This window comes from Saimiri boliviensis, chromosome 10 (assembly GCF_048565385.1).
Source record: "Saimiri boliviensis isolate mSaiBol1 chromosome 10, mSaiBol1.pri, whole genome shotgun sequence".
In the NCBI taxonomy this organism is placed as follows: Eukaryota; Metazoa; Chordata; class Mammalia; order Primates; family Cebidae; genus Saimiri; species Saimiri boliviensis.
In genome coordinates, this window is record NC_133458.1 from 78,703,686 (window position 1) to 78,847,864 (window position 144,179).

General features: G+C 35.7%; 1 protein-coding gene across 4 annotated transcripts; it reads right to left on the reverse strand.

The window, feature by feature from the left end:
• Nucleotides 1-37,253: 37,253 nt before the first annotated feature.
• Nucleotides 37,254-117,812, reverse strand: VWDE (von Willebrand factor D and EGF domains). Of its 4 annotated transcripts, XM_074379529.1 has the most exons (31): nt 117,076-117,812; nt 107,175-107,359; nt 103,042-103,273; nt 93,526-93,591; nt 90,470-90,717; nt 89,809-89,898; nt 87,195-87,339; nt 84,581-84,798; nt 84,264-84,337; nt 82,552-82,822; nt 79,874-80,082; nt 78,763-79,730; nt 76,563-76,699; nt 69,780-69,935; nt 69,571-69,675; nt 67,962-68,076; nt 65,692-65,942; nt 64,490-64,709; nt 63,032-63,169; nt 59,312-59,452; nt 54,280-54,843; nt 52,791-52,886; nt 52,612-52,707; nt 51,436-51,531; nt 50,759-50,854; nt 48,524-48,619; nt 45,411-45,506; nt 45,222-45,317; nt 44,370-44,465; nt 42,043-42,146; nt 37,254-39,481 (listed from the first exon to the last, which is right to left on the reverse strand). In XM_074379529.1, exons 1-31 carry the CDS (start codon nt 117,143-117,145, stop codon nt 39,467-39,469), a joined length of 5,490 nt encoding a protein of 1,829 aa, XP_074235630.1. In that variant the 5' UTR covers nt 117,146-117,812; the 3' UTR covers nt 37,254-39,466. The 4 variants fall into 4 exon arrangements, with proteins under 4 accessions (XP_074235630.1, XP_074235627.1, XP_074235628.1 ...); XM_074379526.1 differs by lacking the exon at nt 44,370-44,465; XM_074379527.1 differs by lacking the exons at nt 44,370-44,465; nt 93,526-93,591.
• Between the last annotated feature and the right edge of the window lie 26,367 nt (nt 117,813-144,179).

Here is a 144,179-nt window from a genome sequence, read left to right on the forward strand (position 1 = left end):
GACTGAACTCCCTTTATGAATGGAAGTTCTATTGTAGAACAAGGAATCTATAAAGCAGGGTATGCAATAGTCATCCTGAATGACATTGCTGAAACTGTGCCTCTCTCCTCAGGCTCAACTTGGTGAGCTAATTGCCCTCCTAAGGGTGCTGGAATTAAGCAAAGGGAAAGTAGTTAACATTTATGCTGATTCTAAGTATGCTTTCCTAGTCCTCCATGCCCATGCCACTATCTGCAAAAAGAGGGATTTCCTCAGGGCAAATGGGTCTTCCATTAAATACCATCAGGACATTAACAGACTATTCTCAGTTCTCCTCCCACAGGAAGTGGCCATACCACATTGTAAAGGCCATCAGAAGGGGACAAATGAAACAGCTAAGGGAAATAAGTTGGCAGATCAAGCAGATAAATTGGCAGTGAGAGGGCCCCAGATTTCTTATCCACTTGAGGTCCCTCTGATCTGGGAGGACTCCATAAGAGAAACAAACCTCAGTGTTCCCCTGTGGAAACAGAATGAGCCACCTCGTGGGGATACACCTCTCAGTCCTCAGGGTAGCTACAGTCAGAAGATGGTAAACTTCATCTTCAGCTTCCAGCCAATGGAAAGTTCTTAAAATCTTTCACAAGCCTTCTACCTAGGTAAGGATAAAACCTAACAATTGGCCTTGAGGGTGTTCTCAGGTAACAATCTGCTAAAATTAGTGAACTAAGTCATTAATGCTTGTGAGACTTGCCTTAAAAATAATCTCAATTGACAGCTTCTCCCCACTACAACCCAAAGAATGAGAGGCTATCTAGGGAAAGACTGGAAGACGGATTTCACCTGTATGACAAAGATAAGGGACATCCAGTACGACCTGAAGTGGGTGGATACCTTCATTAACTAGGTAGAAGCATTTTTATGTCAAACAGAGAAAGCCACCGTGGTGATAAAAGTACTAGTTAATGTGACAGTTTCCCACTCTGGACTCCCTGCATGCCTCCAGAGCGCTAATGGCCCCTTGTTCAAGGTAGCTGTAAGCCAGGGGCTCTCAAAGGCACTAGGCATACAATACCATCTTCATTGTGCTTGGAGACCACAATCCTCAGGAAAGGTAGAAAAGACAAACAGTACTATCAAAAGGCAATTCGGGAAACTATCTCAAGATACTCATCTCCCCTGGATTACTTTTCTTTCCAGAAACATTTCTTTCAAGCTCCTTATAAAATATATATAGATGGCCTTTTCTTATGAATAATTTTTTACTAGATCAAGAAACTTCTGATTGGATTAAACATGTCATTTTGGTCCATTTCAAACAGGAACTGAAACAACTGTCAGAGGCCCAACTACATGAACTAAGGCCACCTCTATTCAACCCACAGGACTTGGTACTGATCCAGGCACTTCCTTCACTTCCTCCCTCTCTTGGCCCTGAGACTGGGAAGGACCTTAGACTGTATTTCTTTCTATTCCTTCAACAGTGAAAGTCACTGGAATAGATTCTTGGATTCACTATACTTGAGTAAAGACCTTGGAAAGTGACAGATCTTTCTCTGTTGACTCAGAGGAGCACCAGAAGCACCAGCGTGAAGAAACTGGAGACCTCAAGCTAAAGATCACAAAACATAAGTATAAAAAAAATTAACATTTTGTGGATATCCTCTTTATAGTCTCACCTATGCTTGTTCTTGCCTTCATTGTATTCTTCACCAGGAAGCATCTTTGCCAAAGACCCCTTAATCCTGAATGCCTATGGGATTATCTACTCCCCTAAACAGCTGTCTCTTATATAAAGTTTAACTTCCCACCTCCCATTAAAGACTTAATTTCTTTTACCAGGGTGAAACAGTTCTGGCCTCAACCTTGTTTTCAGAATGATTAGTCTATTTTACTTCTCATTTCTGTTATCTTTGGCATTAGGTTTTTCCTTTTAGCTTCTCTTTGTATAATATTCATATTTGATCCATGCATACTTAATCTCCTTGTAAAATGTGTTTCTTTTTACCTAGAGACCATCAAACTCCAAATGGTCATGGTAATGGAGCCTCAGACAATGGCTCTTTTTACTGGGGACCCTTAGATACACCACTGAGAGACATCTGACTGCTCTTTTCCCAAAACAACACATCCCGTCAGCATGAAGCAGTTAGACCTGTTGCCATCCCTATCATAATGGCAGTTAGATGTACCTCTTTGAAGGTGGGATTGATAGTGACAGGAAACAGACAAATTCCTAGGCAGACAGGTCAACCCCAGTGAAACCTGACCTTCAAGCCAAGGACAGTATAAAGCCTGAAACCTGAGCTTCCAATTCTGTGTAGAGTCCACGAGAGTTAGGACTTCCTCCATGTCTTTTAGTCAGTTGAACGTGGCTTCTTCCAGGCCCAGTCATGAACCAATCTGCAAGCACTCCCTCATAAAAACCCGGGACTCAGGTGGCTACCCACTATTGGTTCCCTTCTCACCCAGAGGGCTACCCACTTCTGGTCCCCTTTCATGTTAAGAACTTTTCTGTCACTTAACAATTCTCTGCCTTGCTCACTCTCCACTGTCCATGTACTTCATTCCTCTTGATCACGAGGCAAAAACCCAGAATCCACCGAACAGTGAGTGTGAAAAGAGCTGGAACATATGTTCCTGCTTGCTGAGCTACCAGGGTGAAAAAACTCATGGGTGCCACATGCCCCTGTTCTCCAACCTGCAGTGGCAAGTCCAAATGAGCTGTGACATGTCCCCCTTCACTGAGCTGTGAGTAGTGGGACTAAACATGCTGTGACATGCCCCTATTTGCTAAGCTGTGGGAACAAGAGAGAACTGTAACACTTCTTGTGCCCTCAGACCTTGGGAGTCCCTGGGCAAGAGCTGCACCACTCCTCAGGGCTCCACAGTTGCTGGCATCTTTGACATTTCAATTGCCACTGCATTTCCCTCATCCAAATGCTGGTGCTCCAGGTGGAAGCTGGTTGTGATATGACCGGTCCAGCTGTAGGCTGAGTGCCGATCCCATGGCGGGTGTTGGATGTGAACCAGGGCACAAACCTAATGCAGCCAGCTAGGCCAAGTGGGCAGAGGTCAGCCAGCTAGACCGAGTGAGCCTGATGGGTCCAAGCAAGGCCCCAGGCAGAGGTCACAGTGGCCACAGAGATTTTCAGCTGGCAAAAGCAGCACCGAAAGAACGCTGTGACACTCATGTCAACAAGGGTTGCATTTTGAGTCTCAATGTACATGCATTCCAGAGATGTTTAGAAATTCTGGTTACTTACAAATTATTGGGAAAGAAGCCTGGTACCAGCTGCTGGCTTTAGATAATAGGGAAGTCCAATTACTTCTAAATTTTTCAGACAAGGAGTTTTAAATTGGGGTGGTCTGCTTGATGGCCACAAGGTAATTTTTGCTTTCCTAAATTTGAGTAATAATGTAACTAATTTGGTCTTCAGTACAGCTGACTCTGAACGAATTAAACTTGTTATCTATTGTACATTTATGGTCTTGATAAATCAGCTGTGTCTAGGCATCGGACACGGAGAACCTGTTGGGTGGTTACAAAACCAGTACCGCAAAAGGTGATGTTCTGACATGTTGAACTGAAAAAGCCTCAAGGTGTCTCTGACCTCCCCCATTATTTAATCAATCGTCCTCCTGTCAGTGACTTTCAGGGAAACTTCAGGGGGCCAAAGGCCATGGCCCCCACAGAATCAAAGCTTCATTTAAACATTATCTTTTCAAAAGAAATACACTGTTGCTGTAGCCAACAATACCCAGAATTTAAAGTTTCTCCTTAAATTTAAAACTTCTAAGACAAGCTTGATTTACTAGCTCCAAAACATAGATACTAACACCTTTTAACCTCTTGGATTGTTAGAGTCAGGGTCTTAACTGGATTTTTTTCTTTCCTGATTTAAATGTTCTATAATTTAATAGCTGAACTGTATGTTATGTGTGATAAAATATTGATAATTTAAGACACCTTCAACCTAACAACTGGAAACATGAATGTTAAGGTAAACAGTTGTCACATCAGCATTTATTATTAGTTTATTTCTGATCATTTTATTTATTTAAAAGTACAGTGAGGTCAGAAGGAAAGCTAGAGGATGGGGGGCTGGGTACAGTGGATTTTGGAGTGTGAACGAAATAAAACTATTTTACCCCAAACATATCCATTCAGCTTATTTTAAATGGCCCTACAAAGCTGTCTTCTGTGGGGGAAATTTGCATTTGTCTATCAGCAGAGAATGTACATTAATGCAGCCAGCCCTTCTCTTGTCCAGATTAACTGAGAAAGATTAACTGAGAGTCTGACACTTTCAAAGGTCTGAAAAAAGACCTCTACCATCTATTCTCTCAGAGGGCTGCTGTCTGTGAAGCTTCATCTATAAAACAAGGCCACCTTTACTAGCTAAGCTTCTTCTTTACTCCTTCCAAGAATCTGTCTTGCCAGTAAGACCTGATTTACCAGCATAACCTATTGTGGGACATGTTCTCAGCCCACATTCTTTCTGCAACCTCAAGATATGTAAGCATCTGTACCACACTGGGGGAAAGGTCTTCATTCTGAATCTTCCTATGTATACATATTAAATAAATTTACATGCTTTTTTAAAATTTGCCCTTTGCAAGTCAATTTTTTCAGCAAAACTTCAGAGGGCCAAGGGTGAAACCATCTTTACAAAATTCTAATTGAGGAAATTATGACAATGAAAGAGATCAGACCTAACCAACTCCATCTTGCTTTTAACCTTTAAGCTGTCCTTGTTCGTTCCTGGGCATAGGCTGAACTAACCTTGGGAATGAATTTAGTTTATAGTCTAACTCTGAAACAAAATTGCTGATCGCCCTTTCACGAAAAAAGAAAAGGAAAAGAAAAAAAAAACCTCTTCTTTCCTTGTCTGGGGACCAGTCTTGTAGCTAGTAGGACTAACAAATTAGCTGCAAGATTAGAAATGAAGGTTCAGGGGTCACACAGCCTCCAGCTGCAACAGTCTGAACATCCCCAAATTGCCTCTAGGACTAACACCACTACAGCAAACCCTAAGATCAGTGCTTGAGATATTTTGCAGCCTCCGCACTTGATGGATCAACTGCCATCACTCAGGAGGGCAATCTAGTTCAACCAGTTCTGTGATCCCACCCGGGAATAGAGAATAAAAAAAAAAACTCACTTCAAACCCTGTATCTCCAATCTGACCAATTGGCATGCCCCACTTCCTGAGCCCCTACCCACCAGATCATCCTTAAAAACTCTGATTCCCAATGCTTAGGGAGACCAATTTGAGTAGTAACAAAACTCTGTTCTCCCACACAGCCAGCTCTGCGTGAATTACTCTTTCTTCATTGCAATTTCGCTGTCTTGATAAATCAGCTCTGTCTAGGCACTGGGCAAAGTAAACCCATTGGGTAGTTATAAGGCTTCCTTTTGATCCCTAGAATTGGACAAACTGACCTAGTTATTTGCTATTTCCCCTCAAAAAGATTATTAGTAAAACTTTTAGGAAGCTATTCATTTGAATTGGGCCTCCACACTACACCCAACCGGCCAAACCAAAATGAACTTATGCTGAAGTTCCAAGCCACCGAGCCAAAACTAAGTTGCTTATCTGATCTTTCAAGAAATCAGGAGAGAGATCATAGCTGCAGGGACCAGGAGAAAACTTACCCTTCACCTTCTGAGGTTTCACTGAAAAATCAACTTGCAAAAGATAGATTAAAGAAAAAGCATACAGATTTCTTACCAATCATACAAGGGACAACTACAGTGTAATCACCCTACCCTGGAATGGCATTCAGACAGTTTTATATCATCTTGTGGTTTCAGAAGTAACAGGGGCTTGGACTGATGGCAAAACAGGTTAAGGCGGTGATACAGTTTGGCTCTGTGTCCCACCTAAATCTCATCTAGTAGCTTCCATAATTCCAATGTGTAATGGGAGGGACCTAGTGGGAGGTAACCGAATTATAGGAGCAGGTCTTTCCCATGCTATTCTTGTGATAGTGGAAAAGTCTTACAAGATCTGATAGTTTTAAAAATGAGTTTTCCTGCACTAACTCTTTCTCTTTGCCTGCTGCCATACATGTAAGATGTGACTTGCTCCTCCTTGCTTTCTGCCATTATTGTGAGGCCTTCCTGATCAGGCAGAACCGTAAGATGATTAAAACTCTTTTTCTTCCCAGTCTCAGGTATGTCTTCATCAGCAGCATGAAAACAGTCTAATGCAGGTGGGAAAACAGGTTATGAGAGGGGGAGAAAAACAGGCCTGGCTAGCAAAGATGGCCTTCTTATGTAACTGAAACCTACCCTCTCTGAGGATAGCAGCCCTCAGAAAGGATAAATAGTACATGTTTTAAGATTCTTTAAAGGTGTTGAACTCTCAGTTAATTTTTCTTAGATCCAGACAAGGAGAGGACTCAGAGAAAGCCTGGATTCACTAATGTAGATGTTCTACAGATGCAAATCTCTCCCACAAAAGATAGCTTTTCAGGGTTATTTCAGTTTGCTGTCTCCCTGAACAGCCATCTCAAAATATGTCACAGAAATGTATTTTGGGTAAAATATTTTTATTTCCTTCATAGCAAAATCTCCAAACAGGCCAGTTTTAACCAGCATGATAAGGAAGTACCCTTTACAAGGAAAGCAACTTCAAAACACCAATTCACTTTTTGTTCTCTGTTTGTGCTATCTTTAGCACTTTTCTGTCTATAAAGCCCAACAACTTTGCTCATCAGTACATTCATTTTATTTTATAGAATAATGTGCTGTCTGATTCAAAGATTGCAAATAAAAGCCAACTAGGATATTTAAAGTAAGTTTGTTGTAATTTTGTCTTTTGACAATATCTGGTTACCAGAAGAAGGGGAACCAAAATGCTGCTGAAAAATTATGAGACCTCTTGAGGAACACAAGAGAGATGCCACTGACCCCTTTATGGGTCCCCTTTCTTCCTTATGAAGCCCTGAATGTTGCAACTTCCTTTTGGGTCAGCGTTTGACTGTTTTGCATCGAGTGTCGCCCCTACTCAGATCTTTTTGACTTTTGAATCCAAGGTTAGATTGTGCTGTAAAAGTCAGTACCAACCTTGGGGTTTGTGGTTGACAGGTAACTGATGAGAGTGAAAGTCACAACAGAAGCAGGACTGGGTTTCTTTAAGGAGGACTCCGGTGTTTGACTCAGTCAGACAGAAACTAGCAGTAAACGGCAATTACCTTGGGAAGTGTAACCTTTGGCTTTTGAAAATTTTCAGAAATGTTGTCTTGTCTTCTTGCATCATTGGGTAGACAATTATTAGCTATGTTGTTCACGGCAATCTCAGAGCCAAAGACACAAACTTGACTGGTGGGCATGGTAGTGGCAGCAAATCTGTGCATGTCTGCAGCAACCTCCATTCTTGCCTCCTCAGAAGAAAGAATTCAACTGAGGGGCCTAAGAGAAAGAGACTGAGGCAAGTTTCAGAGCAGGAGCGGAAGTTTATAAAAAACCTTTACAGCAGGAAAGAAACGCAAGTACATTTGGAGGAGAGCCAAGGGGGCAGTGTGAAGGCAAGTGCCCCTTTTAACCTTGATCTTAGGACTTTTTTTTTGTTTTTTAGTTTTTTTCTTTTTCTTATACTTGGTCAGCTTTGGTATGATGGTGCAGCTTTGGGCGACCTTGAAAATCAAATACTATCCTGTGCTCCCGCTGCTTAACTTCATTTCATTCTTTAACGTGTATCTGAAATGTTTCCAACATTCCTGGCAATGTTGGAAAACTTTATCCCAGAGGGGTGGTGGGGGAGGGGAAGCCAGAGTCCACTTTTGTCACAATTCATTTTTATTAATAGAAAATAAACACTTATTCCAGTTTCAAAGTTGTTATACTTGAAGTTGCTAATTTTTTTAAAAACGAATTTTAAATAATCACTTAATAATCCTGCTTTGACTAAGACAATGAAATGTGGCTCAAAAAAAAAGTATGTGGCCCACTTCTGACATCTTGCATCCCTTTTGCTTCCTTATTCCTGAAGGGTGAGCTGCCCACATGGGCAGTTACCTTCTTATGCTTGGGAGGTGAGCATGCATGCACAGTGTATTTAGGAAGTCACATGCATGGCCATCTGGGTTTTCTTCCCTTTTCTAGTGGAAAGCCGCCAGAAGGTCATACTCTGCTATTTTGTCTCTTAATGCGCATTTCTGAGCTCACTTGCCCAATTCCTGAGATTTTATTGGAAGCTGATTACCAATGTTGTGGGGAACACTCCCGTGTGAGACCCCTAAAAGGCGTGAGTCTCACTATACGGTGAGTTTGATCCCAAACACAGTTTCCTACTGGAGGCAGTCGAGCTATCCGGAAATATAGGAACTGAAAGATGAATGATCAGTTTCTAATATCAACCACAATATCGTTTGGGCCTAAAATTATGCGTTGCTGCTAGACCAAGTAACCCCCTACCAGCAACCAGTTCCTGCTTTTAACCTTTTTATGACTTTAAGAATAAGTTTTAACCTTTACTTACCTAACTGCCTTGTACCCTAGATAATGGTTTAACTGTTGATATTTGCAAAGAAAAATGCCACCATAAGGGATGGTTTGGATTCCTGACTCAGAAATTCCTGAAACAATGTTTGGATATAAACAAGTCTGGTGAATAATGTTTGGATATAAACAAGTCTTGTGAACAATGTTTGGATATAAACAAGTCTCCTGAATAATGTTTGGATATAAACAAGTCTAGTGAATGATGTTTGGATGCAAACAAACTTTGTGATTGTAGAAAATTTTGTTACTTTTTACAACCATTGATCGCGTATCTGACTTCTCTATTGTATAGGCCATGTGAGGCATACATTTACATTCCTCTTACTATGACGTAGACCAAAGCCAAGAAAGTGGATTTATTCCTGGCATTTGAAAAATAAAATTTGCTGTTTAGGCACAGCCTATCAGCCTTCCAGACGCCTTGCTTTCTCTCTCTCTGTCTTTATTAATTTTCCAGGCGCACTCCCTCTTCCAGGTATTGGGACCCTCTTGCAGGTCGAGAGACCCCCGGGCAGACGTGCCTACCCGTCCCGGACGGTCCACGACACAATGTCAAGAGTTTTTCTCCAATTAGGAAATTGTCTCTCCCTGCTACCTACAATTAATTATCACTTTAGTTTGAAAACTGTCAACCATCAGAAAGTTACTTCTCCCTGGCACTGGCTGCCAATTATCATTTTTAGACAACTAGGTGTGATAGCTGCTGAACCCTCACCTGATGATTCCCTGACATTCCCAGTGGTGCTGGGGGCGGGTGGAACCCTCTCTTGCAGTGCTCATGCCTAATTACCTCTAACAGGCATGGAATAGGCACTTAAGAGGTTTTAGAGCAGTCACCACCAAAAATAAGATTCCCATGGTCACAGAAATGGGTTAGTTGATACAGGTCACCCATCAGCTTCAAAAACACTTTGTGCAATGAAGTCCACTGTGAAAGTATTAGAATACACAACACTCTGGTGTTTTCATCTTGGGCTTTAATCTCTGCTCTGACTGACTCAGGGCCCAGTATACAATACAAAAATGACATCCTTAATTTCTAAAGCACTGACCACTCCACTTTGCAGTTATAACTGCTTTTTATATGTTTAAATACTAGGCACTGGAACCTTCAAATGCTTTTTTTAAAAGGCAAAATCTTTTTTAAGATAATTGAGAATTGCAATGGCCATTATATTGAACTTCCCAGATAAACAGTACTGTACTTTAAAAAGTACATTTAAAAATGAGGGCTACCAAATTAGGCTTATCCAGGGATTCCTATTGATATGTGGAAGTCTTTCAAAAGATTTCAGTAAAATTTTTATTCCATCTTTTAAAAGACTTGTTTACATGTAATAATCCTACATGATCTGCATATGTACCCCACAGCTTAAAGTATAACAAAAAGATACCAAAGAAAAAAAGACTTGTTTACAAAAGGCAATTTAAAAGCTTAAGAGACTAATTGATTAAAAAAACTGAATCTCCCAACCGTTAGCATAGTTACTATTCCTCCCTAAAGCCATAAAAAACGCTAAATAAAAAGTAATGTTGGCCCTCATGTAAAGAAGTTTGCTTCTTTTTCAGAGTTACCCATGCGGAGTCCAGGCATAGAAAATACTCCTTTGCTCTATTCATTAATGGAACCCACCCTAAATAAACTGAGTAATCTAAGTTCTACATTACTGAATCTAGAATTTACAATTCTCTTTTGAAAGCAGAATACTCTGTTTCTTAAAACAGAAACTGTTATTGTAGATAGCCAGGCAGAGAGGTACAGCGCAAGAAAGGCCTTCCCCCCACAGGAAAGTCAGGCAGCCATCAGGTGATCAGACAGTTTGTTCAACTGTCTTTCTAAAATAATAATTTGTCAGAGCTGGTGCCAGAAAAAGGCATCTCACAATATATAGAAAACACCTGAAGCTAGTGATCAGCCACTTCCCGATAAGATCTTAGGAGCTGGGCAAGTGGGCTCAAGTTGCACACTAAGAGGCTAAATGGCAGAGTTTAACTGGTACATGACCTTCCTCTAGCAACATGCAACTAGTGAAGGAAAACCATCTCAAATGAGCATACGCACAACTTCCGAAAACACTATGCATGCTGCCCCTCCCAAGTGCTGGCAGGTCACTGTGCACGTGGACAGTCTGCCCCAAGAAAGAATCAAGGGAAAAGAAACACGAACCCTGGAACCATGTCAAGGTATAAAACCTCAAGTCAAGGGTTGGACAAGGCACTTCTATCACTCAAGTTGACCTCTTGGCCCTCTTCCAAGCGTACTTTACTTCCTTTCGTTCCTGCTCTAAAACTTTTTGGTAAATTTTCATTCCTCCTCCAAAACTTGCCTTGGTTGCTCCCTCTACCTTATGCCCTTTGGTTGAATTCTTTCCTCCAAGGAGACAAGAACCCGTTGCTACAGACCCATACGAATTTGCTGCTGCTAACATACTTTTATACTTTAGTGCTATGACTCATACGTTACCCAGTTGTAAGCCATCTCTATGCTGTGCTCTCTTTGGCTGGAGTTGTTCAATCCCCCTATGAAGTTTCCTTCTCCCCTTTGGCTCTCCTGCTTACTAACCAACCATCAGGATGATTCCTGTCAGCCACAAGTGGCTCAGCTTCTCCCGCTGATCTCTCAGCTCACCCTGACAGTGGCTTGCAGGAGCAGAAAGAACCCTGGAGTCTGCACTGAGTTGACCTGAGACGCTAATGGCCCTGCTGCACAGGAGGCTGATCAGAATGGTAGGGCTAAAACCTGACGCTGTGCAATGTCCGGGGTTTTCTCTGATTTATCGACTAAAACAAACTTTTTCCAAAAAACCTGCACTGCCTGTTCTCGTTTTCTCTGTGTGTATTCTGAAATGGCCTTGAAAACCCACAAGACCATCCAACTTGGAGGCAAGTCTGCCTATCTCAGCTTTCACTTTGCATGCCATATGACTTCCTTCTTTGCCTGAAACACACACTCTGTTTTTCATGGTGTAGCTCTTGCTGTGTTCGTGCAGCAGCAAAGAAACAGGATCTCTTGAGGATGTGTTTTGGTTCATTGCCAAAAGATGTTAATTGGACAGACATCAGTTGGAACCCTGGCTCTGCCAGCTCCTTATGATTCACCACACACTTTTTGTCCCTGTTATTCTTCAGGGCCAAGTTTTTTGGTGGCTTTTGAAGAAGTTTGTCTGCCTTCATAGGATCTCATTCTGTGGCTATGTGAGGTCCCCACCCGCTTTTTTTTTTTTTTTTTTTTAACCCAGCACTCCTTTGGAAGGAGGGAAAGTTATTCCTTTGCCATTTGCGAGCCCTTATCCCAAGCCCTGAGTCCTTCAGAATTTTATCGTTTATGTCAAGAGGGCAAATTATCACTGCCCTCTTGAATAATATGGAGGCTTTCCATGAGTATTCTTGCTTTCTCCTGCTTCCTCCTGCAGCAGAGGAAATGTCCGGTCTAAGCATTTGTCTTCTGCATGTTACTCTAGGAGGACAAGGAAGCTCAAATACAAATTTTCCACCGTTCCTCTATCCCCACACCTTTCTCAACACTTGAGTGGTAAGGGAAGAAGACTTCTCAATTGAACACACACACAACTTCAGTCAACACACTCTGCCTATGTCCCCTCCCAAGTGCTGGCAGGCCACTGCATATGTGTGAACAGTCCACTCCCAGGAAGATGAGGGAAGAAGGAAACAAAGCACAGAAACATAATAATGTATGCACTTGGACGGGTCAGGTGCCCACTGGACCCTCTTCCAAATGTACTTTACTTCCTTTTGTTCCTGCTCTAAAACTTTGTAATAAATTTTCACTCTTGCTCTAAAATTTGACCAGTTTTTCACTCTGCCTTAGGCACCTGGGTACAATTCTTTTCTGTATGAAGGCAAGAATTGAGTTGCTGCAGACCCGTATGGATTTGCCACTGCTAACAAAGCTAAGTTAGACCACCTATGGAAATAAATTAGGCTCAAAAATATAACTTTTTAGCATTTAGCTATTTTAAAACTCTTTTGCAAACAAAGTATATTTATAAAGGAAAATGACCAGAAATTCTCACAATGGGGGAGAGAATTGGTCTAAACAAACATCACCTTTGACTATTTTGTTTTAACTGTATGTCCTACTCATACGTTTCTTTTGTTAGGCAAATAATGGCATTTAGGCCTGAAATTTAAGAAATGTGCCTTTGAGATGTAAATTGTCTACCTTGTTTTACAAAAGATCTGTATCTTTAGAAATGCAAATTTAGGATAGAAAGTTTTATGCCAGATATAGGTGAAGGGGAGGAAGGCAGCAAATCACACTGCCATGTGTGTACCTATGCAACAATCCTGCATGTTCTTCACATGTACCCCCAAACCCAAAATGCAATAAAAAAAAATTGAATGAATTGATGGACAGTAATGGGGTTTAAACAAAGATCAAATTTACCAAAGATCATATGAAACAGAGGAATCCCCAGCTTGTCCCCCTGAAATCACACTTCCCAAACCAGTCTACTCTCTTTCACCAGTTTGGAGAAATTTACAAAGCCAAAGGGCATAGATTACAGTGAGCAACCTAGCTAATAATTGTTTGGGGCAATAATCAAGTAGTTCAATCAAGAAACAGAAACGTCTTCCTTAACTCCTCATCTGCAATGGGTATAGCAGTCATTCTACCTGTTGCAAAAATTATACCTGAGGAAACTATGATAGTGAGGGAAATATGACATGCTTGTGTTGTACTGGCCCGAGCATAGAAAGTCAACACCAAGACAAAAGTATGCCAAATTGCAGGGTCTTTATTGCTGGTGGCCACGGAGGACTCGCGTCTCTCCAACCCATGGCCCCAAAAGGAGGGTGTCAAGACCTTTTATACCCATAAAACCACCTCGGGAGTGAGCGTGAGGGGCAAGGGTGGGGTTGAGGGACTTCAGATGTTCTGAGGGCTGGTGGATTCTGTAAATCACCTCCTGGGTGAAGATGAGGATGAGGGGCTCCGGACACCTGAGGGCCAGGGGACTTTTGACATTCTGACTGTTACTTAAGTGGTTCACAAAAGTCAAGATTAGCATTTGTTTACACATTGTCTGGGGAGTGTGGAAATTACAGTCCTTAATTACTTCTTCACACTTGGGTTATAGAGAGCAGTTTCAGCAGAAAGCTGAGGTATGGTTGAGGTATGCCATTTTTTGGGGCTTTTACCATGTCACACTTGACTCCAACTGGTCTTTAGCCTCATGGGTTGACTGTCTTCACTCATTCCTTGGGATGCGCCAAGCTAACTTTGGAATTGATTTAGTTTATAGTTCAAATAATAGCCCGTTTGAAAATCAAAACTCTTCTTGTAAAACTAATCAATGGCCGTCAAGCAAGGATAAGAGGGGCTTGAATTCTAAATAATTACCAGCCATTATTCTAGAAGTGATAAGATTTTCAACTTCCCCAATTATTCTTGAATATAACATCACTATTATAGAAGCTAAGATTGGCCTTTTGAGATGTCTCTTCAGGTTTTTACATGTCTGACAACCAGATGGCCCCACCTGAACCTGTCAACCAGTCCTGTGGCTCCCAGCCAAGAACTGACTCAGCATAAGAGGACAGCTTTGACTACCTGTGATTCATCTCCAAGCCAACCAGTCAGCACTCCCAACTCACTGGCCCCCTACCCACCAAATTATCCTTAAAAATGCCGATCTCTGAGAGAGATTGATTTGAATAATAACAAAACTCCAATCTCCCATACAGCTGGCCATGTATGAATTGAGCTCTTTATTGCAATTCCCCTATCTCAGTTAATCGGCTCTGTCTAGGCAGCAGGCAAGGAGAACCCATTGGGTGATTACAGTCAAGGATGAAACAGACATTCTTAGAGTAAATAATTTTTGAAAAGACTGAATAGATTCTTAGAAGAATAGATGATTGCATGTGACAAGGTCTGAGTGTGCTGAAGTCTCCTCTTCTATGATAAAGTTAATCTTCCCTGGTTATTGGAATTCTCTGGTGAGAGAATTAATGACTACAGAGTTCTTTTTGGAGGATTTGTCTTTTGGCAGATGAGAGAAATTCAGAAAGTCCCACCCTGCATTTTGCTATTTTTCAAGTCCCTTTAGTTCGAAGTACAAGCACACCTCAGAGACAGTGTGTATTCAGTTCTGTTCTACAGAAACAAAGCAAGTATCACAATAACATGAGTGATACAATTTTTTGGTTACGCAGTGTAAATTATGTTTATACTCTATTAAGTATGCAATATCATTATGTCTAGAAATGATACTATGTTCCTTAATTTAAAAATACTTTTTTCCTAATAACATTTTAGCAATAATCTGAGTCTTCAAGAAGTCAATCTTTTTGCTCTTAGAGAGTCTTGGCTTGATGTTGATGGCTGCTGACTGCTCGGGATGGTAGAAGCTGAAGCTAAGATGGAGCAGAGACCCCACTTAAGGGTCTGCCAGTCCCCCACCAACACCAAGCATGAAAATAAAGGAAAATTCTTAAATTCTTTCCAAGGAAATTCCAGCTAACCTTGAGAAGTAAACAAAGAACTCAATAGGGAAGAAGATATGAATAGCTTAAACAAGCTATTTACAGTTTTTGAAAAGGGCTATTATTTAAACTATAAACTAAGTAGCTTAAACAAGTCATCCAAGCCAGTCAAAGTCTCACAGTGTTTTGGTTCTCCAGATAAACTAAAACATACATTCATTCTTGAGTTATTTTTCAGAAAGCAGGATGTTCACCAGGTGAGAAACACTGGCTGCTGTCACCTAGACCTCAGATAAGAGAAAACTGAGGACTGGACTCTAGCTGCCATTTTTTGTTCTGAATTTCTTCTTGAGGGACCTTAAGAGAATCACAGCTCCAGGCTGTCAATCTTACTAACCTGCTTGCTCTGATCCAGTAAATTATGGCTTACATATATGGCCTGACTCTGGCATGGCACCCTATACTGATTAAGTTTCCCTTATCTTAACTAACCTATGTTAAGGCCAAACCTTAAAATTTCTTTCTGTCTATCACAAGTTTTTGAACAAAGCCTTGCTTTCTTGATCAATTGCAAATCAAAGAAACTCTAAATGAATCTTCCTATAATCATAAGCTTTATGATATCCTGCTTTTTGGGACAAAGCCAATGTATAACCTTAATGTATTGAGTTATGATTTTGCCTATTACTTCTGCTCTCCTAAAATGTACATCTGCCTTAATAACCTGTTGCTTGTAAACCATCAGAGTTCTCAAGCATTAGCTGCCTGTCTTTCTTGCTTGCCACCCTGAAGTAAATGCCATCTTTCTCTAGCTGCAAATCTTAGTATCATTTAGCTTTATGGTGCCAGGGAAGCAAATACAAGTTCAGTTCAATAACAAAGATTGGTGTGGCCATGGAAATAAACAATAATAAAATCTGCCACTTTGATTGACTCTTTACTGCAATATTTCTCTGTAGCATATGCTGCTGTTTGACAGCATTTTATCTATAGCATAACTTCCTCCCAAACTGGAGTCAAGCCTCTTAAACTCTGCTTCTGCTTTATTAATGAAGATGTTGTAATATTCTAAATCTTTGTTGATATTTCAACCATGTTTACATCATCTTTACCAGGAGTAGATTTCCTCTTAAGAAGCCCCTTTATTTGCTCATCCTTAAAAAGCAACTCTTATTTTTTTTTAAGTATGTTTTATCATGAGATTGCTGCACATCTTCAGGTTCCACTTCTAATTTAGTTATCTTGAGTGGATTTAGCACAATTTTTTTTTTTTTTTTTTTTTTTTTTGAGACGGAGTTTCGCTCTCGTTACCCAGGCTGGAGTGCAATGGCGCGATCTCGGCTCACCGCAACCTCTGCCTCCTGGGCTCAGGCAATTCTCCTGCCTCAGCCTCCTAAGTAGCTGGGATTACAGGCACCTGCCACCATGCCCAGCTAGTGTTTTGTATTTTTAGTAGAGACAGGGTTTCACTATGTTGACCAAGATGGTCTCGATCTCTCGACCTCGTGATCCACCCGCCTCGGCCTCCCAAAGTGCTGGGATTACAGGCTTGAGCCACCGAGCCCGGCAGATTTAGCACAATTCTTAAGGGCCCTAGGATTTTAAGAATGGATAAAGAGCATTGGCTTCAACCTAAAGTCACCAGCTGCACTAGCTCCTAAGAAGAAAGTACACCTATCCTCGGAAGCTATGAAGCCAGGCGTTGACTTCTCTTCTCTAGCTATGAAAGTCCTAAATGGTATCTATTTTTAATAAAAGGCTGTTTAATCAACACTGAACATCCCTTGTTTAGTGTAGCCACCTTCATGAATGATCTTAACTAGATCTTCTAGATAACTAGATACAGCTTGTACATCAGGGCTTGCTACTTAACCTTGTACAGTTATGCTATGGAAACAGCTTCTTTTCCTCAACAACATGAACTAAACCCTTCTACCTGGAAACATTTTGTTTTCAGTTTCCTCACCTCTCTAAGCCTTCAAAGAATCAAAGATAATTCGGGTATTGCTCTGGATTAAGCTTTGGCTTAAGGGAATGTTGTAGCAGCTTTCATCTTCTGACTCCTAAAACATTCCTCACATCAGAAATAAGGCTTTGCCACCTTCTCTTTATGCATGCATTTACTGGACTGGCACTTTCAGTTTTCTTTCAAAACAACCTGTGCATTCACAACTTCACTGTTTGGCACAAGGCATCTAGTTTTCGGTCTATCCCAAGTTTCAACATGGCTTTCTCACGTATGCTTAATCATTTCTAGCTTTTGATTTAAGGTAAAAATAAGTGCACCTCTTTCTTTCATTCAACATTAAAGGCCATCTTAGGGTCATTAATTGGCCTAATTTCAATATTACTGTGTCTCAGGGAAGACGGAGGCCTGAGAAAAGGTGGAGATGATGAAACGGTCTGTCATTGCAGCTCTCAGAACTGACAACATTTATGGATTAAATTTGCCATATTAGTGCAGTTTGTGGCACTCCAAAATAAATACAATAGTAACATCAAAGGTGATCTTATATAGTATATCTATTATGGTGATCACTGACTGCAGATCACCATAATAGATATAATAATAATGAAATAGTTTAAATATTGCAAGAATTACCAAAATCTGACACAGAAACATGAAGTAAGCATATGCTCTTGGAAAAATTGTTGCTGATAGATTTGTTTGATGCAGGGATACCACAATCTTTCAGTTGTTGGGAAAAAAAAACAAAACAAACTTTGTAAAGTTATATAGAGAAAAGTACAATAAAATGAGGTATGCCCAAAAAACAGTATACCAAGGTGACATACTTTGCATTGCACTTTCTACACTTCTTCAATGGCTAGTTTTGTTGAAGAAGCAATTCAAGCATAATTGTTAAGAACAAGTAAATTAGGTTAATATCAATGGGAAAAAAGGTTATAAATGAAGTCGTCACAGTGGCAAACATCTTTTTTAGTAACTTGAAATCTTAAAGTTCTGCTAATATATGTAACAGATATTCATGAAATGTCCAAGTCATTTCTAAGTTAAACTGAAATATTAATTGCTGAATATAAGTATAAAGTATGTATTTTTTGATATTTTGCTTTTATATGATATAGAGAAGCTAAATGTGTTTCAGTATGAAAATAACCATGAAAAATTTGTTATGAGGAAAGATAAGAATTTTTATGGCTTTTAAAATTTGAAATATTGCTGGTTCTTTTAACATTTTGTTTTTCAGATTTAAAAACCTTTTTTAAAATCTATCTAGTCATGAAGTCTTTGCCCATGCCTCTGTCCTGAATGGTAGAGCCTAGGCTTTCTTCCAGAGTTTTTATGGTGTTACATCTAATGTTTAAATCTTTAATCCATCTTTAATCCAAAAATTAATTTTTGTTTAAGGTGTAAGGAAGGGATCCAGTTTCAGCTTTCTGCATATGGCTAGCCAATTTTCCCAACATCATTTATTAAATAGGGAATCCTTTCCTCATTGCTTGTTTTTGTCAGGTTTGTCAAAAATCGGACAGTTGTAGTTTTGTGGTGTTCTTTCTGAGGCCTCTGTTCTGTTCCATTGTTCTACAGCTCTGGTTTTGTACCAGTACCATGCTGTTTTGAGTACAGTAGCCTTCTAAGATACTTTGAGGTCAGGTAGCATGACATCAATAAAACATAATCTCCAGCTTTGGTTTTTTTTTTCTTTTTTCTTTTTTCTTTCTTTTTTTTTTTTTTTTTTTTTTTGCTTAGGATTGTTTTAGCTATGCAGGCTCTCTTTTGAAGAAAGAGAGCCAAGACAATTTAGTCATGAAGTCCTTGCCACCTTAAACTTCTGTATGACGTTTAAGGTGGCAAGGACTTCATGACTAAAACACCAAACGCAATGGCAAGAAAATCCAAATAGACAAATGGGATCTAATTCAACTTATGAGCTTCTGTACAGCCAAAGGAACTATTAGAGCAACTGTCAACCAATAGAATGGGAAAAGGTTTTTGCAATCTACCCATCTGACAAAGGGCTAATATCCAGAATCTATGGATAACCTAAACAAATTTACAAGAAAAAAACAAACAACCCCACCAAAACGTGGGTAAAGAATATGAACAGACACTTTTCAAAAAAAAGACATTTATGCAGCCAACAAACGTATAAAAAACAGGTATTTATCACTGGTCACTAAAGAAATGCAAATCAAAACCACATTGAGATATCACTACCTCAGGCCAGTTAGAAAGGCAATCATGAAAAATTCTGGAGACAACAGACGCTGGAGAAGATGTGGGGAAATAGGAACACTTTTACACTGTTAGTGGGAGTGTAAATTAATTCAACCATTGTGGAAGACAGAGTGGTGATACTTTAAGGATCTAGAAATAGAAATGCCATTTGACCCAGCAATCCTACTACTGAGTATATACCCAAAGGATTATAAATCACTGTATTATAAAGATATATGCACATGTATGTTTATTGTGGCACTGTTCACAATAGCAAAGACTGAGAACCAACTCCAATGCCCACCAATGACAGACTGGATAAAGAAAATGTGGCACATATACACCATGGAATACCATGCAGCCATAAGAAAGGATGAGTTCATGTCCTTTGTAGAGACATGGATGGAACTGGAAACCAACACTCTCAACAAATTGACACAAGACCAGAAAACCAAAGGCCATGTTCTCACTCATACGTGGATGTTGAAGAATGAGAACACACGGACACAGGGAAGGGAATATCACACACTGGGGCCTGCGGGATGGGGACCAGGGGAGGACTGGCAGAGGGTGGGGGGATTGGGGAGTGATAGCATTAGGTGAATTACCTAATGTAGATGGCCAGGCTATGGATGCAGTGAACCAACACCATGGCACATGTTCATCTATGTAACAAACCTGCACGAGCTGCATATGTACCCCAGAATTTAAAGTCTCATAAATTTTTAAAAATAATTAACAAAAGTTATTTATAGCTTATAGCAATTTGGTGAGATATATCTTTGTGAACAAAAATTAAACCATTTACTTTTTCTTGTCTAATCCCTCCAAAATCCAGAAACTGTCCATGAGTATTCTTATTTTATGGCAATGTATTTTCATAAGTTCAATAAAAATATGCATTTTTTATAGTAAGATACAATTGGCAATACTGACTATATTCCTATGCCTTGGACTGGGATACCGTATTTCAGAATATATATATAATAAATCTGTAGGTACTGTAGGAAAAGTCTCAAGTATGCATTGGTTTGGCTTTCTAGCCTCAAGAGGTCTTTATAAGTCCAACCTGATATTGCTTATCAAAAGTTTAGCAAAGCAAACTTGAAGAAAAGGATATGTTTTCAATTATTGTTCTTGGTGAACTTAATTAGGCCACATTTGAAGAGCATAAACTTACTTTGTAAACAAAATTAGTCTTACTCTGATTATCTTTGGTGTAAGTGAGGGAGGTCACTGTTAAGAGAAATATTAAATTGATGAAGGAAAACTATAGTGTACCTGTTATTAGATTGTATCCCTGCTAATTGTTTTTGAGTTTTTGTTATCTACCTGTAGGCTAGACTGAATCCTGAATTCCATTTTCCTCCAGTATCTAGCTACATCTAATATCTGACTATATTTCCTCCAGTAACTGGCTACAACCCTACAAGAACTGTTCTGTTCCTCAATCCTTATAAATTGTAGTAGGACAACTCGATGTAAACTTCAAGGATGCATCTCATGCTTGATGTGTGGACTAAATAGATAATGTAACAATAACCACAGACATTCAATCTGCAAACCAGGGTGAGATGTTGATGACTTCATGTTGTGGACAGCTTTTCCCAAGACATGTTGAGACCAAAACCCAAAATGATGGTGACTGAGAGCAGTATTGATGACCTAAGTTTCAATCACGCTCTCAGTGAGAATATGACAAAAAGGGAGGAGGTTTTAAGCAAAATTTATGGAAGGCAAATCGGGTGCAGTGGCTCACACCTATAATCCAAGCACTTTGGGAGGTTGAGATGGGAGGAATGCTTGAGCCCAGGAGTTCAAGACCAGTCTGGGCAACATAGAGAGACCTCATCTATACAAAAAACAAAAAATTAGCCAGGCATGGTGGCTTGTGTCTGTGGTCCCAGCTTATTAGGAGACAGCATAAGGAGGATTGCTTGAGCCCAGGAGTTTGAGGCTGCAATGAGCTATGATCCCACCACTACATTTTAGCTTGGGCAATAGAAGGAGATCCTGTCTCTAAAGAAGTAAATAAAATTTATAGAAGGCCATTTGTTTTGGACTAAGCTTCTACACTAGTCCCAACTCTGTTTGATTTGAATGGAAGTTATGCTGAAGTTCCACCAAGCCAAAACTAAGTTGTTTATTTAACCTTTCAAGAAATCAGGAGAGTGAGAGGTAATAGCCAAATCCACAAACAAGCCAGTTTTAGTTGGGATATAAGCAAGTCCCTCTATTTCACCTTTATAAAAAAAATAAATTTGTAATGACCAATCATTTTTTGTTCTGTTTCTGCTTTTCTCAGCCCCTGTCTATAAAACCGACTTCCTCTGCTCTTTCAACCATACTTACATACAGATTAATATTATAGTAATTGCATGTAAGTAAACAATTAAACTATAAAGAAAAGTAGCGTATTTTTCTGTTTTCACATTGCTACTGCTATACCTGAGACTGAATAATATTTTTAAAGAGGTTGAATTGGCTCATGGTTCTACAGGCTGTATAGGAAGCAGAGGGCCTTCTAAACTTTCAATAACAGTGAAAGGTAAGGGAAAGCCAGCACTTTGCATGGACTGAGCAGGGTGAAGACAGAAAGCAGAGAGGTGCGACACAATTTTAAAGAACCAGATCTCTATTATAAGAACAGCACGATGGGATGGCTCTAAACCATTAGAAACCACTCCACGGCCCAATAGTCTCCTACCAGGCCCCACCTCCAGCTCTGGAAATTACATTTCAATATAAAATTGCATGGGGGGGGTAGATTCAATTCGTATTAAGTAGCAATACTTTTTTGTGATTATTATCCATCTCTACATGACCAAGGGAAAACAACACATTCACTCAAAAATTCGCTTTTTTCTGACTTTATTTTTTCCTTTTCTGAAGGCTTTTGATAACATTTTATCAGTCTATAAAATTTTTTCCTTTTTGCCATCAGATTCCACATCTTCAATCAATAATAAAGTAATACCAATTCTGTTACCAGATGTGCTACATCTAGAAGAATTGCTCTGCCTCTCTTAGAGTGGAAAAGAATTCATTTATTAATTATTTAACACTTTTGAAGCAATTTCACATAGAATACGCAGTGAGGATAAGCATGGCACTAATCAGAAGAAACAAAACTTATAATTTTCCATTTATTTAGGAATTGGTCTTGATTCTTCAGAATTCCATTTTATCTTAGTTGAGGTAAGACATCCTTTTTATCTTTCATATATCAAAGAATAAATCCACCTTTACAAAGAAGTAAAATGCTTACTCTATGAAAACACAAGTGTCCTGCTAACACAGGGAGAAAGAAGGGACTAAACACCCTGACGCCTTTCTCCCCCCCCCCCGGGCTTTAGATTTGCTGCTGCTGACTCCTTTTGTCCTGGCTCTAACAGGGAGTCTAGAAGAGGCACTCTCTAAAGATCAGTGTGCAGGGCACAGCGTCAGGCGGAAAGTGGGCATGTGCGTTCAAATGGCTAACCACCAGCACAGATGGGTTAAACAGCAGATTAGACGCAAATTAAAAAGAGGATTAGTGACTGAAGAAATTGCCCAGTAGCACAAAAAGACAGAGATTTAGAAAATAGGAAAGATTAGTGAATTGACATGAAGACTGTAATGAACAAATGTTTTCAATTTCTAAGGTGCATTCTAGAGGACAGACTGCAAATAATGAGGGCGGTGGGGCAATATTAAAGGAGATGATAATAAAAGTAATGATTGTTCAATAATAATGGTAAACACATACATAGTATTTACTGTGTGCCATGGCACTGGACATTAACTAATTTAATCTTTATAACAAACCTATGAACAGGTATGATATGAATCCATAGATACAGGAAACACAATAATAATAGAGCATATACATAATTGATACATTGATGTCAAACTACAGAAAATCAAACAAAAGAGAGTGGAAAAAAAGCTACCATAAAAGGTGGTAACAATGATTAGACTGATAACAGAATTTTTCAACTGTACACAATGGAATAATCACTTGGAAGTATAGGAATAAAGAGCCATTGACCTAGAATTAGGTATCCAGCAAAACTGTTTTCAAATATGAAGGAATAATAGTAAGACTTTAAGATAAAAAATTGATTATCATCAATAAACTTTATCTAAAGGCACTTCAAAATGAATATACTTAAGGAGGAAGAAAAGTGATTCCAAAAAGTCAAGGGGCAGGAAAAGAATGGTGAGAAAATTGGGCAACACTTAACTAAATTTAAGCAAATTACTGTCTTTACAAAGTAATAGCAACAATTTCTAACTTAGGGTATAAATTACAACAATAGCACGTAACGTAGAAGAGGGTTGACAAGAGTTAAAACGGTGAGTCATATTTCTGAAATAAAAACAGTGATTCACACTTGGTTTCTTAGTTATGAGAATTTCAAGAGTAATAACAGAAAGCCAGATAAAGGAAAAAGATGAACCAAGAATCAGACAAACGTAACATCTCTATCAATCCAAAATAAAGCAAGAAAGGATAAAACATAGCAGAAGTGGAAAAGCAACACAAAACAAAATGTTGGAGGTAAGTCAAGATATGTCTTTAACCTCAATAATTTAATTATTTTCAGTTGAAGGACAGAACGCTCAGAACACAATAGCCCAAAGTAAGGTGTGTTGGTGTACCAAGGACACTGAACAGAAAGGCTTTGGAAGGACCTCAGAAGCAAGGTTTCTCTGACCTTCTCCCACTCTCCTAGCTCTAGCCCATCTTCATTCACCTAAGCAATTCATAGAAACCAGAATTCCTTTTCCTCAAAGTGAGTCATAGAAACTACAACTCTTCTCTCTACACACAAACCATAAAACCCAGAAGGCTCACTCACACTTCTCCTTTATCCTTTGAAGATCCTCATTTCAGAGGAGTCCTGTCCAACCCTCTGAAGGAAGAAACACCACACAGAGAGCTTAACCATCTGAACAGACGGAACTTGTTGAGTTTCTCCCTTCAGTTACCATTAAATTATACCCTTTTGTAGTAGGTGAACCTCTTTTATCCAGTTACATTTCTACATTTCTGTTCATTTTTCATTGAACCTAAGTATAAAAATAGATAGTTTTTCTTGGGTCTTTGGGTCATCATTTCTGAAGTCTCCTGTGTCATGTAAACTGTAAATAAATAACTTTATTTCATTAAAGTTATGCTTTTCTCTTGTTAACCTGTCTTTTGTTATAGGAATATTGGCTGTGACTTTTATGATTGGTTAGGAAAGGTATCACATCTTTCCATCCTAATATTTACAAAGGAATTTCAGCTAGAAATTCTATTTAAGCAATACACGTAAAACCAAAGATAAACATGTTGAAAGTACAGTATAAACAGATTAATTACAAAAATATTTTATGGAAAAAAACAGGATAGCTATAGTAATATCAATCAAAATAACCTTTAAGCCAAAGTATTATTAGTAATAAAGAGGTCAGAACATTTATTGATTTAGCAACAGCTTAATATTAATATTAAATGCAGGTCAAACATTGTTGTAGGCCTACAAGCAGCTACTAAGTATTAACTTATTTAATTCTCATTTCAGTTTTATTAGGTAGTTACTATTTCTATCTACCTTTACATCTTTTCTGGTGAGGCAATGAAGAAAGTTTAAGCAATTTGCCCAGTCACACAGTTAATAAAGATGGAAGCCTGGATTCAACCCAGAAGGCAATCTGGCTCCAGTGTTCTTGAACTTAACTGCTATGCAATGTTACCTGAGAAGGGGATTAGTTTGCATTCTATAAACTTGCATGTACCCAATTTAATGGCCTCAAGCATATAAAGTAAAATTTGATAAAACTACAGAAAGTAGACAAATATAAAATAATAAAGACCTATTTCAATACATTACTAAATTACTAAAAGGTTAGGCAGGCAAAAAAATGGCAAGATAAAGAATTTTAAAAATCCAAACTAGAGAATTCCAACAAGACAAAGAAAGAGAGGAAAGAAATCAAATTATCCTTGTTTACAGATGAGATGACCTTATATTAAAAAAAAAAACAAAAACCAAAGACGCCATTAAAAAAAACTATTAGAACTATTAAATTCAGTAAAGTTGTAGGATACAAAAATCAATGTAAAAATTAGTAGTACATCTATATGCCAACAGTGAACAATCTGAAACAGAAATTAATAGTCATATTTACAATAGCTATAAATAAAATAAAATACCTAGAAATAGATTTAACCAGAGAAGTGAAAGCTCTCTATATTGAAAACTATAAAATTTAATGAACAAAATCAAAGAGAACACCAAAAACATGGAAAGATATTTCATGGATTAGAAGAATCAATATGGTTAAAATGTCCATAATTTAAAATGTCCAGAAAATTTATAGGTTCAATGTCATCCCTATCAAAATACCAGCAGTATTTTTTTAAATAGAAAAAATAATATGAAAATTTATATAAGTAACAAAACACCCAGGATTGCCAAAGCTATTGGCAAACAGGTGTATGAAAATGTGACTAACATCCTTAATCATCAGAAAAATGCAAAGCAAAACTACAATAAGGTATTATCTCACCCCAGCTAAGATGGCTTTTATCCACAAGACAGTCAATAATGAATGCTGGTAACAAGGTGGAGGAAAAAAACCTTTGTACACTCTTGGTAGGAGTGTAAATTAATACAACCACTATGGACAACAGTTTAAGCAAAATCAGCACTCCTATGTTTATTATTGCAACGCTATTCACAACAGCCAAGATTAAGAAGCAATCTCAGGGTCCATTAACGAATGAATAAAGAAAATGTGGCACATGTACGCAATGGAGTACTATGATGCAGTCTTAAGGAATTAGATCCCATCATTTGCAACAACACAGATGGAACTGGAGGTCATTATGTTAAGTGAAATAAGCCAGGCACAAAAAGACAAAATTTACATATTCTCACTTATTTGTGGAAGCTAAAATTCAAAACAATGAAACTTATGGCGACAGAGGGTAGAATGATGGTTACCAGAAACTGGGAAAGGTTACGGGAGTAGAGCGAACAGGGATGGTAATGAGTACAAAAATATAGCTAGATAGCATGAATAAGATCTAGCATTTGACAACACAACAGAGTACAGTCAACAATTTATTGTGCATCTAAAAATAATTCAAAGAATCTAATTGGATTGTAACACAAATGATAAAAATTTGAGGTGATGGCTGGCCCATTTACCCTGATATGATTATTACCCATTATATGCCTGTATAAAAGTCTCTCATGTACCCCATAAATATATACACCTACTATGTATCCACAAATATTAAAAACAAAAGAATTGAGTGACACAATTTAAAGTTCTGATAAAAATTAATACATTGTGCATTCTTTAACAAAACTTTATAAAAGGCAAGGATAATATATTGGCTATGTACTGCTGATGAACAAATTACTGCAAAATATAGTAGCTTAGAACAACACACATTTATTATTTCACGATTCCTCTGGGTCAGGAATTCAGTACTGGTTTAACTGAGGGCCTCTGGCTCAAGCTCTCTCATGAGGTTGCAGTGAGGGTGCTGGCTGTGGTCTTACCTCAACATAAGACTTGGTTATGATCCACTGCAAAGTTACTTATGTGACTGTTGACCTGATTCTATTCTCTCAGGGTTGTTTGACTGAGGGTCTCATTTTTTCTGCCTGTTGGCTAGAGGACCCCCTCAGTCCCTTGCCTTGTAGGCCTTTTATTGGACAACTTCAAACTCACATCATGGCAACTGTTTTTCCTTAGAGCAAGCAAGAGAAAGAAGAAGTGAAAGTGTGGAGAGAGAGAAAGAAGAGAGAGAGAAGAAAGTTATAATTATTTTATAACCTAATATCAGCAGTGGCATTCACCACTTTTGTTTCATTCTATCTGTGAGAAGTGAATCACTTCTATTAAGTCTAGTGTCTCGTTCACCCTGTAGGGAAGGAGATTACATAAGGCTGTCAATACTAGAAAGTGGGGTCATTTAGGACCATCTTAGAGGTTGCCTAGCACGGGTGATAAACACAAAATACAGCAGGATTCTAATAAAAACAAGTCATCAGTACAATTGCATTGGCTTTCTCATCTTTCTGAATTGGATGATTGAATTGTGGGTGTCCATTTTGTTATGCTTTGTAAGTTTACAGATGGAATTCTTTTTTGTATATATCTCACATATTTTTTCAAAAAGAAAGGTAGTTATTACCTTCTGAAATAAAACAGACCTCTACCTATATGAGACTCACCTCTTGACAACTATTATGACTGAAAATTAACCATTGCATTTCATCTGATTTGTGAGTTGTTGGAAAAGTTGCATCATTCCCTGTGCATCTCACATTACCTATATGAACTCAACAGTGCATTTTAATTCTATCTTTAAAACGTAATGTTCATTAATTCAATTTGAACTCTCATAAACCTGTAAAAGTTTCAAAATTTTTATGTAAAAGCCACGCTGCAAACTTACAAGAAAGAAACTTTTTTTTTTTTTTTTTGGTATACTGTATTGTAAATATTTAAACTAATGCAAACAAAAGAACTTGGTTTTATTTGATAGGTTGTGTATCTCTCTCCCCTCACCCCCTTGTCTGATGTTTTCAGAAATACAGTTTGATAACATGAATCAAGCTAGTAACATTAGCTTATGACTGATCACCTGTCCAGTTTGGCCTGATATGAAAATTCTGTGTAATTAATTTTAATTTTACAATAACACTGGAGGGACTTCAGACCATTTCCCTTAATCTAAATACATAGTTCCCAACTTTAATGAATATGCAATAATGAGAGGTCAAAATCTTTTACTCTGAAAACACCATAATTATAAATATTACAACTAAAATTTTATACAAATAACATTAACTTTCCTATTAATGTTTATTGTCTCTTTTTAGTTAAGAAAAAGAATGCGGCCGGGCGCGGTGGCTCAAGCCTGTAATCCCAACACTTTGGGAGGCCGAGGCGGGTGGATCACAAGGTCAAGAGATTGAGACCATCCTGGTTAACATGGTGAAACCCCGTCTCTACTAAAAATACAAAAAATTAGCTGGGCACGGTGGTGCGTGCCTGTAATCCCAGCTACTCGGGAGGCTGAGTCAGGAGAATTGCCTGAACCCAGGAGGCAGAGGTTGCGGTGAGCCGAGATCGCGCCATTGCACTCCAGCCTGGTTAACAAGAGCGAAACTCCGTCTCAAAAAAAAAAAAAGAAAAAAAAAAGAAAAGAAAAAGAAAATGCAACTATTCTTTAATTTTCAACTCATTCTTAATGTCTCTAAACTGCTTTTTCCAGAAAGCTGAATTAAGGCTAACTGAAGATTCTGCAAAGGCTACATTATGAAAGTAATTTAAGATAACTATAAAAATTTTAAGTAGTAAAAACACATATAAAGTAATATTAAAATCTACTTAAATCACCCCAACCTCCCAATCCACTCCCTTGAGGTAACCAATTTTAAGTGGTATCAGTCTCTTCAGAAATTTTCTATAATAATAAAAAGTTATGTGTATTTCTTTATATATAGGGGCCAAAGGCTCTTGGAAGTGCCTCTGAAAAATCAACTCAAAAAGGCAGATTTATAGAAGAAAAGGCATACAAACTTATTTAACATGTATACATGAGGGCTTTCAGAAGACTCAAGGATATGGAAGAAATTGTCCATGTTTAGGTTATGGATAGCCATGTAGAAACATGATTGGACACAAAGGGCAAGATGTAATGATGATGGACTGAGTGAGGAAACTCTGGCTGTCTAGATTCTTCCGAGCATGCATTCCCTCCTTCCTGGTGTGAGGAACAACGTCTGTGGAATGGGAGTCTCATGATCTACAGTCAAACAAGGCACTTCAGATCATTTATTTACAGCCGGTTTTTACACAGAAAGGGAGGGGGAAATTAGAAGAATACTCTTAGGTTTTATGGCTGGTTTTGGAGGAAAGGGGGTCTGGGTTCCGTGACCTGCCTTGGGGAAGAGGGTATCTAGTATTTATGGCTAGCCTCCAGGGAGAGCAGGACTGAGAGACACGGGGCGAGAGAAAGTCAGAGAAAAACTTGCTTCTTAGGCTGCTGCAAAGGCCTTCATTTTAAGATACTGTTTTCTGAGCACCATCATATGCAAACATATACATTTTTAAATTAGAGTATACTCTATTTATTGTCTGGAAATATTGCTTTCATCTTTTTCATTTAACAGTCATCTTCATACAATGTAAGACAGTTCTGCATGATCATTGTTTTATTGGCTATATAGAAATCTCATGGCTGGAAATGTAATGATGTAGCTATTTTTCTATTAATGATTACTTAACATATTTTATTATTATTTTATAATTGTTATAATTTATCATAATCATATTCTAGAATGATTTTACTAATTTAAAAAATTTTAAATTAAAAATTAATTAAAAATCATGCTACAATAAATGTTGTTGGTGTTAGAATCTTACTCTAATTAAGCATTTTCTCCCTTAATGGCTATCTCTAAATTTCCGCTGATCGGTCTCCTTTTATAGCACTGTTCTTAAGGGAGAAATGATGACTCTTATTAAGTTTGGTCCTCGGTGAAAGGTTATACATCTTGATTTTAATCTGTATTTGTTAATCTAATTCAATTATTGTTAAATGTCAGCTGAAGTATTCAGGCCAACTTCATCTCAAATGAGCAGCTCAAAAATAAGAAAAATGCTAAGAAGGTGGATGTTATGTGTTCTCACCATAAATACAACTCTGTAAAGTAATGCAGTCATTAAATAGATTTAACCATTTCACAATGTATATATACTTTAAATCGTGTTGTACATGGTAAATACACATACTTTTAAGTCAACTAACAGTTAATTTGAGAAAAAATAAAGTTCATCTTATAGTTTATCTGTTTCAGCACAAAAACTGTAAAATGGAAGTTTAAGCATGTTTACTTTCTCTGAGTTTTGTATGTATCATAAAAAAATTTACCTTGTTTTAAAAAAAATAGTAGCAGTCATTTTAGTTAATTGCAATGTGCCTTTTAGAAAGAGCTTGAGGCCTAATTAGTTAAAATCTTACATGCGCACTTTCAGCCTGTGTTCTATTAGAAGTACAAGCTGGCTTCTCATTTATCTTTCAGCCATGCTCATCATTTTAGTATTCCCTGACGGTGGGGAAATCTAACATCTAACATTCTTTTTCTAGCAGGTTGTGTTACCGGTGCTTACTAATAGGTCCTGGCAGAGCCTGTAATCTGCCCGCCCGCAAAGGTTGGAAATGAATTTTTGCATTTTTGTGGAAACTCAGTATTTACCCACTTGGAAGACAATCATAGTGCTTCAAACAATTAGATCCAGAAATTTCCTCTTGTTTGGTTTGACAGTGGTCAAAGGTAAGTCATGCAAGCAGTGCTAACAGGTATTACTCTGAGATCTCTGTTCTATCACCTGAGAAGAAAAAATTCTTGGCACCCTCTTCCTTTCTAGTGCAAATCTAAGATTGGAGGCTTTTTTGAACATATTACGCATCAGGACTTTATCATTAACTGGAACCTACCTTCCGTCCTCTCTAGTTCTTGGCCTCTCTTGGTTCAACCACATGGAGCTAGAAAAATCCCACCCTTGCTCTACACACAGAGCCAGGCAAACAGCCCAGTGACAACCCCCAAAGTGAGCAATTTAGGTTTTGTTCTGGGAGCACAAAATTCCATTTCCTCTAGTTATATTTTTCTTTTGTGGGAATAAAGAGAAAACAAAAGTGTATTTTTCAAAATATTTGCCTGTGATTCATGTGAGTAATTTTCTCTGTGAAACTGTCCACATATTAAACCAAACTCTACTGCTGCCTTCTAGTATTTTCCTAGATTGAACCAGTCAGTCTCCTTCAAGTCTTCTAGGTAGGCCACTCACTATTAGAAATGAGTGCTTAGAATAGATTTGTCTGTAATGTTTAATTTATCTCATCTATAATGGTGCAGCCGGGTTATTTTATGACCTTATACTGGAAATGGCTTGACTCCTTGATATGGGGAAGATAGATGACAGGTCAAATCCAAGAAAAAATTGACTGTTTTCACAAGAAGAGAGTTGAGAAATAACCTCCTCCCCTCCTGCAGTCCTCAGAAAATACCAGCCAGCAGTGAGAATGTATCATCAGAGAATGCTGATGTAATAGGCAGACAGAGTAGGGGGATAATTTATCAAACAGTCAACATCTCCATTAACTAATAAAGGATGAAGCATCGAAGTTGTCTACAAAAAATAATTGACAGGTCTTGGTGCCTAAAGATTTGGGGCCATGAAATAAGCAAGCCCTAAGAATTTCCTTTCATTTAGTAATCAGAGCCCTCAACCAAGAAAGGAAGTTCTTAGCTCAGGTAGAATTGAAATGAAACAGTAAAGGAAGTACAGATAATTATACTGAGATCTTAGAAGAAGAAAGCAAACTAGACTTTAACGAGATCGCATGACCATGTTAACAAGGATTATAAAATTCCTTGGTGAGGAAGATTAAAGTTTGATAACAGAATCTACTTTATATATATTGTCTCTATACCTACCTGTCTAATCTATCATCACCTGTATATCATCTATGAAATTAGAAAATAAATTGAGATAATTCTTACTATAATGTAGGTCTGGTAAGCTTTATTATTGTTCTGAAGCTCATAGTGTCTTAAAGGCTCTCTAGATATAGTCATGTACAGATAAATAGTTGGGAGAAACATACTTATCTCAGACAAAATTATGGTGGCAAGAAGCAGCCAACAAGCATATTCAAGAAAGTATTATCCCTTACAGACACTATTATCCGTCAGGGTGTGCTACCTACTGACTTATTATTTCTCAATGACAGGGGAAAAGGTATAATCTTGAAATACTTGACAGTACTGGCTATTTTCACAGTTTGACTTTTCAAGTTCAATGTATACAGAAGTAAAAAATGTTTTCTGCCCAATCTACTACTACTAAAAAAAAATTAATCTCAGACAGACTCAGTCACCAGATCTTTGAAGGAAAGCAGTGTCTTTTACAAGCCAATTGAGAATATTTAACTGCTCTCAGACAAGTGGCTCTAATTATTGGCAATTATCAGGTATGCCTAAGACTGTAGGTTCACAGGAAATACTGATGTCATGTTAATTACGGAGAATTTTATTTTCAAAAAATGTCATGTTTGCCTTAAATATTTAATATGTTCTCTTACCAAAATGTGTTACCTGGGAACTGAGGATCTAGCACCATCTGCAGGCAAAATAAGCTAATTTCATCTGGCAATAGAAACATTTTAAAGTTTAAAACAGCTTAAAATTCTTTGAACAACGATGCAGAAGTCTGTCTTTACAACTAAAAACAAACAAAAAATGACACGTCATCTGCTTTGTCCTCCCTTTCTCTTACTCTCTCAAAGCATCTGCAGTGGCCGTTGAAAGAGCTCTGTAGTCTCTGAACTAGTGTGCTTAAGAGTACAATACTCCTTGCCAGAAAGGGCCCCATTTTCATCAGCGAGGGAGGTACACTGGCTATGGCCCACAGTACATTTAAAGGCCCACAGAAATGTTCTCATGTGTTTTAAAATCAGTATTAAAAATGTTTAGGTCAAATAAACTATTTTAATAAATGATACTAACCTATTCATCTCTATAATCTACCCAGTTGTAAAATCCACTTTCTGATATTTTTAAATGGAGAGAGAGATCTGCCAAAGACAAAAGCGCCTAAGGCCCACTAAGGTTAAAAGGGTCTTTTTTGGAGGCTGATGCTAGATGCTAATGAACTACACAGGTGAGTACAGCGGGTCATCAACAACGAGCACAGTGTGGCATGCATTCAGCTTTCAGTTTCAGTCATTATACGCCAGCTGCCTCTAACCGCCTTAGTCTGGTTCTTCTTATATGCCAGAGTTGATTTAAAGTTTATGTTTGCATATTTTGTTGATTTTAATCTCACATCTTGTTTAATCAGTGCTTTTTAAAGTTAATTAGTGAACAAAAAACAATAGCAATATATAGTAATCACTGGAAAACTCTAAAATCCAGACGGAGGAGTCCTCCTGTCATTTCTTCAGCTGGTGTGGCTGATACATTTTTAGCAACAACAAAAAATAATAAAACTCATGTGCTGGGGATTTAGATAACAGTCACTGTGAAAAATTATTTACAATGGTATGAGTCCATTTTCACACCACTCCAAAGAACTACCTGTGACTGGGTAATTGATAAAGAAAAGAGGTTTAAATGACTCACAGTTTGGCATGGCTGGGAGGCCTCAGGAAACTTAGAATCATGACAGAAGACAGAGGAGACGCAAGCACGCTCTTCTCAAGGCAGCAGGAAGAGGCGGGGTGGGGGAAGTCCCACACTTTTAAACCGTGAAATCTCATGAGAACCACCTCCACGATCCCACTACCTCCTGCCAGGTGTTTCCCTCGACACCTAGGAATTACAAGTTGAGATGAGATTTGGGTAGGAACACAGAGCCAAACCATATCAATAATAATCTCATTTTAAAGTTAACATTACACAGTTCTCTTATGAAACAAGTATTTTTTATCCCCATTTTACAAATGAGGGAATTCATGTATAGAAGGAGGTAAAGCTCTCTGTACAAGTCCACACAGCTGTGGTGAGGTGGAGCCATGATTTAGGATTGACTTAAAATCCAGGTGCACCTGACTCTGAAGCCTCAGCTCAATTTGCCCTGCTGCTCACCTGCCTCCATTCTATTTCTACATGGGGATCTTAGCAGATGCCTCTCCATGTACAAATACATATCCACAGCCAGAACAAAACAAACTGGTAATTCACAAATTCTTGAAGAGTTTTTAAAAAATATTTTTGTCCAACAAATTGATAAATTGAATACCTCATTTTAACAGGCATATTTTTATTTCATCAACCCATAATATGGATCAAAAAGTGGACAGAAATATCTTTAATAAATTATCAAATGATCTTGAGCCATTAAAAGCTCGTTGTTTTTTTTTTTCTAAAAATAGATAACATCACGTAGTTCATAGGCCTTGGTGTCAGATACGCATTCAAACACAGTCACGGCAAAGTGTAAGCGGCAGAAACGATTGTGCTTTGGTGGTGTTTCTGTAAAATAGAATATTTTCTCTCAAAAACTTGAGTGTTTGAAAGATTAATATTAATTAGACTCCCTAAAATCATACTCAATACATTTTGGTTTTTCTTCTAATTATCCTCACTTAGTTTATTAAAATGATAATCACATAATTGATCTTACTTCCACTAAGGGAAGCACTTCTGATTGTTACAGTGTGCTATTAAATAATTATGAAAATGAAGTGGAGGCTGAGTGAAGAGGTTATCATAACTTTTGACAGAAATATTTGTACATAGTTTTCATTTACCTGCCTTCGATAAATAAAATAAAGCAAAAATTTAAAAATCTTTGACAGCCAAGGTTTTTCTAGAATTACCATCATTTTTCAAGAATAGAGGGCTATTCAGATTGGTCTAATTATTTATCTCGATCAATTTCAGTATCACAAAAGTCAAGCTCTGAGAACTTTCTGAATTTCAAACTGTTGCCTGTCCAATTCAGAACATGAATTATATGATTTGGCTGTGTCCCCACTCAAATTTTATCTGAATTGTGGCTCCCATAATTCCCTAGTGTTGTGAAAGGGACCGAGTAGGAGATAGTTGAACCATGTGGATGGTTTCCCTCATACTGTTCTCATGGTAGCGAATAAGTCTCAAGAGATCTCATGATTTTATAAGGGGAAATCCCTTTTGTGTGGCTCTCATTCTCGTCTGCCACCATGTGAGACAAGCCTCTCACCTTCCCCTGTGATTGTGAGGTCTCCTCAGCCATGTGGAACTGTGAGCCCATTAAACTTCTTTCTTTTGTAAATTTCCCAGTCTCAGGTATGTCTGTATGAGCAGTGTGAAAATGAACTAATACAATGAACTTCCCTGTAACTTAGCAAACAGCCAACTCCATCTGCCATGGCTCTGCTGGCCCTGACCTGGGCTGATGGCCTGGGGACGGTCACTGTTTCACGCCCATCCTGTACTACCAATCTCTCTTAGATTTTTCTCATTCAAGACCTTTGAACTAAATGACATGTTTTCTAGGCAACAGGTGGCAGTAATTGGAATAGAAAGATCATCACATTGATCTGGTGACCACATTGAATCCTGAGGAAAATCAGTAAATAACAGCAATGAGCAAAGAGAATTAAAGATTTACAGAGAAGCCAAGAAGAGACGATCCATGCAGCTCCAGAAAGAGAAAAGAATGAGTCTCTTGATTGCTTCCTGGCTCCCTAATGTTAGACCCAGCCTCACTTCTTGTCTTGATTGCTGTATCTTTTTAATCAACCACCATATTTATTGAGTTGCATCAAGGAAAAAAAATTCTTAATTCGATGGTTCCTACCTGGAAAAAGGGAAGCAATTTCCATTCAAGTAGGGGCTGTTAGAAATACAGAAAAGGAGGAAAACTGAGGGTACTTTCGCACTCTTCATTGCCAGGGATAGGTAGCAGTCCAACATACCTGTCTGCTGCAGACTTGTCCTGGCCATTACAAGCCTGATTGTTCAAAGGAAGCAGAGTGTTAAGGATGCTGCCCATTGTTTTCAACATTAACAAAGAGTTTAACTGTTATGTGATGAGGTCCTTGTGAGGCAAATTGAAAACTGGGGGAAATAAACTTGAGACGAATAGTCAACAGGGTGAGTTTGTGCAGCTTGTTTTCTGAAATTAAGGGCTGAGTTCTGTGAAAAATAAAAGTCACCTGCGAATAAGTCTTATATCTTATTCAACTTTAAATATTAGTGACTTTAGCACACTTTGCTTTACTGCTGTTTACAGATATCTTATCTACTTCATAGACAAGGAAAATGTATTAAGACTTATGCATTTGTTTTTAAGAGATGGGGTCTACGTTGCCCAGCTAGAATGCAGTAGCGATTCATAGCACTCACAGGTAGAATAATCACTCACTACAAACTTCAACTCCTGGGCTCGAGCGATCCTCTTGTTTCAGCCTCCCAAGTAGCTGAGATTACAGGTACAGAAAACTGCACCCACCTGACTTATACAATCTTTATGAATTTTGTCGGACTTTTTTTTTTTTCTAGAAACAAGAATTGAGTTGATATTTTCAGTATCTTTTGCAAACAGTGAATGAGGAGACATTAGCTGCAGGACTACGCAGTATCCACTATATAAACATTGATGAGCAAGTTCCATTTAAGATTCCCCACTTTGCTTTCTGTGAACAAATAGCTATTCTTCTCTTTTAAAAAGAACAGAATCTTTTAATGCTGTTTATTATTTACTTCTTATTTATAGTTAATAACATTTTACACACACAGTACAGTGTATCTTCTTTTAAGATTTCTGTAATGTATTTCTCCCCCTATTTAACATGTTGTTTAATATTTAGGCCACTGCCTCTCATTTTAGAAGTAACTGGCAAGCAAATTATAAGTCATAAACAAATTATTAAGTGGCATAAAGGCAAAATATTATACTAATTTGATTCATATAAAATACTTGGTTTAAACTCTAGCACATAAGTTCATAAAAAATTAAATAATTGTGATGGTTTTTTTATAAAATTGAAAAAAATAAATACGTCTATATTGTCATTATGGGTTCCACATATCCCCAAATACTTTTAACCTGAAATTTTAAATTTTGTTACGCATTTCATTTCAATGTTAGAATGAATAAATGCAAAACCATCAAACATATTAACTAAGCAAAGTCTATAGTCTGAATTCTTTATGAGAGTTCAGTGTGAATACACACTACACTCCGGCCTGGGCAACATAAAAAGACTTTATTCCTATTAATAAATAAAATTTATAAAATAAATATTGAAAGTTACATACTTTCAAGTACTTTTGCTTAATTTTTAAACACTCATTGTTTTCAAAGTATTTTCCAAATAGACTGTGAATAAAACATGTTTAAATTGACGTGAAATATCACTAAGACATAAGCCAAAAACTAAATCACTAGCCATAAATTTTTAAAATTATTTGCTTTTCTAAACTCCCATTATATTTCTAAACATTACTTTCATTTTCATGAGTCACTAGCTTTCATAAGGAGTGATTTTTACATGAAATCTGTAAACCATGGCATTTCTTCATTATTAACATAAACATGTCCATTAAATTTATTATAAATGGTTAGTGTATTGATTAATATTTTAATTTTATCAAGATTTTTGATGTGGATCTAAAAACATTTATGAAAAATGTAATGTACACTCATACATCACTTGATGAAGGGTATATATTTGGAGAAATCCATGATTAGACAATTGTGTCTTTGTACTAACAGCATAGAATGTACAAACTTAGGTGGTACAGCCTACTATATCTAGGCTATAAACCTTTACAACATGTTACTGTATTTCAATACTGTAGGTAATTGTAACGCAATGATATGTATTTGTAGATCTAAACATAGAAAAGGTACAGTAAAAATACAGTAATATAATCTGAGGGGCCCAACATCATATGTACAGTCTGTGATTAACTGAAACATCATTCATTATGCGGTGAATAACTGCATTAGTTTAGGTACCTCAGAATAAGTCTTTAAGCAATTATAACTTTATAACCATAAAAAGTTTACATTAACAATCAATAAGGCTACTGATAAAATTGCTATGTGGTTGTGATATTGTGAAATATATATTTGGTCTTCATCCCATTCCTGACATACAGCTCCTAAGATCCTTATAATCTCCAAGGTCATAAGGGTCTTTTTGTATGCTCATGAGTTGACTGATGGCTGGGGACTCCTGGATAGCCAGGTCATAGGAGATTGGTCATAGGAAAGACCACGACACCTTTAGGCATTTCATCCCAGCCCCTCCAACCTCCAGGGAGGGGAGAGAGGCTGAAAGTCAAGTCAATCACCAGTGGGCAGTGCTTCAATCCATCATGCCTATGTAATGAAGTCACCATAAAGGTCCAAGGACAAAGTTCAGATGAGCTTTCAGATAGCTGAATACACAGAGGTTCCTGGAGGAGCCCAGAGAGGGCATGGAAGTTCTGCACCCCTTCCCACATGCTTTGCCCTACTTACTTGTGCTCTTTGTAACATCCTTCATAATAAAGCAGTAAGTATGTTTCACTGTGTTCTGTGAGCCGGTCTAGCAAATTAATCAAATCTGAGAGGAAGAGATTGTGGGAACTCCAATTTGTAGCCGGCCAGTCAGAAGCACAGGTAAAACAATCGACGGCATTTGGCTGCCATCTGAAGTGGGGACGTCTGAGGAACTGAGGAACAGAGCCCTCAACCTGAGGATCTGATGCTACGACAGGTAGATAGTCTCAGAACTGAATTGAATTAAGAGGACGTCCAGCTTTTGTCTGCTGCAGAATTGATCAGTTACTGGGGAGAATTCCCCATAAACTTCTTGATGACCAGAGGTCACTTCGATGTCTTCTGTGTTGATTGTTGTGTTGTGACAGTATACTAGGAAGAAAGTGAATTTGTTTTCCACTCATACAGTTGTATACTGAGCAAAGTTGTCAAACTGATATAAAAGTTGTATCTATTTTCATAGTATTTTAATTCCAATAACTGTTTAAAAAATATTCATTTTTATCTACAATACTCCTATTTTCACAAAAGCTGAAGAAACATTTAGGTATATACTAAATTTTAACATTTATTTTGCATTTATATTTCTGAATGTCTGGTAACATAAAACAGAGTGAAGCAAGTTATTGTCAATGAAAAGAGTCAAACTCTGTGAAATATTTGAAGAGATTTATTCGGAGTGAAATATGAGTCATCATGTCCTGTGACATGGCCCCTGGAGATGCTGAGACATGTGCCCAAGGAGGTCGTGCCACAGCTGGGTTTTATGTTTCAGGGAAGAGACATAATAGGTGGATTCAAGAATTTTCTGATTGGCAGTTGGCTAAAAGAATTTATCTAAAGACCCAGAATCAAAAGAAGGAATGTCTGGGTTAAAATAAGGGGTTGGGGAGACCAAGTTGTTCTTATTATGCAGTTCTTATTATATAAACATCATGTATGAGGAAGATAAAAAGTGGCTTCCATTATACTGACTGACTCCTGATGGTACAGACACAGTCCTGAGCTGAGAAAACATTCAGTTTATTAAATATTGCGAATGGATGGAATATCAGATACATCATCTCTATGTGTAAATATTCGATTCCATCTCAACATCCAATTTAGATTACATGGATTTCTTCTTTGCTTTTCTCTAATAATTACAACTAGGATCATTATATATTTTATTAGTTTCTTTAGTCTTTAAGATATTTTTTAAATGATGTTCAAATAAACTTCGAGTTTTCTCCAACTTTTTCTGAACAACACATTTCCGTTCTTAAGATACAGCTTTTAATTCATATACTTGATGCTACTCAGTGGCGTCTTATCTGTAGTAGGAAGAAGGAAATTGTGTTTCAATGAATAGCATAAAATCATTTAACTCTTACTCATTCTTTGTTACCTTCTTCCTGCTGACATGGTATGTAAGGCTCTTTTAGTTCTGTTTGCTACTAGACTCAATACTATTTTCATAACATTGAAGTCTAACCAAGATATTTAAGGTCGAAGCAGTGATAACCAAATGGAGCTTGCATACTAGGTGACTCCATCTTGGCCCAGGGTTACACGTTAGAAACATCCATGCCCAATAAAGCTAATTAATTTTTGATACCCCTCAGGAAAAAAAAAAAAAACTGTTGATATTCACAACGCACCGCAATGTTTCTCACATGTGTCTTTCCCCATCCTTTTTCTTCTCTACCTCTTACTAGTCTTCTCTTCAGTGTAATTAGTTACAAACTCTTACATAGTGCTTGTTACATCCCAAGCACCATTCTAGGTACTTCACATGTATTAACATATTTAATCCTTACAATAAGCCTATGATTAGGCGCTACTATTAGTGCCCTATTACAGATGAGAAAACTGAGACTCAGAGAGTTAAACTTGGCCAAAATCACAGAGCATATAAGTGGCAGGGTCAGTGTAAGTGCACACAGCAGCAAGCAGAAGGTTACGATGCTTCCCAAAGCCTTTTGTCAACTCATCCTCTTAGCACCTTTCCTTCCTTTCCTTATTTTCTCTTTCTCCACGTTTCTTGTCGCTAGCCAGTAATTCTCTCCTTCATTGAAAGTCTAGCAATCCAATCAGTACCCTCCATTTCTTTTTTAACCCACTACCTCAGGGTGCCTGAGAAAGAGCCAGGAGGTAGTCAGCCAGCCTGAACTCTCCTTTGGGGAAGGTAGAAAAGAGGGGGAAAAGATGGAGTTGGAGAAGGTTCCGTGGATACCTATGGATAGTGGCTGCTTTTTTCCCCACTAAAAAAAAATTTATGTTTTAACCTGTGTGTGGGATCCAAAGAAATATCAAAAGCAAATAATAATAATATCATCACGAATACAGCCAGAATGAGAAGTTACAAGCTTGGGAGACCAGATTACATTAGAACAAGACATATTGTCCTCAAGCCCTTCCCCCATGGCCTTCTGACATTTTTTTCTTCTTAGTGTGATTTCAAATCCATTGTCAGAAGCAACATTAATGGGGATAAAGATGACTTACCATTGATCATTTGAGGAAAGAATCAGATGGCAAATAAATACATAAAATAGAATATAGAGCAGCTGCCTAAGTTTAGTACTGTCAAAGTGGAGTTAAAAAGCTTTGGAGGTCATAGGGTTTTCTGTGCCATAAAAATCTCACATCAAATCAAATCAGATAATGTATACTTAGGCTGCCTTCAAACCCCAAGGAAGCTCAAGCTTTTATTTTTATTTTTCTCAAACAACATCTAATCAAATAAATACTCAATAACTTTTGCTTTCCAGTTTTCAAACCATAGCCCTATTATGATCTGGTTATTTTCATTATGGGGGCCAATCATACAGAATGACACCGGTGCTTGGAGAATACTATACATACATCCACTCTGTCTCTAAGTCACACTGATCCATATCAAGCTTCAAGAAGAAAATTTCTAATCCGTTGTCAAATTCCAGTATTCCAGCAGACTTTCATATTCATGACCTTGGGGCATTCTGAAATGCTAAATAGCATATCATAACTTTTTAAATTACAACTCCTATAGATTAAGAGAGTTTTTATAGGTTTGCTGCATTTATGTATCTGTTTGTGAAAGAGATTATTAGAGCGACCCTTGTATATATAGGAATTAGGACTGAAATAATATCTCAGCTGTTGATATTTGAAAATTTAAGATTAGAGATCAAACAAAATGCATTGTAATCCTATATGAAGAAATAGTATCACAGAAACTTTTAAAAGATATGTGTTACAGCATTGGCCTTACAAATAAGTGTGGGCAGTTACAGAAACTCCAAGAAAGTTTCTGATCTTTCTTCCGTTCCTTGATTTCTGAAATACAAACAAATCCTAATGCTAATAATATCAAGAGTTTTCTACTGCTTTCCTAGTAACAGATTTTAATAGGGGGCAAATGAAGGAAAGAATATCTGTCAGGGAAAATGAATGAGAATAGAGAAGGCCTTAGTGGCATGTGCCCCAGTGAAAATGATGAGAACCACCCTCAAGTAAATGAAGTGGTGATTCACTTATTTAAAGGTGGTGGATTTTTTTGAGACAGGTGAGGGCAGTCTGCTAACCAAGTACTTGACCAAAACATAAATTAGTGATGTCTTGAATTTATATTGTGGAATATTTGCTGTCTCAACTCCTGTGTCATGAAATACTACATTATATTGGACAATTCTATCTATACACTGAAATTCCTTAACCACACATCAAAATTTTATATAATGACTCTACTGTAACATAAAAATGATATAATTTTTGATTTTAGAGGCAAATACTTTTATACTTATTTTGGAAATAAAAGAAAATAAAACATTAATTGGTAATAATTATTAAGTAGAAGAGATATGAAAATGTCAATGTCTACTATTTATTTTCTTTTTAAACTTTGAAATACCTGTATTTTCTTCTCACATTTGACTCCAGCATATTCAGTGCGGCAGGAACACACATTGGGAAATACGCATCTGCCTCCATAAAGACATTTGGGGTTGCAAATTGCTGCAATACACAAATTTTTACAATGACCATCTTTTGACATGTCAAATGCTTGTGACATATTCTATTCCAGTTGTCTGAGGCTATGTGGTGACTGGACACTAATGCCATCACAGGAATCTATTAATGAACCATCGATGGATGAATCTAATCTATGTGTTCCCATCTTTCAGAACACATACACACATCAAAAACAAAACACCCCAAACTGAAACAACACTTTTGGAATTCCATAAAGATATTATTAAAAGAAACAAAAATTTCATCGATTATATTTTAAAGTATTTGAAATACATCTCTTTTTTTAGAGGAGCCCAAGTCATTAACAGAAGATAGCATTTATAATTGGCTTTTTAATATTTAGCAAAAGTTTAAAACAGGCAATTCAATACTGACTAGTGTATGGAAAAACTGACAATTTTTACACTACCATTAGAAGTTTAATGTAAAACAACTCTACTGGAAATTTCTGAAAAATACTCATGCTGTCTATATCAGAAATTTCTTCCTTGAAATCTTTTCTAAGGCAATTAAAAATACTTGTATCTATCTCAATATCTCAATTTATTTATCATCTACTTGTAGAAAGAAAATGCTTTTAATAATAATAACTTGTAAATAACCAAAATGGTAAACATAAGGAGGAGGCTAAAGCAACTTTTGTAATATTTATATTATGGAATTAATATATTGCTTAAAGTTTTGTTTTTAAAGGACATAAATGTTTTAAAGCAATATTGAGTGAAAATTAGCATACCATAAAATTATATAATAGTTACTGCTTCAATATTACATACCTGAAGCTTCCACGTTCAAGAATAATATGTCCTTTAAGATAAATGCAACATTGACAGTATATGTTTTCATCTGGGCTGCTGTATACAACTGGGCAGGTTGTGTAGTCAATCCATAAGGGATCCACAGCGAAGGAAGCAGCATTCACATGATAGTCACCATAGATTTGAATATTTATTATAACCATTTTCCAGCAGATGGTAGTAGCATATTTTGTTTAAGAAATATCAATATATTTGGACAGTTTCTCAATAGTTGGAAATAAAGAATTTGAAGTAGGGCGACTTTTTAAATTCACATAAAAATGCTGCAGGGTGCAGAAACAGGGCGCACAGCTTCAGCTTCAGGCTGTGCTCAGACAACCTCAATCTGCAACCACTGAAGCATATTTCTTCATTAATGTGTTTTTAACATCTTCTCATCCTTCTCTCTTATGGTCTACATGGAGCTCACTCCAGAACAAGCAATCCACCTTGAGGTTGCTAACTCTTTTTTTTCTAGCATTTTATCACAGCTAAATTCCAATTAAAATTATCAATTTTTGAGCATATATTTCTTATGTAAATGCCAGCACTTAATAGTACTTTGATATGTCTTCCTAGGATAACAAACGTATAAATTACAAGAGCATTTACTAATAAAATAAGGTTTAAGTGTCAAAAAAATTTCATGTAAAATTTCTGATGCATGGAAACAAGGGTGTGGTTCACAAGACATTGAAATGGAAGGTCCATTATTTCTAGTAAAAAAGCATGATCATAATAGAACTGTGTAATTTCAGCTTATGGTACACTTGGCCACCAATTTTGAAATTATATAATTATTAACCACTTGGAAATATTTTCAGAGACTTCCAGTTTTTCCCATTAAGTTAGTCATTGTTAATATTTTAACATGTTATTTCAAGTTTCCACAAAAAATGTCGAAATTGCATACAATTTGATCTTCCTCTATACCTTAAGATTTCATCTATGAAGAAATTTGTGACTAACATGGGATGGTAATATACTAAAACTCTAAAAAAGCAACAGAAATTAATTCTGGATGGTAAAATTTAGAGTGAATAATTTTTAATACATTTCTGTATTTTAAGGTATCCATGATAAATATGTATTCATCTTATAATATGAAATAATATTTAAACTTCTGTATATCTACACCTTCTTTGGTCTACCTGGGCAATTTTACTGGCAATCCACAGACGATAATTTGAAATTATCTCTGTCACACAATCTATTAATATATTACACTATACTTTCCTCTTTTAAATGGATATAAAATTTAGTAAGTTTTATTTCTAAAATCGTTTTTTAAAAAGTATCATCACGCTGGAGTTTTTTACCCCCATGGATTTGTTCTAAAGCTGTACTTTAATTATTATAATAGATTCCAATTCAGAACAACAGTAGGAAACACATCCTGTGGGCTTACATATTTGACACTGCACTCCTTCCCAGGAGGAAGGACAATGGCATACGCTGGGAGCAATGCATTCACCACTGTTTTGACATTTCTGCAAGCAGATAGCTGCCAATTGAAATATAAACAAGTTAAAATTTTTAATGACTAGTCAAATCCTATCCATAACCCTTGAAACTTTTCATTAGGGAAAAGAAAAGACATAGTTAAAAGTCAGTGATTAAAGAAATTTTTTACCCTAATATTTATCAAGAATATTCTTGAATGTCACTACATATTCTTGGAAAATGTGACCTTAACAGTTGTAAAATGTTCCATTGTTTGAATTCATCATGATTTAACTTTTCTCCAATTGTTGGATATCTAGGTTGGTTCTCATTTTTTTACTTTGATCAAAACACTCTAGTAGTGACTAATTTAAAATAATTTACAGAAAGGAAAAAAAGAATGAAACATTTGAATGAAGACAGCCACCCTCAGGAGCTAACCAGCCTGAGTGGCACTGTGACTTCCTCTTGGAAAGGTTAGACCTGGATAGTTTGAGGTGGGGCCATGAAATCACTAATTTTTTTAAAAAACCTTTCCCTGACTCCTACTTCAGGACTTAAGGGCTTGTTATTTATCCTGGCAAGTGCAACAGAAAACCTGAAAATTACACTATATCCTCTTCTGCTAACCTGAAAGAATGAGTTCAGAAGAGGAGAAACTTTCTACTTCAGAAAGCTATCTCCTGCAGTAGGATACGTACGCAAACATTTTAAAAAGACCAAGCAAAAGAAAGTAAAAAACAATATTCTCTGTTTTAAATTCTCCTTTATGTTCCCATGAAGATTGAAAGCTTTAGTATCTTAAGATTCCTCTTACGTGTGTTGCATTGTTTCCCACTCCAACCAGAAGGACAAGAGCAAGTGTTTGGTCCCACGCATTTTCCTCCATTCATACACATAGGGTCACAGATGCCTTAAGGTAAAAGCATGAAAGGTCAGCCCTTACATTCCATAGTTTTGTCTTTGCTTTACCTGTAGTTGACAAATACCTTTAGCAATGTCTTACTTTTTTGGCATCTCCTACCAGTGTATCCTTCACGACAGACGCACACATTATTTCTCATGCAGCGGCCACCATTCTTACAGGGAGGGTGACAGAAAGCTGAAAGAACACATGGCAGCAATCTGTGAATATTACACATTCAATTATTACACATGAGACATAGCATCATGTGCTTGTTATCAATGAGAGCATAAGGCAGAGAAATGTGCTGTTCACCAAAAGATCACTTATTAAACCTGTCTTTTCCAAATCACAAAATGCGATGCTTATACCTATAAGCTGCTATCGGGTTAGCACAGTTTGAAATGTATTAAGTGTTCATAACAAATTGAGTCTTTGGTATTACAATGAATATATTATAAATCTTATGTTTCACTACACAATAAGTAGAGCATGGAATGATCTAGACAAAACCCAGAAAATAAGTCAAAACCTAAAAATAAGAATGTACCTGTTTTGGGGGAAATTAGACAAATCTCAATAATTTCCACCTATTTAGAAAGCACTCAAATTAGCTTTTGAACACTTCCTAAGGTTAGGAAGGGAGAGCTTTATATGTGACTTATTCCTGTGAATACTTGGTAAAAATCCTTTTAACAATAAATTCTTGGCTTTGTTAAGAATATTTGTTAGATAATTTTGAATATATCTTACTGTTAGCGCCTATGTATATAATTCTGTTTTATGAAATTCAGAGGTTAAGATATATTAATTTTATGACATGGTTATGATTACTTTATATTTTTCCAGGTATGAAAATTAAATACAGGCATTTATTTTAAGTAATACACAGGCAAAACTGTCTAGAAAATTAAAATTTTAATTTATTCCTAAATAATAATTAAATAAATGTTAGTTTATATTTTAAACATTAATTTCAAATTAACTGGTATTAATAATAGGATTAGTGTAAACTGACTCCCAGTTTGCAATAATAGATGCTTCATTTCCAAACACTGTAAGAAAAATTCAGTTTTCAAATGAATTTTTAAATGGAAATAATGTAGAACTTTATAATAACAAAATAATTGATAGCTTTTAGCAAACCCATAGTTTCCAATATTTTAGGCTAAACTTTTTCTGGTTCATGCTTGAGTCTACTGTTATTTCTCTGACATTTTATCGATACTTCTTATTGGTGAAGAAATGTTCTTATGTTTTCTGCTCCCTACCCTTTATACAATTTAAGATTATTATCATTTATTAGAAAAAGTACATTTTTCCTACTACAAAAACTCTATAGGAAATGCCTGTGGTTAGGAATTTAAAATTTAAAAAAACTCCACAAATTACTTATGATGGGTAATCTTGCTATAATTAATTATCCACAAAAACTTGAGTGTAGAAATAAATATTTATACAAAAAACACAAACAATTAATACATACAAAGGGCACACAATTTAGACTTGGCTATGTCTATCCATAATCCCACATTAGGAAAAGGAGATTTATGAGGAAAATCCATCCTCCACATATATTTATGAGATTCTGTAGGCCTCATATGGCTCTGTCACCAAACCCCAGAGTGAGCTAAGTAACTGGCATTCACTCTCCATGTGAAATCCAAGAGGTAAGCAAATTTGAAGGTGTATTTCATCATCTCTTCAGTCATACATTCTAGGCCTTGCTTATTAGTTTAGTAGTTTAACTTTTTTGTGTTGTTTCTAGCTCAATTTCTATCTTCTATTTTTAAAATTCTATAGTGCACACAGTATACGTTTTCCATATGACTTTATATTCCACCTAATTTTATTCAGTCACTTTCAATGTATCTGTCATCTTCCCTTCCCACCATTTAGGCTCACAGGAAGACGAGGTCTAATAAGAATTACATGTCACAGCCACTGTCTAGATCATTCTTGAAAGCCAGGAAAGTCTGAGGCATGGAGGCTTTAAGTAAACTTCCATACCAGCTAGAAACTTGTGGAGGTAAGCTAATTTTAAAACCTACTCTCTCCTCACAGTGATAATCTGCTTTCTGACCCTTAAAGCATGGAATATATTCAATAGATAATTTTTAATTCAATTTAATAATTGAAAGATTGCTTCCTTTAACCACTTATACAACTGGCATATACATTTTAAAGAATTTTCTTACTATTCTTACATCTACTTCAAGTAGCATGACAGATGTAAGGTTTTCATTTCCTTCCTTACATTCTCCATTCAAGCTACATACATAACTCTTTAGCATGGATTTAGCCATAGTCTTCTAGTTTTCTAGATTTCCCTTAACTTAATCTTTACTTCTTTTTGTTTCTCAAACTGTTTCCTCAAAGGAATATGAATTTCAGGAACTCATTTGCTATGCCCATACATCCTGCATTAGCATGATGGCATCTTTTCTGCTTTATTTTTATCCTAGGAATTTTAGCCAACATCCAAAATAAAAGAAACAGAATTGCAAATCAAAGTGCATCATGGCAAGGAAAATATAAATTTTAGGAATTATGAAAATACTCTGACATGTTCTATAGTAAAACTCTACTTTTTTTTAAACTCAAAATTATGAAGATACAGAAAATACACATTACATATTATGGATTGACATTAATTCATACCCTCAAGACATCCCCATTGTTCTGAAAATAACCTGTAACATTAACTATATGATGAAAAGTGTTGAAATAATAAGCTGTGACAAAGAGAAACGATGCATTTTACGTCTCTGTATCTTCTTGCATAGTGCTGTGCACAGGTGATTCTTCATCAATGTTTAATGAAACTAAGGTGAAAAGAGATTATGGGATAATGGTGAACAGTAGATTGACCATAAATCAAACATTTCTGCTGGGTAGGCAACAACAATGACACAATTTCCTTACAATAGACTACAGCAGAACTTTGCTTGTTTCACATGTTGGGCCTATAAAACTGCACAGAGAGGTACCAAGGTCTGGGCTTCCCATATATTGAGTCAATATAACCATTTTTCATAATAACTTTGATATATTTTTGTAAGCGAGTAATTTGGTGGAGATACTTGAAACATCACAAGAATTGTGGGAAAGATAATAGGATCTTTCCCTTTGAAATTTACCTCGTGTTTACTCAGAGCTCTGTCAATGTCTAACTTTCCATTTGCCCTTTTTACATACAAACAAAGAATAATTACCATTCTGACACTGTGCACCAAAGAATCCATTTGGACAGAGGCAAGTGTTTGGCTTATTACACGAACCACCATTGAGGCAAACAGGGTCACACAAAGCTATTGAACAGCAGGAGGAAAAGAGACCATAAAAGTTTTATTATTTAAAAAATGAAAGCTGCACGGAAGTACAAAATGGTGCATAATGAAATATTTTATTTTTACTGCAAGTAAAACCTATAATTAATTAGACTTGGCCAAACATGAGAGGAATGAAATAACTTGATAATTCCTTTGAAATGATATTCATTAAGCTTACAAATAACACTAAGTTAAGAATTGCAAGAACTACAGAAAGAAAAGAAACAGGAGAAGGTGGCTCGCCAGTCAGGACAGATTTATTTTAGAGAAAGCAAACCTGAGAGGTGCCTACTGGCTGCGTTAGGTCAGAGGCTCACTCTTACAGAGTTTTTAAGGATTTAGGGTGGGAGAGTTTATTACAGGTTTGGACTGCTTCTGTATCTGTTGTGCTTATCTGGGAGGGAGGGATATAGGTCTGTTCCCATACATCTTTCTGCAGCTACAGGCGTATCTCGAGCATCGGCTTTTAGCTTTCCTACCTTAGTGCCCCTGAAGAGGAAAAAAAATGTGCTTTTTAAGGCCCACTGTTTTGCTGGGGCTCATTGTATGAGGGTGAAGTTTGGCAGTTACTCAAGAGACTTTGGCCCTCCACCTCCCTCTGTGCCAGAGCTGTCTTACTTGTGTTTTACTATTTGCTCTTTCTGGCTGTTTGTAGTGATAAGAGAAGTGATTACCTTGAAATGCAAGAGACTAGAAAGGGAACTGGAATTTAAAGTGGCAGTGCTTTTCAGAGATGACGCTGCTCCTGCTCTATTAAGAATGTGGAGGCTATGATTAGAATTCAGAATGCCCAGCCTAGTCGAATGCCCATACTTGTCTTTTCATGTCAGTTTCATGTTTCTTAGGTGTGTGCCTTCAGGACATTGGCATATTTTAACTTTTAATTGACATGTTCATTGAAAATATTTCCAATTTTACCTTTACTAAGGTGGGTCCATACCAATAGATATTAACTACACTCAAGTCCTAGCACATTCAAAACATTCTTTGTTTTTGCTTCTTTATTTTTGTTTTTCTTTGAAAGGCATGCCCAATTTCATTTTCTGCCCTACATTCTACCCATTCACCAACATCTACTACAAATACTATTTTCCTCCTCATTCCACTTGCCAAAATTAATTTCTCCCTTCTCTTATAAGAAACTGTGTTTCAATAACATTACTTATCATAACTCAACTTGTATCACCGTCTTTTTATAATTGTATCCCATGTCTCTGTTACTAACAATATGCTACTTGAAATCAGGGCAAAAATCAAATAGATATTTGTTTCCACTTGTATCATGCTTTGCAAATAATTGGCCAGCTATAAACACTGAATTACATTTTCGCTGAGAAAAAAGTCAATAGATTATAACGAATTATATCAAACACAGAGCATTGCAAACATTGCTGCCAAAGAAACAAGCCTAGGCAAGGCATGGTGGCTCAGGTCTATAATCCCAGCACTTTGGGAGGCTGAGGCAGGCAGATCATAAGGTCAGGAACTGGAGACCAGCCTGACCAAGATGGCGAAACCCCATCTCTACTAAAAATACAAAAATTAGCTTGGCATGGTGGTGTGCACCTGTAATCCCTGCCACTCAGGAGGCTGAGGCCGGAGAATCACTTGAACCCAGGAGGCAGGGGTTGCATTATGCAGAGATTGTGCCACTGCACTCCAGCTTGGGTGATGGAGCAAGACTCTATCTTAAGAAAAAAAAAAAAATACACACACACACAGCAAGCCTAATACATGGAATAACATGAAGAGTGTCTACTTAATTCAGAATTGTTTAGATATTTAATGAAATAGGATGTTTGTGTTGTGATGAAAAACTTTAAAGAAATCTAGAAGGTTCAACATGTTTCTCTTCACCATAAGGTACATGAATGAGGGAAATATAAAAGGAAAAAAAGGATTGGTTGGCTAAGATAACAGTAAAGCTGTAAGTCACCATATGGTTCAATATAAAAAGAAAAGTAGTAAAGAAGAAAGAGTTTTAAAAATCTGTCTGAAATAACAGCTTCATACCTGTCTTGTCAGGTCAGTTTTATATTTCTTAGGTGCACGTCTACAGAACATTGGCATATTTTAACTTTTAATTGATATGTTCACTGAAAATATTTTCAGTTTTACCTGTACTACAGGTGGGTCCATACCAGCCAGGCTTGCACTGGCAAATATCTGGTGTAAGACATTGGCCTCCATTTTCGCAGTGCCTGTTACAAACCACTGAGATCAGAGAATAAAGACAAAAGAAAGATTAGGCTTGGTGTAGTCATAGTGTTGGTTCTTAGCTAGCTAGCTCATAACTGCCAATCACATCTGCTAATGTATAAGATCAGAGAGAAAGATAAAATATAATTTATACTCAGGCTTGAAATACTCTCTGATTCTCACATTTAGTTATTTTATTTTTTTGGTTAATAGAGATAGAAAAAATAGAAAAACATTGAGCCAAGTGGTAAACAAGAGTTGGCTATTTAGGAAAATTATTAGTTACTGATGAAAGCAATCATAGACATAAATTTAAAAAGAAATTTATATGCAGTATAACAAATTTGAATTCCTGCTATTTCAAAGAAAGGTCATGGATAGCATCAAAGCAATAGTTAATTTCAAACACAAACTTCTTTATCTTAGTGCTGGCCGCTGTGGTTGATCCCAGTGCTATGCAAGATGGTAACTGTTGCCATCAGTCATCAATGTGTGTTCTTTACTTAGAGTTAGGGTTCATTTCATGTAGCATTAAGGCCATCAACTATTCAAAGAAGCAATTTTATTCTATAAGACAGTAGGAGAGCTTTGCTTACTTGTTTCACACCTTGGTCCTACAAAACCATAGGGACAAGTACAGAGATTGCCAGCCATGCATGTGCCACCATATTGACAAGGTGGGTTACAATGTTCTGCAGATACAGATTATGTTATTAAGTCAGTTCTTAATTTTTAAAGTCAGTTTATAATTATAAAGCACCATCACAACAACCTCTTGTTGTAAGAACAATTTATAATATGTAGTTCTCTTTTACTACAAAATTTAGTTCCATAAAACTGACTATATTAATTCACACAGGAAACACTTACAAACCAGTAGCATGCTTTGATTTATAAAACTTTTTGTTAATTGAAAGGAAATATAGAATCTAGCCTTCTTGTGAAAAGTGAAATGAAATAGGATGTTTGTGTTGTGTTTGAGTTGAACTTACATATTCCTGCCTTACAAATACAACTTTCCTATACTTCTATAGTTATTTTCCTATACTATTTTGATGAATGTTTCTGGAAGTTCAATCTAAATTTACTTTAATTTGTTAATTTGTAAGCTGCCTTGCCATAAAAACATTTAACATGGCTCTCAGGTTATTCATAATTATATGCACCATCTACCAAACTATCTTTTAAAATATTATTTTAAAATAAACAACTTATTTCTTTAAAGTATTATCCACTTTAGGAATGCTATTTCATAATTTTCCACTTAAGATTTTAAACGAAGCAATGCAATTATATGGCTATAGATGTATTTTTTAAAAATCACATTTTAGGTTTCTTCTTACTACTTTACATTTTCTAATTATTTGGCATTTAACCATATTTTGTAGGTCATTCAACAGCTTTCTTTTGCTTAAAGCTAAAATATTCATAGAGATACAGTACCCTATCGCTTCTTGGCCTTTTGGCTAAAATCAAGTGTGGAGATACAGTACCTTATAATTAAACCTCAAAGCATTTTAGAGGATAATTTTACAAACAACGAATAAGCTATTACTCCTTGACTCTCTGATTTCAGAAATTTAATTCTTCAGAATTTTCAAATAAATTATATTTAGTAAGTATTGTAAATAAGTATAAAATTAATACTACACCAGCTTTAATAAGTATATTTTAGTATATACACAGTAAAACTGAATTGTGTTGTAAAATGATTTTTAAAGCTATTGTGCTATATTTTAGGCATATATTTGATTTTTAATTTGAATTATCACCTTCATCACAGGTTGTTCCACCATGTCCCGGAAGACACTGACAAACGTTAGGCTTAATACATTTTCCATAGTTTTTGCAATCAGGGTCACAAAGAGCTGTACAAAATAAAGCCCAGGTTTCAGACGTATCAATTACCAAATAAAATTTATCATGCAAACTAATGAATGATGTTACCTACCAGTTTGGCAGTTAGAACCAATGTAACCAGGTTTACATTTGCATACGTTTGGGGCAACACACTCCCTACTTTTTCCACATGGATATCTACAAATGGCTTTAAAAAATCAAGGAAAAAAAGGTTAATTGCTAATACAGAACATACATGTTTCCCACAGACTTAGTTATAATAAAAGCAAAAGTCTCTGAAATTTGAATAGTATGATACTACTGTTAAACAACCACCAATATATTTGCCCATAAAATTGTGTTTTTCCCCTTTATATTTGCTTTACTACTAGCATGATGGAGAAAAATTATTAATAAGGTAAGGAAGAACCATCACATGTGGTAAGGATTCCCAAAGCAGAACGTGATGTTGGAGATAGCAGCTAATCATACATGGGGTTACAGTGTCTTTTCAAATGAAAGTTTCAAAGGAATTTCAGATACTAATCTGCTAAATGTTGATGAATGACAAGGATAATCAGAATTTCAAAGAGCAAGATGCCAGGAATGTATCATAAACTAATAGGTTACTATTTCCTAAACTTCTCTAATTACCTAATATATTCCAGTTAGCATTCAACACTTCCTGAGATAACCGAAATGCATCAGATTATTTTGTTCCATTTGTTAAAAAATTAGGTGTTTTATATTATAAGCAGGTAGGTATTGAGGGTTACTATTATTATTCCTACAGGAAAAAAGAAAACCTAAGTCCCTCTAGATAATACTGAGAACACAAGAAATTTCCAACAACTCTCCAGCTTAAGTTTAGTCTCAAACAAGCCAAAACACAAACAAAGCAAAACAATAAAACAAAACAGCTTCTAATGTATCAAAGTCAAAAATTTGATTTTCCTCAGAGAAGACAATCTTAATAATTGTGAGAAGACAGAAACAATGCTGTTAAAATTAAAGTCATAGACAATTTGCTATAATCTCAAAAGAGGTGGAGGGATTACAGAGAAACCTAGTTTACGCAAATAAGCAACTATGCCAGAATTAGGAATCTGAAGGGCTAAACACCCACTGTGAGCTGAAAAGAACACAGATCACAATGTTAATCAGATCTATGTTGACATCTTTTATCTGCTTAGCTGATTAATGCTGGGAAACTCAGTTGGCACTCCAAAGCTGTTTTCTCATCTGTATAATGGGAAAAATAATCCCCGATATGTTCAATTCATGTAGATTATATGACACAGTTGATACAAAATGTTTCCACAGACCCTGGAACACAGAAAGTACTCAAATGTATTTGTAACATATAAAGTTGTAATACTCTATAATATTAACATGATTTTAGTAAAAAACTCAGAAAATCCACTTTTGTTTTTTCAACGTGTGATGAGAATACAGTATAAATGATCAATTAATAAAATAAACAGAAATAAGTGAATTAAGCAGAATAAATAGAAATTGGCAAATTAAAAAATATATCTTTTTAATCACTTAAACTTGAATTAGATAATTTTGTTTTTATATTCTGAAGACTTCCATACTACCTCTGCAATTGATACCATCTCCATAATACCCAAAAGGGCAGCGTCCACATTTGAAGTGACCATCTGAGCTTGGCACACAGGAAACACCAAGAAAACAAGGCGAGTCTTCGCAAGGTGATATTTTGGTTGATCCAAACTTTTCTGGCAAAATAGTGATTGCTTTGGTAACAGATGACACAAACTCCTCTTTATACTGTATGCCACCTTGGGAAGACCTGCTAATTTGAGAATTGTACCCTCCTGTCTCTGTTTGGATGGTGTTCCGGATATCACCTTCTGCTTTGCCATGGGTGCTGGTTGGCCTCATGCTTAAAGAGCTACTGTTCTTCATAGAAACTTCCAACTCATCCAGACTGCGATTTGTACTGAGACTATGATCCACCTGTTCAAAACCTGATATCTGATGGGAAACAGTCTTTATTGAATTATCCATTTGAGTTGTAATTGATTTTAGTGATGAGCAGATGTTCGTTGTGCACAATAACTTTTTTATAGTAGCGGGAGTAGGGGTAAATCTTGTACCATTTAGTGAATATTCTGTTGATGGTGGCTGAAAATTTATACCTGTATAACCAAAAAATTTTTAAAAAGTTAGCAGCATTTCTTAATAGTCTTCTCTACCTGATATATTGTACATTAAGTAATTCACTTCCTCATTTAGTATCTACAAGACTAACACTGTAAATAGTAGGAGCTGTGTACTAATAAGAAATCATGACACTGTTTCTGCCTTCAAGGAGCCTATGATCTTTTGTGGTAGACAAGCTAACACAGAATGTTAAATAGTATAAAAGTTAAAGTACAATCATTGATTTAATTAAGATTTTGAAACAGCTAACGAACACCTGTTAATCACCTCATACACGTGAGCCTCAAAACGAAGGAAAGCATGGCCCCTATCCTTGAGCAAGTTAGAATACTGTCAAGGATACAGACATGTGAGCGTCTCACTAAGACACACAATCATTGAGAACTGCTACAAGACCGACAAATGTAAAAATGAAGCCTGTAGAAACACACAAGAGTAAGTAATTTTGCCTATAAAGAAGACAGGAACTAAATGTGTAAGTAAAAATTGGAAAATTATATAAATGCTTTTACATGAGAGGTAAACAACCATGGCTCTAATAATTTTACCAATATAATAAAATGAGATTCTATGTGTCCATCTTGGTTGCTCAACTAGAAATTAAAACATTTTTACACATCCTTTTTTGGGTAGTCACTACTTATTTCTACCTGCCAAAATACTTCATTTCCTTATAACACATTTTTACTTCTTTGATATGGAAAAATCTAATAAGTTTTAGAATATGAACACATTTTAAGCATGATTAGACAAGTTTTTCTTGTTATACTGTCTAATGCAAATGAAGGGCTTGATTTTGCACTGTCTTCATCCAAAGCTCTTCTTCAAGGTTTTAAAATATAAAATCAGAAAACCAAGCCAAATCACAAAAATAATCCTTAGCATAGTTGGCAACAAATGCAATGAAAGATTTTTGGAAAATGTGAGAACTTCCTGAAACATAAAAAGTACATGCGTCCAGACTAATAGAAACAAGAGTGCACCAGATAGAGCCCCAAACATAAATAAGGGCAATGAAGTAAGCACAAATAAGTCAACAAATGCAGCAAAAGGGTCCTAGACTAACAATTCCCAGGAGAACTGTTTCAGATGATCTGCGCCAAGTCAGTGTCCCCTTCCGTGAGCCTCTGTACACAGAGGGGACTCCTTCCAGAACCACATTGCTTTACATGAACCTTCTCCTTAAGGGAGTGTTTATTGTCAGAACTGGAGAAAGAAGCAGAGAACTGCAACTCCAGATTGCAAAAATTATCACTGAAGAAAGTAAGAAAAGAGCGCATATTAGCAAATGAATGCTAGTAAATTACATTTTTTCTTCTGAAGTTTAATGAGTTGATGTTCCTATGAAGGTCGGAATCAGAGATATCATAAAAATTATAAAATACAAGAATCCTGAGAAGATATTGGCCTTACACATATTAAAATGTAGTATAAAGCCACACTAATCAAAACAATGTATTATTGGCACAGAAAAAAAGACTATTAGAAAATAATAACATAATAGAAAGCTCAGAAATATATCTTAAAATATAAGGGACTTTAAATGAAAAATATGATATTTAAATTCAATGTGGCTTATTTTATAAATGACACTACATAATTGCTATTCATCTGGAAGAAAAAGTATTGGACCACTACTTATATCAGAAAACGACAAATTTCAAGTGGATTAAAAACTAAATATAAAATGTAAAATAATAAATGTTCTAAAAGAGAATTTAAAGTTCACATTTATAACTTAAACTTTGAGAGATCCTTAAACTGAAGCTGTAAATAAAAGATTTTAAAAATATATTTATTTGATTACATAAAATGTTAATGCTTTCATATAAAAAGAAAACACAGATAAAGGCTAACCCCAGAGATAAACATGCTAATTTCAAGTACATACTATGTATAGAATCAGAATATATGAGGTGGTCACAATATATAAAGTACTCCTACAAATCAACAGAAAAGGCAGTAAAAGGATAGCAATTAGCAGAAAAACAAACCTAAATGATTATTTGAAAAAAGAAACGCAATTAAATAGATAACCTTTGTTAACTTCTATCTAGGAAAAATCAAAAACAGTAGCAGTGGTAAGATACAAGTAAACAACTTTGGAGATGGGAAAATTGAAAAGCTATATACAAGAAGACAATTTTAAATTGTACAAGAGTACTACCTATAATTATTTACAAGAATTTGAAATCTAAACGTGACAAATGATTTTCTTGCAAAATATAAATGAGTAAATTGACTCAAGAGGAGGTATAAACGTTGATGGAAGTAGAAAAACAATCCAAAATTACTCCCCCAAATTATGCTAGGAAAGATCACCTAATGAAAAATTTTTACCAAATAGTCAAGGAGAGAGTATTTTCAAAATTACAGCAATGTGCAAAAAGAGATGAAAAGTTTTATGAACACTTTATTAAAGTGGCATAACCATATAGTCAATATATTTGTGACATCATATAATAAATAAAATGATATGCTGGCAAGTCTAAAGTCAGTGTTTTTATGGAAAAATATATTAGGATTAGACTTGTATCTATTAACATAATTATATTATGTAATTGCATAAAGACAATATGGAAAATATAAAATGATGTTAAAATACAATATGCATTAATTATTGATTTTAAATATTGTGAGAAAATTAGTCTAAAGAAACTTTGTTAATTGCAATTATGGTAAGTAATAAATGATGCCAAAAAAGCATTTGATAACATTTATAACCCAATCCTGATTTAAAAATAGGAATTCTGAAAAGTCAACTAATAAAAGGAAAATTCATTAATTGGATAAAGGATATATAGTAGAAACTACAGTGATATCATGGTCAATAGTGTAACGTGAGAAGAATTCCCATACCATGAACAAAGCTCTCCCTTCCTGACAGGCTTTGTCCTAGGGGTACACTACACTACAATGAGAGTGTAAGTTTGAGACCCTGGTCTCTTCAGTTAGATTGCTCTGGCTCAACTCTCTCTTCTGTTATTTAAAACTCCATAATCTGAACACATTACTTAACCCATCTATGATTCTGTTTAACCATCCGTAAAATAGGAATAATAACAGTTACTGGAAATAGCTATTATGAGGATTGAATGAAGTAAGACACGAAAAAATGTCTGCCTAGTGCTGGCACATTATAAGTATAAATTAAATCTCACTATTAAGACAAGGAAGTAAATAATAGCAAACAAAACTCATTATCAAAAAACAATTAGTCTGCCAATAAAATCAAGAAATATAATCCACTATAAACCATAGTGTACATCAGAGTATTCAGTGAGGTAACAACAGAGGAACAATACAAAAATCAAGACTCATTTCCTATGTTCCAGGAATCAAAAATATCTTGAGAGATATCCCATTCACAGTAACGGTTGATATTACAGAATGCAAAGGCATAAAGAAAGCCAATGTGAAATGTATGAGAACTTTATGAAGACAATCACAGAATGTTATTGAACCAACTAACAGCTATTAAGAAAGCCCTATGACACAGAAAAGGTCTTGTGAAATAGTGAACTTCTTATCACTTTTAGGGTTTGAGCAGATACTGGATGACCAGTTTCCAGGGATTTATAAAATATAAGTTTGAAATGGTCACCTCCAACCATAAGCTTCTCTGCATTCACTGTAAATGATGCTTTGTTTGGCCAGATGTGGTGGCTCACACCATGCCTCTAATCCCAGCACTTTGAAAGTCTGAGGAGGGTGGATCACGTGGTCAGGGGTTCAAGACCAGCCTGGCCAAGATAGTGAAACTCCATCTCTACTAAAAATACAAAAATTAGCAGGGCCGTGGTTGCAGGTGCCTGTAATCCCAGCTACTGAGAAGGCTGAGGCAAGGAATTCCTTGAACCTGGTAGGTGGAGGTTGCGGTGAGCAGAGATTGTACCACTGTACTCAAGCCTGGACCACCAAGCAAAACTCCATCTCAAAAAGAAAAAAAAAGAAAAAAAAAAAAAAAAAGAAAGGTGTTTTGTTCATAAGAGGACATAAATGCATTTTTCTAAAATATAAGTCACACAGACACAGGGAGGGGAATATCGTTCACCAGGGTGTTGGGGGTGGGGAACTAGGGGAGCTGTATCAGTGGGTGGGGAGATTGGGGAGTGAGAGCATTAAGGAGAAATACCTAATGTAGATGATGGGGTGATTAATGCAGCAAACCACCACCATGGCACGTGTATACTTATATAACAAGCCTACACGATCTGCACATGTACCCTAGAACACAGTATAATAAATAAATTTTTCAAAAAGATAATAAGCCAGATGATTCAATAGATTAGCAAGAGAAAGGATAAATTTTAAACAGCTTTATATAACCCTTAGATGATCTTTCTAAAAATAAATATACCTGAGGAATAAATATGTTGGTTTTCTAGAAAACAAATAGGAGGAATTACTTGTCATTAGATTTTAACTATGACCATTACTTACTAAGGGAATTTCCATCTGTTGGCTTAATATGCCTCTTTCTCTCTTGGGCATTTTTATCATCCTCTTCCTTATTTACACTTTCATCAGATCTTGTGAGAACCACAGTTTGTGTAGTAAACTTATTTAAAAACTGTGTTTCAACTGTAAATGAGAACAAGGAAAACAGATTAGACTTAAATTATTATACAACCAAACCACCCCAAATAAGAACACACACAACAACTGCTACTTGGGTTAAACTCTGCCATTTAGATTAAATAACTAGCTTAAATGTCATCTCTTCTGCACACTTTTCTGGTGTGGACTGAATTGTGTCCCCACCCCTCCAGATTCATGTGTTGAGGCCCTACTCCTAAAAGTGAATGTTCAGACTAGAAAGGGTCTTTAAGGGGGCAAAGAAGGTTAAATGAGACCATGAGAGTGGCACCCGCATCCAGTAGGACTGGTGTCCTTACAGAGAGAGGAAGAGATATCAGGAGAGCCCACACATGCAAGAAAGACCTGATGAGAAGATACCCAGTCTGCAAACCAGAGAGATCTCACCACAAATCAACTCTACCGGCCCATTAATCTTGAACTTTCGGCATTCAGGACTGTGAGAAAATAAATTTCTATGTTTAAGCTACCCAATCTGTTATGGCAGCCCAATATACCATTCTTCGGTTGCATTCACCCACCCAATCAATTTTGTCCATCTGGGTTCTCACACAGAAATTTGCCTTTTATGCTGTTGACTCCTATGTGCCCCACTAGTAAGCAATAACCTCAAGAATTACTGCTTTATTCATGTTGATATTCATTGACTCTGTTACCTATCATAAAACTAAGATAACAGCCAGGCGCAGTGACTTACTCCTGTAATCCCAGCATTTTGGGAGGCTGAGGCAGGCATACCATGAGGTCGGGAGATTGAGATCATCCTGGCCAACTTGGTGAAACCCCGTCTCTACTAAAAATACAAAAATTAGTTGGGCATTGTAGCGTGTGCCTGTATTCCCAGCTACTCGGGAGGCTGAGGCAGGAGAATCGCTTGAACCCAGAGGCTGAGGTTGCAGTGGGCTGAGATTGTGCCATTGCACTCCCCAGCCTGGAGACAGAGTGAGACTCCATCTTAAAAACTAAAATTCCTTCTGTATTAATAAATGCCTTCCTACAATACACAAGTTACTCTGACAATATTCAGAAGCATATTTAGTCACTCATGTGTAAGGAGATTTGGTTCAACTTGTTTTTCTCTTAAATGCCACTGAATGAAGGCTTTATTGAAGAAATGGGCCTGTTTGTTTGGGAAAGAAAAATGCTAGGTCACTTGTTAGAGTTAAAGTTGTGAATGTTAGGAACGTGATACTGAGGGGTAAATGTGAGAAGCGGAAGTACAGAATTCCCCTCACCATCCTGTGCTGTGTCACTCATATCTGTGGGGCTAGACAGGCTTAGCCCAAACTGAAGCACAAGATGATGCTGTTTCCTTAGTACATACTTGTCATCAAAGAGTGTCCCATTCACATAATTAAACCAACAGTATTGATCTTCCACATTGTCTTCCATAACTTAGCTTTTTCTGTTTTTTTTTTTTTTTTTTTTTTTTTTTTTTTTTTTTTTTTTTTTTTTTTTTGAGAGAGAGTCTTGCTCCGTCACCAGGTGCCAGGCTGGAGTGCAGTGGCATGATCTCAGCTCACTGCAACCTCCGCCTCCTGGGTTCAAGCAATTCTCCTGCCTCAGCCTCCTGAGTAGCTGGGACTACAGGCACGCGCCACCATGCCCAGCAAATTTTTGTATTTTTAGTAGAGACGGGGTTTCACCATGTTGGCCAGGATGGTCTCGAACTCTTGACCTCGTGATCCGCCCGCCTCAGCCTCCTAAAGTGCTGGGATTACAGGCACCCGGCCAGCTTTTTCTGTTTTAATCTTTTAAAATGTTGATGCCCATCAATTTTTTTTTTTTTTTTTTTTTTTTTTTGGTCCACTTTCCTCTAAATCTAAGAGTTCTCCCTGGTCAATTCTGTAACATAGCTGATGATTCTAAGAATTACATTTTCCACTTAATCCTCCTGTCTGAACTCACATGAGTATTCCATAGTAACGCTAGCTTCTGTGCATCCAGACTGAATTCATTATAATTCCCCTTCAAAACAACTTGTTTTTCTATTACATTCCATGTGTTTCTTAGTCAGCTTGAGCTGCCATATCAAAACATCACGGACTGGGAGGCTTAAACAACAGAAATTACCTTGCCATTCTGGAGGCTCAATGGTCAAAGATCAAAGTGATCAAACTGGCTGATTGAGTTTTTGGTGACAGCTCTCTTCCTGGCTTCAAGATAGCCACTTTCTTCATATGTCCATACATCACAAGCTGTCTGGCATCTCTTCACGTAAGGACATTAATTCTGTAGGACCAGGGTTGCACCCTTATAACCTCATTTAACCTTAATTACTTCCTTTCTCCAAATACAGCCACACTGGGAGTTTGGGCTTCAGCATAAAAATTTTTTGGGGGGGCGGGGGACACACTTTTGTCCATAGCAATGCAAATGCAAATTCTACACACCCATTCACTAAAATGAAACACTTAAAACTTAATGAATCTCTTTTTCTCATTATACTAATCCCAATCACTGACAAACTACTATCAATTTGCTTTTTCAGCATCTCTTTCATCATTACCTCATTTCCTATATATTTGAAATGTTTTAACTCTTCTGCCCACCTTTAGATTCACACAGTTGCTTACCCACAGGTGGTCCATCCTGTGCACTACTCCTTAAACTATCTCACATGTAAACCTTATCCTGTTTCTCTCCTACTTCAAAATTTTAAGAGAGTCTCTCTCCATGGTTTTTCTGTGATCTCACTGCTGGCTACCTCTCTAGATCCAACTCTTGTAGCAGCTCCCCTTTCTTCCTATATTTCAGGCACGCTGAACTATTCACAGGGGCGCGAAGGAGTGTTGTGATGTTGCCTGCCTCTGTCCCTTTGCTCCTGCTGCTGCTTTTACCTGAAATGCCTTTTTCTCTCCTGATCTATCAGATTCAGTTCTCATGTGTCTAGTATAGTCTAGTCAATTCCTTTTTTAAAAGTTTTTCATTATTTCTCCAGCTAGATATGATTCCCTGTGTAGTATTCCTATTAGCCCTTTTAGGAATTCTGTCAAAAGACACAGAACACCGTATTGTACTATGTAAATTACTAGTCATATTCCCTGCTACTCCACTCTACCTATTAAGTCAGAGGACATGTCTTATGTATTTCTGCATCCTCTGTATCTAGTTCAGTGCATGACACTCAATGTATGTATACTGAATAAATGCATGAGTCGAAGACAGGAACTGTGTAATTAGAATTAATTAAATGTGGCTGGGCGCAGTGGCTCATGCCTATAATCCCAGCACTTAGGGAAGCCAAGGCAGGCAGATCACCTGAGGTCGGGAGTTTGAGATCAGGCTGACCAACATGGAGAAACCCTGTGCCTATAAAAAATACAAAATTAGCCAGGCATAGTGGTGCATGCCTGTAATCAACTCAGGAGGCTTAGGCAGGAGAATCACTTGAACCCAGGAAGCAGAGGTTATGGTGAGCTGAGATCACACTACTACACTCCAGCCTGGTGACACAGCAAGACTCCATCTCAAAATAATAATAATAATAATAATTATTATTATTATTATTATTATTATTAAATGCAGCAAAAAAACCTCATAGCACAAAGTAGGAACTTTTACCATGGCATATTTTTCCATCACCATAAAATCCTTTTGGACATGAACCACAATGATAGGAACCAAAGGTATTGAGGCACTCTACTCCCGCAAAGCAAGGCTTGGAGTCACACTCATCAACGTCTTCCTGGCAATGTTTGCCTATACAAAATACAGATCAAGAGCTTAAATTATTTAATTTGAAAAACATCATATGTCCAATGGGCTCATTATATAACTTCTTCTGCTTTTTATGTCTGTCCTTCTAACCGCAAAAGAGCTGCTATACATTATGAGGACAGAAGTATGCTGTTTTTAAAACTTACTATATAATACATATAAATTTACTAATTATATTCAATTTAATATTAAACCAGACCTCTCAAGTACATAAGATTTTTTTTTTGCAAATGAGTTAAGAATTCCATTAATATTTAAGGCAAAAAATTTCATATTACAGCAGTAATTTAAACTTTAAATATTCAGTGATTTTTAAAAGTTACTTTGGATGGTTGTCTGTTTAGCTTAAGGACAAATTGTTTAGTTATTGCCCTGGCTGAGAAAATTCATGAAAATTGTTTGTGTTACAAAAGTCAGTATGCCCTTCATAAAAGTTTTAGAGTTGACGTGGTGCTGTTTGAAATGCTGAACAACTCATCTGAATGAGTAAATTCAGTCATGTATGGATAGTAGACCTTATTATAATAAAATTTATGAGGCAATCAACATATGATTTCTTTTAAATACAGTCTACAGTGGAGTAGAAAAGAGAACTACATTCATAGTTCCAAATGATAAAATTTTTGTTTTAAAATGCTGAAGAAAATTAGAAGGCACATATATATGCTGCTTAGTTCCATTGCAATGTTAAAATAGATGTCTTCAGGAAAAATATCAGCTCAATAACTATATATTTACTTATTAAAATGTACAGCTATTAAACATAAAGAAAATATTCATATGGATTTTTAAAAAGCCATGGGAAATTAAAGGTTGGCAGTCATATATTTATTTCTATAATCACATATTTTAGGACTATTGATGAGTGAGTGATATGCTAATATTTCATTTGATTTCAGCTTTTTGCCATGATATTTCTAAGTCAATGAATTATCAGTAAAACCTCTCTGAAGTGACAACTTTTATATTTCCCCTGGCATAATTCCTTTATTTTCCCATATTATATCTTAACAGTAATACATTTCTCCCTACCAAAATAGGTAGAAATGTTTAAGAACCGGCAAAACAGGTCCCTGTGTTGCTATTACAGTTACAAACATTGGCAAAATTGTGATACTGTATGGAACTTACAATTTATAAAAACAAGGGATATCGATAGTAATTACATTTGTAATCACTTCTATTAAAATTGTAAACATTTGTACTAAAATCTTTAGGGCCACACATTTGCTTGAGTAATCTGTAGATGAATGTTTCAAGGAGCTTTTCTTTCTAATTTGTTTATGAGGAGCAAAAGCTTACCTTTGAGCTCAGGTGGACAATCACAGGAATAACTGTGAAAAACACTAATACATCGGCCAAGACCACAGGGGTTGGATTGGCACCCACTAATGTCCACGTCGCAAAGACTGCCATGGAAGCCAGGCGAGCAGACACACAGGTACACTCCACTCCCTGGAGGAGATTTCCTATCAGACACACATGATCCACCATTCAAGCAATCACAAGACTTCACAGTCACCTACAAAGGAAAAAAAAATGTCTTATTTTTCAATAAAATTATTTTCAGTTTATGCCCCAGAAATCATGACAGGCATGTGCGTTTATGTACAAGTGTGACCAAATCGCTTATATTTGCCATCGTTATCAGTTCTATTGTCATGTTAAACATATTGTAATATTAAATATATATACACACACACATACATGTAACATAAAATGGTATTAAAATAGTTTAATAAGGCAATTATGCCCACTCCCAGGTGCATAACCACAATAAAATGCTAAGGATAATTTTTCTAAAAAATATATATTATAAGAGGATCCATTTCTGTCATGCAAGTAGAACAACTTAAAAAAAAATCATTAAACTGGAAAGTAGTTAGTCACCTGGGTTATTCACAAATCTAGAGAGCAAATGATCTCCTGAATTACCAGGTTAATATGGCACAGAACACAGCTGCTCTTCCTGATATTACTTCAGTGTAAAAGTGTGTTCCCAGTTTCAAATGAATAAAGGACACATCAACAGTGTGTAAGTATTAAGTGCTCATGACTGACATAATCAAAAGAAAAAGTCGATAAAGAAAGGAGGTATAGCTGTCAATAAGTTATCTCAAGTCATATTTATAATCTTGACTTCTAATTCAACATCTCAGATCCTTTCACTTGAAGGAAAAGGGTATAATTATCAATCTTAGATTAATCACAGATCTTTCATGAAGGTGGAGTTGAATGAGTTCTTTATCCTTGTCATAGTGAAGTGTCAAATGAAATAGTATAGAAATTATTAATTTAGATCTGTGCTTCTGGGCTTGAGACTCTCTCTAAAGTTTTATATTCTTACAAAGAACAGCCAAAGTTTTAGCATTGTAATTTCCCATACAATGTTTAATAATTGTGTTGGTCTTTACAACTAGGAATATGGCTTGTATTTTAAATTCAAATAAATTCATTAAAATTGCAAAATAATCCAGTGACACTTATGTAATTACAAAGATTACCTCAATCGTGACTTTAGTTTCTGCATCACAGTCATCATTAAGGCGTAGAGTAAACTGTTGGGGAGTTAGTAACTCCGTTTTCCACATAAAAAGCCCTGCAGAGGAAATATTTGCTCCTTCAGGACCAGAGTCCAGTGTAAAATGGATGTCTGAACCTTCTGGATCGAAGGCCATGAACTGATACTCAAAGTTTTCACCATAGAATGTCTGCAACTTGTCTTGCAATGCTTGAATCACTGGGGGCTGGTTGTCTGTAACAGAGAAAACACAACTTTATACCGTGTGCTTCTGAGAGCTACCGCAGAGACATGCATTTTGTTAAAGACTGAACTCTGCTAAGTTCTGTTAGCCACTTTCATTTTTTTTTTTTTTTAACATTCTCAGTAAGTTCAACTCCATTGTTAGACATGTGAAAGTAACTGACAGGTGGGAGACCTGGAGCATTGCTACAAAAGTATGAAAAGCACTCTGGCTACAGCACAGAATATATGCATACCCACCGTCCACACTGGAGACTGCGCCTCTTCTGCCATACCTTACTTCTTGCTGTTGACTGCCTCTCTACTCTCTTTCTCTCTCTGGCTGTGAACGCTTTGCATTCTGTTTCTTTTAGCTTCACTTTCTCCCTCTACTCCCTTTCTCTATTCCTCCCTCACTGCCCATGACTGCCCTGTTTCTTTGGCTCCTCTGAATGTTTCTCTCTGTACTTGCCTCCCCAGCTGTAATACGTGGGAGCCGTTAGTCATACTCATCTTCTGCTCCTCAGTGGTTCATTCAGTGGCTGAGTGAACGCACTAAAAAGGTGACTATTTCAGGCTGGGCATGGTGGCTCACACTTGTTATCCCAGCACTTTGGGAGGCCAAGGTGGACAGATCACCTGAGGTCAGAAGTTCCAGACTTGCCTGGCCACCATGGTGAACCCCTGTCTCTACTAAATACAAAAATTAGCAGGCATCATGGTGGGTACCTGTAACCCCAGCTACTCAGGAGGCTGAGGTAGGAGAATTGCTTGAACCTGGGAGTTGGAAGTTGCAGTGAGCTGAGGTCATGCCTGGGAGACAAGACTCTGCCCCCCCCACCCAAAAAAAGGGGGCTATTTTAGGGGACAGGCAGAGTTCCCTTTACACTCATGAAACAATTGAAAACCTCTTTTTACTCTTTTTATGTTGTCATATATATATAAAGTCTACCTTTCCAGCCCCCTGGCTTAACAGTTGGAACAAATAGCCCCATTGCATTGTACTGAGTACAAACACTCTGCTTGCATCCACAAAACACCAATGTCAGGAGACTGCAGTTCTGGCTCCTGCTCTGCCCCTGCATAGCCTTATACAGGCCGCCTAACTTATTGATCTTAATTTCCTCATCCTCAATATGAGAGATGTGAAAGACATGATATTTTTATGATTCTTTATGACTTTGAACACTATGAGACTATTATGAATCAAACTATAGCCATTAAAATACAGAGGCACCAATTCAGAATTTGTATTTTCATCTCTTGCACTGTATTTTTCCTCAAATTTCCATTGCCTTTCCACAGCATTCTGTGAGTCTTAACACCTAAGCAGTGAATCATCTGGCAAATGTAATGAAACAAACACAGTAATAAAATATGCACATACAATTACAATGACATTATAAAGCATTGTATAAAGTTGTATGACTCCCTTAAATAAAACTACATGGGGCCAGGGAATAATTGTGTCCTGTTGTCTCTAATAATGTCTGGTCTCCCCATGAGGAAAGAGAACTTAGACACCTATATGGAGCCAACATAGCTGTATTTATGAAAGTGAGGAAATGATACGGCATATGACCATAATTTGGGATATTGTTTGAAACAAAGTATCTCAAAATTATCTGTACACAAGAAGATACTCATCACATCACAGAATGGTAGCGCTGGAAAACACTTGATAGATTACTGAGTCCAGATACCTTGTTTAACAGGTGCTGAATCCATGGCCTTTGAGCTTAAATGTTTAATAATGTCACAAAACTGAACAGAGGTAAGGCTAAGCATAGGTAATTGTGTGCAACTGAATTAACAATTCCCATTTCTTCCATTAAGAAATCACATTTGCTTTCCTAATCAAATATTAAAATGAATATCCTATACCCTCAAAGTAAATTTTGCAGTTAGGAGAGATGCTAAATTAAACACAGAGGTCATTCATCTTAAACACATTTATGTAGCTTCTGGCCGAAAACCACTTGAAAAAATGTGTTGTACAGGAAACATTTGAATTAATAAAGAATAACTTACTTTCTAAAAGCGACCAAGTAAATGTTGAAATTTTGGGTCTACAAACCAAACAAGGGCTGGTTGGACTTTTGTTTCCTTCAAAGTAACAGAGTCCATCAATAATGCAAACATTTTCCTAATGGAAAATTTTTAAAAAAGAAAACATCAATATAGCTATAGTTAATATACTTTAAAAATTCTACATAGAAGGATAGCAGTATATGTACTGATGATTCCAGTGAAAGCATATAAATCTATTTTGAAGATGAAATATTTTTCATACTTCACAGTCATAAATGCTTATTAGAAAATAAATTACCTGAATATGCAAATATCTAAAAAATTGAGCAAGTTGGAGGTACTAAAATACATATAAGTTTTATCTCTGCAATGCTATAGCTTATAATTTATAAATAATTTGGGAATAAATCTCTCACTTGGTATTATCCACTGCTAAACTCATCCTGGGAGTGCTTTATTCAAAATAAAATAAAACCAACTTCTTTTTTTCCTCCACAACTTATAAAATTATATTGGCTTATAGTTATCTTCCATTTTCCTAGCAGCCCACTATGTTTTCTGAACATAGCCAACTACACTGGATCCATGGCATCATTATCCACACTTGACAATGGATATCATTACACAAAACATATGAAAGAGATGCTATTAAGCACAGAAAGAACATTAAATGGAGCAACTACTCTTGGGAGAAGACTAAATTTTATTCAGGAGATACGAACTTAGCTCATTTTACAAAAATCTCCTTTAATATCCCTTGGAAAACATAAAAGTTAGAGTGAAATAGTGCCAGGAGAAGAAAATAATCTTGAATAATAATATTTTTAAAGTACTTATGGATATATGGAAATGAAATATTTTGGAAAAAAATAAAATCACACAATTTCTCAAAGATTTGAGAATCAGATTTGATCTGATGGCTAATCTCAAGACAAATTTTAAACTTAGAAAAAATAATGGCTTAAAAATTTTCATGAATATAAATATTATTTGTATGCAACTTAGCTTTGAAAAATCAAGTGATATTATATCCATAGTGTTTGTTAAGTCAGCAGTTCCCATGTGGGACAGCACTTTTGATAAATACTCTAGGCCGGATGTACATTAAGAAGAAGGTGACTGCAGCTCAGCTCAGGCTGTGCTGCTGTTTGGTAATCCATCAAGTGGCAGGTATTTACATGCTCCAATAAACTTAGTTGCCAGGAAATATTCCCCTTAAAAATACTAAGTTTATACATTTTACAAATTTTAACCAAATGTATGTCATTTGCTGCAAAGGAGACTAGGTAACAACATGAGATATCTTATTAGAAAATCATTATTACTACTGAAAAAACAATGCAGGTAGGAGTGAAGTCATCAATAATTCAGTATGGACTTCCTCTTATAATTTTTTAGAAGTAATCTGCCATTTCAAAATGTTAAAGGTAGAAATCTCTTCCTTGCAGGCAGAGTAACAATTTCAATTACCTAATGTAAACTTGAGGAAGGCTTTTCTGTATTAGTCTTTCTGATATAAAAGTGAAAAAACTACAATTAATGTGCCAGCAGCATAAGAAATGAAAATATCTATGATGTAAATGTGAAAATAAATGAGAGATATACATACCTTTATAGTACATGAGTCATTTTTATAGAGACCACAAACTTGACAAGCACCATCATATATGACCATTATTTTGGGATTACTGAATTGATAACCATCATTAGATACCTGTAACATAATAGTTCTATAATGAGATGATTTCTTTAAATGTTCTGAAATGTTATATGTATTTACTTTGTTTATAAATACGAAGATGTCTTTTTGTTTTTTACCTTCAACTGCCACTTCCCAATCGGTTTCTCACCCACCAGATCTATGGTATCAAACTGCTGAACATCAATGGGCAGCTGACAATCAACAGCTCTGCTATTTTGGAAAACAGTCTTTGTATAGATGGGTTTTCCAGGCATCCATTCACTGCCATTATACTGAAGACATAGTGAGAAAGCAATTAACCTCTGTTAAATTATGGAAATATTTTGCTAGTAAATTATATATAATCAAAACATTAATTTTAAAATATATGCCTATTATAATGTAGTAAATAACAGGGAAACAAAAGTCACATTGGGAGTGAGTTTTAGTCAGAATAATGAAAAAAGTACATATATTAATATGATGTAAATTGCTCCCAATAAATCATGCATTTCTTGGCGGTTCAAATCAAAGAATTTGCCAATATTGGCCATATATAATGTTACCATATTGTATATGTTACATACATGTTACAAATGTTACCATATTACATATGTTATACATACGTTACCATATTGGCCAGTATGTAATGACTTTTGTAGCAAGAGGAAACACACTTGACTATATAGTTGACACATAGTAGATTGGTTTTCTACCCAGAAATTCCTTCATCTCTCCTGCAAAAGCTTCCATCACCTACATCTACTTGAAACTGTCCTTTCTGCCCTCTACACAGCTCCCACAGGCCTCTCATATTCCTACATAACCAACCTCCCTGACCAAGCTTAACTGGTACAGGGGCTGACCTATGCTAGGCCAATATTTCAACTACTCATGATATTTTAACTTTTTACCCACAAAGATGTCATGTCACTGAACCTCTGATGGCTTGAGTTGTAAGACACAAACTATGAAGTGGTTGGTGGCCATTTTTTCACTATGGAGAGAAAGCCAGTATACAGTGATATGAGAAAACAAAGCCCATAGACAAAAGTAAAATTGATACAAACACACACACACACACACACACACACACACACACACACACAAATGCACACATATTGAGTCTTCACAGTGTTCAATCCCCAAGTTCAAACTTTTTCTTGAGAATTCAGCTACATTTTTGTTCTTGATTCTCTAAGAAATATATTATCGTAACAATTATTTTTGCTCACGTTACATTATTAGTAATTTGAAACTAAATAAATTCTATCTAGTTCACCCTACTTACTAACTCAGTGACATATCATGCTTAAGCTACACTTTAAGTATTCTTTTGCAGTATTGAAAATGCATTGGTGTCAAAAGAGGAGAAGCCAAAATAATTTTCTGGGTACTGGTAACTACGTAGGAAACCAAAAGCTTTATTTTGTTGCCAAAATTTAGATTTAGATTTTTCTTTGAAACTTATGACTGTAAAATGTTTTCAGCCACTCAGAATTTGCCTTGGAGCATGCTGATGCTTCAGTATTGTGGGTCAGCAGGAAAAGGAAAGGAAAACATGATTACTCTTGTCTGCAGCTAATAGAAATTACATTTTTGAAGATTTAATGATCAAAAGAGCAAGCTGCAAATCTCCATGTTTAAGCTGGTGTACAGGCTCTGGCCTGGAAGCACTATCAGTGGTTTCCCTCTTGTAGAGGAAGAATGACAATAATTTCTCAGAGTAGTCATGATCTACACTTAGGTGAATGTAGGGTCTTGGTATTTTGTGTGGAAAGAAGACTCCAGCCAATGACTGAGAACATAGAGATTATTTCCACCTTTCTGTTTAGAGGTGCCGATCCAAAATGAGGAATATACAGGATTCTATTTCCTTTTTATTTGTCAAGATTTTGTGAGTCTATATTATGTGTGGAGGATATTTCATTGTAAAAAGAGATCGCAAAGAAAATGACAAACAACATACAATTGTATTATTGCAATGAAAGAGACTCAAATCAGATATAATACAAAAGACGTTATTAAGTCTAACTAATTAGCACAATCAAGGGCAGCTTCAAAATATCAAATACTTCTCTTCCGGAAAATAAAAAAGGAGACTGCTACTTGGACACTGAGAGCAGAAGTGGAGAGTGTGCAATTCACATGGACGGACAGAATGGCATGAGAAAAAGACAGGCATGTATGCAGTAGCATAAACAGGAAGTTCAAGCCCGCAAATAGAGAAAAGAGTTAAATCTTAATGTGCCATTTATTTCTTGGATAAAATCTTGTATTTAATCCTACAAATCAGCACCTTGAAAACTGGATTTTGTAGAGTCTCAACTGCTTTGTGGGAGGAAATGAAAGAAATGCTTGGGTGGTTGAATCTCTAGCAAAAACGTGCTTAAAACTACTAATATTTTACAAAAGAAGACATACAGGAGGCCAACAAACATATGAAAAAATGCTCATCGTCACTGGTCATCAGAAAAATGCAAATCAAAGCTACATGGAGGTACCATCTCACGCCAGTCAGAATGGCGATCATTAAAAAATCTGGAGACAACAGATGCTGGAGAGGATGTGGAGAAATAGGAACAATTTACACACTGCTGGTGTGAGTGTAAATTAGTTCAACCATTGTGGAAGACAGTGTGGCGATTCCTCAATGACCTAAAAATAGAAATCCCATTTGACCCAGCAATCCCATTACTGGGTATATATCCAAAGGATTATAAATCGTTCTACTATAAGGACACGTGCACACGAATGTTCATTGCAGCACTGTTTACAATAGCAAAGACCTGGAACCAACCCAAATGCCCATCGATGATAGACTGGACAGGGAAAATGTGGCACATATACACCATGGAATACTATGCAGTCGTCAAAAACAATGAGTTTGTGTCCTTTGTAGGGACATGGATGAACCTGGAAACCATCACTCTCAGCAAACTAACACAAGAGCAGAAAATCAAACACCGCATGCTCTCACTCATAGACGGGTGTTGAACAATGAGAACACATGGACACAGGGAGGGGAGCACTACACACTGGGGTCTGTTGGGGGGAAATAGGGTAGGGACAGTGCGGGGTGGGGAGTTGGGGAGGGATAGCACGGGGAGAAATGCCAAATACAGGTGATGGGGAGGAAGGCAGCAATCACACTGCCACGAGTGTATCTATGCAACAATCTGGCATGTTCTTCACATGTACCCCAAAACCTAAAATGCAATAATAAATAAATAAATAAATAAACAAAACTACTAATATGAAAATAAAAAAAGCATGTAAAATATGTTACACTTTATATAAAAAAGAGTTATCTATACATTTTTTGTACCAAAGAAATATAGTAAGGATTAACCAGAAAATAATGAGTACAAACATATTTCAATGAAAAGAAGAGGTGATGGAAAACAGGTGATAGGGATGACAAGAAAGTAATAATTCTATGTGTATAGATTTTATATGGCTTCAACTCTTAGTACTATGACATTTCATATACCCTCCAAATAAGTAAATAACTAAAATCAACCAAAGTATGGAAGAAAGTAAAAAGGGAATACAAATGTTTTAAAAACCTAATTGTATCATACATAAAACAGATAGCCACTCTAAACTGAGTAGAAAAGAAAATAGTTAATCTAAGTCACTTTGGAAAGTAGTATTTGCTTATATTTTATGACCTTGTGTCATAAATTTGTTGTTCACAGAGGAAAGGATTGGAATTTCTGAAACCGATCTACACATACACTTATATTGAGAAACTAAGTAAATAGATTGTGGATGATGAGAGCCAATTTTTACTTGTAAAGAAAAGGGAAAGGAGAAGGCTACAGTGAACCTTATGGTACTGCAATGAAATCAGGAGTATCAGCATCAACTCACAGAGATGATAGATAGCTAAACATATGGATAGGTAGATTGCTATGTGTGTGTATGAGTGTACATATATAGATTTTCTAACTGTAGCCATTAAAAGGGTCAAGAAGCAGTAACTACCCTGTAACAAGAAGCACACCTTGCACCCAAGTCTTGGACTTTAAATGACCCTCTTTGATATAAATAAAACTAGATTCTTTAGAGAAATGGTTGACTTTAGAGTTAGAATAGAAAAAAATATGAGTCTGGAATATTATATGATGCCAGAAAGCAAGAAATTGTTCAAAAAATATGGAAGGAAGTTAAAAGGACATGAAAACCAATTTGTAATGGCTCCCAATGGTCAAAGCTGGAATAATTTAAGCAGCCAAATAAAGAATGGAAACATTGAATTATAATTCATGAAATAAGTTTCTATTAGTCTATACTGGCATGAGTAAACAAATGAATAAATAAATCGGAAACAAGGAACAGCTCTTTCTTCCAGTAGAATTACAAATAATACATGTAGAAGAAATGATGGAAATAGAAAATCACCACTGGTAAATACCAAAGTAATAATTGCTACATGCAAAAATTATAGTTGGATACTAAAATTAGGAAAAAGTAGTCTGAGGAGCTATCATATATTTCCACAATCTAAAAGTGTCTCCCCACAACATATTTATTATTTACAATGGGAAAAACAGGAAGCTTACAGTGAAGATACATGGCAAAAACCCCTTAAGTGATCAAAATTTACATTGCTAGTGATGAGATACATTGTATCATGAAGGTATGCACTAAGAATTGTACAACATGTTATGACCTCAATCTCACCATAAGAAAAGGAACATTACACAAAATAACTGACCAGTGCTCTTCAAAAGAATCAAGCGTGCAAAAGATAAAGAAAGATGGAGCAGTATCACAAGACTGAAGGAATATGACAACAAAATGCAATACAAAATCTTAGATTGGATCCTGAATCAGAAAAAGGGCCATTATTAGTTGGACAGCTGGCAGATTTTGAACAAGGTCTGTAAATTAGTTCATAGTATTGTATCAAGGTGAATTTTCTGGTTTAAATAATTGTTTTATGGATATGGTTTATAAATATTAACAAGAGAAACTGGGTGAAGAATTATTGGAAACTGCATTATTTTTACAATTTTTCTGTGAGTCTCAAGTTATTCCAAAATAAAAGTTTTTAAAAATTACTTCATAAAATGGGAAGTCATTAAGGATTTTGCATGATCCGATTTCCAAAATGCTAGATTTTGAAGAGTAACCCAATTTTCAAGGGGAACTGAAATTTAACCTAAAAAGTTTAGCAGGTATAGACTCATGTTGATGCCAGGGCAAGCATAGTCCATACAAAGTGAATGCAAGGCTTTGAGCAGGGCCCGTGTTGGTGGCGTTGGGGTTCATAAAATGGTGGCACATTAAAGAGTCTTGACTGAAGATATGACTCAAAGGCTAGAAAAGTCTTTAAAACTCAGCACTGGCAATACTGGTGCTAGGAGAGACAGACTTAACTTCAGGATAATGTAAAATAAAGACGGATATGTATTCTAGATTTGGTTTTGGCAAGTCAATATATTTCTTTCTACGCTTCTTGATATGGTTTAGCTCTGTGTCCCCACCCAAATCTCATCTCGAATTGTTATCTCCATGGATGGAGGGAGGGATGTAGTGGGAGTTGACTGGATCATGAAGACAGTTTCCTCCGTGCTGCTCTCATGATAGTAAGGGAACTCTCACAAGATCTTGATAGTTTAAAAGTGGCAGTTTCCCTCTTAGCTCGCTCTCACCTGCTGCCTTGCGAAGAAGGTGCCTGCCTCTGCCTTCTGCCATGATTGTATGTTTCCTGGGGTCTTCCTAGCCATGCGGAACTGTGAGCCAATTAGACCTATTTTCTTTATAAATTACCCAGTTTCAGGTAGTAACTTTATAAAACTGTGAAAATGGATGAATACAGTTCTGTACAGTGTGTTAGAGGATTCCAGATTTTACTCTGTATTTATCACAAGTTTGGAGGAAGTGAGAGGAAGCATGAGAGTAAATCACAACAAATAATGCATCTGAAAGTAAGTACAAGATGTGCTTTTCAAAAGAGTATAAATCTAAAAAATTTTCTCCTGACAAATCACTTAATTTTCATGTGATGTCATATGATTTATTCTGCCAAGACTAATATAATGTCTAGTCTCTTATGTGATATTAAAATTACTTACATGTACCTTTCTATTATGTCTTATTACTTCATTGGGATTAAAATATTTCATGGCTTATTGAGAAAGGCTCTACCCATAAAATCCTGAAGTCAGCATACTTGTGTTTAACTATTTGATAAAGACACAAAGAAATCTATTTCCTCCTGTAAATTCTCAATTTCAGAAACACATTTGGCTTCAATTTAGAGAAAAATTAAGAAGAATATTAAAATATGATTTGCCATTTTAAGCTCTCTACTTACTGACATATACTTTTGAAATTTAGAGTTATCCTTAAAATAAAATTTCCATTTGAATGGAGACAAGGAAGACCATTTAAATAATAATCAAAACTAAGATATAATTTGATATACTAATGTTCAAACTGATCATATCTGTTTCTGTGGCCTTAAGATAAATACTAATTTTTTTGGAGGTGGTTATTTTCTGTCTAAAACCCATAGTAAAAGCATATAAAGAATAAATACAATCAGTTCTCATTTTTTGGTTTGTAAAAGAGAAATGTTCACATCTAGTTTATGCAGGATGTCTTAGCTAAAAACAATCTCTATTCTTTATGTTTTCATATTTCAAGAAATACAGAGGCTGACATAAATCAACCTTGATATTCTTTTAGCTTTTTAACATAAGTGAAAACAATGACCTGATACTTCAATAAAATGTTTATAAGATATTTTAATAAAGTTAACAAAGAAGCATCAACATTATGTAACTTACTCATTGTCCTGTTCAGCTCTCTGTGGATATATCATCTTTTGGATTTATGTTGCTAATTGATAGACCATACTAATCCAAGATAATATTAATCTGAGTATCTCAGCTCTGTCTACATACCTGTAGCTTAGTAACTTCACATTTAGTTGAAGGTAATTCTTTGAAGCCTTTTCCAAAGACTCTCACCATCATACAATCATACTTTTGAACATCACAGAATCCAGCATTCCCAAGCTCTGTAATTTCAGGAGGTTTGTCTTTGGAAAATATATATAACAAATATTATATAATTTCTTTAATTTCAGAAAAAAAACTAATTGTTTCAAAGCCCCAAATTAAAAGCATATGGAAAATAATATTTTAAAGTATACCTAAAATGTTATTTACACTAATTAATCCATTAAATATTAAGAGTAATCTGGTATTAGAAGAGGTACTACCATCAAGTCAGTAATAATATATTACAGACACTACCAGTCCTAAATACACAGCTTCACTAATGTTTAATAATATTTAATATCAATTAAGGACAAGTATTATGAAATTACCACTACAGTAAAGTACATTTTGGTTTTGCCATATGAACAACTGAGCCATATAGCTGGGTTATAGAAAAAACGCTTCTATAATAAAATACAGTAGTTGGTAATACAATGTATTAAAATTTCAAAACGTCATCTGTATCAGTAACATCTACCTGTCAAAATGGATATAAGCAGTGTGTAAAAGTTATTAAACCTTTTGCCTAAGTACTGGGAAAACCTAAGTGAATACAACTTTACTAGCAGTAGGGTAGAAAATCATGTGTAATTCAGAACCCTAAAAATCGTGATGAAAATTTTTTAAAACCATGGGTTACTTCAGTTCATACTTTTACCAATTCAACAAATGTTTCACAATTTTTATTTATCTGTTGTTATTCTAGGCACTAGTGATGTAGTAATGAACAAAACAAAGTTTCTGCCGTCACGTAATTTACATCCTAGCATGGGAGGATAAAAAACAAATGAATAAAAAGATAAGTATAAAATAGAGTACATAATTATTTTCAGGAATATAAAAAAAGTATATTAACTATATTTTAAGGGAGATTAAGACCATGGAATTGTGTGAGAAAAACAACTCTCTTTTGAATGACCACAGAAGATCTTCTGATAATATGACATTTGAACAGAGAAATAAAGTCAGTCAGTCATAAAGATCTGTGGTGGGAGAATGCTCTGGTGAGAGGGAGTAGAATATGCCACAGGCCCTGGGGTGGGAGCAGGCCTGGCTCCTCTGAGGAACAGCACAGCTGCCAGTGTGGGTGACGAGCTCTAGATGAATTCAGTGGGAAAGAAACTTCAGACCACTTAGGGTCTTCTAAGCCATGGTAGGGACTGTGAACCTTACTCAAAAGGAGATGAAGAACCATTTGAGCTATGTAAACACAGAAGCAATATGATCTCACTCACATTTCAGTGGGGTCACTTTGGCTGCTGCTACACAGAAAATAAGTTTTGGGAGAATCTATGATGATCCGGGGAAAATAATGGTGGCCTGGACTACGGTTGTAGCAAGGAAAGAAATGAAATGCTTTTAAGCTGAAGCTGGATTTGCTGCTAATGAATTAAACTTGAGGCATGAAGGAAAAGGAGATTAAAAAATGACTACAAGTTTTTAATGTGAATAATAGGAATGAAGATTGCATTTACTAAGAAGGAAAAGGTTGTACGTGGAATAGGGCAAGATGGTAATATTGAGAGGGAAAATCAGGAGTTACTGATTTACTTATTTAAAAAAAAACCAAACCTTTTACAGTTTATTTGTCTAACATATTAAGACAAAACAGCTTGTACTCTATAGATAGATGCATTAGAGAAAAAGAGTTTTAAGCAAATTAGCGTAACTAGCAAAACAATATAAACTCAGTGCTTTAAAAATACTAAATTTGAGTTCTGAGAAAATAATGATTCTTTACATGTAGAGGGCACAGTTGTGTGCAAAGGCCCTGAGGTCAAATGAACTTGGCATTTTCAAGGGACAGCTTAGAGACCAAAGGGGCTGGAGTGGAAACGACAGGGTGACAGTAGCAGGGAACGAGTTTAGAGGGACACTGTGTGCCAGATCACACTGTGCCTTCTGAGCTGTAATAAGTAACTTCGGCTTTTATTCCAAATAAGATGAGATGCCATTGGAAAATTAGTAGTGTATGAATTAATATGATTTGGAATAATATAAAATCTGAGTAAACACTGTTAATATACTGAGGGTAAAATAAAGATTTAAGACTTTTTATAATCAAATGTCATATGCAATGTCAAACTTAGTATTTGCTTACCTTCAGAATCACTGCAATCATAAGAACTAAAGTTTGGGGAACACACACACCCCCATTCCATACACTGCCCGTTGCCGCTGCATAAATTGGGGCATTTTAATACTAAGAGAATGTCTTCAATTGACGTGCCATACTGTTCTGTGTTATATTTTCCCTCCTCCACAATCCTCTTTTCACATTCATTTTCTAACAGGGCCACACCTGCTTCTGCCCAGCTAAGATCATCTTTTAACAGAATGTCCTTTACACACATATCTATAACACTGTCTAGTCTCTTGCCAAGAAAAGCAACACAGAGTCTTCCTATGCTGGAGTTGGCAAGAGTCTGCTGACAGAGGTTCAAGGTGCTGTATTCAGTGAGGCCAGAGGGTGTGGGCCAGGAGGGGACAAACTCTTGCTGTACATCCTCAGCATGGTCCTCTGGGAAAAAGTAAGTAAGTTCTTCCAGATCCGTTTGGCTGAGACTCAGGAAAGCAAACAAAGGAAGAAACTGATAAAAGTTCTGTCGTTTCCGTCTGTTTGGTTGATTCCACCTCATTTCTTGGCTCTGGCTTTCTTGACCTTCTGTATATCTCTTATTGTCCAAATATTTTAGTGTATCTTGTTTCTCATTTCCAGGATGTTTTTGTACATTTAAGTCTAGTTTGGTGAGGTTTATATGTTTTTTTCCTTGGGGAAAGAAATTTAAATTATATTCTTCTTGAGATGTATACTTGTTCGTCTCTCCAACAAGTGTGTCTGAATTAATATATTCAGAGGTGATATCTAGTTCTGGTATCAAAGAAGATAACCTGACATGATTGAGGTCTTTGCAACCCGAAGCAATTTCTGATTGAGAAACACTGTCCAGATCATCAGAAGACGGATACAGTGAAGCAGTGTCCAACGAACAGCTACAATAGGATGGCTTTTCAGGTGACGTCATAGAAATTGGCGGTATGTCAAACATGCTTTTTCCTGGTAAAATCCTTCCAGACGGAAAACAGGAAAGAATAGTAATTTGTTCATAAACATTTTTTCCTAATACGTGTTGCAAAAAAGCAAGGTGTTGAGTCAAACCCATTTTAAGTCTAATATTAATACAATCACAAGTGGAAAAATAGTGTCTTACCTCCATTCATTAATAAAAGCAACATATTTGTTAAATTTTTCATCAATTTGGATCCCATTTTTGTCATGGAAATCATTCTCTGGGTTTTCATCAAAAGTTCCACAAAGTCCCAGAGTGTTTCTGTAATCTACACCAGGGGCTCTGAGCGTTAGACTCATGCCCCATTCACTAAGATCGGCACGGATGAATGCCCCAGAAGAAAACCAGATCTGAAATACAGAAATGCACAGTACAGAAATAAAAGACGTTGAAGAAATATTCAATCTGGATTAAGAAAAATCTATGATATAAAAAATAAGAACTAGTTATTTCTTCAATATAAAAAGAGACTAAAATACTGATTTTTCTGGCTACAACTTTCCTCTTAATGTTCTATGTCAAAATAACGGGTTTTTGCATTTTGCTAACCTGAAATTTGATAACCATACTGATCTTTTTATTGAAATATATTGCTTGCAACCTCTTTCTTTAAATAATTAAAACTAAAATTAGATCATTTATACAATTAATACCATTACAAATCTTGAGGAGGATATTTACCAAGTAATGTTTCTGATAATTATTTAATACAGAATTAGATTGCCAAGTAATTAATTTATACAGATGAATATAATTTCAGAGGAGTACATATTTCTATGGCTAATTAGCATTCTTATGCTGCCAGTAGGCAAACAGAATCAGAAACTCAATTATAACTAGAAGGTAGCTTGCGGAGCTGGCAATCTGAGCAAGGAGAGTGTGCTCAATGACCCAAATAGCCTGTGTAATCTAACTGTGAACCACCTCTCCCATCACAGGAATTACCTCTTCCAGACCAGCTACTTTGATGTACTTTGTATGTGGAGAACCTATCTCTTTTAAAAATCACTGAAGATACACTACTGTCTTTGTTATTCTAGTTGTTTTTTTCCTTTTTAAATTTCTTAAAATTTAAAAATAGATATTTTTTCCTTTTTACAAAAATGGCATGTGTTACTTGCATTAAAGTATTTTAAAAACAAACAATTTTACATTCCAAGCCAACTTAAGGTAGCTAATATTAAGATCTTGGTACAAATTCTTCAAAACCTGTTTTACATTTCAGGCGTATATTTGCCTGTCAATAAACACACACACCTACTCCATCATTTTCCTGACTACAAAGTGTTCTATTATATTAAACATGTTTATTGGTCACTAATTGTAACTTTTTCCTCTTACTAGGAAAGATACAATAAACATTTTGGGGGTATGCACATCCTAAACTATTTTTTACAATGAGTTTTCAAAAGTAAAATTTAACGGCAAAATAGCACACATAGGTGCAGGTTATATGTGTTCCCAGGAAAGACTGTTTCTAAATGTACTATCTCTACTCTTGCTGTTATTGTATGAGAGATGTTCGATCTTCATGTATTTATCTATCTGACTGCTAATGAGGCTAAAGTTTTCATATTTTTGTTGTTTTATTTTGTAATTTTGAACATATTGTTTTATTTCTTTTGTGAAAAGGCTTTTTATATTATTTGTTCATTTTAATTGGAGTGCTGATAATACATTTGTGATACATGAGTGTTTTTTATCTGACCTACATTTTATGGGTAGCAAATATTTTCCCAATTTTTGATTTGCATTTTGGTTTTCAGTGATGAAATTCAAATACATAATGTTATTTTCAAAAATGATTATTTATATCAATAAATATTATACAAATATACACTTAAATTTTTAGTACTTTATTTAAATTTAAACTTGATATACTTGGAATTATACTTGTTTAAAAGGTGTGTGGAAGGTGGCCATGACCTGAAAATACAAATAGCTTACTCACAGACATGAAAGGTCATCTTTAGAAAAAATTAGTTTGCAGGAATAAAGAAAAAAGAATTAAAAAATATTAGTATGTTGGCTCACACCTGTAATCCCAGCAATTTGGGATTCTGAGGCAGGTGAATCACCCGAGATCAGAGTTCAACACCAGCCTGACCAACATGGAGAAACCCCATCTCTACTAAAAATACACAGTTAGTCAGGCGTGTTGACGCATGCCTCTAATCCCAGCTACTTGGGAGGCTGAGGCAGAAGAACCACTTGAATCTGGGAGGTAAAGGTGGCAGTGAGTCAAGATCATGCCATTGCACTCCATCCTGGGCAACAAGAGCGAAACTCTGTCTCAAAAACATATATATATATATATATATATATATATATATATATATATATGTAAATACATATATAAATAGATATATGTGAATATATAATCTTAGGTTTGTTTCCTGACTCCATATTCTATTACACTTATCTTCCAGCCCATTCCTGAGGTAGTACCACACCGTATTCATTTCAAAAACTGATTGATTATTCCTAAATATTTATTCTTAATTATGTCTATCATCTCTGTCAAATATACTATTTATTACACATTGTCAAAAATAATTTTGGTGAATAATCCACCAAGTTGTCATACTGAAATCTTAAATAAGGCAGTTTAAATTTTACATGATTTTAATTATATTGTGTCTATTTGTGTGTGGTGGTGGGGGATGTATTCCTTCTAAGATGATAGTTAATATAAATGCTATTTTGTTAAAGAAACTAATATTGAAAAAGAATAGCTCCTAATTTAATAGAGATGAATAGATATATATCTGAAAGGAGAAAAAGGAAAAATACTTCTAATGTTAAAGAATCATACATACTGTGACTTTTCTTCCTAAGTAAGATTCACTTATCTTGATATTCCTGGTTACATCTTGGCTTTTTACGAGTACATATGGTTGTGATTCATGTAGCTGACCACTGCACATATCAAAAGTAACGATATCACCTCCTTCTTGGGCAACAAATCCACAATTACATGACACTGGGTAGTGAAGGCTTCCGCAGTCCCATTGACGTACGTGGACTTCAAAATCACGTGATGTACTCTTATAAAGCACAAACGTTCCAGTCTTGAAATGATCATATACCCTATCATTAACAAAAGACAACTGCGTTAAAAATCATGTAAATTATCACAACAGTATGTTACTTATTTGCAACAGCTTTCTGTATGATGAGCATTTTTTTTTTAATACACTGAAGGAAACAAAGTTGCCATAAACACCTCAATCTCTTCCACTACTCCTTTCTTCCCTTTCACCACTCCAGTCAAGCTGCTCTCCTTGAGCAGGGCAGGCTGACTGAATGGTCTTCTCCCACTAAGTGTACAAATGTGGCTATCTCCTTCAGCTTTACATACTTGTTAAATGGCACTCTCACCAAATGGCTTTTTGTAGCTACCCTAATATAAATTGCAGCCTCTCTTTTCAGCCTTCCCTTTCCACCCAAGTTAGTGTTCTAAACAGCAAGTATCTTCCTCAGATACCTTTTATATTTTACTTATTAAATGTGTTTATATCTCTATTCATCTTTTCAAAAGCCAGCTCCACATGGGTAAAGAGTGTTTGTTTTGTTCACTGCCATGCCCCCAGTACTTAGAACTTGGCTTTTCACCTAGTTGTTGCATAATTAATCTTGTTGAGTTATCAGATTAAATTCATCACTACTGTGCTTTCTCAAGGTTTTTCCACCAAAACATCTAAGCCTTTAGTTGTAACCATAAAGGATTCTTGCACCTGAGGTCAGTTCCTGCAGGTTCTTAACACCTGTTGACACCATTGGAGTATAATTTTTTTATAGAACATTTTCTACATGTCAAATAATTTTACTGACAATGATCATATTACAATTTTTTAAAAAACCATCAAACCATCAAACCACAAACCATCTTGCATTATGAAAAGAGTTGATGCAACACTAAGACATTCTTATCACTTTCCTTAAGGACATCTCAGAATCATGAATCTCCCGGGATAATGTAACTGAGTTTAAACCTTCTATGTAGATATTAATAACAAAATAGCTTAGATTATTTTTTGGTCTTTTGCTCATTTTAAATTCCAGAGGCAAATATCCAGGTATCTGTAATAGTTATAATAGATGTTTCCTGAGTATTCTTGTCAAGACTTGGAAGTAATTACTTTTAAAAATAATTCTAATATGTTTAATCATTTTGCATAAATTTAAAGATTGTTTTATTCTCATATGTAAATGTTCTAAACATCTTTAGAGCAAATAATTTAATCATTATTAAAAATTTAAAATGGGTCAAGGAAAAAAATGTCTGCATTTGTAATAATCTTTATTTTTAAAAGTTTGACCTTGCAATGAATCATGTTTTTTACTAAGAACTAGATTTTAAGGCCAAGAAATTCTACATAAACTATTCTCTTGAAACAAGCCAGTAATGCCTTTCTGTCTAATTTCAGTGATGAGAACTAAAAAATTATAAAACAATATGCTGTTTAAAATAAAACAATAAAATCAAAGCAAACAAAAGTACTAAAAGAAAAAACTTTCAGAAAATTACCTGCCATCAAATGTAATTATATGTGGGTCAGTAAATGAATAGCAGTAAGCAGTTGGGACATCCTTTACTCTGATCTTAAAAGCAAAGATATTTTTGGTAAATATTACCATTAATTATATTTAGTTATATATTTAAAAATTGCTTAGCAATCTCAACAAATTTTTAATTAATTATTGTTTTATCATAATTATTGAAAATGAATTTAAAAACTTATTTACCAAAAATTTTTTTACATAAAAAGTTTGTGAGACATAATGATAAAATACACATTTCTTTTTAAAGCTTCAATTGCAGTAATATCTTTGTGATTTGTCAACCTGGATGCTGTCTGGGGTGTAGCTGTTCCACAGGAAATCCTCATTAACTATTGGTTGCACTACAATGCTTGTAACTCTATCTCCATCTCGAGAGAAATCTGTGACAGCAGTGTAGTACACAAAAGTATGGCTACAGGTTCCATTAGCACAGGAAGATGTCTGGTGAAGGTCCATATGACAGGAAGACAGGGCCAAATTTAAGCCTAGGTGCTCTTTACCTATTTAATGAAAAAATAGATTTAAAATTTTCCAAGGGAATAGACTCACCAAGCATATAACAAATTAATTAACATGAAATACTAAATTGTAAGATTATTCTCAAATTATGTTCTCTTTCTTAAAATATATGGTGGCAAATGTTGTTTAAATTAACCCAAAGCTATTGAATCTACAGAATTTTTCTTTTACATATTACATAGCACATGTCACCATTTTACATACAACATACACTAATATGGTTTTTTTTTGTCTGAGATTTGTACCTTGGGCCCAGATACTTCTGTAATATTTCTTAGCATAGGTATTCACGTTCCATCCATTATTGAATAGTACCAATGGCTTTTAATTATTGATAAAGGGTTTATCATCTCAAAAAAAGAGAGAAAAATCAAAACAAATGAAGATGATCTCACAACAGCAACAAGCTATCTTTTCTCACCTCCCAAATGTCCCAGTATATTCACAACCTTGAGATGCTCCCTCACTTCAATAACAAAAAATAAAAAATAATTTGGAAAGGAAATGATAACAAAAAAAGAGAAAGGAACTCTAAAAAATTACATAACTAAACATAAAGAACAGATTTGCCCCCAAAATTGGCCACAGAGGAAATACCCTATCATATCTAATTAATGGTTCCAAAGTCCTCCTAAAAATCAAAAATGAAAAAAAGTTGTCAAAAAAAATTCTATCTTCTTTTTTCCCATACAGATATTTTAGGTATGAAATTATATTAATCAAATATAGGCACACTGAGCTATTTTTTATAAATATATACTTTTCCCATGGACATAAAAAACAACAGAAACATTCAGACTGTAAACCAACTTCCAAAGGGAAATAGAGAATATTTCTAGATTAGATATAACCCATAACATCAATTCCCCAAGACAATACATGATGGGTTGTGGGTTGTTCTCTTTAAACCTGTGAATAGCAACATAGTCTGTTTAGAAATACACTCAGACACCAACTGGTTCCCTATGAAAGCAAAGATTTAATGCTACTCTACTTAAAGATGACAAGATGAGGAGTATCCAGAATGAAATCCAGATTTTTTTCTTCAGAAAAAAAAAGCCATTTTAAATTATCAGAGAATAAGAATATGCACACAAACTTCTAAAATGTAGAAATATATTTAGGCCATTATATTATTTTAGCAATGCCTGCTTTGTTGAAATAATTTAAAGCATGGAAATATATTTTAAAGTATACGTGTAACTGAAGGAAATGTAACATGATTTTGGAAAACATCAATAACAATCATCTTCTTTCTGTTGCCTCCATAAACTATAGTAATATTTGCATAACATGCTTTTCAGAGGTAGCTTGAAGTAGAATTGTATCAAATAGATTGAGAGAGGGTATAGTATCTGGGCTCTAATTCAAAATATAGTGTTGCTTGTGGGCTTCTGAAATCTGAATGAATAAGTAGGTATTGTCTGAGCCTGTTAAGTGTCAACCATCCTGAGACGACCTCTCTTAATTCCTCTTCAGCCATCTCTTTTCTTGAATGCACCATTTCTCTCTCCTGGCTTTTATGTTCTTGTTTCTCTGATTTAATTATTTACAATATGGACATGAAGTTCTACAGACACCTTGTGAGTGGTATATTTACTAAAGACAATGTTATGTTTTATGGTGAAAATGTATGTAGTATGTCAAATTGTAATCTCTCTTAAAGGTGGTATTTTAATTTATGTATCTGTTACTTGCTTTGATCTCTGCATCCGAGGCTCACTGGGAAAAAGAGCACAACCAAGCCAGTCACTGCTATTCATGGTTGTGCTTGCATATTCTACCTTGTTACGTGGGAGGATTTACTCACTCTATCCATCAACACATAGTTGGCCATGTATCACAATAGCCACATAATTAGTAATTGAAATAGAAGAATTTTAAGACACAAGATCCCAAACATAAACTTCCATTAGGGAGAGAAGCTTGAAGGATGCATTATAAGATCTGTATTTCATAAGCTTGAACTTTTAATGTAATTTATCAAATGTCCCTCATTGGGGATGATTTGAAAAATCTTAAAGAGGAGTGTTTCCCTCAATTTCTGTAAACTAAGCAAACAGAGGAATAAACAGGAGACTGAGAAAACAAAGGAGAAAAACGAAGACGGAGAAGAGAAAGATGATGTTGAAGAGGAGATTATTCACTATGGTTTTTTTCCTTTTTTTAATGTATGCTTTGAGCCCAACAAAAAGAAATGTAAATTGCTTTGGCAATCATCAATTGTGCCCAGTATTAGTAATATGATTGAGCTAAAATTTGATGTCAACATGCAACATGATTTATTATATGAGTACACTCCGGTGACTTTTCTTACAGGAAAAAAAAATTATTGTTTGAAATCTAATAATAAGATTAAATGAAGTTAGTATATTACCTTGATCAATAGTTTTCAGTTTTAATGAGATTTTACATTCTTGATCAAGCTCACTAAATTCAGAACAAATAATAGGAACTGTGCTTTCTATCCTCAGGTAGTATTCTTTGCCATCCTCTGATATAGTGTTCAATTCAGGCTGTAGCTGGTATGAGAAAATATGTAGAAAAGTTATGTTAAAATATAACATTTCTAAGGCATAATTTTGAAAGGGTATTTTCCCGACAGCACGTGTTTTGCTTAAATAGCTGGTACTAACTTAAGCCTTGGAATGTTTTAACTAAGCAGGACCCTTAAAATCAAACCCATAAAAATACAAGCAGCACACACAGGAGTACATGGAGTTGCTGCACTGCTCTGAGTTTAGATTCAATTTGGTTCCCAACACGTGTTTGGCAAATCATATCCAAGCCTGCCTCAATGATTCCGGTTCTGTGGTAAGCACCGGAAAGCAAAGGAGAAATAAATATTTCTATTTTCTTCCATTTTATGCTAATGTTTGCTGACATACAAACTGAAGAGTTTCGTTTTTCTTAGGGATTAATACTCACCTTCTTAATTAGAAATTTAAGTATTTTTAATATATAAATCTAATTACTGTTACCTGAAATATCTCAACACTTAGCCTATTTCTCAGCATCTGATTTCCTGAGTACTGCTGCAACCCAGGTCTGGCCCTATTCTCATTCACAGGCCAATCCTCTTCTGAGGCAGGAATATTTTCATGCAGTCTCAAGTCTTGGCTAGCTCTCAAACAGATGTTTTGGCGGGCTGCGGTGGCTCACACCTGTAATCCCAGCACTTTGGGAGGCCAAGGGGAGTGGATCATGAGATCAGGAGATACAGACCATCCTGGACAACACAGTGAAACCCCATCTCTACTAAAAATATAAAAAATTAGCCAAGTGGTGATGTGCCCCTGTAGTCCCAGCTACTCAGGAGGCTGAAGCAGGAGAATCGCTTGAACACGGGAAGTGGAGGTTGCAGTGAGCAGAGATAGCACTACTGCACTCCCGCGTCAGCAATAGATAAGGACTCTGTCTCAGAAAGAAAAAAAAAAAAAAAAAACAGAAAGAAAAGAAAAAGAAAAATCTGAGTACTGAATATTCTCCCTGTTAGCCTAATCAGAAACAGTATGGGGATGGGGGTGCTGACCATTGACACCTGACATTGTCTGCTGAGTGCTAACTGACGTAGAACAAAATGTTCCTGTGTCCCCAAGGACTGACCTCTACTTCCCCTCACACTGTAGTCACACAATTCTCACTTCTTCTCCTGGTTCTTAATGTGTGTACATGGACTTTATTCATCAACACGGTTTATCCTGGTCCTGAGGCCTATTCTCACAACCTTATCATTTATCTTACCTTGCCCTTGAACTAGAAATGAGTCCAGGTCAAACTCGAGTCCTGTGGGTGAGACCTTCCAGGTCCACAGGGCTTGCCTGCCTGGACCTTTTCATATTGCCCGTACTCCTTCCACCACGTAGTAATTCCCTGCCACTTCTGCTCATCTGCTAGAACAGCTCTTCAGTTCTTGGATTCTGGTGCTACTGGCAACAACCAAATGTACTTCTCTGTTTAGGTAGCTCAGTCTTTGAGAGGGAAGGTGTTCTCTTTCCCAATACATGATGGGGCATAGTTTTAAGGGCAAGATTTCCCTACACCATGCCCCTCTCCCATCCCTCTCCACCTGGGAAATTTAACGGTTTATGTTTGAATTTTTCGGGCACAGGAAGAAACTAAGTCAATCACTCCAGCGGAAGTTCTAATGAACTCCTTTCATTGGCCAGAGAAACTTGGGAAGGTGGGAATCTCTCCCAGGAAAAATTCCTCTGCTCCTTCACTCACACCGGATTTCCAGCTTTCTGGAATCTCCTCCCACATTGGGGGAGCTCCCTTTCCCCTCTGGAATTTCCCCTCTGGAATCCCCTTCCACAATCTTTGTGGAAGTCTTTCTATTCTTCTCCTTTCCTTCTCTTTTCTCTACTTAAATAAAATCAACTTTCTGCAACACTTCTTGGGTCCGAGATTTACTTTTACGAGCATAAGCGCACCTGCAGTGGTCCCATTGCTTATTCTTTTTTTTTTTTTTTTTTTTTTTTTATTGCATTTTAGGTTTTGCGCAGCTTATTCTCTAAGAAGTTGGAGACGAAGAACACACAGCATTCTCTCAGGGGTGCTGTGCCTCACCAGCACCCAAGAAAAACCCCAGTTACATTTGCAGTCCTTAAAACTCAGAGCTCTGGGTCAATTCTATGCTAGTCAGAGACTCTACCTCTTGTCCTGGTATCTGTCTTCCAAAGTGCATAACTAAATATTACTGGGCTAATTTTAATTACATGATGGAATGAATTAGAGGAATAGACCTTTTGCTTTATTCTAATTTGAGCTATTTCTTTAAATGAAAGTACATCTCAACTTTAGTTAGAAAGGGTCCTCAAACTGTGTTGTGCATTAGAATCACTGCAGGTTTTCTTCAAATATAAACTCATGGATCTCAACATTTTGATTCAGTCTGTGATGGGGTACAGAAATCAGCATGGACAGATCATAGTTTGGGAAAAATAGTTCCAGAAGAATAATCTTTCTGATGCATCCCCACTGCTACGTACCTTAATGCCTGCAAAAAATTCTTGGCTTTCAATGGCTATACTTTGTACATCTGGATTCTCCAAGAAAAAAACAGAAGCGCGACAGAGTATCTATGGATATAATTAAAAAATATTCACTAAGCAATTCGATTTTGGAGAAAACATGTAAATTATCATTTTTAAAATCCTAATTTTAATTCTTCAGAGATAGTGTATAGAGATAATATAATAACTAAATAATTTAAAAGCTTGCTTGAAATTTGAGAAAAATTCTATCATTATAAAATATCACTTATTCAAACCTCAACATCAAGGATAGTAGGCTTTGTATTTAGGATGTTTTAAAAAGTACTTAAAAAGTGATATCATCTTTAAAAAATTAAAACATTTTTCTAGAATAAATGTATATAATTTTAAAACCTGAAGGAGAGATATATAGGTAAGGATTAATCAATAATAATTAGCAAGTTACTAAAATGAGATATTCATAGTCACTAACATCACTGACACATCCAGCAATTATACTAAAATTAGCACAACTGCAAGAAGAAAAACAAAAAGAAAAATACTAGTGCTTTATACTCTGGAGTAGATAAAATCTACTTTTAGGATATTATTTTTTTAATTGTGTTTGAAAATCAATACATTCTTGAAAATAAAATCCAACTGTTTATTAACATACCCTGTCTCCAAGTCTGAGATTTATGCCATCAAGTTCTAAAAGAGAGAATGCCTGAACCGTGGTCTCTTGTTTCAGCTCCTCTTTGACTTCTTGAGAAGAAAGCCTAGACCAAGCAATGTAAAATCCCACTGAGTTGTTTGTAGGGGGAACATCAAAAGAACATCTACAGAAAATCCTGGACTCAATCACCTCCACCAGAACCTCTGGTCTTCCTGCAAGTGGAGGTGGAAATGGGGCAGCCAGGTGACCTGGAAGTAGAAAGTGCATAATTAGTAACTAGGAATCTAACAGAATGGAGATTGTCCTATGGAAAAAGCACTCAAAGACTATGACTCTGGGCTTCATCTTAAGAAAAGGCAAACTAAATTCAGGAAAATGATTACTTCTAACAATCAACAAAGTAATACATTCACATTCTAACCCATAATCACACACATATTGATAACCAAGCACCATATCAGCTCAAGCTTATATTAATGTATGTTGAATATCTGCCTTTGAAAAGTCTGGCTCTTAAAAAGAAATTCACATTATTTGAAGCAATTATCTTTTCTAAAAGACAGAACAAACAAAATTAAGGTTTAGTACATTATAATTCCTTGTTATAATGAGAAATAGTCACAAGAATGTAAAATCAAATGACTTTCTCTTTTACTATAATAGTTTTCGCTTATAACTCAACTCAACATTATCCTGTGTTGAAAGAGTTGTTCATTGTGGAGGTGATGATACTAGCTCAGTGAAATATATCTTGTTAAACAATAATTTTATTCTTTTCATTTTTCTGAGATTAAAAAATTTGAAGTTTTCTCTAGGAACTCACAGGAAGATGTTATAGTTTTGAACTCTAGGTATTTGCAAAATCAAATCTGGGGATCTGAAAGTTTTCTGAATAAGTTTTTGTTTAGTTTTGTTCTGTTTTAGAAAGTAAAAAAATACCTGAGTGGTAAATTTTTAAAAGATTTTAAAATGTTCTAAAATGTATAATTTTTCTATTGTATATATGCTAATTTTAGAATAATCACAAAACTAATCTTTCAGCCTTGCCATATAGATTTTGGAAAATTCTAGAAAGACCTTAAAATGTTTCCTGTGGAGAAAACATACTTTTAGATCTTTTAGTGTTATTTTATTATAGTCTCAATGACAAATGAATTATTTTCTAATTTACCTAGTTAACAAATATTTTGCTAAACATTTTAAATATTAGACCAAATCAGTATATTCAAACTTTTAGGAAATAATAAACTACTTTTGAATATATATTTTATTTTTAAAAATTATGTATCTGAGTAAAAATTTCTCTTTAAATAAATTAAGGAAAGAATATTTATTTTAAAACAGGGAAAAGTTGCCTATGGAAATGATGATTAAGAATAAGAGAAGGCCAATGACTGAAAAAAATAATTCATGACAATTAAAATTTTGATTCAGTATTTTGAATAACGAACTATATGGGCAAATTGATCACTGCTTGCAACAGTAAAGGAAAGTTGTTATATTTAAAGAAAAAGGTTTAAAAACAACAAATTATTTCTGCTTAGAAAATCAAAATTATTATTTCTTTGTCAATTCTAATGTTAGTATGTATTAAATACATTAATATATTTTCCATTTTGTCACGAAGCTTTATCTGTTGACTTTTGACTCAATATTTTCATTTAGTGTTACTTCCCCAAATTGTGTACAATTTGCATAGCAGCGTTTTCTGTTTTCAATTAATTGCATAAATGTTCTAAAGAGCATAATAAGTAGGTGAAATTTATTATTTATTCAAGAGGAAAAAGTGATTTTTCTATAATACACATACGTTATAAAGAGAATTTACATCTATTATGCAGAGTAGTCAAATAATTACATTTTATGTTTAATGTTGCTATTATGAATAGTGTTTTATTGCTTTATGAACTTAAACCACAGGGCTTAATTAAACTGACCTTCAGATATAATAATACCTTATTTAAAATATACAGAAAAAAAGGAGCTAGAAAATCCATTTGGAATAGGACATGAAATGGAGCATGAAAAATCAATTTGGAGTGATAATTTTGCAGATTATTATAAAAGTCTTTTAAAAATACCAAGCATAATAATTTCTAAGCTTGGTATTTGAACATTACATGATCTATCCTGATTTATTTTATGTATTTATGGCTTGTTCCACCATATAAAACACCTCTGCTAATTAAATTAATTATGTGTCAGCAGTCTCTCATGCATTTCAGATATCACATTTGTCTAAGATAAAATATAATTAGTCTATAATCCCATACAAATGCTAATGTTTCAGTAAATAATTTCAATTTCTGCCCAACATGTAGATAGATGACATACATTTTATCACTTAAGCTACTTAATTTATTTTAAAGCATATTATAGTAGGAGGATTTCTTAATATTTGAAAAGACTTTAAAACATTTTAAAAACAGAAAATAAAAAGTATACATTGAAAGGAAGAGAAAAATTTTGATCACTATTAACATCATTGATGTTCATTTATCTTTCAAGATTTATTTGATACAAATACAATTGTTCCCTTAAAAGAAAAAGTATTGTTGTATTGTATAATGCACTCCTATATTTTAATGGTGTTTACAAAATGTTTTGTCAGTATTTATGTATCAGAAATATTGAATCAATCAGTCAATCGGAAGTTATCGGATATTTGCAGGTTTTAAAAAACAATTATTAGGCAAACCTTGTTATAAATATTGTGCTTGTACACTTCCTTAAATAGCTCTCTGAGACGTATTTTTGAAAGTATAATTTTTAGGCACAAGCACATAATAGAGTTGTAAGAATGTTGATATGAACTGCCAAATTTTCTTATGAATGATTCTACCAATATGTACACATTTGCCTAACTCTCTGTACCTCTGCCAACTCAAGGACTATTTCTTAAAGGCATGATAAAGTTATTTATATTTTTGATATCTACCAGACTTTAGTTATGTCAAATATCAACATAATTCAACATCCAAAGCTGCAGAATATAATACCTGTTGAAACAGTCTAGTTTATAAACACATTATTAAAAAGCAAAATATAATACTTACCAACACAATCACCTCCTATTTCAGTTTCATCAGGGCCACATGGGTATAACTGTGCATCAGAAATAGCTGACAAAGGTTAAGGTTTGTATATTTATTCAAGTGGGTATGAAGATACAAATCTACATATATCCAAGATGACAATTTATTGAAGGATGTTTTAATACAGACTATGACTTTCTTAATTCTTATTTCATAACACAGTATTTTCTTTTAAGGGTGAGATCAAATGGATCATATTTCAAAACAATTAAAGCTTTAATATCTTATTTTCTAAGTATGACTCTGCATTTTTTAAATAATGAAACACTGACAATATCAAGTGCTGACAGGGATGTGGAACAACATGTGTCAGTGAGACTGCAAAACGGTACAGCTATTTTGGAGAACAGTTTAGTGGGTGGTTTCTTGATAAACTAAACATATTCTTAGCAAATGACACAGAAATCATGCTCCTCTATATTTACCCAAAGGAGTTGAGAACTTATTTCCATATAAATACCTGCATATGGAAGTTTATAGCAACTTTATTCATAATCGCCCAAACTTGAAAGCAACCATGATGCTCTTCAGCAGGTGAATGCATATGCTGTGATACATAGAGACAGTATGGAATATTATTCAGCCTCAAACAGAAATGAGTTATCAAGCCACAAAAAGACATGTAGGAAACATGAATGATTATTAAGTGAAAGAAGCCAATCTGAAAAGGCTACCTACTAAATGATTTCAACTGTATAAAATACAGAAAAAGACAACATCATGGAGATAGTAAAAAGAGCTGTGGTTATCCAGGTTTGAGAGGAGGGAGAGGTGAACAGGCAGAGCATAGGGTATTGTTAGGGTTGTGAAATTAGTCTGTATGTTACTATAACAGTAGATACACTTTAAGAAATTTGTCCAAACCCATAGAATGTACAACATCAAAAGTGAACCCTAATGTAAACTGCAGACTAGGTGATAATGATGTGTCAATGTAGCACTCTGGTGGGGGATGTCAACAATGGGGTTGGGGGACTATTCGTGTGGGGGATTTATGGGGTCTATGGGAAATCTATAGTAATGAAACACAGCCAAGTGCAGTGGCTCACGTCTATAATCCCATAACTTTGGGAGGCTGAGGCAGTAGGATCACCTGAGGTAGGGAGTTCAAGACCAGCTTGATAAACATGGGGAAACCTCATCTCTACTAAAAATATGAAATTATCCAGGCATGGTGGTGCCCGCCTGCAATCCCAGCTATTCAGGAGGCTGAGGCAGGAGAATCACTTGAACCTGGGAGGCAGAGGTTGTGGTGAGCTGAGATCACACCATTGCACTCTAACCTGGGCAACAAGAGAGAAACTCCACCTCAAATAATGATAATAATAAAAAACACTATAGTCCCCAGAAATGTATACAACAGTTGGTTTTATGCCAGTTCCTTGGAAATCGATTCCCCTATACTCATTTACAGGATTACACCACCAATAAGCCAAGGACAGAAGTGGTGATATTTACAACTCAAAGTACTGAATTCAGGTGATTGGTACAAGAGCAACTATCTGAACAAAGATAGGCTCATCAGATTGCTTCTTGAAAGAATTTGGTATTTAAACTAAAAGACAAGAAGTTGGAAGCTGAGTCAAGTTACTGATGGAGCTCTATATGAATGTCTAGACTGCTGTTGCCAATATCTGGAAGCTGATCTATTTCTCACTTTCTGAGGCTTTCCTATGTAACTTCAGATCTAATGACATATCCTAAAACTCTTAGATGTGATTATCTTTTACATTATTTTCCATTGTTTTTTATTATGTGCAAGCCAAACAGATTTGAAATAACCTTTACTATTAGACATGTACATGCATATATAAAAGAATGCAGCATTCCTATAAATCGTGGGCCAAAATATACATTCCCTTGGCCAAGCACTCCCTAAAAGTGTGCCCCATCTGCATTTGGGGGGTTTTCTTGTCTTTTCTTCTTCCTTCTATTTGCTTCCTGGCTCAAATATTTAATATTAGGATTAGACAATTAAGAATCTCAAGAAACATTAGCAAAGAAAAAAAAGAACCCATTCTGCTAAAAACCTTCTGTTTCTTCCTGATTCAACCATATGCCAATGATTAAACTATCATAAAGTAATAGTTCTCAAGAAAGGAAGTAAACAAGCAGAAATCTAGTTTCAAAGCATGTAAGATGTGCAACATTTGAGGTCCTATGTAAAGCAGTGGGACACTGCTGGGCTGCACACAAATAACTTGGGTTAGCACAAGGAACCTTGTAAAGAAAAGAGATGCCTGATCTCCATCATGAAGCAGTAAAGGTTTGTATGAGGTCCAAGCAGAGGGAGGAACAAGTATGAGATATGAAGAAGAAGAGGACGGAGCAGAAAACTACAACTAGCAAGACACCATAACTTTTCTTTTTTTTTTTTTTTTTTCTTTTTTTTTTTTTTGAGACGGAGTTTCGCTCTTGTTACCCAGGCTGGAGTGCAATGGCGCGATCTCGGCTCACCGCAACCTCTGCCTCCTGGGTTCAGGCAATTCTCCTGCCTCAGCCTCCTGAGTAGCTGGGATTACAGGCACGAGCCACCATGCCCAGCTAATTTTTTTGTATTTTTAGTAGAGACGGGGTTTCACCATGTTGACCAGGATGGTCTCGATCTCTCAACCTCGTGATCCACTCGCCTCGGCCTCCCAAAGTGCTAGGATTACAGGCTTGTGCCACCGCGCCCGGCAAGACATCAGTAACAGGTTGTAGAGTATCCTTGTTGAAGATAATCAGGATGCAGGCTTCCAGAGATCAATCTAACTTTACTAGTCACTACTTGTGATGTTGGGCAAGTGTTTATTTTCTCTGAGCGACTCTTTATGTCCACAGAATAGGGATTTTTATTGCATGCATCTTATTCTCACACAACGGCCTCATCTACATCCTTCCAACATGCTGGAAAAACTCTTTCCTAAGGGTCTTTGCTCTTGCTCTACTCTGACATGATGGCTATGTGGTGTGTGCTTAACACTGGGACTTTGTTTCCTTCTTTTAAAATAACTTTACTGAGGTATAATTGACTGAAAAAAGTGTAATTAATATGTAATTAATGACGTTTTGACATATGAATACACCACAAGATAACAGTATTTCCATCACTTCCAAAAGTTTCTCTATCCTTTTTTAAACCTTCTGCCTGCCCCTCCTCCACGTTCATAGACAGCAACTTATCAGCTCTGTCATATAGTTCATATTATATTTTCTCGAACTTTATATAAATATAATTGTACATTATGGACTTTATGTCTAGAAAATTTCATTCCACATACATGTTTGTGATTCATCTATGTTTTTGGTTTATCAATAGTTTCTTCTTTTTTCTTACAGTGAAACCATCCTACAAATATAGTTCTTCCTTTTTTGTTGGACAGTAGTATTTCATCGTACAGGCTTATAATAATTTGATTATCCATTAACTCATTGATGGATTTTTTTTTTCAGGTTTTGGCTATTTTGAATACAGCTGCTTTGAACATTCATGTATAAAACCTTTTAGAAACATTTGCATTTATTACTCTTGGTAAATACATAAGAATGGAATGGCTATGTCATATGGAAGCATATGTTTCCTTTTTAAGATACTGTCAAATTATTTTCTAATGTTTGAATGTATCATTTTATACTACCACTAGCAAAATACAACAGTTCTGGCTGCTTCATGGCCTCATCATCATGTAGTATAGTCAATCTTTTTAATTTTATGTATAATATAATGGTATCTCATTGTGGATATAAATCCATTTCACTAATGACTAATGTTTAGCATATTTTTATGTGCCAATTTTCTATTATTATGTTCTTTGGAGAAGTCTCTGTTCAAATCTTATCACAAAGTTGTTTTCCTATTATTGGGTTTTGAAAGTTACTCATATATTTTGGATCCAATTCTTCATCAGATACATGAATTGCAAATATTTTTCCCTAAGCTATGGCTTATCTCTTCATTTTCCTTTAGTGTCTTTCGATGAGCAGAAGAGCAGAAATTCACAATTTTGATCAAGTCCAATTTATATTTTTTAATGGATCACAATTTTGGTATATTTTTAAAATATTTGTCTAATCTAAGATCACAAATATTTTCACCTAAAAGTGAAAGTATTCTCTGAAATTTTGTATTTTTACCTTTTATAATTGAGATTTGAGTCTTTGATAATTGTGAGGCAGATTTTTCTTTTTATTGTATGTTGATGAGAGATATGAATCAAAGTTATTTTTTGCATATGGATATTCAATTTACCAAAAACACAACCCTTTTTTCTATAGAATTAGATCTATTCTTGTGTTTAAAATCAGTTACTGTGTGTTGGTGTTCTTCTGGGCTCGCTATTCTTTTCCATTAATTTATTTATCTATCCTCTTGCAAATACTATATTGCCTACAATATTATAACTTTAGGTAAGTTTGAAGTCAGATAATGTAAGTTGTCCAATTGTTTTCTTTATCAAAATAGTTTTAGGTATTATAGGTTCTTCATATTTCTATCTGAGTTTTAGAATAAGTTTGTCAATTTCTACAAGAATGGTATTCATTAGGGCAATTTTGGAACTATAGATCAATTTGAGAAGAATTGACATCTTAACATCATGTCCTTTGATACTGGTAATTTCTGTCTTGTCTTTTTTTTTTTTCTTTTTTTACTGATCAGACTGGCTAGATAATTATTAATCTTATTTAATTTCTGAAATAACCAGTTTTTTATTCTATTGAATTTTCTCTGATGTGTTTGTATATTCTATTGCATTTATTTTTGCTCTACTTTCTTTCGTTTGCTTACTCTGAGTCACATTTGTGCTTCTTGTTCTAATTAGTTAATGTACAAAGGGGTCTTCAATTTGTGACTTTTCTTGTCCAATGTAGACACTAAGTGGGTTTTAATTTTAATGAACTTCAATTTTTTTTTCTGATATTCTAATTTTCTTAATTTAGGGCTGAGAACATGGTTTTTCATGCTAATATTTTCATATGTACTTGTAAAGAACACCTATGCTGCTGCCTTATGAAGTCTTTTCTACATGTCATTTAGATAAGATTGGCTGAAAGAGTGCTCTGCTCCATGTCTGCTGTTTTAGTTTCCACATGCTTGATCAATTATTGACAGATGGGTCTGAATCTCCAGTAAAAATTGCAAATTTGTTTATTTCTCCTTGCAGGTCTATCAGTTACATTTACATACTTTGAATTTGTTATTGTTTGATCATTTAGAACTGTTGTAGTCTTTTATTAAATTGAACACTTTGTTATTAGGAAACGACCCTTGTTTTTCCTAGGAATATTTTTTGCTTTTGAGTTTACTATGCTTAATATTAATATGGCCACTTGACATTTCATGTGATTAATGTTACCTATGTATGTCTTCTTCCATCCTCATATGTTTGAACTCATTTTTCTTATATTTTAAATGAGTTTTCTAGGCATCCTATAGTTGGGACTTGCTTTTTTACCCAATTTGGCAATTTCTGCTTTTCAGTTGGGGTGTTTAGATCATATATATTATATATACATATTTTTATATACTACTTTTGTACCAACCTGATATCTGTATATATATGTCATATATATAGCAACATGGTAGAATTAAACCTTACAGTATCCACAATTATTTGACAATATTGTAAGTTTTAAATCCACCATGTTGCTATCCATGTTCTCTTTGATCTATTAGTGCTTTGTTCTATTTTTCATTTTTATCTGCATTAAGAAATATGGAATATATTTTATGATTTTATTTATATCCCTGGTTGGCTGATTAGCTATAATTTTTTATTTTAGTGGAAGATTTAGAGCCTATAGTATACATTTTTAACATAGGCTAATTTTAATTGATATGATGCCACCTCACATGTAATATAAGGATCTAACTCGCTTACTAACTAGAAATACAAAAAATATAACAAATATGTGTATTTCCATGGATTCTATTAAAGAAGTAATGTCACAAATATATAATCACCATTAGAGTGGCTGTGATAACAATTATGATCTTGAATTAATTTTTTTCTTATTTGACTTCTAGAAGGCTGTAGGGATAGATAAATTACGTGAATATATACACATATATATGAATTATGTGAGAATCAAAATGTCTTCAGGAGACTATGCTATTAAAGTGGAATTTTGCTTTCTACTATCTGCTGTTTTGGTGATTTTAAAGTTAAATATTATGACTCTTAGCTAGATAAGAGCTATTGGCTATAGACAGCAATACGTCCAAGTAAAAAGTGACATTTCATAGACTGCCTTTGAAGATAGAGATAAGCCTGGGAATTATTCTAAAGTAGTTATGATAAGAAGCCTTTTTCCAAATAAGCTCCTTAAAATGGAGTAAGTTGCAGTTAGTAGAAGCTCTCTTTCACCTTTTGAACTTTCCCTTTCATCCTGTCTAAATGCAGATAAAAAGGCTAAAACTGGAGCTTCTTCCTGCCACCATGAAGGAAAAGATTAGTGACTCACAAAGACCTCAGCCTGACATTGTAAAGTGGCCAAATCGCCATCAGCAGAAAACACCTGCTCCAGATATTTGGTCAGCAAGAAGAAGAAACTCTTTAAGTAGATTAAATGGCTGTCATTGTTGTTAGCTATCTATGCAGTCTAAATCAAGTTCTAAATGGTATTTTAAGGCAAATTTCTATCTGCAAATCAGAAAGAATAATTCAGGCGCGTCTGGTTAACAGACATTAAGAGCAAAAAATAACATTTGTCTTCCAGAATTCCTTTTCCCTAAATACTTAAAGGACTTGAATGTGGAGATTATGAGGTACTTTTGAGTGTTCTGGGTTAGGAAATTGAGTGGATGGTCGTGATATTAACAAAACAGGAAATACTTTAAATTTGTAGGGGATGTCATAAAGTGCAAATTTTAAATATTATGTTGTTTAATTGAGGGTAAAAATAATATTTCTGGTGAAGCGAGGATTTGAATTTTATGGTATTCCCTGGTGTGAAAGTTTTGTTTTCTTTTTTAATAGTTGTTAGTGTTTCTAAACTAATATAGATAAATCATTGGTTTTTCCATGAAACACAGAATTTTCCACAAAGATTTGTTAATATTACAGAAAGATGTATAAAAATTAAGTATTTTTATGACAAGAATGCAAAAAAAGATTTTTTCAGTTTTTCAAAAACTCTTGTCTTGGCCACCCAATGAGGCTGATGCATCTCTCTGGATTTTCTCCTTCCTAATGAATGGCACTAGCTATACTAAACTGAGCAGATGCTGCCCTTTCTTAGTAAACAGACTGCCAGTCTTAGCTGGACAGCAGATGTGTATGGAATGTGAAGGTTTACCAGCACACTCCCTCAGGATAATTCTCCACAGACGTCTCAATGCACACAGCACAAAATGCCTAAGTGATCAGGCCTTGCTGCCTTTTCAAACCCACGGTATGTTATGTTCTCCCTCCCTCACTGAGATCTAATATTTCTGTCCGGCTTTCACTCCTATGAGCGCAATATATTCTTATTGCCTTAGGGCCTGTCGATTGCTGCAGCTGCTGTTTGAGCTGTTCTTCCCCACACTTTTTGTCTGACCAAGGACAGTTTAACCTCCAGCTCCCAGCTTCAATGCCCTTTTGTTAGACGTTTCACTGGTGACGCTTCATTATATATTTCATCCTCTCTCACCTTCGGTATTCTCTTCCACAGCAATTTTTAATCTTTTCATTCATACCATCAACTGCAATTTACAATTGCATGAATACTCTGTGCTATGAGGGCAGGGACTACATTTATTTTGGACACCGCTATATACTAAGGACATGCTGTGCTGGTTAGAAAATAAGCATGACTCCAACGGTATATATGTGTAAAATAATTCATGCGTTATTATTATACTTGTGGAATACTTATTTGAACTAACAATTTTATGTTTACTATTTTGATCTTATTATAATAATAAACAGTAACTTTGCCTTATTCCTTTTTTAAAGATGGAACTACTGACTTGAAATTAATGATAAAGTATATCTAAACAATTCCATTTTCGATAAATGCAGTAGGTTAGTTTCTATTATCATGTAAAGTAGATGATAACACCTTATTTGCTTAGAGATTATGGCCAATGATGATATATTTATATCAACTTTAGAGGTCATTTGGAAATAAAAGGGAAGTTAAAGACAGAATGTGAAATTGGAGTGTGTGTCATTGTTTTTAAGATTGCACTACAGACTCATCAAAATACTAAAATTTTTGTTTTGCATTTTCAACTCAAAGAAATAATTAGCCATAGGAGAAAACTTATTATAATTATTATTATTACTGCTGGCATCAAGTAACAGATTTCTGAAGATAAGAATGCTAGAAATTTAAAGGAATCAATTTTTCTAATAATATTGATTTAAATTCCAAAGCTATAATGAGCAAAATGATTTTTGAGATTTGACATTTTATACTTTTTTTTTCAGATTTTAACAATATCTAATCCAGGATATCCCATTGTGTTATTCATCATTTTCTACTCTGTGACAGTTTTTTATTCTCTCTTGTTTTGTGTAATTTTGATATTTTTGAAGTGTACTATTCAGGTATTTTGTTACTGTATTCTTTAATTGGGGTTTATATAAACTTTCTCATGATTAGACTAGGACTACGTTTTGGGGAAAAGAGTACTACAAAAGAGAAGGGCTCTGTTTTTTACATGTTTTCAGGACACATGTGACATCAACATGCATTATCACCAGTAACGTTAACTCTGATCACTTGATTAATGTAATGTCTGCCAGGTTTCTCCACTGTAAAATTGCTAGTTTCTTTCATTGTCATAAACAATTATTTGGAAACAACTCAAATGCAACCAGCAATCAAAATGAGGGGAGTTATGCATAATACTTTAGGTAAAGTAGTAGCTACAAATATTTACAAAGAAAGTTTCTTTAAAGAAGCTTGATTCCTTGCCTCTATTTATCTTCTCACATATTTATATAAAGGACTTAGGGTTATTTATTTTAATCTTTGAATAATATTCAGTTTCTTTTTAGATATTGTCTGAAGCATCCTATTAGGATGTAAGTTTCATGAAGGCAGAGATCTCATTCATCTGGCTCGTCACTGTAACTCTGAGGCCTTAAATAATTTCTGGCACAGGGTAAACATTCAATACATATTGCTGAATGAAAGATGAAATAATATAAAATGTATATTTTTGATAACTTTTACTCACCCTTCTTCATCCTTTAATTAAAAGAGGAATGGACTTGAGGAAACCAAAGAATTTTTAACACACTCAATCATTATATCCAGTGGAAAAATGTGAGATATTTGCTTTGATGCTTTCACATCAAATATTTGGGGGGACTTTACAATCTTGGCAAAGAATCCTAAAGAAACCTTCCCAATGTAAACAGAAATTTAGCTTCAATCTATCAATAATGGTAGACCAAGTATCTTGCTGAGATTTGCACTAGCTCAATACAACCCATCCAGAGAATGGTACGAATGGCAGAGTTCCATGAGTAACAGTCACACAAATTACTGACATTTTCTTACCTTCCGCACAATAGCCCATACATCCCTGAGTTGGTTGCAGTAAGTACACAAAAAAGTTCCCACAGTTTCTTACAGACACTGGGATTTGAAACAGACAGCAGTCTTTTGTGTCACTGAACAAAAACTGCCATGTGGCACAAGCTGACAATTGCTTCATCTCCCCAGGAGGTGGCAGTGTTTCTGAATCTCTCAGAGACAGCCAGATGGGTGCCTGAGTTCCACAATGGTTCATCTTTCGCAGCAGAGAAAACAAGAGTTGAAAATTCAGTTTATTTTCATAGATTGTAGATATATTAACTTTGCATTTTCTTCTAATTCACCATTAAAATATTATTAATCATTAAAAATTATGACTTGCACCTATTCTTTACAAGAAAAAGTAGTTTTAAAGAATACTAAATCTGAGGGTAGTCATCTCATAATTAACATACTCATTCAATGTAAATATTAATACATTTATTCCACTCATTATGTTTGTATTGTAAACAAGAGAAATTAAATCTCAGAAATCATACTAAAATAGCTGATACAGTCTAAAACATGACAAGTCAATCCGAAGTTATTTTAACACATAGCACAAAAAAACCTGATCTTGGAAAGCTATTGCAAAATTGCCTGCAATAGTATATGCAATAGTATATAACTATGAAGTTAATTCATAGTTCAAGAGGCAATAAAATTGAGGAGAAGGAAGGTATTGCTCAAAATCTGGTGGTAGAAAGTTGATCAGTAATTTAGAAATAATAAAGTTTAAACCTCACTTGAAGTCAATTATCAAATCATTTTCAGATTAAAAATAGAATTAAATAGAAAAATAACCCAGGAAAAACAAGAGGAAACTATGTATGACTTGGGAAGAACCAGGTCCCTTACTAAACGCATGATCGTGGACAAGGCACTCAACATCCTTCTCTTTTTATATTAGGTAGAGGTAGTACCCACCTCAAAAGGCCATAGTGAGGTATAGATAAAAAATGTATATACTACACTTCTACATAGCAATGGCTCAAAAATCATTAGCCAGTTTATAATTCTTATTATTATTTCTATGCTTAAAAGCAAAAAAGAAAACCATAAAGGAAATATTGATAGATATGACTGAATTATAATTTTTAAAATGTAAGACAGAAGTTAAATAAGAAAATTACATGTAAATAGTACAATATTAAGTATGTTATATTTATTTATAATTATACTATTATATTTGTTATTTTAACCATGTAATATTATCCATTTGAAAACTCTTAAGACTATAAATGGACAAAAGGTACAAATACATAATTCACAAAAGAAATACAAATGCCTAATATATATATGAGAATATTCAGTATTGCAAAAGTTATTTTTATGTGCTGCTATTGGAATTAAAAATTATTATTATGTTTTAAATGAATAAATACATGTATCAAAAGCCTCAAAAAGACTTGAACCATTACTAACTTAACAAATCAATCTAACTAAACACACTAAAATTGAAACAATAATTACATGTATATTTGCTAATTGCAGAATTACTTATTATAGCAAAATCCTAAACATGCACACATATAGTGATGTTTTAAATAAATATGATACACGTATGACATTGTATTACTTTTTTAAATTATAAAAATGAATTTATAATAACAGGAAAATGATAATGCTATAGCCCTAACTGAAAACAAATAGCATGTTTTTCCATTGAACATATAACATGAACACTACAAAACAATATAAGTAAGATAAAACAATAGCAAAATGTTAATAATGGTAGTTACGACTGTGTGGATAGATTAGGAATAAATGTTGTTCCGTTCATGTTCTTTATTTCCTAAGCTTTCTGTAATACACATGCATTATTTAAAACATTACCAATAGTAATGTATGTAAGTCGACATGCATTAATCTGTAGTGAAAAAATTCTCTTGCTTTCTGGTTGCATGCTTTAAAGTATTGGTTCAACAAGTGAATGAGAGGGTGGAGACAGGGAACACTTCCTCATGGAGCACGGCCTGCTCAGGTTAGCTGATCTCCAGGAAAAGAGGCCGGGAAACTGTCACCTTCACATTTGTGTGAGGGACTAGGAACAATTATAGTTAAAACAGCCTTAAGAGAAAAACACAAATATTTTTTAATTGGTGAAGGAAGCTCCTCCAATTTTCTCAAACTTTACTTTTAAATTCTGAATTTTTTTTAGTCCCTTTCAAATGAAGTGTCACAAATAAACAAAAAAGAGAAAATGAGACTTGGCCAAAATGCCTCACATTACAACAAAATGTTAAAATTTCAATGTATTTCCAGAGATCTTTTTGTATTCGTGCTTAAAAAGGAAAATGATTCTTGGTTCTGCAGAATTCATAAAATGTGACTAACAAGGAAAACAAGCCTTTTGCTAAGACCTAGTCTTAAATGATTCAGTTTCTCTCCAGGGGCCAATAGTAGCCACATGTCCTCTAGGTTAAAAGAAAACCAATTTTAAGAATGAAATCATATCCAATAAGTGTATTATAACTATATAGGGTAAAATTGTGAATGATGATGGATACTTTAATAATTTGGCAAGCATGACACAGACATATTTCTTGAATAATACAATGTCTCTATTAGCTACATGTCACACAGTCACAAGTGAACACCTGTTTATGCAGGACTCATTTGGGAAACCAGTCAGCTGAGAAAGATGGGGGCTTATGATAAGGGAGAAGGCTGGAAACATGACTTTGGTCCTGTGACTCCAGCTTAGTGTCTGTGTCTACATATTTATAATAAGGTAACACTAGCTAGCTCAAAACATCACCGAGAGAACTAGTGAGTTTACATATGCAATAATGTCCACAAGTGCAGGGAATTTATAAGTTGCAAAATAAATGTCAGATTAAAAGCCTTCTTAGCATTTTGATTATATAACTTATGATGCTGAGTTAATGGGCTTAGTGTTTTGACAGATTGAGACTTAGTCTCATTCCTTAGATCATGTGGATAAAAATGTGGTAGCAATAATAGGAGTTGAACTGAAAGAGTAACTGGTCAAAGTATGACAAGTTGAAATAATATCTATTTCATGACAGTGTCATCAGATGAATGGGGACTACAAATGAATTAGGGGAACTTGCATTTGTAAATCATGCTAGGGATAAATAGAATTGTCAATAAAAATTCAGAGTGGCTTGGATAAGTAATGCAAGTTAGCTGAGGGATTACCCAAGAAATCACAGTTTATGTTTCTTCCTTATTTTTTTGAAAGCATTTTCGAAGAAAACATATTTGTCATATGAAATAAGAATGAAAGAAGCCGCTTGGGCTAGTTCATTATACAAGACACTGCTATGATCAGAATCATCATATTGTGTGGCAAAAAGAGTGAACTTTATGAAAAGTTAAGTTGCAAAAACACACATCCGATCTGAGTTCATGTACAAAATTTCAGAAATGGACAAAATTAAATCTGATGTGTTTGAAAGACATATGCTTGTATGTTCACAACTATAAAGAGAAAACAGGTATGCTGGCTGCACAAATTTTGGGTTTGAGGAGGGAGCTTCAGTGAGACAAGGCCATATGCCTCCAGAGTATTGAATGTGCTGCAGGTACACTGTCCTGGAGATTTTACTGCCAGGCTGAGTTCTCATTAGTCTTAGAATAGGAGGTGCTGAGCCTGCAAGTTTTAGTCCATCAGTTAAGAAAGGCAGTGACAGGCAACAACTGACAAAAACTGAAGCACTTTAGACACACAGTATTTTACTGTTTGCAGGTAATATGGCTAAGCACCTGAGCCCTGGAGAATGCCTGCCTGTATTCAAAACTCAGCTTTTTCACCTGCTAGCTGTGACTGTAAAAGAACTATGCCTAAGAATATATGTTTTCTGCACGGTTTGATGGAAATAATGATGACAGATAGTAGCCTAGAATTGTAAACTTATACAAGATATTGTCAATAAAAGTGTTTGTAGACTGCATGGAGTCTAACGTTAACTATTACTATTACCATTATTATTAGACTGGGTAAGTGGGAATAGCCTTTCAGATTAACTCAATCTTATACAAAATTAAAACAATATTTTTGCATGAGAAATAAGCTGGTTGTAAGAAGAAAGAATTCTCACATGAAAAACACATAAGGAATATCAAACATAGTAATTCGGGAATTGACATACCTCAACACATTTGGTTGGCATCTCAGCAGGTCTGTCAAAGATGAGAAATCTATACCATCCAGGGGAGAGGGAATGGTCACATATTAGGTCTTGAACAGCTGACTGCTGGAGCTGCCATGAGTCAAAATGGACACTTCTATAAGGACTCCGAAGAAACTGGTGTCCCCCAGGAGAGCACTCCTGAGCTAGTATGGAAAGACAGGTGTTTTATGTAATTTGTTTTGTTTGTTGACATAGTTCAGTCTTTAATTAAAATTGATTCCCAAAACAAAAAATAAAGCAAATAAACTCACTATTGCACATAAAGACCCTCTGAAAGGTTAGGGTCTCTTAGTAAGTCTTAAGTGACTTAACTTGCATGTTTCATAAATGCAATAAACAAATGAATAAAACTCTTTATAATGTAATTTTGAACCGCTTAAGCTTTAAGGATTTTATTTTCATTTAATTTGAACAAACAATAGAGCTGGTTGCTCTTGAGTTAGGATGTCAAGTCACAGGACCAACAAGGATTTCTCTTGGGCCTGGTCCTCTGGATTTGAATATCACTATTGATTCTCCACAATCAGTTTCCCCCAAAGTAGTCACATGCCTCAAAAATTCAAAAATTCTATTTCTGCCAGATCCTGGAAAGCAACAAACTAAACTAATCTTTTAATGCTAACTTAGTAAGAGCTTTCAAAATAAAGCTTCCTGCATTCTTGGGTGCAGAAAAAAATTAAAAGATTTTAAAGTTACTTTCCAAAATTTTGGAAGTACCTTTATGAGTACTAAGCACAGGAAAATGCATGGGATGGAAGGGAGCAGGTTTGAAGAGGAAGCAAGAAAAGCCCATAGGGAAAGGAAGAATTCTGTAGTCTTTTTAAGGAAATCTGTTGTCTGAGGAGTCTTTGGCCTGGAAGATACTTTTTCTCTGAAATCCACAAAGGCAGAACCCAAAACTCCTCTTTCTATAAAGTACAGAGAAGAGCAGGCAGTGAAACAGTTATCCCAAATGCAGAACTCTTGTTTGAGACTCCTGGGCTCTCAAATTACCCAAATAACAATCACCACAAGGAACTGTCTGTATTTGAATATCAGAATATCTTGTCCACACAGCTGATAGAAAATCTTCAAGTACTATATATTGTATGTATTGATGGAAAACACTGTAATAAATATGGCATCTATGAAATAGAAAGGTGAAAGAAATAATTCATCACTACTAAAAATACCTCATTGTGGAAAAAACTTGTCTAACTTAAAAAATTATTAAATATTTATTATATAATTTTAAATTACACAGGTGCTTATAAATCAAAATCAATTTCCCAAATTAATAAGGAGAATAAAAAATCAGAGATATTAATTTACAAGTGAATCCCACAAGTGTAGCCTATGAAAAGTCATTATAATTAGAACTACATTTCCTTTTTTTGTAGTTATAGCAATTAAACTATACAAAGATATTGTTTTCCAAATAAATAATCTTGCTACAGAATTTTTTATAATACAAGATTTTGGAAGTCAACACAAAAGGCTCCTCTTCATTTTGTCTCTATATCCTCCACAGTTGTTAATTTCCCAAAAGGCTTCAATGTCAACCCGAGGTAAGTATTTTATAAAATTTGTGTAGACAGAAGTCAAGGGATGTGCTATCATTCCAACTAATTTTGAAATATCTCTAATACCCTTCAAAGCAAGGACATTGCACCTGGTTAGAATCTTTTAAAAAAAGAGATTTTGAAAGATATTCCTAATAAGGTATGCATCAATTATTAAAATGTTTTCTTTAATCTCTTTTCTATAATAGAATTTTGTCTTGGGAAAACAAGTCAGTAACTCCATCTTTATTTTGTGTATTTCTCCTGATTCAGCACCTTTGTGGTTGTTAACACTTCCTCTAGTTTTGCTGTTTTGATAATTGTTTCCTATACAAAGTTGAAAACGCAAGAAGTATAAGAGAAATCACTGCTTGACATCCACAACCCTAGAGAAGTGGGTAACATTGAACTCAAAATTTTTATTTCCTTTTACTCTATATTTATCTTGCAGTATAATTTTAAATTCATATAACTAATAGCAGCTTGTATTTTATCTTATTTCATAACTTTTTTCTAAAAATATATTTATCTCTTTTACAGTATTCAAGGACTATACAGAAAGTTTAGAAATCTTATTAACAATAGTCAAGCCACAGTTTCAAAACATTACTCCAACCTTAGCTCTAGAATAAAAGATATAGTTAAGTGAGAACTATAATGATGGCTTGGGCTTCCATTTGAGGATGTGGGGACTTAGCTCAACAAATACTAAAGAAATAGCTCTACAAGTCCATCTCATTCATCAGTCAAGTTAATGGCATGATATACAGAGTTTTCTGGCAAAACTGACAGTATAATTTTTCCCCTCAATAAAAAGCAGATATAAAATATAGAGTAAAATTTACACTTCTATTTATCCAGACTTCTTTCTTAAATGATTTAAGAAAGTTAGATAATATATAATAGAATTTACAGTACTTGAATTTCAAATACTTTGGGAGAATGTGTCAAGTTATAAATAATAGATTCATAGTGATAGCATGTGCAAAGGATTTCCTTCTTTTTATCTTGTTTCTACATATGAGGTAAACTTTATTAGATTATTTTCCAGTTTAACATAATGACCAAGACTAGAATTCTTCAAAATTCAGAACTGGCTGATAAACACATATTAAGAAACTAAATAAATCATTTTATTTTTAAGAGATAAACATGCATAACACTTGATGACAGGTACTTGATAATAACTAAATTTGTAATTAGAAAATCTTCTGTATATTATCCTATAGGAATTCCTACAAGAATTTTAAGTATTTTTGTTTGTTTGTTTGTAAAATCTTATAGCTTTCTCAAAGATTTGAGAAAGGAAAAAACCACTTTTGATCCCCAAATGTAATGAAAAATAAAAAGTAATATACTTTCTGACATTCAAAGTAGAATTTTGCTGGAAAATCATTCCATGCTCATGGATTAGAAAAATCAATGTCACAAAAATTGTCATACTACCCCAAGTAATCTATAAAGTCAAGACTATTTCTATGAAACTATAAATGTTGTTTCTTACAAAATTAGAAAAAAACTATTCTAAAATTCAGGTGGAGCCAAAAAAAAAAAAGTGTCCCAATAGCAAAAGCACTCTTAGGCAAAAAGAATAAAGCCTGGGGCATTATATTACCCAACTTCATATTATATTAGAAGGCTACAGTAACCAAAACATCATAGTACTTGTTCAAAAACAGACACACACACCAACACAACAAAATAGAAAACCCAGAAATAAAACCACACACCTACAGCCAGCTGATCTTTGACAAATTCAACAAAAATAAGCAATGGGGAAAGGACTCCGTGTTCAATAAATGGTGCTGGGATAACTGGCTAGCCATAGGCCGAAGAATGAAACTATAGCCCTACTTTTCACCATATATAAAAATAACTTAAGATAGATTAAAGATTTAAATGTAAGTCCTCAAACTGAAAAAATCCTAGGAAAAAAAAAAGGAAATGCCTTTCTGGACATGGGCCTTGGCAAAGAACTTAAAACTAAGTCCTCAAGAGCAATTGCAAAAAACCTAAAACTAACAAGTTATAACTAATTAAAAAGTTTCTCCACAGCAAAATAAACTATCAATAGAGTAAACAGACAACCTATGGAATGGGAGAAAATATTGACAAACTATGCATCGGACAAAGGTCTAATATCCAGAATCTATAAGGCACTTAAATAATGCAACAGCAAAAAACAACCCCATTAAAAAATGGGCAAAAGTCATGAAAAGATGCTTCTCAAAAGGTGACATACAAATGGCCAACAAACAGAAAAAATGCTCAACATCACTAATTATCAGAGAAACGCAAATCAAAACCACAATGAGATATCATCTCACACCAGTCAGAATTACTATCATTGAAAAGTCAAAAAACAAGAGATGTTAGTGAGGCTGTGGGGGAAAGGCAACATTTATACACTATTGGTGGGAATGTGAATTAAATCAGTCATTATGGAAAGAAATTTGGAGATTTCTTAAAGAATTTAAAAAAGAACTATAATCCAACCCAGCAATCCCATTACAGGGTATATACCCAAGGAAAATAAATAATTCTACCAAAAAGACACATGTACTGGTATGTGTATCCAAGCACTATTCACAGCAGCAAAGACATGGAATTAGCCATGGTGCCCATCAAGAAGGGATTGGTTGAAGAAAAGCTAGTATACCTGAAAATGGTACAACTGTCCTGTAGAACTGATGTTTATGGTTCCTTTTAAATAAACATCGAAATTGACCCTACCATTCTTAAAACTTCAGAGAGTTACAACTGCTTATCTGAGTTCCTTTTTCAGGAAACCAACCATCTGGCCTCCCAGAAGGTATCAAGGAACTGAAACTTACCAGATTGCCACATCTGGAAAATGAGATTCCGGACCCCTACCGATCATGATTCCTTCAAAGACCATCAGCTTCCTGTTGACTAATTCAACTTCCTTATTTCTCTCTAATTCCTGTATTCCTACATGTAGCTACATTTCTCCCATGCTATAGAAACCCAATTTTAATCAGTCACAGAGATGGATTTGAGACTGATCTTCCATCTCCTCAGCTGGAGCACCCTGTTAAAGCCCTCTTCCCTAGCAATACTCATTGTCTCAGTGATTGACTTTCTGTGCAGGATCTAGACTGAACGAACCCCTGGCATTTCAGTAATACATATGTACCATGGAGTACTATGCAGCCATAAAAAGACTAAAATCTTGTCCTTGGCAGCAATATGGATGCAGGTGGAGGCTATTATCCTAAACAAATTAATGCAGAAACAGAAAACCAAATTCTGCATGTTCTTACTTATAAGGGGAAGCTAAACATTGGGTACCCACAGATCTAAAATAAAAGTTGAGATTTTAAAAAAATATAGAATTTTAGGTTCTTTAGCAACCCAAAACTTTGAAAAGCAAGGAAAAATAGAGTGACTACTTCGCTAAATCCCTTTACATTGGCCTTCTTTATATATCAAAAGACAAACCGAGGGCCTCTTTTGAATACAATTAGATTGACAGTAAAAAGACAGACAATAATATGTGCTGAAAGAAGCAACCAAAAGAAAGGTGGTGTGGCTGTACTACTATCAAACTAAGAAGACCTTAAAACATAAAAATCTAACCAGAGATAAGAGGAACACTTTATAATGATAAAAGGGTCAATCCATGAGGAAGATACAGCAATTGTAAACATAACTGAATCTAATAACAGAGCACTGAAATACATGAGGCACAATCTAGCAGAAACTCAGAAAAAAAAATATACATTTTAACCATAATAATTGGAGTCTTTAATGCCCCACTTTCAATATCAATTTTAAAAAGGGGCAGCACAATAAATAAATAAAAATTAGAACAGTAATATAAATCAACTTGACCTAGCAGAAATCTATAAACGTTATTCCTGAAAATATTAGAAAATAAATTTTCCCCAAGTGCACATGGACTATTTGTCAAAATAGGCAATCTACTAGACCATAAAACAAGCCTTGATAAATTTAAACAGAAAGCTGGGCAAGGCGGTATGTTCCTATAAACTCAGCTACTTGGGAGGCTCAGGTAGAATTACTTCAGCCCAGGAGTTCAAATCCAGCCTGGGCAACATAGTAAGATCCTACTTCTAAAAATAACATAAAATAAAAATGAAATTCAAAAGGATGAAATTCATATAAAGCATGTTCTCTGATCACATGGAATGAAACTAGAAATCAATAACAATGAAATTTAAGAAATTTTACAAATATGTGAAAATTAACCAAAATAATCAGTGAGTCAAAGAATAAATGAAAAAGGAAAACTAGAAAACACTTGGTGAAAAGTTAAAATGAAGACACAACATACTAAAATGTATGGGATGCTGCTAACGTAGTGCTTAGAGGGACATATATCGACAGGAATGTTCCTATAGTACAAGAAAAAAAGATATGAACATAGCAAGTTAACCTTGCACCTTAAGACACTGGAAAAATAAGAGCATACTAAACCTAGAGAAAGCAGAAAGAAGGAAATTTTAAAGATTGGAAAGAAAATTGATAAAAATAAGTGTAGAGAACCAATAGAGAAAAAAAATCAATGAAACCAAAAGCTGGTTCTTTGAAAGAATCAACAAAACTGCCAGACCTCTAACTAGATTTATTGAGAAAAGAAGAGAGAAGATTTTAATTTCTAGAAGGAGTAATGAAATAGGGGACACTACTGCAAACCTTATTAAGAAATACTGTGATTGTTACATGCCAATAATTAGATAACGTAGATGAGATTGACAAATTCCTAAAAAAGACACAAGCTACAAAAAGAACTAAAGAAGAAAACTGGCTGGGCGCGGTGGCTCAAGCCTGTAATCCCAGCACTTTGGGAGGCCGAGGCGGGTGGATCACGAGGTCAAGAGATCGAGACCATCCTGGTCAACATGGTGAAACCCCATCTCTAATAAAGATATAAAAAATTAGCTGGGCATGGTGGCACGTGCCTGTAATCCCAGCTACTCAGGAGGCTGAGGCAGAAGAATTGCTTGAACCCAGGAGGCAGAGGTTGCAGTGAGCCGAGATCGCGCCATTGCACTCCAGCCTGGGTGACAAGAGCGAAACTCCGTCTCAAAAAAAAAAAAAAAAAAGAAGAAGAAGAAGAAAACTACAATCAAAATACATTTATAACAAGTAAAAATATAAAATTAGCCCAAAAAACTACCCACAAAGAAAAGACCTAGTCCAGATGGCATCAATGCTAAATTCTACCAAACATTTCAAAAAGAATTACCACCAATTCATCTCAAACATTTTCAAAACATAGATGGATAACTTCCCAGCCCATTGAATGAGACCAGTATTATAGCCATTTATTCTGGTTACTCTGACACCAAAGCCATAAAAATACATAACAAGAAAAGATTACTATAAACCAATGGATCTTTGGAATATGGATTAAAAAATATTCAGCACCCCAAATCCAGAAATGTTAACAACCAATAACCCCTTTTAAAAAGCAAAGTACACACACACACACACACACACACACACACACACACATATATATATATATATATGCAAATTATGACCAAGTGAGATTTATTCCAGGAAAACAAGGTTGGTTTAATATCTAAGATTGAATTACTATAATTTATAGACAGCATAAAGTTAAAATCCACATGTTCATCTCAATAGATACAGAGAAAGCATTTTTTAATAATCCAACACCTTCTCATGGCAAAAACACTCAACAAACTAGGAATAGAAGGAAGTTTCCTCTACTTGATAAAGGATATATACAAGAAGTCCACAGCTTACATTTTATGTGACGAAGAAAGAAGGGATGCTTTCCTACAAAATCAGGAACAAGACAAGTTGTCTTCTCTTACCACTTCAATTCCACATTGCACTTTAGAATAGCTAATTCTACCTAGGGGGGTTAGCCAAGATAAATGAATAAAACATATCTAGATTAGAAAGAAGTAAGTAACACTATCTCCATATGGAAAATTCTAAGAAACAAATAACTGCAGTATAGTAGTCCCTTGGCATCCACAGAGGATTATTTCCAGGACCCATAGAATGGGAGAAAATAATTGCAAATCACATATCCAATAAAAGAATTATATCTGGAATAGGCAAATAACTTAGACAACTCAATAAGAAAAAGGCCAGCTACCCACGTTTTTAAATGGCAAAGGATCTGAGTAAGAATTTCTCTGAAAAGGATGAGCAAATATCTAATAAGGACATTAAAATGCTTGATATCATTAGCCATTAGGAAAACGACAATCAAGCCCCAATAAAATACTACTTCACAGCTGCTAAGATAGGTAGACTCAAAATGTCAGTTAATGAAAAGTGTTGATGGAAACATGAGGAAATTAGAAACTTCATATACTGTTGCAGAAATATAAAACAGCATAGCCACTTTGGTAAACATTCTGACTGTTCCTTAAGCCGTTGATTATAGAGTTACCCTATGACCCAGTTACATTCCTAGGCATGTATCTCAGAGATATGAACACATACATCAAAACAAAACTTGTATCTCAGTTGTTTCATAGCAGCATTATTCATAAAAGTCAAAAGGTGGAAACAACCCAAATGTTCACTAACTAATGAATGTATATACTAAATGTAGTATATCCATACAACGGAAGATTATTCCATTTTAAAAAGAAACGACATACTGGTACATGCTTGAAAAAAATGGATGAAGCTTGAAAACATTATGCTAGGTGAAGGACGCCAGTCACAAAAAAAAACAACCTATTCTATGATTCAGCTTATATAAAATATCCAAAATAGGCAAATGCCGTGAGACAGAAAGTGGATTAGTAATTCCTTATGGCTGGGGAAGAAGGGAGTGTGATAGAGGGTATGGGGCATGATAGCTAATGGTGCAGTATTTCTTTTTCAGTTAATAAAAATGTTCTGAAATAGACTGTAGTCGTGGTTGCATATATCTGTAAATATACTCTGAATATATACGTATCTGTGAAAATGAAAAACCATAGAATTGCACATTTTCAGTCAGTGATTTGTATGGCATAGGAATATCTTATTAAAGCTATTTGAAAAAAGAAAGAAGTGTCAGTAAATGTATTTTCTATTCACCGTTCCTTCTAGTTTTACTCTATTAAACATAAGGAAGTTATCAATGTTACCAATATTATGAACTTCACACCTGGTAATGGGAAATATTTGTCTTCAGTAGAAAGATTACAAAGCTATTACATAGAGGCAAAAAAAGGGTTATGTGGTCTATAGGAAACATAAAATCATCTTCCTTTATAAAAATTGGTTACTCTTTTCCTGGAAATATTTATCTAACTGTAATGAATAGATATGTTATTACAAGTATTTTTTAAAGTTTTTCATAAAGATTTAGTAAATCTGTAAGCAAACCAAAGAAGGACCAGAAAAAAATTTTTTCAGAAAATAATAAATTTGATTTTAATATTTTCTTTTTAAGTTTGACATGGGATAGTGTCTGTATTCCTCTTTTAAAAAGCAAACTTACATCAGTAAAATGGGTTAAGAGCAACAAAATGATAAGACAAAACTATATCCTGGACTGTTAGAAATGTTATACATAATGTTTTTTCAAGTTTCAGAGACCTGAACACAAATCAGACTTATTTCCGAAAAACGTGAGGAAACTTGCAATATAAGAACAAGTCACCTTTCGTTAATATTTCCTATCTGTATGAAAACAAAAAACGAGCAGGAGGGGCTAATGAAAGTACTTTTGGATTAACTTCACTGCATTCTAAATTAATTGTTCTCTGTCATGGATTAAAGATGTAGGCGGGGAATATCCGCTCCATAGAGATCTCTTTAACAGTAGCAAAACTGATTCTAACACATATACAAAAACCACAATACAATATAATACGGATACACAAAACTTAACTTGGTGATTTTTTTTGTAGGGATAAAATGTTCACCAGCGAATTATTTCCGAAGGTCGGGGTAGAGGTGGAATTCGTGTAGTTTGGAATTCAACTCTGTTCTGAGAATTCAACTCCACTTGCTGCCAGAATACCTGGCAGATGCGGCGAAAGTTTCTTACAGTAAATTAAAAGGACCTTAAAGAGTAGGATATCAGCAGGAAACAACCAACCAAAAACAGAACCGAGGGTTGTAAGAGGAGACAACAACCGCAAGTGCGCAAAAGAAAACTGAAGAGTAACAGGCTGGAAATTGACCATTTCAAAGACCACAGAAGGGCAGGGTGGAGGCCGGCGAGGAACAAACATCGCAAGCGGTCTTAAAATGCACCGGACGCTCCCCACAACATCCCAGAAGCCAGGCCCGTTCCCTCCACCACCCGGGCAGCACCCCTGCACGCCCACCCCCTCGCGCCCTACCTCGCTGACTTTCCCCCGGGGCCAGGAGCATCAGCAGCGCGGTGGCCAGCGCGCAGGCTCCGCCAGGCATCGCTGCTTCCCTTGCAGGGTGTGGAGAGCTTCGCAGACCCCGGGCCGCGGGTGCTGGGAGGATGGAGCCACGGCAGCTCCTGGGCCTCCTTTCTCAGATTTTATCCGTCCACACAAAATATATATTGTTGGATGTTCTCAGTCTGTTCCTGCTTGGAACAAGGAAGCTCCGCGTCCCGGTTCTGGGGCGCAGCCAGTCCTTTCATAGGATGGAGCCTTCGCGCCGTTCCTCTGCGACTCCTCCCTTCCCATTTTGGCGGCCCGGGGACCTGAAAGCCACGCCCAACCTGTCCCCATAGCCCAGCGTGTCCTAGCAGAGGCTCTGCCGCCTTGGATGTCACCGCGCAGTCACACAGCCAGGGGTCAAGCTACCGGGAGGTAGCTCTCCACGCTGCGTCTTGTTAACAGAGGCTGTATGAAAACTCGGTAATCCTAGAAACTGCTCAGATGGACCTCCAATAAAAGAAGCCTCACAAGGTTCCGTTGGAAGGGGCAGTTTCCCGTGACTGCATCTGCAGACGGATTCCTAACTGCAGAATTGGTGCTGCTGGTTTGCACCCGAAGGCGAAGGCGCTCAAGATGTTCCTGTCACCTTAGATCTCAGTGATGAACGACGGGAGGAGGGAGTAGACACTAACGTTGCAACAGTAGATGCCCTTTCTTCATCCTCTGTGACATGTTTCCTGAAGCGGAAATAACTGCGTTTAGACACTAGCCAAACCGTGGGGTTTGTCACCCGTATTTGCCAGTGATTCCCAGAGCTCTTAACAATTGTCCAGTGGTGACCCAGGATCCTTTCGGCACACAGTTACACGACTCCCAAGTTTGACCTGGGAGTTATTAGAGGATCAGAGGGCTCTAACATCTTCACCCCCAACCCCCGTTTTTGTTTTGCTTTGTTTCATTCGAGACATTGTCTCACTCTGTCACCCAGACTCTGGAGTGCAGTGGCACAATCACAACTCGCTGCAGCCTTGAACTCCTGGCCTCAAGTGATCTTCCTCTCAGTCTTACAAAATGCTGGAATTACAGGCGTCAGCCACCGTGCCAGGTCTAAGGTCTTCAGAAGTGTGGTTTCCTCCGCAGAGGAAGAGTCCTTTTTTCAACTGATTCTGTATCTTTTTATGTCTGGAAATGAAACCTCACTCTCCTAGTTTTTCCCTGGCTGTCTCATTCCTTGAGTCTCCCATCGATCACCTTGCACTTGGTTTTCACAGAGCCTTCACCTGAGAGGAAAGGGGACACTGGTCAGCAGAGGGTAGTTTGGGGGTCCAAGTGGGCACCAAGATTCAGCCCACAAATTTGGAGGCTCAAGGTTAGCCTAGGCATGGAGGTGGAAACAGGAGGTATCCAAATGCATAAAAACGTTAGTTTTTAAAATTATTTATAACTCTTTATTTTTTATTTGAAAGGTAAATTACCATTTAAAAGTTTAAAACCAATCGTCTCCATAGTAAAAATATTAACCCATCTTGGAAAATAATTTATTTTTGGCATACAATACTTACGTATAGCCCTCTTTCGAATGCAGAAAGGCCAACCAATTTTTTGGATTAAAAACAAAATATTACTTTCTGGTGGAAGGTAGGCAGGTGATTTTTATCTTAAAACCTAAGTGTGGAAGGGCAATATGATGCAGGCACAATGAAAACCCAGAGATTTCTTAGTGTACAGTATGTCTTTTGTTTCTGCTTATAAAATTCTAATAAAACTGAGACAAGAAATTAAACATCATTGTCCTCAATCTATCTGTGAAATCACCAGGAACAAAGTAATTTGATGAGAATGAAATCATAGCGGGTCTTTTGTGAATTTATTTTCTAGCAGTATCTAAACAAATGTAGTAAACTTTTATACTTTCTTGGTGGACAACATTACTTATCTGACTTCCATCAAAATACAATTTCAAGTATTGTGGACCTTATTTTTTCCTTCGGTTTGTGATCGATTAATACCAGTTAATGAGCTTATGAGTTTACAATAGACTTGTACCAAAACCTAACTTTTCTCCATGTGAGTTAAGATCTAAAAAGATAAAAGCAACTTAAGAATTTTTTTTCAAGTCTCAGTGGAAAATATATCTAACCTGTCCTGGATCTGCAAGAATGTATTGATTAAATATTAGTTATATCATGCCTGTAATCCCAGCACTTTGGGAGGCTGAAGCAGGTGGATCACCTGAGTTCAGGAGTTCAAGACCAGCCTGGCCAACATGGTGAAATCTGGTCTCTACTAATAATGCAAAAAAATTAGCCTGGCGTGGTGGCGCTCACTTGTAGTCCCAGCTACTCGGGAGGTTGAGGCAGGAGAATCATTTGAGCTCAGCAGTCGAACATTGCAGTGAGCCAAGATAGGTCCACTGTACTCCAGCCTGGGCAACAGAGCAAGACTCCATCTCAAAAAAAAAAAAAAAAATTAGTTATAGAACTGTGTGTAAAACAAAAAGTAACAAAAATGATGTTTTAATCTGTCTCATGAAGTTAATCAAAAATTGGTACAAGATTCTGCTTTATATTTATATATATTTGAAAATTAAAAGCAATGGATATATGCTACCCCAATTATAGAGACTGACAGTACTTGTAAAAGTGGTAAATATCACTGAGAGAAACAGTAAGAATGTCTGAGGGAAGACAAAATGAAGCCAAGTGCTAATAAATACAATATAGCTTAAATTAAAAGACTAACAGGAGAAAATTTTCAAATGATAATTTTCTAGGAAAAGGAAATAACTCTCAGTTCTTGTCAGGTTCATTTACAAAATGATGGGCTTGAGTGAAAAAAGAAAACCAAATTCAGGGAGCAGGAAAACCCAGTGATTAAGTTCACAAATCCTAGGTTTAAAATACCTGAGCTGTAATTCTAGATCTGCTACCTATTTATCAGAATTGTAACCTAGAAAGCGCACTTAACTCTGCTTAACCTCATTTTTCTGTACAATAGGAATGATAATAATAGAACCCCACAGAGCTGAAGAATCAAAAGTGTGTTTGCATGCCTGTGTGGGAGCGTGAGGGTAGAAGACGGTCTGGAGAAAGAACACTCAAAACAGCGTTTGGTCCAGAGTAGCTATTATGATTGAATGTAACAGTTTACTGTTATTACAACAAGGGTAAAATTCTAAGTAATTATACTTTCTCTTACATCTTATCATACAAAGATGGATCACTTCTCAGCACTACTCTATTAGTGTTTGCATAGTTTGGAGTAACCTTCCTGGAAAACACATATTTGTGTAACATACGAGTTCCTCATCCCATGTTTTACTAAATGAATGAGCCCTTTCCCAGAAATTTAAGATTGGTAGGATTGCTTCTGGGGTTTACTTGAGCTGAACACAAGTACACTCAAGCAGAGGACAAAATATACAGCAGATCCGTGGCTGTTTTAATGTCATTTTGTTATAATATTGATGGAAAAAATTGATTTCCAGCAGAGGCCAATGTCTACGGGGATTGGCATGTTGTTTCCATGTCTATGTAGATCTTCTCTGTGTACCCCCATTTCCTTCCACTTCTCAGAGCTCTGAGTATTAGCTGAACTGGTGTGTCTACGTGGGCCCTGTCTGAGCGATTGTGGTTGGGTACGTGAATGCGCCCTGCAGTGGGATGGCTTCCTGTAGAGAGCTGGTTTACACCTCAGGCTCTGAGCTGCTGGAATAGGATCTGGATACCTGTGACTCTGAACTGAAATAAGGAGGTAAATAATTATCCTGTTTTCATTAATCCTCATTAAATGTATGTATAGTTTATTTCTTTGTTTAATATTAGAAATATTTTGGTCTTTATTTAGAAGCTGGTGACGTTTCTGTGACCAGAAATAAGGTATAGTAATTTAGCTCATGTTAATATCTATTCGCCTATAGTAAAACTGGTTTCATTATATGTTGTTTCACTTTACACTGCAGTTTCCAATAACCTATGGACAACGTTGAGGACTCACTGTATGTGACTAGAAGTGTGGTCACGTGATCAGCTGAGGGAGGAAGAAGATAAAGGTGGATGCCCAAAATGAAGGTGAGGTGAGAAACAACAATAACAGAAACAGAGAAAAGCACCCATACACTTGCACATGTGCACACACAGAGAGGGAGAGACAGACAGACAGTGACAGAAAGAGAGAGACGCTAATTCCTGATGGCTTTCCACTCAGCAGCTCCAGAATCTTTTGAGGACTGCCTACGTTTCCTGTCTTGGAGTTCCATAAAACACCCCAAAACACTGTGCCTATAAATTAAGGTTAAGTGACTTTGAATTTGTTTTGCTGCTATTGTTTACAACCAAAAGAATATTGTCTAAAACTGTTTGAAAATATAAGCTCTATAAATTATTAAATACTTGGTTGTGCTTATGCTTTTGCCAGAAGAAACAGAAAAATGCACTTGAGATTTGTACTGAAGCATTATAGTGGTTTATTTAGGAAGAAATGGACTGGTCATTTGACCATACAGAAACTATCCAATCAAAAAGTTTCAGGGAAAAGTATAGTGTGTTCATTGCAGAATGAAAGAAAATCAGCAGTTAAGCTGATCACCTTATGATAAGCTTAATATATTTCACAAGAAGATGATTCAGTCCTAGAAAGTCTAGAATACCAGTGGCTTTTCTTTCCAAGTGGCCGGATGACCACGTACACGTGATTAATAATTTCACTGTAGACAGTTAGAGAGATTATAACTAAAAACAGCTACAGAAAAGACAATGCTTCAGTAGTACTGAAGCTTAACAAGTAATATTTTCCAAATATACCCCATCTCTAATTCTCATTCATAGGCTGAGCTTCCTCTCTTGTTGCTTCTTTCCTTTTTCTGCACTTAAAAATTCCTTATTTTTTAAAGTGTTTAAAATGAATGAGAAAAAGCCGAAGAGGAATGAAAAGAGAACCAGCTTTGTTTCTTTAAACATAGTAATAAAGAAAAATAGTTGACAGTTGAAAAGAATATGCCCTAAAATCCACATTATAAAAATGTTTTACCTGTGATATATATTCTTCATATGGATCAAGAATTAGGGAAAAATGTAATTTTTAAAGGAAAGGAATTAAAGCAAATCACTTATTTAGTTGTCTTTAGAAAGCTCCTTTAAACCTGGTTCCTCTTTTATTCTTCTCTGTTTTAGAAAATGGCATTATTGAATATCCCTCATCATCGACTAGGAAAAAGGCATGAGGCTCCTCCCTTCTCTCTCATTCATGGCTCCTCCTTTGTACGCAATCCATGAACAAGGAGTCCAAAGAAATCTCACACTCATCAGTTGCTCTGTGTCATCTCTGCTACTCCACTGGTCCAGGCCTCCTCCCTGGCTCACGTGGATCACCATGGAAAATACCAAACTTGGTCTCAGTGCTTCACTCTGGCCCCATCCAATCTACATCTCTGCCAATGCAGTGAGCTTTCACATTGTAAACCACACTATGTCCCTGCCCTAAACCCTTTCACTGGCCTCCCATAGAGTATGGGTAAAAATACCAACGGACTGTAATCTGCAACAGCCAGCCCCTGGCTACCTGTTCAAACTCAAATGCTTGCTTTTCTCCTACGCCCACTCTCCTTCCTTGGCTCTCACATTTGCTGTACTTCAACTCACTAGCCATGTGAACACCCCTAAAAGTTCCTAAAAGAAGGCAGCCATTGTCCCTGGCAGGGTTGTTTATCCTATAGATCTCAGCTGAATTCCACCTCCTAAACACCCCGTTTACATTGGCTCCTTACCCCAGGTCATTCTCTAGCATTACATGATTCCATTTGTTTCCATTTTAGAACTTAAACTAAATATTTAATCTGCACCCTTGTTTATTATCTGTTTTTGTTTGTTTGTTTGTTTTTACTAGAATATGAGATCTATACAGTGGTCAAGTGGTTCTTGTACTCACCCTGCAGTATCCCTGACATAAATGAATCTAAGATGAGTATTTTTTAGGTATAGAGTTCTTAAACTGTCCACATTAAAAGAAGAAATGAAACTCTGACTCTAATTTTACTTCCTGTACTTTAAATTTATCAATTCAACAGAAACACCCCAATTGACTTGGTTAAAAATGTAAGTATTCAGGATACATTTACTATCTTAAATGGTGGTTCTTAGTCCTTCAAACACTATGAGTGAAAAATGTATATATTTACGTTGGACAACACGACGTTCCTATAAACATGTACACTGTGAAATGATTACAGAAGCAAGTAAATTAGCATATCCATCACCTCACTTAGTGAACCTTTGTGTGGCTGAGAACACTTAAACGACCTACTTTCTCAGCAAACTGTAAGTATACAAAATAGAGTATTAGTATATTATAGTATATTACCTATAGTCACCATGCTCCCTCGAATTAATTTATCTGGTGTAACAGAAACTTTGTACCCTTTGACTAACATCCCCATTTCCTCCACCCCAACAACCCCTGGCAACCAGTATTCTACACTCTGCTATGAGTTTAACTGATGTGTTTAGATTCCACATATAAGTGAGATCATGCAATATATTTTTTTCTGTGCCTGGCTTATTTCATTTAGAATAATGTCTTCTGGGTTCATTCATGTTGCCACAAATAATAGAATTTTCTTCTTTGTTAAGGCCAGTATTTCACTGTGTGTGTATATATATGTATATATAAATATACACATGTATATACATGTTTTTAAATTTATTATTCTGTTGATGGACACAGATTAATTCCATATCTTCACTATTCTGAATAATGCTGCAATTAACAGGTGAGTGCAAATATCTCTTTGAGATACTGATTTCATTTCTTTTGATTATATGCCCAATAGTGAGATTGCTGGATCATGTGGTGGTTCTGAGTGCAAACATCCCCTTGAGATACTGATTTCATCTCTTTTGATTATATACCCAATAGTGAGATTGCTGGATCATGTGGTAGTTCTATTTTTAATTTTTGAGGAACCTCTGTGCTGTTTTTTATAAATGCTGCACCAATTTAAATTCCAACCAATAGTATACAAGGGCTTTCTTTTCTCTGCATTCTTGCCAACACATTTTATGTTTTGTCTTTTTGATGATAGCCTTTCTAACTGATGTGAGTTGAAATCTCATTGTGAATTGGATTTGCCGCTTTGTGAATTGGATTTCCCTGATGATTAGTGATGTTGACCATTTGCATGTCATCTTTTGAGAAATGTCTATCCAGATCCCTTGAATTGGGTTCTTTCTTGTATTGCTATTAAGTTCCTTATGTTGAGTATGTTTTTGCTATTAACCCTTCATCAGATGAGCGGTTTGCAAATATTTTCTCTCATTTTTTTAGGTTGAGTCTTTACTCTGCTGACTATTTATTTTGCTGTACAGAAGCTTTTTAGTTAATGTAATCTCATTTGTCTATGTTTGCTGGTTTTGCCTGTGCAAAAATGAACAAATTACTTTTCGAAGACATAGGCAAAAATTTATTGCTCAGACCAACTGAAATAAGCCAGACACAAAAAGAAAAATACTGCATGATCTCACTTATCTGTCATATCTTTTAAAAAAAAATAGAGACAGAGGATAAAAGAGTAGTTATTAAGGGCAGAGGGGAGCATACACAGAAGTGCAGATCAAAGGATACAAAGTTGCAGATATGCAGAATGAACAAGTGTGGGGATCTAATGTACAGCATAAGGACTATAGTTAATAATACTGTTTTGTCTTCAGAATCTTTGTTAAAAGAGCAGATTCTAAGTGCCCTTGCCACAAAAAAAGGTAACCTTGGGAAATGATGGAGGTGTTAAATTGCTTACTTTTACTAACCATTTCACTATGTATATGCATATCTAAACATCATATTACACACATTATTTACGATAAGAAAGAAGCTTTTTCTCTATATTATCTTCTAGTAGTTTTACATCTTAAATCTTTAATTCATTTTGAGTTGATTTTGTGTATGCTGTGAGATAAGGGTCCAATTTATTTCTTCTTCATGTGGATGTTCAGTTTTCCCAATATCATTCATTAAGACGTTATACCTTCCCACTGTGTATTCTTGAGACCTTTGTCAAAAATGAATTGACTGTAAATGGTGGATTTATTTCTGGGCTCTCTATTCTGTTCCAGTGGTCTATATGTCTGTTTCTGTGCTAATAGCATCCTGCTTTGAGTACTATCGCTTTATAATGTATTTTGAAGGTAAGCAGTGTGATGCTTCCAGCTTTATTCTTCTTGCTCAATATTCCTTTGGCTATTGGAAGGTTTTTGTTGTTCCATATAAATTTTAAAATCGCTTTTTTTTCTATTTCTGTGAAAAATAGCATTGCATTGAATCTGTAGATTGCTTTGGGTACTATGAATATTTTTTAAATATTAATTTTTCTAACTCATGAACTTGGTATATCTTCACATTTGTGTCTTCTTTAATTTCTTTTATCAATGTTTCATAGTTCTAAGCATACAAGTATTTCACATCCTTGTTTAAATTTCTAAAAATTTTGTTTTTTGATGTTATTGTAAAAGGGATTTTTAAAAACTTTTTTGATACATCGTTGGTGTATAGAAACACAACTGATTTTTCTATGTTAACTTTATATCTTGCAATTTTATGGAATTCATTTATTCTAATAGTTTTCTAGTAGAGGTTTGGGGATTTTTTTATATAAAATGTGTCATCTGCAAACAGATAATTTTACTTCTTCCTTTTTTATCTGGATGCATTTTATTTCTTTTTCTTAATTGTTCTGGCTATCAATACAATATTGAATAGAAATGACAAAAATCAGTTTCACTGGGCTAAAATCAAGGTGTTAGCATGCCTGCCTTTCTTCTGAAGGCTCCAGGGAATAAATTCCTTTCTTTGTCTTTGCCAGCTTCTAGAGGCCTCCTGTTTTCCTTGGTTCAGAGCCCCTTCCTTCATTTTTAAAACCAGCTATGTAGCATCTTCTCTTCTCTCTGATCTCTACTTTATTCCTTAAGGTACTCTTGGACGCTGATCCTCCTTTCTCTCTCTTATAAGGAAACGTGGATTAATACTGTGCTTATCTGGATAATCCAGGATAATCTTCCCCTCTCAAATTATTAACTTAGTCACATTAGCAAAGTTCCTTTACCATGTAAAATAACATTCACAAACTCCTGGGATTTACACCTTGACATACTTGGAGCTAGGAGGTCATTATTTGATTTACCACAGCTGGGCTTTCAAAATCCCAGCTATATAACACAGACACATTAATGTACTAGTATTTAGCTAGTCCAAAAAGTAGAAACATAAATTTATCAGAAAAAAAATTAATAGAACCCTTAAATGCGTTGTTTTCTCACCAGTAAAATAAAAGAATTGTACTATATGATTGCAATAGGCTGCTATTACTATAAAATTGGAGGATTTGAATGTGGAAAAAGAAACCCAATGGTATCAAATATTTTGCAAAAGACTAAGAAATTACTTTTCAGACATTTTGTTTTTGACATTTTATTTAATAAAAGCAATTTGTGGCTAACTTAATAAAGAAATTAACTCATTTCAACTTGGTATTTTCCACATTGTGATTTTAAAATGAGATTGGAATACTAATGTTCCTTTGAATGGAGACAGAAAAGATGGATATTTTCCCTTTCAGCAGCCATCTCTATATGTACTCGAAAGTAACACTTTACATCTTAAGTATACATTAGAAAATGCCATTGAAATTAAAGTCTCTGGCAAGTAAGTGCCATGGCTTTATTCAAATGTTATTTACTCTTCTACAAGCCTTAAATAAAACATTGTAGCAGGTGGTAAAGCTATGTGACATTTTTGTTTTTGTTTATATGATTTATGTATTCATCACTTTCTAAATCACAAAGCATTTTGAACTTCATAATTATAACTTGTAATATAATGGATAGTTTGCAACTAGAAATGGATAGTTATAGTTACAAAACAATCTCATAAATATAAGCACATTTAATTTTGTCCTGCTGGCCCAAAAACCCACCCTAACTCAATTTGAAATGAGCCAGATATTTTAGAATATACATTCTCAGTTTCTAAAAGTTCTGTTGAGATGTAGTTTACATAAAATAAAATTTACCTGTTTCTGGTGTATAACTCAATGAATTTTACATGCTTACACAGCTGACCATACATGACCACAATTTAATTTTAGAACATTTTTGGCTGGGCCTGGTGGCTCATGCCTATAATCCCAGCACTTTGGGAGACAGAGGTGGGCAGATGAGTCCAAGAGTTTGAGATCAGCCTGGGCAACATGACAAAACCCAGCTTCAACAAAAAATACAAAAATTAGCCAGGGATGGGCCATGTGCCTGTAGTCCCAGCTACTTGAGGGGCTGAGGTTGGAGGATCATCTGAAACCAGGAGGTCAAGTTTGCAGTGAGCCCAAACTCTGCCATTGCACTCCAGGCCAGGCAACAAAGGGAGAGCCTGTCTCAAAAGGAGAAAAAAAAAAAAAAATGAACACCTTCAGCACTAAAAATAAACCTCATGCCAACTTGATTACTCCCCACTCCAACCTCCAATCCTAGGCAACAAGTACTCTCTCCTTCTTTATATATTTGCCTTTTTGTGGACATTCCATATAGATGGAATCATACATGTTCCTTTGTGTCTGGCTTCTTTCACTTTTTGAGATTGTCTGTGTTATAGATTTACCAGTGCTTTATTCCTTTCTATTGATAAGTAATATTTTGCTGTACGGTTAGATCACATTTTATTTATTAATTCTTTAGTTGATGAAAATGTTGGGTTTATTTTACTTTTTGGTCATTATAAATAGTGCTGATATAAATATTTGAATGTAAGACTTGGTGTGGACCTATATGTTTATTATTTTGGGTAGATTTATAGAAGTGAAGTTTCTGTGTCATATGAAAATAAACTTTAATTTTTTAAGAAACTTTCGCTGGGCACAGTAGCTCACACCTGTAATCCCAGCACTTTGGGAGGCTGAGGTGGGCGGATAACTTGAAGTCAGGAGTTCAATAATAGTCTGGCAAACATGGTGAAACCCTGTCTCTACTAAAAATGCAAAAATTAGCCAGGTGTGGTGGCACATACCTGTAGTTCCAGCTATTTGGGAGGCTGAGGCAAGAGAATCACTTGAACCCGGGAGGGCAGAGGTTGCAGTAAGCCAAGATCTCACCACTGCATTTCAGCATGGGTGACAGAGCAAGAGTCCATTTCAGAAATAAACCAAAACAACTTCTATAGTGTTTTCTCAACAAACTTGTTTTTAAACTTGTTTTAATAAGGAAAACAATTTTGCATATCATACATGTGTTCTCAGCTTGTAAGTATTCTTTTTGAAAATAAAAATTCCTCAGGAATGGTTTTACTAAAACATTAGATATCTTGTCTTTTCCCAGTGGTTTAATTTTGAAACTATATTAGCCATAATGTTATAGTATTTTTTAAAAAACTGATTATCTCAAAAATATCAGTGCACTCCATATGATTTTTTAAAAATTGATTGATACATAATAGATGTACATATTTGGAGTACAGATGATATTTTGATACATCATGTAATATATAATAATCAAATTGGGGTGTCCATTTCCTTAAACATTTGTGTGTCTTTACGCTGCCATATACTAGTTTTATACTCTACTAGCTATTTTGACTAGGTTATTGTTAACCATAATCACTCTATTAATTTATCAAACACTAGGTACATTCTTCTACATGTCTGCATTTTGTTTGTTTGTCTGTTTGTTATGAGACAGACTCTCCCTCTGTCACCCAGGCTGGAGTGAATTGGTGCGGTATCAGCTCACTGAAGCCTCTGCCTCCCAGGTTCAAGCGATTATCCTGCCTCAGTCTCCCAAGCAGCTGGGATTACACTATCTGCCTGCAGTTTTGTATTCATTAATCAATGAATTAATTGATTCATTTTCTCTTTATTTACTTCCCCCTCTATCTTTCTCAGCCTCTGGTAACCACCAAAATACCCTCTGTCTTTATGAGATTCATTTTCTTAGCTCTCACATATAAGTGAGAACATATAATAGTTGTCTTTATTTTATTTCATTTAATGTAATGACCTCCAGTTCCATTCATGTTGCTGCAAGTGACAAGATTTCATTCTTTTTCTGGCTGAATAGTACTCTATCCTGTATATATACCACATTTTCTTTATCTATTCATCCAGTGATGGGTACTTTAGGTAATTCCAAATATTGGCTATTGTGAATTTTGGGCTATAATAAATATGAGAGTGAAAATATGTCTTCAATTTATAAATTTCCTTTCTTTGGGATGTATATCCAGTAGTGAGACTGCTGGATCATATGGAAGTTCTGCTTTTAGCTTTTTGAGAAAGTTGTATCCTGTTTCTTGACACCTTTGTCAAAAATGAGTGCAATGTAATGTAAATATATGGATTTTTTTCTTGGTTCTCTATTCTGTTTCATTGGTCTATGTATCTATTTTAATGCCAATATCATGCCGTTTTGGTTACTATAGCTTTGTAGTATCTTTTGAAGTCAGGTAGTGTGATGCTTACCACTTTGTTCTTTATGTTCAGGATTGCTTTGGCTATCTGCGGTCTTCTGTGGTTCCATTTGACATTACATGAAATAAATTTAAGTAAAATATTTTAAAGATTTCTGTTTGTGTAAAATTTGACATATTTTGAAGTTAATCTCTAAAATATTCTAAAACAATTATCATAAATATTGCAACTGAATATATTGCCAAAATTGTGGAAATTTCTACTTTTCTACATGAATAATTTACCTGTTAGCAACCTTTTCAGACTTCTCATACTACTTATAACACTCAAAGAAAAAACAAAGTCTTTAGTGTGTTTAATTAAATTACCGGATGTCCTAATATTTAGTGTATGCATGTAAATTCTCATGCGATGAAAAAAATTACTACACTGGCAAACCTGAACTTAAGATTGGGATCTCGTACTTTAAAAACTAGATAACTTTAGGCAAGTTATTTAACAACTCATAAAATTTATTTCTTGATTTGTAAAGTAAGGCTCATAACCAATTAACACTGAAATAGAGAAGTGTTTAAGATAATCTAATTGATGGCCATATTCACCCCTGTAACATAATATTTTGAATCTAATATTGTGAATCTGTTGACCCTTAGTTGCAACTGATTGGACAAGGGATCCCTGCATGATATACAGGAAGGCATTTGGCATTAAAATTCCACCCAATAAAAGACTTCAAGACAGATACTGATTCTCTCAACCCAACGTGTTCTCATACTTTGAGAATTTGAAATCTCAACATGAAAAGTCAGCTTCCAGGTCTCCACTGCTCTGAGGGCTACTGCACTGTAATGAAGAGACTGAACAATGTGAGGACATTCAGTGCAGTGGTTACAACCACGAGTCCTAGAATCAGACTGTTTTGTTTTGAGAACTGGCTCTGTCACTTTTCATCCAGGTACAAGACACTTGATTTGCATTTGACTTCTTTCTTTATGTGTGAAATAGTTAATAACAGTACTTGTCTAATAAATTTATGTTGTAGATTAAACCAAACAATACAAATAAAGTTGTAGTATGTATAGCACAAGGAACTTGTCCAATAAATGACTAAAGATTTTGTTATTGTTAGTGTTCTTATCTTTCAGGTACCTGTCAGTGAAAACCCAACTAAATTATAGGAAATTTTCAGGAAACTTAGAGATGACATATGACCTTTACAAAATTTTCTCTCTTTATCATGCTCTCTTTTCTCTCTTACTGTTGCTGTCATTCTCTCCCCTTCTCTCTCTCTCTCTGTGTTTCTCTCTCCCCCATTTTCTCCTACTCACTCCTTATAATTTAGTCAATACATCACTTCTAGCAAACTATTCTGAACACAAAGCCTGGGTAAGAGCCCCCCTCCTATCATATGGTCTCATGACTCCCTACCTTGTTTCACTGATACCCAGGTGTAAATGTGACATTAAGCATGATATGAAAGCTATTAGTACCTGAAAAATGAAAATAATATACCGGAACTTATCATTGGTATGGTATAAAAATTAAGTAAAATTATCAATATATGTAACATATATTTATGTATAATATTTAGCATACTGCCTGTCAACTACTGAATAGTTGGCAGATACTTTATGTATATCTCTATATTATTTACAGACACAGTGACTGAAATGTCCTGCCCAGTTGTTTATGACAGAGCAAATATATCAACTAGAATATGAGATCTAAATAGTCAGAATCACCATCTAGTCATCACTTAGCCCTAGCAAATCTAAATACTTAGTTCCCAACTGAGCCAGAGCCATTGATCTGTGGGTACTGCCCAACTTCTTCTCTATGTTTGGCAAACTTTTTCTCCAAAGAGCCAGATAGTAAATATTTTAAGTTCTGCAGACACTATAGTCTCTGTTGGGGCTAGCTTACTCCATCATCATAAACACAGTCATAGTCAATTCATAAATGACTGGGTATGGCTGTTATCATAAAACTATTCTCAAAAACAAGACAGTGGTCAATTTGACCTGTGGGCCATAGTTTGCAGATCCTTCATGGATGCCTAAAAAATTACTTGCCTTTTAGGCATGGATGTCTAAAAGATTACTTGCCTTCCATAGTCAATTTTCTTCCTTAATTTCCAAATAAATAATCTTATTTTTTTAATTGAAACTCATTTCAAACCTACCTTAATATTGCATTTTCTGATCTGTCTAATAAATAATCGTTTAAAAAATCTGTATCTGAATCCAAGTTACCTATTTTAGAGCTGGAAAAGTCATCTAGATTAATTTTAAGATTAGGAATAATATATGCCACAAAAAAAGTGTATGTAGCAAACCCTTTGCCAGCTCTGCAGAAACAAGTTTGAAAAATGGCTGGAGGGTAGAATGGATATTTAGATGTCCACAGAGCCAAGTTAACAGACAAATGTGTGGCATGGTTTGGTGCAAGGCATCTGGAGGAGGTTGGGCATGAAGAATGCATTGGCCATGTAAGAAGAACAGCTGCTACCACATGCTGGTTGATGTACTGACAGAATTTGGGTCTATTTTGCCAGATAATCTTTTTTTAAGTAAGAGCCAAAACTTCTTTTTCTTTTTTAATGTTTTATATTTGTGAAAAACGCCAATTGTTAAATTTGGCAATTAGTTCAGAACAAAGAAAAAAGAAATGCTCAGACATAAGAAGCAACTCTAGGGAGCAGCTGCCAATTAGCAATCGCTGCTCAAAACCAAAGCCATCATTTTATCGGTAAGAGATGAAAGAACAGAAATTGTCATGTCTTTCTATGGTTGTTTTTGTTGTTTTCTATTTGAACAGTTTTTTGAGGAAGAGGTGGTCTTTGGTTACATGAATAAGTTATTTAGCAGTGATTGCTGAGATTCTGTTGCACCCATCACCTGAGTAGTGTACACTGTACCCAATGTGTAGTCTTTTTTCTCTTACTCCCCTCCCACTCTTTCCACCAAGTCCCCAAAATCCATTGTATCATCCTTATACCATAGTGTCCTCAAAGCTTAGCTCCCACTTATGAGTGAGAACATACAATGTTTGGTTTTCCATTCCTGAGTTACTTCACATTTGATCTTTGACCCCACTGTCGAAATGCACTTTCACTAGCACATTGTCTTTGATTTGGGAAGAAAACTGGGCTAATTATGTAGCAGTTATGGGTGCTGACTTTGCCTTGGGCAGACCTCGTCTGGAAATGTCAGCTCTGGACCCTGTTGTGTCTCAGCTTCCTCACTTGTAACATAAGAGAAATGAGTGCAAACCTCATAGGACAGCGGTAAGGACTAAATGGAATAGTGAAGGAAAAGCACTTAGCCCAGTTCCTGGTATGTGGTAATCACTTGATAAATAAAGCTATTATTAAATTTTAGCTTGAAATTAAAAGGTTGATATGAGGTAGGGAGAAAAGTGCAGGTCTAATTAGCTTCACTGGGTAAGTGTGACTATGCACATATATGTATTTTGTCTTTCTGAGTCTATAGAATAAATATCTCCAAAAAATTTTACTTAAATCAGAACTATTTCTAAATTTTTTTAGCTTATAATCAAGAAAAAATAACATGAGTTTCTGTGGTAGTGTCCAAGGACGAGATTGCAGCTCTCCATGTGCAATCAAATCATATAGGAGTGCCTATCCACCAGGTGAGCATGAAACATTCTGTATCTCAGTTTCACCTTTAGTTTTCTGACACAATCCCAAGGAGGAAGAAACTATAACTCAAAATAAGCAAAGAGATGAACATAATTGACTATAAAATGAGATCAAACAACATTGCCATGTTGAGGAAACATGCAGGTTCTTGTAAGTTGTCATGGTGAACAACAGCTTTAATGACAGACTTCAAATAAAGTGAAGCCTTTGCAAAGACCTCTTTCTACCCCTTTAACTACCAAAGAAAATTCCTAGTCTTGCACTAGGGAAATGAGTTTCCTGTTCATCATTTTTTAGAACCACAAATTGTTTCTATTGAATGATAATTTCCACTCCAGGCTGTCATGAAAAGGCATATGTCACTAACACATTGTAATAAAAGGATTTTGTAGATGATAGAGGATATTATCTGAATTAAATGAAGAAAGGTTTCAAAAGAACATAAATTATTGTATTCAGGTTTCATTTCTTAAAATTAAATGTGTGACACACTAGGAGCAGGATATGAACAAGAAGATTTCTGGGAGTATTAGCAGAAAAAAAATAGTTATATATTTTATATTTTTTATATAAATAGTTACCTTTAAACCTCAATTCCAAACAGTGATGAGCTCTAATAAATCAGTATTACCTATTTCTAATGACAATATCTAAAAGCAATAGCATAGGTGCCAAACTGGACACACAGTTACATTTTTTATCTCTCTAAATTGCATTAAAATTGCAAATAAACTGAATATTAATATTTTTATGTTTTGCTTAGATAGTTATGCAGGCCATGATTTGTTCAGTACTATCTCAGTACTGAGACAGAGATGATAACGCATGAGTCACTTAAAAATAGCAAGAAAGCTGTGTTAGTCAAAGTTCCTGTAGGAAACAAACACTGTGATATTGCAAGTAGAAAGGGATTTAATAGAAGGATTGAACGATCATGAAATTACTGCAAGGACTGGGAAACATAATGTAGCTTGGGTTTCAGGCATTTCAGAGCACAAGGATCTGAGCTGATATGAGAGCTACTACCTCTGCCCTTGTCAGGAATGTGATGAAACTCTCAGTGCCCCTGCAGACAGACACCCACACAGATCTCTCAATGGCTGCAACATTGGTGAATGGAAAACGGAACAGAATCTGGCCACCACCCTTACTAAAATGCCCCCAGACATAACATGAAACTGAAGGTGGTGCACTGGAATGCAGCACTAACACAGAAAACCTACTTTTTCATAGTCTTTTCTGTATAGAGACATAAAAGCAGCAACAAGATGAACATGGCTTCACATGTGCCTCTCAAATTCCACATGAGTGAGTCAAACGGTGGGAATCCAATTTGCACCTGGAATACTACCTAGACCAGATAGTAGTCACAAACTATTAATGGTTTCAGCTACTGAGGTACAATAAAGGAAAAAATCGGAAGTGGGAAATAAAAGCTGAATGCCAGCTGACAATATCCAAGACAAAGTTAAGGAACCGGCTAATCCCATGAGCAAAATATTAGCTATACATAAGAATCATCAGTTAGCCCCACCTTTTTTCATTTACCTCTTTGTTCCTTCTGCTAATTAATCCTTTTTTCCCCAGCAGTGTTCTCTGTGTCCTCAGTAACCCCATATTATAATTGAGCTTATTTACTCTCAAACTCTTCATTGAATTTTTACTGTACCATCTTGTCTTATCTCTGTATAGCACACTGTTTATGCGGAAAGCATCTGTGTTGCAGTTCTAAGGAAAGCATTCATTAGCCCAAGTTTGAAAAGTTACCGTGTCAGCAGTCTCTTGAATTTTCAATGTCTCTCTTATCCCATTTTTTTCTTTAAAATATTCTGATTCCCAACTCTGATGATCATGAGATCTAAATGCACTTTTTACCCTTTCTCATTACTGACCTTCTGCCTACTTACTTTTATTAAGGACTTGAGCATCTGGACCACAGGTTTCTGTCCTTGAATCTGAAATGTCTCTAAGTTATTTACATAGATTGTGAATGACATTTCTTATATTGCTGAATTCATCATCTTTTCATTCCCCAACTTTAGTGACTATCACTCTATTTCAACATATTCCAATGTCAAATTGCTTCTCGATGAGTTGATATTTTAATCAATACATAATAACTTTCTTTGTAGCTTCTAACATATTTTTGTTTTATGAGCATTTTGTCTGATAATGATATTGCTCCATTGTCTGGGGAAATACCCAGGGTCCCTGGTCTCACACAGAGAAAATTAGCAATATGGACACACATGGGGTGAATAAAGTGGCAGAAAGTTAAGTAAGCAAGAAAGAAGAGAACAGTTTCCCTGTACAGAGGGAAGATGGCTCCAAAAGGAATAAGCGAGCATGCCAGCAGAAAGGAGGCAGTTATATTGGGAGGCTGGAGAAGGTGGTGTCTGATTTGCATAGGGCCCAGGGAACTCGTTTGACCAGGTATGTCATTGACGTAGCCTGCAAAAAAACTGGCCCCCTCAACCTAACATTTTAATATGCAAATGTGGCTACCTGGCTGGTCGCCATGATACCCATACATGTGGCCTCTACCTGGCTGACCACCATGATGACCACACAGGTAGCAACAAAGAAAAAGTAGTGAAACCACCATATTGGGTGGACCTGCCTCTTAGCCATCTGAATTTTGAGGGCGCGAAGTACAGCTTTTGTGCTCCTGCATTTCCAGCCTCACTCCATACACAGGTAACAACACACCCATATACTGTTCTGTGACCATAAATCCTGTTGTAACTTTTTGGGTCCCTTTATGCTTCCAACGCAGTCTGTCCTCTGCTCTACATCTTGGCCGCCTCCTGCTCCATCAATGCAACTTTACCTTACAACTCCAAGCCCCAATCAACTATCAAAACTTTCTAGTCACCCAAACCACTTAATTTAGCCAACTGTCCACTTTATAGGACCCCCAACACAGAATCACGTCTTTGTTTAATCAACAGTCAGGGTTTTGTATTGGCAGACATACCCCTTGAGTGACTGTTCACCCTGGACCCATTATAACACAGTTCCCACTTCTCTTCGACTCACCCACAACCCTGAAGCAAAATCATCTTTTTCCTAACACAACTATTTGCAAAAGGCCTTTATACAGTCGCCCCTACTAGTTAAACCACACCTCAGAAAGTCTCTGTTTCTATTATTCCCTAACTGTGCTCAAATTAGCTGTACTCATTGAGTTTTACATGCCCTGCTTTTGTTTAAGTTGCTGGTTTACACTTTTCCTCCAGGCAATTACAGCTGCTATTTCATGATTTTACCCTCAGGCTACCACCCTTAATTCTCTCTTAGAGTAGATCATCTTCAGTGGCAGGGAACTCTCCCGTTCTTCCACCTCATGAAGTCCTCTTCTTTTCTTTTATACTCACTCTTAACCTAGCTCTCATTCTCCTGCTGCCCTCTCCCCCTACCTAATTACCTCCAACTACTATCAACCTAACCCATTCTGTCCAAACTATGTCAAACCCTTCCTTAGCCACCAACTGTTGGCTATGCATTTCCCTCTCCTCTTCCTCCTACACAGCCATCCCCACCCTACCAGTGAACTAGGCACACTCTCCTGTCTCTTTACACCTCCGGACTTCCTTCAACAACCCCCACCTGTACCCCCATGAAGAACTCCTCTACTTCCTAGAAAATTTCAACAAAACCACCCCAGATATCTCATACCAACAGGCTTCTGCTCTTCTTCACACCTACCTACGTAATCTCTGCCCTTTTGTCAACTCCACGCCCCCCTCCATTTTTGGAGCACTAGCCACACACAGCTATCCCTACTGTCACTCCCTTATGCATTTCCTGGCACTCACCTCATGGAATTCCCCTAGGAAACCTCCCATCCTCTTTGTGTTCCTTTACACTTCATCTCCAAGGCCCTGTCACCCACATTAACCAAGAAATAGGAACAGACCAGCTTCGCATTACGGAAAAGCCCTCCCTCATCACTAGCACTCTTAAGAATCTCAGAAACAGGTTTCGCCTAGGTCGGCGTTCACCCTGTCTGTCACTCCATCCTGGCTGCCTTCACCTTGTTCATCAGACTCTCCTCCAGACCCTCTTCCTGCCTGTTCATACCTAAACTTGTTAAGGAAAGTGAATGGTTACTCATAGATACAGAATGCTTTCTCATACACCTTGAAAACAAGACCTCTCCTTCCACACAATTACCCTATCAAACCCCAATACAACCTTTAACAGCCATGGCCCTTGCTGGTTCCCTTGATATCTGGGTACAAGACCCTAGCCCCCCAAACACTTTCTCATCTCTTCAGTATACACTGCCAGTTCTGCCTCAGCCAAGGATTTTTTTTTCTCTGTGACTCCTCAACCTACCTCTGCCTTCCTACCAATTGGACAGGCACCTGAACCTTGATTTTCCTCACTCCCAAAATCCAGTTTGCCAACAAAAATGAACCCCTCCCTGCCCCCCTTGTAACTCCTACATGACAAAAACCGGTCATTCCATTAGTCCTCTTGCTTGTAGGATTAGGAGTCTCCACTGCTGAAATCGGCACAGGTATAGCCCGCCTAACTGCTCGCATCACCACATTCCGTAGTCTCTCTAATGATGTCTCTGCCAGCATTACAGACATAACTCAAACACTGTCTGTCCTTCAAGCCCAAGTTAACTCGTTGGCGGCAGTTGTTCAAAATCACCGAGGCCTTGATGTACTCACTGCTGAAAAAGGAGGACTCTGCCTATTTCTAAATAAAGAATGCTGCTTTTACCCAAACCAAACCTGCCTTGTATACGATGTCATAAAAAGACTTAAATACAGGGCCCAAAAGCTTGCTAATTAGGCAAAAAATTACTCTGGACCTAGCTGGTCACTCTCTAACTGGGTATCATGGTTCCTTCCATCAGCAGGCCCCATGATGCCCATTCGTCTCCTTCTCTTACTCGGACCTTGCCTGTTTCGAGTCTCTCTCAATTCCTACAAAATTGTATCCAAGCTATAACTAATCAGTCCATATGGCAAATGCTCCTTCTAACAACCCCACAATATCACCCGTTGACCCAAAATCTCTGAGCAGTCTGAATTCTTTCCCATTTTTAGGTGCCATACCACCCCTAATCCCACTCAAAGAAGCCTGGGAAACATTGCCCATCACTCCTCTGTACTACCCCCCAAATTTCACTGCACTCCCCTCCCCACTTTTTCTAGTTTTTACTTTTTTCTTTATATTATTAATATTAAAAAGGCAGGAATGCAAGGTTCTTTGAACTGGCTGCACAACAGACTACGCCATGGTGACCGCTGTGACCCATACGTACACCTCCAGATGGACCCCTGGAGCCAGAAATCAAGCCAGCCTTGTGACAGTGGACCCTGCGGCCTGAATAAGAGACCTTGTAACATTTTGCCATTGTGCCTGCCTCAAATGATAAGCCAACCTTGTGACACTGGACCTTGTACCTTGTCACATCACCCCCTCCACCCCCGGCAACACCCCCCCACAGCTTGCAAAAACCACCCTGAGCTGTAACTTGTGCAACTTTCCACTGCCTACCCCAAACCTATAAAACCAACTCCTATCCCACCGCCCTCCACTGACTCTCTTTTCGGACTCAGCCTGCCTGCACCTGGGTGAATAAACAGCCTTATTGCTCACACAAAGCCTGTTCAGGTGGTCTCTTCATTCAGAGCACATCTAACAGGGTATAGTTACCTCCAGTTTAAAATTCACTCCATCAATCTCTGCTTTTGATAAGAGAGTTTAATCTTTTTACAATTTAAGTAATTTCTGATAAAGAGAAACTTACTTCTGACATTTGGTCTTTGTTCTCTACTTATTTAATATACTAAATTTCCCTATTACCACGTACTTGTTGTATTTAATTGATTTTTTTAGCACACTGCTTTGACTTTTCTTGTTAATTTTCTGTATGTTTTGAAATAATTGTCTTAGTGACTACCCTAGAAATTACAATTAAATTCCCAAACTTTTAAAAATCTATTCTGAATTACTACCAACTAAGTTTCAATAGTACACAAAATTCTGCTCTATATAGCCCATTCCTCCTGTTTTATGTAGTGGTTATAATTACATCTTTATAGAGTGTGTGCCAATTTGCAAAAGTATAATTATTATTTTATGCATTTTAAAACATGCAAAAAGAAGGGAGTTACAAACCAAAATAACAAAACATTATCTTTGGTATTTACCTATGTAGTTACCTTTACTAGTGTTTCTTCATTTCTTCATGTTGCTTTTTTACTGCCTAATGTTCTTTCATTTCCTCCCAAAGGACTCCCTTTAGCATTTCTTAAAGGGTAGGTCTACTACTGATGTACTCCCAACTCTTTCTTATTTGGCAATGACTGACTTTTCCATCATTTTTGAAAGATATTTTTAATACGCTAGATTACCAGTTAATTTTTTTTTTCTGTCAGCAGTTTGAATAGGTATTCCATGCCACTGCCTACGGCCTCCATAATTTCTGCTGACAAATTGGCAAGGATCCCTTGTACATGATAAATTGCTTCTTTCTTGCTGCTTTCAAATCCTTTATCTGTGTCTTTGGGCAATATAATTACAATATGTTGTAGTATAGATCTCTGTGATCATCCTTCTTGGAGTTCGTTGAGCCTCTTGGATGTGTAGATTTGTATATTCCATCATATTTGGGAAGTTTTGGCCATTATTTTTTCAAATATTCTTTCTTTCTCTTTCTTTCTTTTCTCTCTTTCTGATATTCCCCTTGTTTGTATGTTGGTGCATTCAATGGTATCCCAAAAGTATCACAGGCTCTATAGTTTTTCTTCATTTTTTATCTATGTCTAATACTATATAATTTTAATTTACCTCTCTTCAAATCTACTGATTATTTGTTCTGCCTACTGAAATCTGTAACTCAAACTCTCTAGTGATTTTTAAAATTTATTTTGTTTACATCCCAGAATGTCTCTTTGGTTCGTCTTCAGAAATTTTGGTCTCCTTATTAATAGTTTCATTTTCTTCATAAATTATTTTGCCAATTTCTTTACATATGGGTTCTTTTTTTTAGCAACGTTAGCATAGTTAAGACAGTTTGCTTAAAGTCTTTGTCAAATAAATATAATGTCTGTGCTTCATTAGGGATAAAAATCATGTTCTTTCCAATTTCTCCAAATAACATGCTATATTTTCTTATTTATTTGCATTCTTTGTAAGCTTTTATTGAAAACTAGACATTTTGAATATTACCATGTGTTAACTATAGAAATCAGGTTCTTTCTATTCCTCATGTTGAATTTGTAGCTTTCTGAGAGTTCTAATTATTCATCTAGTGAATTTTCTGTACTGTTTTGTACAGTTTATATTCTTTGTTATGTATGGTCTCAGAAATCTCTGTTCCTTTTGCCTGTGGTTAGCTAGTGTTTTTAAGAGATTTTCCTGAAATTCTGGAAGAGAGAGAGAGAGAGAGAGAGAGAGAGAGAGAGAAAGAGAGAGAGAGAAACAGAACAAGATAAAAGGAAGAAAACAAATTCTTCCAGTCTTTATAGATTGGCTCTGTTCTGGTTGGGCAGGCCTTCACAGCACTTCCTAATTTTTCACTTCCTGCTTGCTCTGAGACTACATTTTAGCCAGAGGTGAAGGTCTTCTTGGGTCTGTTCTGAGCGTGCATTTTCCTGAGAATGTATGTGGCTCTCTAAACTCCACAGTATAATGGCAGTTTGCAATGCCCTAATTTCCCCAAATAACTCTTTCTACATCTTTTTTTCCCCCAGGCTTTCAGAATCTCTATTATTTGTGTCAAATGAAATCTCTCGCCCCAGATGGCATGAGGTTTTTTCATTTGATTTATAATGTTTTTGCCCTCTGCACAGTCATTTTTCTGCCCTAAGAGAGTTCTGAGTTGCACAAAACAAAAGTGAATACCTTGAGTCTGCCCTTCCAGAAGCTCCACTACACATCAAAACTACCAAAGTAATAATATTTATGTTTAAGAAGAAGGTCTACTCTACCTTTTCCAGAACCAGGAACCAGAGCATTTTATTGAGAACACAGGCTGCTGGCTTCACAACTGCAACTGAGTCAGGGTATGTGGGAGGCAAGGGCAAGTAAAATTCACGCAAAGCTTTTGTACTCTTTTTAACTTGTTTTTTTCTAGAATCAGCATTTGCTAGGTTGCTATAAAACAAAAAACCATGTTTTGATACACTTTTTAAAAGAATTCTGTGACACAGTTATAATAATTAAGAAGTGCAACTCAGTTTCTTTAGTTTCTCCTAATTTTCCTTTACCTAAACATTTTCATATGTTCCATTCACTCTGAAATTTATCTATTATTCATACCCACCAGCTCATACATATGTATCTTTTCCAGTTCCGACCTGAGCTTCACATTCATACAATCAACAAATGCACTCAACATGGCCAAGATTCTACTAATAGCATACCATCTGTAATCTATACACCTGGCCATTACCTGGCTGTGTCTAAGCCTTAGCCTCCACTCCTAACACTTCCTGCTTTATACGTCAGCATCATGAAAACCGAACTTTACTCTTTTCTCAATATATTTGTTTTTATTTCATCATGCTGAAATTTTATGTTTATCTCATCTAATATACTATAAGCCATTCATATGTGATTACGCAGTACCTAACTCAATATTCAATGTTGATAATAAATATTGGTGAATGGTATTAGCTAACGAAAATTGTAATACTCCAGTCATATCCATAGGTGGCAGTAAGCTCCCAAAATTAAGAGGAAAGTGGTTTGTGTCTAGATGTGATTAATCACAGAAGTTAAAATGACCTATTTTAATTTATATTTTGGTCTTTTCACGAATTGCAACTGTTTAAGTTTTCACTTTTCAGAAATATTAAACAAGGAAAAGGGAATACAATCTATGAAATCCAGAGCTCTTTGAAAGGTTTTTCCACCTTAATTACTCAGTTTTCAGACTCACCTACACTTCCTCACTCCTTCCAGCCTTTTGAGTATAAACTCAGAACCAATTTTAGTTAGAGGAAACTGATAGGAAGAGTTTTCAGCCAACATTTAAAGCAAAATACAAGTTCAGTTCAAATAACTCAAATTTCTATTTTTCCCAGTACTTTGGATATTCTGTAACAAGTCTACAAAGCAATAAGGGATTTTTAAAGATGACCTTCTTTTGATAATGAACAAGTTATTTTAATAGAAACAAGGTAGTTTCCTCAGCAATCCATTTTGCCACAAGAATGCCTATATAAATATGCCCTGTAAGTAACAACTAATTTATAAAATGAAATGTCACATCACCAAATTATCTGAGAGGGTAGTTATTTTTCTACTTAAGTTATTCAAATAACAATATGGCATCCATATTCCATCTGGGTTTACTAATGTATCAAGACCTACTGAAAATTCCTATTTCTGAAAACATTTTCCTATACATTTTATAAGTAATACTCTCTGGATCTCAAAATTATTTTCCAAACAATGGGCTTCGTTATATACTTACAGATACATTCTGGGATTCGTGTATCAGTTGCAGATGATTTTCATCATAAAAGATTCTATGTATAGGCTCTTGATCTGGCTTTTCCATATTTGTTTGGTAGTTTCTGAGCAAATCTGTGAAATTGGTTTAATATATTTTTGGTATCTTAGCTCTTTATCTTGACGAGAGAAACTCTGCCTACCCCATATGTGTTCTTTAATCATTAGACTACATTGCTTTTTCTTAAGTATGCCTTCAACAAATTCTTAGAATTTATTATACCACTGATGTAGTCATATCATAATCATCTTAAAAGCAGTTAAGAAAAATGACCACAAGATTTCCACCTCTCTTATTTCCTGTGTGTATTCATCTGTTTTCACACACTATAAAGAACTACCTGAGACTGAGTAATTTATAAAGAAAAAAAGGCTGGGGCAGAGTGGCTCACGCCTGTAATCCCAACACATTGGGAGGTCAAGGTGGGTGGTTCACCTGAGGTCAGGAGTTTGAGACCAGCCTGGCCAACATAAACCCCACCTCTACTAAAATACAAAAATAATAGCTGGGCATGGTGGCGGGCACCTGTAATCCCAGCTTCTCAGGAGGCTCCAGCCTCCTTTTTTTTTTTTTAAAGGTAAAAGGCTTTATTATTCAGGATCAGCTCAAAGTCTGACACTGACATAGGCAGGGATAATTATCTCATTATAGTTGACCTTTGGCACCCATTTAAAGCACTAGTTTTCCACGTGGGACATGTTATGCCCAGTAGACTCTCAGTATAGTTTCTGACAGCCAAATTGATCCCAATTTCACTCAGTAGTGCTGCCAGAAGATGTGAAGGGATACAAACAAAATCATCTGCTTTATCACTCTTTTTCTTTTTCATGGATTTTTCCCCCCAATTGGTTTTCAAAGCAAGTGAGATAAACAGCATTACTGGCAGATACTGGTCGTAAATAACATCTTCCCAAAGCCCAGCAGTCAAAAAACAAACACCAAATATAAGCAGATTTCCTAAATATTCAGTTAAGGCTATGGTGTGTTTGGTTTTGACCAGAGCAATTCTATGGCTTCTCTTTACTTATTTTTCTCCCTGGATAAAACTATGCTTACTTGACCCATGCAATTTCAGTTGTTACAGCTTTAACTTATAAGATCAAAGGAATTAAAAAGTTGTCAGTAAGAATAGATTTTCACCATAAAGTCTACACGGTCCTCAAAACAAATGAAGTTTCATGATTGGCACCTGTAATCCCAGCTTCTCAGGAGAATCCAGATTCTCAGGAGAATCACTTGGACCAGGGAGGCAGAGGTTGCAGTGAGCCGAGATCACACCATCCAGCCTGGACAACGGGAGTGAAATACCATCTCAAAAAAAAAAAAAAAAAAAAAAAGAAAAGAAAGGTTTAATTGATTAACAGATCTACATGGTTGGAGAGTCCTGAGGAAACTAACAATAGTGGTAGAAGGTGAAGGGAATGCAAGGCACGTCTAACACGGTGGCAGGAGAGAGACAGAGAGTTAAGGGAGAACCACAAAACACTTTTAAACCATCAGAT

Coding starts and splice junctions, on each gene's coding strand:
- VWDE (XM_074379529.1), bottom strand. CDS start 117,145: ATGCCTGGCGGAGCCTGCGCGCTGGCCACCGCGCTGCTGATGCTCCTG. Junction 64,710..65,691: donor AAACTAAAGTCACGATTGAG/GTAATCTTTGTA, acceptor TTTCCTTTGTAG/GTGACTGTGAAGTCTTGTGA. Junction 63,170..64,489: donor TTGTCCACCTGAGCTCAAAG/GTAAGCTTTTGC, acceptor TATTTTGTATAG/GCAAACATTGCCAGGAAGAC.